General features: G+C 32.1%; 2 protein-coding genes across 6 annotated transcripts; both read left to right on the forward strand.

Moving 5' to 3' along the window:
* The first annotated feature begins 24,457 nt into the window (after positions 1–24,457).
* On the forward strand, positions 24,458–37,906 carry LOC140441388 (uncharacterized). 4 transcript variants are annotated; one of them, XM_072532103.1, is made up of 3 exons: positions 24,458–24,578; positions 32,519–32,703; positions 37,378–37,906. In XM_072532103.1, exons 1-3 carry the CDS (start codon positions 24,567–24,569, stop codon positions 37,760–37,762), a joined length of 582 nt encoding a protein of 193 aa, XP_072388204.1. In that variant the 5' UTR covers positions 24,458–24,566; the 3' UTR covers positions 37,763–37,906. The 4 variants fall into 4 exon arrangements, 2 of the variants coding, with proteins under 2 accessions (XP_072388204.1, XP_072388201.1); XR_011950990.1 differs by having other exon boundaries at positions 24,492–24,681; positions 32,519–32,737; XR_011950992.1 differs by having other exon boundaries at positions 24,492–24,681; positions 32,519–32,718.
* A 12,189-nt stretch (positions 37,907–50,095) lies between these two features.
* On the forward strand, positions 50,096–70,511 carry LOC140432599 (uncharacterized). Of its 2 annotated transcripts, none has more exons than XM_072520615.1 (3): positions 50,096–50,167; positions 56,339–56,425; positions 58,250–70,511. In XM_072520615.1, the coding sequence occupies exon 3, from the start codon at positions 58,291–58,293 to the stop codon at positions 60,478–60,480; it is 2,190 nt and encodes a 729-aa protein (XP_072376716.1). In that variant the 5' UTR covers positions 50,096–50,167; positions 56,339–56,425; positions 58,250–58,290; the 3' UTR covers positions 60,481–70,511. The 2 variants fall into 2 exon arrangements, with proteins under 2 accessions (XP_072376716.1, XP_072376715.1); XM_072520614.1 differs by having other exon boundaries at positions 50,105–50,167; positions 58,245–70,511.
* The last annotated feature ends 73,668 nt before the right edge of the window (positions 70,512–144,179 follow it).

Raw genomic sequence — 144,179 nt, forward strand, 5'->3', positions numbered from 1 at the left:
TTAAATAAATACACGTTGCGCAGTTTTTGTCAGTTTTTACCAATCTCATGAGATCAATAAAATTTCACTTCCATTGAGCGACCGCTGTGAAAGGGGGAAGCCTAGAGGTAGGAGTGGCAGACTTTTTCGCATCTGTTTAGGCTCCCAAAATTAAAATTTTTATCAAAATTCACTTGTTCTTATGATTTTTAGATGTTCAGTAGCATTTTCGTCTTTCTCGACTAAACTATAAAGTTAAAAAAAAATTAAAATCGTAGAAAATTACATAAAATAGTACCAGATTGCTACTAGAATAATTTAATAAAACTGAAGGAGGCAGATTTGAGAATAGTTCCCCCGATATAGCCTCTGCGGTTTGCCCCAAAAAGTTATCTCAAATGACCACTCTAATGGAATTACACACCTTAAAAGCGCAAAGGAAAGCATGTGAGACATTATGCTTAATTTACTCGTACAACATTTACTGAAAGTTAAGCAAAAATAACCTTGATGAATCTACATACAGATCATCAAGAACATCAAAGATTCTAACGGGGAAAATCTAAACAACAAAAGATGTTACACTAGGCGGTACAGTTAATTAAGCTCCATACTTCTTCTTCTTCTCGTGCCACTCCTATCGGAGATTGGAAATCATCAAGGCTATCCTGACCATGTTTACAGCTGACCTAAAGAGTTCATTAGTGTTACAGCCAAACCACTCTCTCAAATTACGCAACCATGACATTCTTCTACGGGCTGGATTCCGTTTTCCTTCTATTTTTCCTTGCATTATATTTTGAAGTAATGCGTATTAATGTCCTCTCATCAGGTGACCCAAATATTCGAGTTTTCTACGTTTGATCGTTAATAAAATTTCTGGGTCTTTTCCTATCCTTTGCATTACTTCAAAGTTTGTGACTCTTTCAACCCAACTTATCTTCAGCAGTCGACGGTAGCACCACATCTCGAAACTTACAATATTTTTTGTGGTGTTTTGTTTGAGAGTCCAGGCCTCTACATCGTATAATAGCGTGTTAAATACGTAGCCCCTTAGCATTCTTAATCGTAGAGGGATGCTTATATCTCTGTTGCAGAAGAATTTCCTCATCTTTATGAAGGTGGCCCTGGCAATTTTGATACCTCTTTTTATTTCATTGTTTTGATCTCCAGTTTCGTTTATTGAAGTTCCCAAGTATTTGTAACTTGATACTTTTTTAATTTGAATGCTGTTTATACTAATATGTGCTGGTTGTGTCATGTTCTTACTGAAGACCATATATTTGGTTTTTTTGATATTGATACTTATGCCATAATTGTTGCAGGCAATATTTATATTTGTAAGTAATCGTTGTAGTTCTTCTACTGTTCTTGCAACTAGTACAGTGTCGTCTGCGTATCGAATATTATTTACAACCTCTCCATTGATTACGATTCCTTCGTTTGCTTGCAAAAGGGTTTCCTGGCAGATGCTTTCACTATAAACATTAAATAGCAGCGGTGACAAAATGCATCCCTGTCGTACTCCTCTACGTATTTCTATTGCTTGTGATATCTCATTTTCTATTTTGATGTTAGCTTTCTGATTTCAATATAGATTGAGAATTATTCGCAGATCTTTATTATCTATGTCCTTTCTTTCAAGAATGTCTATTAGCTTATCATAGCGTACTCTGTTAAACGCTTTTTCAAAATCGATAAAACATGCATGTACTTCCTGATTAACGTCTAGGCATCTTTGTGTAAGAACATTCAAACCGAAGAGAGCTTCTCGAGTACCCAGTTCCTTTCTGAACCCCATCTGTGTATCAATAATATCTGAATCCAACTTTTGGTAAACTCGGTTGTGGATGACTTTTAGAAATATCTTTAGTAGATGGCTCATTAAAGATATTGTTCGATGTTTTGAAAATTCTTTTGCATTGGATTTCTTTGGCAGTGTAACGAATGTAGACAACAGCCAATCTTGAGGTATAATACCAGTTTTATATATTGTGTTAAATAAGAACAATATTATACCTATTGAGTCATCATTCAAGAGCTTTAGCAATTCAGTAGGAACCTAATCAGGTCCATTTGCCTTTCCAGTTTTGGAATTTTCAGTGCCACTTCTACTTTACATTTTAGGATATCAGGTCCAGTTTCACCATTTACCTGAACAATGTTATTTCTGTTGTCTTCAAACAATTCTCTTATGTATTCACTCCATCTATTAATTTTCTCTGTTAAATCTATAATAATCTTTCCGTCTTTGATCTTAAGCAAACATATTTGATGTCTTCTTTGAATTCCTGTAATTTCTTTTACTTTTTTATGTACATTAAATTTGTCATATTTTCTTTCATAGTTTTCCATTTCTACACATTGTTCATTAATCCATAATTCTTTGGCCTTCTTTATTCTTTGTTTTATGTTCTTATCAACCTCTCTGTAGTTTTCACCTTGTGTTTCTGTGCAGATCTCGTTAGGTGTTCTTTCCCGTAGTTCTTATTGTAGTGTTTATATACTTAAGTTTTTCATCTATGTTCTCTGTTCTACGGATTTGACTTTCGGCTATTCTGAGGCTAGTGTTTATTTTTTCTTGCACTGTTTGTCGAATGTGTTCACTTTTTAGCTGGCTTAAATCTAACGCTAGGATGATGGTTTTTCTTATTTTCTTTGGTCTAGCTTCTATCACAGATACTACTGGATTATGATCCGAACCGATATCAGCTCCAGGATAAGTTTTAGTAGATTTCACGGCATTACGGTAACTTTTTGTCACCATTATGTAATCTATTTGGTTTATTTTTGGTTTAAACTCCATACTACTGGACGTAAAAATATGGAATGACAATGAATAAAAATAAAACAAAAGTTACAGTGATAGGAAAAAAGAAGAAGAAGAAAATATTAATATAAAAATATATGAAATAAATATAGAATAACCACGAACCTTCCAATACTTAGGAGTAAAATACGAAGACAGCGGAAGACAGGAACAGATATTAATAATAGAATTCAAAAAACGATGAACCTATACTATGCAACTTACAATAAATTCATAAATAAGACTGAAATTACAAGAAACAAAAATTACTGTATTCTTTTTTAACCTTTGGTTTTGTGGGTTCTAACAGAATAACAAAAGAGTAATATACAGGCAGTAGAAATGAAATATCTGAGACGAGTTCAAGGAGTTACCAAAGGAGATAGACTACGGAACACTCACATAAGAGAAGATTTGCAAATAATGTCAACATTTGAATATATATAAAGAAAACAACTGAGTTAGTAAGGTCATCTTCAGAGAAAGGAGAATACAATACCGGTGAAAGAAATTTGGCAGGAAAAAATGCAAAAATTATCAAAAAAATCGCAATATAAAATGCAAATTATCGAAAAAAGGGGAACAACATGGACAGAAACAAGGACGGTTTCCGGAAATAAAAAGGAATGGGTCAAATGTGTACATAATGTAAATATACAGTAGAATATAGTTAAGTTTATTAATGAGATCAAGTTTGATATTAATATTGAATTGTATTTTTATTAAACTGTATTGTCATTCTACACCACTATATCACATAAAGGTTTTTCCGGATATATAAACTACATTTTAATTCTACTTTATTAAACTTTAATATAAAATGATGAGTAAATCTTAATAAAAATGTCTTTTAGTAAACAATTCCTTAAGAGTATAATTAATTAAGATTAGGTCACAAAATTAGTATTTTTTCTATCATATTTTCCAACTTATTCGGCAGTCTGCTCTAAATGAGATCACTTAATATGACAAAAAGTAACTTTCCGCCCTATGCCTAAGAGCATGCTTTGTATCAAAACAACATCTCAACGGTCTAATTGCGACACTTCTCATTTTCTTTTGGTATAAATTAAACAAAATGGGCGATAATGAAGAGGACAAGAACACGGATATTGTTATGAGCTTTTCAGACTTTTAATGTTGCCGCTTTGTCTCGAAACTTTTCCTAAAGGTCCCACAATGTTCTTGATTTTATTGCTCGAGGGTGTTTAAGAAACTTTCTAGATGTAGATGAAAACGGGCAAGATAGCTCGAATTGCTCGTGTCAATATGCTTGTGTTTGAATAACTGAATAATGGTGCGGATATTTTTAAAGTTAAATACAAAAAGCAAAGTGCAACTAATTTAGCTCCTATTCACGAAAGAAAAATAAAAAGTCCAGCTGTACCAATGGGGACATATTTCAGAATAAGTTTTAACTGCTTTTAATTTACACTTTACAATTTACTTCAAAATATCCAGAAAAATAAGACAAAATTTTAGTGTTTTACTCAAAATAAAAATCATCGTTTTCTAAAACTACTATTAAAATTTTCAAAAATACTGATATGTTTTTGTACACACTTAAGTAAAATAAAAGAATGGAGAAAAAGATTTTTGAAGTGTGTAAAAATTTAATTCCTAGCTGGGCGCTTTAGGCTCACAAAGCCATCCTCAGAGCTATGATTAAGTTTTATAAAGTACTACTACTAAACAGAAAAACACAATTTTTTTTAATAAAAAAAACTTTAAATTCTTAGAAAGCTCGTTGAAAAAAAAAACATAAAAAAGACAGCACATAGGACTACACAAAAAAAAACACAAACAACTTCAGTCTTACCTAAGTAAAGTTTATTTCACGAAAAATGGTTGAGTGCTTAATGATTGCAATAAAACCCGACCGCAAGTACCCCAGCTTAGTCAACATTAGTTTAGCAGGTAAGTATTCAGGTAAAATTGAAGCTACTGTGGAGTGTCGTTATCTTGTTTGTATAATAAAATCCTGGAAATATAAAAACGATTAAAAAATCGTATAAAATTATAAAAACGATTAGAATACATTTTATTTCATAAAGTTGTAAACATTTTAGCAGTGAGTTTCACTATCAATGGTTGATCTTTTAATGACCACAATAAATTTGTTGATCGTTAAGTATTTCCTGGAATAATTATACAGGTTCACTCTATTCTGTTTAATTTGTAAAAGTATATAAAACCGATTAGAAATTTTTAAATATACATTTTGTTTCATTTAGTTGAAAGTGTTACAAGTGTTACCAGTGTTATACCTATTTATACCTATAAAACAGCATTATGTGGCGTCCGTGGAAAAACATTGATGGTGTTTCTTCCAGTGTTCCAGCAAAGAAAAAGCATTTATCTGCTGACGCTAGAGAAATCGTAAAAACAATATATAGTTCTTTACTTACAAGAGGACTTACTGCTAATACTGCTGCCAGTGAAATATCTGATTAAACGAAAATACCTCTAACCACAGTGAAAAGAATTACATCAAATCCCATTAAGTCAAGAAGGAAGCGTAAGGATGCCGGTTCTACCAAATGTATTGACGAAAGTGATAAGGACTTAATAAGACGAAAAATTTACACAATGTACGAAGAGCAACGGCATACCTACATTAGATGCTTTAAAACAACGGCTTACTAATGATGATACACAAATAAACTGTAGTCGCATTAGTCTTTGGAGGATTTTGTCTAAAATGGGCTTCAGATATCATACAATTGACAAAAGGCAAGTGCCTATGGAGTCTCATCGTTTACAAAAGTGGCGTACTGAATATATAACTTCCATAAGAAAGTACCGTACAGAAGATCGACCAATAATTTATCTGGACGAGACATGGTTTGACACTCATGAAACATCATCCAAAGGATGGTCCGATTCTTCCAACAGGTGTCAAAGAAAAGCTCCATCAAACAAAGGGAAAAGAATAACAATTTTACATGCAGGATCAGAAAATGGTTGGGTCTTAAATCCCTTATGGCTTTCTGCAAAAAACATTAAAGACTCCTGCGTGGACTACCATGAGGATACAACGGCAGAGCTTTTTGAGCAATGGTTTAAGAATTGTCTTATACCTAACCTTCCTCAAAATAGTGTGATAGTAATGGACAATGCAAGTTACCACAGTCGTCAATTACATAAGTCTCCAAGTGCAAATAACACGAAAATTGAAATTCAAAACTCCCTGTTAGAAAACGATATATATTTTGAAGAAAGTTATTTAAAAAATGAACTGTTAGAAGTGTTAAAATCATTTTTTATTAAAAAAGTATATGTTTGTGACGCATTGGCCGAGGACATGGGACATACAGTGTTACGGCTTCCGCCCTACTATTGTTTATTTAATCCCATAGAGCATATGTGGCACCAACTAAAGTCAAATGTTAGGTCACAAAATGTTTCTCCGACTTTAAGTGGTAGTGTAGTCGAATTAATAAGGAAATGTGTTGATGATATCTCCCCAGAAAGTTGGAAAAATTCAGTACGCCATGTAATGAACGTAGAAAATTCATATGTTACTTTGAATCACATAATTAAACCAATTGTTATTAATCTTGAAGAGGATAGCGACAGCGAAACAGAATTAGGTATTTAGAAATTCATAAATATATTTTGGTTATTTTGGGTATTTTTTTTTTGTAAATATTAACTTGTATATATTTTTCTATATTTTGTTTTCAGTTCATCTATTTTTTGTACATTATGTATTCGTTTGTATGTATATACTGTAAATAGAACTATTATTACTGTACATTTTTAACGATATCCGATTAGGAAAGAGCAAGAACTTTTAAACACGCCAGTTTTTTGCTGACAGTCCTAAGCCTGTAAAAAGTGTGAAGGAAAGTACCTTTCTGAATTTAGATTTATATACTACAATTATTCACGTAGAACAAAAAAACTACTTTCTTCATATTAAAAATTGTTCAATTATCAAGTATATTCACTTGAACAACCTGAAAATATCATATAAAATAATTTAATAAATTTTTATAATCGTGTATTACACAGCTACCAATGAAATATATTAAATAACAAACTTTCTGAAGTGCGACCCTGTGTACTTCGGTAGTTTATTGAGAGACTCTTGTATACACAATAGGATCAACTCAGGTAACCATTAAGCACTCAACCATTTTTCGTGAAACAAACTATACCTAAAATTCTTGGAGAGCTAGTTGGTAATAGTTCTTTTTGATTGAATATCGTTGTATTGCTTTCATAAAGTCCAAAAATATTCTTTTATTGTTACATTGCATGTTTACAATCTACTCTAAACACAAAGTAATACATAAATAGTCTGCGAGTCAATTAAGATAGGATAGGTACCGTCCAGTGACGGTTCTCTAAGTATTATTGTGGTAGGTCTTCTGGCCATACCCTCTTCAGTCTTCTTTCAGCAAGTGGTTGGGTGAATAAATTATTTATCAGTTCCTTGTGTTGTGGTTAGTGGTGCGATTCTTATATTTTTTTAATAATTCTATATAAGGTCCAGATCATTGGGATGTCCAGATCATTGGAAAGTGTTTGGTTATATACATATCATGAAGCTTGACTTATCATACGGAGTATTTTGGATTGGAATGGTTGAAGTATCTTTAAATTCAAAGGTTTACTGTAGCCCCATAATTCTATTCCGTATGCCCAAACTGGTATAAGTATAGCTTTGTGCAGAAGCAGTTTATTTAATAATATTAATATTTATAGCTAAAGATTATTAAGTAGCCAGTTCTTATTTTTTAGTTTAAGATCTAGTTGTTTTTGTTTAGTTATAATGTGCGTTTTCCATGTGAGTTTTTCATCCAGATGCAATCCTAAGTATTTGACAACTGGTTTTATGGGAATCGAAGTGTTATTAACAGAAACTTGTAAACATGCAGATTTTTTTGCTGTAAAAGTGATGTGTGTGTCCTGATTTGCTGAAATTCATATTAATCTTCCATCGCTTAATCCAGTTTTATAATTGGTCTAATTGATTTTGTACTTTTTTTGATGCTATATTAGAGCCGATATCCACTGCCAATATTCCCGTATCATCGGCAAAAGTAGCAAAGAAGGTATCATTGCTGGTTGGAACGTCTGTAGTAAATATGAGACACAAAAATGGGCACAGAACGCTACCCTAAGTTACATCAGATTTTATGATGTGGTAATTTGAATAGCTATCTTAAATTTTGACTTGGAAGTAACGTAAGTACGAGAAGATTTTAGAATAAAGTATAAGTAAGAGTCCAAGGTCAAATTGAGACCCCGAACTCGAACAGAACCGTATCCTTCTTGAAAATGGCTCCAAAATGGGTGCCAAAACGTCGAGCTTTAAATACTCAACGCGGTTCTTCCCGAGAACTCAGTAATTTTCATATATATATATATATATATATATATATATATATATATATATATATATATATATATGTATATATATATATATATATATATATATATATATATCTTCTTCTTAAAATGCCTATCCATTCCGGATGTTGGCGATCATCACGGCTTTGTTTATTGCAGCGCGAAACAGTTCAGTGGTAGTCGTGTTATACCACTTTCGTAAATTTTGAAGCTAGGAAATGCGTCTTCTTCCCGGTCCCCTATTACCATTTACCTTCCCTTGGAGAATCAGCTGGAGAAGGCCGTAACGTTCTTGATTTCTCATTACATGTCCTAGATATTCCAACTTTTTAGTTTTGACGGTCATGAGAATTTCACATTCTTTCCCCATTCTACGCAGGACCTCCACATTAGTAACTCTGTCAACCCAGGATATACGTAAGATGCGCCTATAACACCACATTTCAAAAGCTTCAAGCCGATTCATAGATGCAACAGTCAGTGTCCAAGCTTCCATTCCGTAGAACAGAACTGTGAATATGTAGCAGTTCAATAGACGGCATTTTGTTTTTAATGATATGTCTCGACTGTTGAAAATGGTTCTCATTCTAACAAATGCTGCTTTTGCTTTTATTATTCGCTGTTTAATTTCTGTTCCATTGGCTATTTAAATTGGTGCCTAGATATGTATATTACTCGACTCTTTCGATATTCTGTTGGTTGATTGTAAGTTGAGCGGTTAGTATTGGTTTTTTACTAATTGTCATAAATTTGGTTTTCTTTATGTTAAGAGCTAGTCCGTATCTGTTGCTGACTTCTGTTATGCGATTTGTTAATATCTGTAAGTTAGTCCGATTATCGGCAAAAACTATAGTGTCATCCGCATATCTAATGTTATTCAACCATTCACCGTTTATTAGTATTCCTTTCGCACAACCGTCTAAAGCTTCCTTAAATACCCATTCAGAATAAATATTGAACAACCATGGAGACAAAATACAGCCCTGTCGTAATCCACGTTCTATTGCAATTTTATCAGTTAACTGGTCTTCTATTTTGATTTTGGCCGTTTGATTGTGGTAAATGTTTCTGATAATTCTAAGATCTTTGTTGTCAATTCCAATTTCTTGCATTAGAGTCATTAGTTTGTCATGTTTTACTCTGTCAAATGCCTTCTGGTAATCTATAAAGCATACGTATATGTCACAATTCACATCCCTGCATCTCTGAAATAGCACCTGTACAGCAAAAAAAGCCTCCCGTGTTCCCAGAGCATCACGAAATCCGAATTGTGTTCTTGTTAGTTGTTCCTCACATTTTGTATATATTCTTTTGTGAATGACCTTTAGAAATGTTTTAAGTAAATCGCTCATAAGGCTTATAATTCTATAGTCTTCGCACTTTCTCGCATTGGGTTTTTTTTCAAAGATTTATAAAAGTTGACACTACCCATTTTTGGGGAATTATGTATGTATCATATATATTGTTAAATATATTTGTCTACCATTTTATGCCATCATAGTCCATAAGTTTTAAGAATTCTGAGTGAAAATTATCAGGGCCTACTGCTTTAGCAACTTTGGTGCTTTTGATGGCATATTTTACTTCTTCAACTGTAAATGGTGGTCCAGATTCGCAATTGGTGTTTGTTGTAATACCAGTGTTACTTCATATATCTTCAAAAGTTTTTTCCACGTATTTAATCCAAATATTCCTTTTATGCTCTATTTCCAGTACTATGTTTCCCTGATTATCTGTCACGAATCCAGTGTTCTTGTGATTATATAAGCCTGCCGCTTCTTTAATCTTTTTATGGAGGTTAAATGAATCATGTTTTTGTTGTAATGACTATATCTGTACACTTCGAGCTAAACCAATTTTCTTTTGCTATTTTTAAAGCCCTTTTTATTTCGTTATTTATGTTGTTGTAGTAATTCTTATTATCTTTAGCGTGTCTTCTGTCTTCCATAATACATAGAATCTCCTCCGTCATCCATTCCTTTTTTTGTTCTTTCAGGTTTTAAGTATTTCTCTGTTATTTCTTGACTTACTTTGTGCAAATTTTCTAGTTCTACTATATATATATATATATATATATATATATATATATATATATATATATATATATATATATATATATACATATATATAACATGAAAAATGACGTTTGATAAACGTCATTTTATGTTTTTATAACTTTTTTTATAATAAATCAAGAACGACTGAATCGATTTGACTTATTTTGGTTTAGAAATCATTATTTAAAGTCCTAGGAACTAAATGTGCAATTAAGACTACATCTACTACAGTGGTAGTTCATTTAAACATAAAGTGACGTTTAACAAACATCATGTATATTTACTTTTTTCGTTTCACATAAACTCGAAACAATCTACAACTAGAACTAGACAACTAACTAGTGAAATTTTTGGTCAATTATCAATTAAAAGAACTTGGTGTTGGAGGAATGCAAAATGATGTGTTTTGATGAATTTTTAAAAATGAAACAGATAATTGTTTAAAACATTATACCAATGTAGTAACTGTTGTATTATAAAATTCAATTTTTCGCAGCACTCAACTGCAGCCAATAAAATTAAATCTATTTTATACCAACACGTTTTAATTTTTATTTGTTATAGGCTTATAACTTTTTTTGTACATAAAGCAAAATTTAATTGAAAAATCAATTTTGAGTGTCACCAATACACCACATTTCATTGTTCCATCCTATTTTATTACTTTTAATTAATTTTTGGTGTAGAATTTCCCATATTTTAGCGGTTTGCATTATTGGTCCGAACAAATAGAGGGAAGTCGTTTACAAAATTTGTGTAGATGTAAATGGCAAGGCAAATAAAATTAATTTAATTTGTTACTGGTGTTTGCATTGAAAATGAGAATTATATCCCCTTATAAATCAACATCATGTTTTCCAAATAAAAAGATCAATCATGGGATTAGCAGTGAGTGATTGGAGTATATTGCCGATTTTTAACATGTTTACGATACCATTTCATTCTGTATAAATTATTATGATATTATATTCTGGAAAATGTTTAATCTGTTAAATGGTTTTTATAAAATTATATTAAGGAGTAAAAAACTAAAAACAGTTCTTGCATGTCAGAACTATCAGAAGAGTATTTCGATATAATACAAATATTGCACATATAATACAAGTGGAAAAATTTAAATATTTAGGTGCACTCATTGATAAGAATGGCTAGGGAGAAACTGAAATTAAACACCGAATTAATCAGGGACGTAAAATTGTAGGATGTCTGAGTTCCTTATGGTGGGATCGCAACATTTCCAAAAAGAACAAAAAAGGAATAGGCCAAACCATGGTTGAATCAGTTTCTTTGTTATGGCTCTGAAGTATGGACAATTAATGCAGACCTGAAGAGAAGATTATTGGCAGTTGAAATAGATTATTTGAGAAGAAGTGCTAGAATATCAAGGCTGAAAAGGAAGACCAACGAATCTATAAGAAATAACATAAATGCTACAGAAACGGTCATTGACAGAATAGAAAGAAGAGGTTTAAAATGGCTTGGACACCTAATGAGAATGCCTGACGAACGTTGGCCCCAAAATCTTCACAGATGGAAGCCCCCTGGAAGAAAAAAAAGAGGTAGAACTCGTCGCTCATGTAATGAAGGAATAAGAAGAGCGATGGAATCGAGAGGTTTGGAGGAGGAGCATGCCTTAGACCGGAAGGATTGACGTAGGAGAACGGGAATACGGCGATAATGCCTCCAAAATGTATTTTATTTACAAGTTAGATCTTGATTTATAATTTGAAACTACTACGTTAGGCTTTTTATTTTTCCTTTCACTGAACCAGGATTGAAACGTACTCCCTCTAGAAGATTTCGCTCGAAATGCGAAGTCCGACATCATTTATTTAATGCCACCTTATAACGTATAAAAATTTAAAAATTACATAACAGAAAAATGATGATAGATCAACAGCTAATTACAAATAATGCACAAAGTTTTTAATGTATTATAGAGAAGATTTAAAAAATATAAAAAATTAATTGTTTCAGTAACTACTCTTATAACATTATTTATCTGCTCAATTATACTAATAAATTTATACCATCAAAAACCTTGTTCAGGAAGTTATAGTCAAGTTCATAAGTAACAATAAAACCACTCAAACGTTAGCATAATCCTTTCAGTAGCAGGGTTTTTATATTCCCGTAGACAAAAAAGTTTTCCTATAATCCCGCAAATCACCAGACCATAAAAATTATGAAAGCAATTACTTCATTAAAGCACTTAACGTTACGACCTACGATTTACCGAGGCAAGATCAATAAATAATTGAAGTTGCTTGTTGAATAATTTAGGAAAATCCGTAATGAAGGACCTTAAAAAGGATTGCCACTTATGGTCTGCACGCAATCTTGTTATAATGAAAAGGTCTCTTTGTACAATAAATATTATGGCTCTAGTTGGGCTTTAACACAACCTTTATTTGTTTTTCTCTGTTAAGGGTTGTTTCTAAGTTAATATTTATAGGTATTGTTACAAGGATTGTAAGTTACAAGGATTGATTAAAAGTTCTATCCTTGAGATTTCTGGTAAGAGTTAGTTAAAAGCACATAATTGATAAAAATAGTCATAGTCGAATAAAAGAATAATAAAGAATACTCATTCTAATTGACCTCAACGGAAGAATAATTATAAAAAAGGCGAACAAATACAAGGAATTTATATATACCAACAGACCGGAATTGCAATAGATACCAACGTATGAAATGAAAAGACATCTAGTCCTGGGCACAGAAGTTAAACATGCGATAAATAATGCAAAGTACAAGAAAATTTGTGGTCCAAGGGAAATGAAAATAGATGACCTCAAACTTGTGAATGATAACAATATAAAATTGGATAACACATATAACAATATTGTACACACACACACATATATATATATATATATATATATATATATATATATATATATATATATATATATATATATATATATTTATATATATATATATATATATATATAGAGAGAGAGAGAGAGAGAGAAAAGGAGTACGACCGTCAACTTGCAGAATTAGGCCTGATATGTTGGTTACTCAAACTTTGTCCCACAATGGGTTTTTTCTTATCATATTTTCATATAATAAATTTAAATAAAAATAAAATAAAATAAATTATCCTTTCTTAAACTTAGATTTATCAACTTACATTTTATTAACTATTTGTCAATATCACTTTTACATAATTAAGTAATTGTTCTTTTTGATGAACTTAGTTGTTAAAATTTTAAACTGAAATTGATTCATAGAATCTTTTTCATTGCGGTCCGAAATGATTTGAACCTTTGGACTGTGGAAGTTGTATTAATCTTCACCTGTTGGCTGGCTAACCAGTGACGTCATATTATTATAATATATGATATTTTGTTTGACTTTCATGCTTTGTTCTTTGTTGACAAATCAATCACTGTAGGATAAATGGTGATCTTAACCACCTTTTCCTTTCATTGTTTGATTTCTTAACGACAAGTTGTCAACCAAATTTATAACTTTTTTTGAATATACCGCCCTATTACATAGAGGTTGGTATTTCGCCTTGCTGTTCTTGTCATTCTGACCTCAAGGCCATCTTTATTCACGTTGTTTGCGTGGGTGTTAAACCTGTAAATTCATTTATCGGCGAGACTCAGTAAGCTTAAGACTGGTAACTTCATTTTATCTTTATACTAAATTAATTTAAATAACTTATAATGTTACCTAAAGTTAAATTTAAAATCTAATTGATTTAATAAATTGTTGGAAGTGCTTTCTCATGATCTTTCTAGTTCTTTACACTTTAAAATAAATCTTAATGTTTTTTACTTAAGTTTTTATAATAACTTTTTTATATACATGTATGTTTATCACATGTTCTTTTGCTGTGCTAATTTTGTTTTATTGCAAACTATACCAAGTTTCAATGAATTGATTTATACAACTTTACTCTAAATGTCCAGTTTCGTAAGCTTTTTCATATTTTTAACATCTTTGACTTTAACATCTTGGACTGCTACATGTCTTTGTAAGGTAACACACTTTTATTGTAACTTCTCTATGGATGTTTGGTTTCATATTGTTCTTTTTAGATGAACTGATGATGCTTTCTGAGCAGAAAGCGAAACGTCTTCAATAAATAGATGAAGTAGCCACCTTCTTTGTCTTTTATTTCTCCACTTTGACCGAAAAACCCACCACTCTTCGAGTGTACCTTAGTTTATATATATATATATATATATATATATATATATATATATATATATATATATATATATATGTATATATATATATATATATATACATGAAAGAATTTTTGAAATGTGCAGATCACTCTAGTTTTGACTACCCATCTAAGTTGTCGTATGTCAGATGTCACTTTAAATTTTTTAAACTGTTTGTCCTTTGTCTAGTGTTAGTTTTTGTGTAAATGTATTTAAATTTTTATAACATTTATTGATATGCTGTACAGCAAACAATTTTTAACGAAGTAAGTCTAAAACGTTTTATAATTTTTTTTATCAACCATCAACTTCGAGTGAAGTTTGCTACTTTTTTCCTACTTAAAATAACGTATCTTGGCTTATTTCAGATGTCTCTCAAGTTGCTCTTAGAGCGAAAGTACTTGGGCAAGATTTAATAAAAAACTGAGTTCGATGAGATTTGTAAAATTCATATATAAAACTGGCGTAATACGAAAGAGATTTTCTGAAATAGAGAATTTAAATTTATACCAAAGAAATATAAGCGACGGAGAAAAGCTCACTTAGTTTAATGAGTCACTTCCCTAAAATATTCTTTAAGGCTGTACACAATACTATCTGTGGAAAGTGTAAAATAAATATAAGTGTCAATTTAAATTGAGAAAGGCCTTGAGGACCAGAGAGACGTTTGTTGCAACAGAAACTCTGATTTAGAAATTCCTTAATCACCAAAAGAAGTTTAATGTTTTATATAATACGAGAAAGCTTTTGATAGGATTCATCATGGTAAATTATTAAATAAAGTACAAAAGCTGAAGCTAGATCGAAAACACCTTCGCATTATTTATAACCTTTATGGAAACCAAGAAGTATTTAAAGAAGTACTAGACGACGCCGATATTAGTATAAACATAAATGGTAACAATATATAAATAATATCAGATACGCTAGCGATACCTTACTAGTAGGAGAAATAAGAGAATACTTACAAAATATGTTGTTTTAGCCGAGAATACTCTTTTAACTGTGAAAAGTGAAGTTCACACTAAGAGTGCAGCATTGATACGAAAGGAAATGATTTTCTTATGGAGACTGAACGCACAGGCTTGTCGGCCTTCACCAGCTGTTGATTGCTCACTTAAGAGCGTCGCACAGGATCGGTTTGCATAAAATGCATCTCCTGGCAGTACAAGTATAAGATTTTATATCATGTATATCTCATCGCGTACCTTAGTCTGTGGACCAATGAGCACGTCGATGCTCATCGCCCCGCCTTTCTACCTCATATTCAATTTACGATTGGTTGATGGACTTGGAAATGCACATATCGCTAGGAAATAAAGTGTATAAAAAAGGTGTATTTTTCAAGCCATGACTAGTCAAGCCTAGCCTGACTCCGGCTCCCATGTAGGATCTCCTACACCCTGGGGGCCTCCTTCACGGGGCTCTGCTCTCTGCTTGTCCTGAGACTCTTTTAGTAGAACCTTTTTTTCAAACAAAACCGAGTTTTATTTATAAGAAATTAACCAACCCACCTAACTGAGATGGAAATGCAGACAAAACTTCGGATTGACTGGCCGAAGGCCTCTGTAGAGCACCTAGGGAGCCGATATGGAGTTATTTCTTGTGAAGACCGTAACCTACCTAGGGTGACATGGCGCCCAACTACAAAACACGAGCCTACGACCCAGGCTCCCACTGAGCTCAGCTAAAAGCTCCACACCAGCAGCTATTGTTATCATCGACCGATTCTGCAGTTCCTGACGCTGTCCATTGTCGGAGGTTTCAGCGATCGAGAACATACACCACGTAGGCGCAGGCATACCTCCTACTAAGAAACCGGCTGGCAAATGATTATGGGTGACTGATGGCCTAGAGTAGGACGAAGTCGTTGGAGTCAAAGGTGCTGTGATGGAAGACGGTACCTGCAGGAGAAGAGGATGACCACTGGAATTTATTTTCAATTTTTTTTTCATAAACTTTTATAAATCTTTTCAACTTTTTTATAAACTTTTGTCTAGAGTTTTATTTCTTTTATTGTACTAGTGTCATTTTATTGTATTTTCTGCTTTCTGCCGTAAATATGTTGTTTTTAAATAATTTTTTTCCAGCAAAAGAGTCTTCAAAGGAGGGGGGTGTCATCGCGTGCCTTAGTCTGTGGACCAATGAGCATGTCAATGCTCATTGGTCCACAGACTAACTCTCATTGGTACTCAATTTTGTATTTTAAGTACGTATTGTTTTACACAAATCTCGAATAATTTTAATGGACAATTTTTACCATGATAAACGGCATGTGGAATGCAAATTATAGGTTCTCTTGCCGACTAATTCATCAATCTGTCTGCTTTGCAAATTTTAGAAAGCGCAGTGGTCACAATTTAAATTTAATTTCGCCAAATAGGAAATATTAAAATTCCTAGTGTTGTTATTAGAGGGCGTTGTAACGTAGTGAGTTTGTTTTTGGAGTTAAAATAATGTTTGGTAATCCACGTTTGCTTCTATTAATCCTTAAATCCATAGAAAAGCATAGAAATCTATATTATATTAAATAAGAGATAGTGGTCTAATAGTTGTACTATTCTAACAAAAAAATATAATAATTTAAATCAATTATGTTATTCCTCCTGTATATATTTATTGTATAAGGATCAGTGAAAATTATTATTATATTTTAAAGTATTTAAAATATGCAGCAATTTCAGAATTTTAAAGAACAAAGTAAGCCCGCGATTCGTTTCAGATTAATTTTCTTGGATAACTGGAAGCAGAGCTCAAAAAATTAAATTTCCAACACTGTTTTTAACTTGATAGTTAATATCAGTTTGAAATTAGTTTGAAAGTGAAGCATGGAATATCGAATATTAATTATTTGCTTAATACCAACTTTCTGAACTGTAAAGACTGAAGTGATTCGCTTGGTTCAACAAACTTTTAATGACATAGCAAGATTAAAAACTTTCCAAATTAATCCCTTTTTGAAATTGTTCAATAACGACGAAGAGTGTTGCAAAAATACAAGGCTTTAATTGAAAACCAGTAGACGAAATTAATAGTCTTTAAATTATTATTTAAATATACTCAGAACATATTATTAAAATATTATTTATGGAATAAATAAAAAGTATTATTATATAATAGCTACCTACGCCCAGTTTTAGCGCTTCTGGTTAGAATACTTGAATCGCTTATTTGAGAAACCCCACATAAGACATTTCGACTTAACAACATGTTTAAAATATTTGTTTATTTGAGAAATCCCACAAATATCTACGAGACAAGTGTTATATATTGAATATGTTTATGTTTAAATGCTTAGTTTTAATGTAGTCGTTCGAGGGGGATCGTTCTGTGTAAGTTATTCCTAAAAAACGCAAAAAGGGACTGAAACAAGTTATTTATAAAAATGAAGTAATTAAAAATGCACGAGTAAATGGCAAAAAGTATCTGAATTATAGAGACATCCAAGTAAATCAACAGACAATGGGTGAACCATGCCGGTAAGATAAATAACTTTAGGTTAACTTTTTACTTTTAGTTGTAGGTTACGCTGTTTTCTTAAAAATCCCGAAGGTGATCGGCAAGAGATTTTCGCTAAATTTTATGCTCTAGAGACAAAAAATGAGCAAGATTCATATATGCAGGCTTTAATTGAGTGTTCATAAATTGCAAGAAAATTTACTTTATATAATTGCAAATCATATAAATACTCTATGTCTTCTAGGTCAAGCAAGTATAGTGTCTGTAAAACTACTTTTGTTAGTATTTATGGGCCTACTGTAGACCGTGTTCGTCGTTTGTCTAATTTATTGTCGTTGGAAAAATCACTTAACGATAAAAGAGGTAAAAATACTCCAGGGATGCGAAACCTGAAGGGAGGGTAATTCAAGTAGAGGCAAATATTTGTTCATTTCCAGTAAAAAACTCACATTATGATGGCCACGAATTTCACTACCTTAGCGAAAAACTGGATATTAAGAAAATGCATGAGTTATTTCTCATAAAAAATCCCGAATCATCTGTAAAGTACAGCTTTTACCGCAAAATATTCAAGGAGCATTTTAGCTTGTCTTTTGGTAGATATTGTTTAGTGATTTGGATCATCACCTTCTCTTCTAATCATCTCTGAACACATCCTTTTCCTTGCATTGATAAACCAGTAAAACAGTAAGACTGGCTTCTTGTGAAAAAGTCTGATAGCAAGATATTTCTATGTTGTATCTATTGTTGTTCGATAATGACTTTTAATTGAACCGCATCTTTTTTCCGTTTTTTTTTTCATCTATGCGCAATGATTTTAGTATGTAGTTACACGACACTGAGTGTTTGGGAACTTAAGAGTAAGATTTGTTGGTATATCTTGTTTCTATTATTTCTAAAACCTCCGGCTTGTTTGTTGGGATTAAGGACATTGCTCAGTTATGTTACAGAGTGAGCATCGACAACTCACACCTTTTTCGAAAGTTCATTGCATACCTTTAACTAACATTATTGACATATAGTTTTATTTTACAGTTAATGTGACATATTTTCCTAAAAAATTTATAATAAAGATAGGGTTACTTTTACCACAACTGTTTTAATCTTTTTGATGTTGCATTACCTTCACTCTGTGGAGTCATTTAGGAAAGCCGTAAACCCCCTACTGTTTATAAGTATTTACTTTCCCTAAAATTACCCCTTTAACGTTCGCTAGCTAAATTTTTTCAGCACCAATTAGAAGAGGTGCGCGACTACTCACCGTTTTAATGCCAAAACTTAGCAGACGAACAAAAAGTTGGGAGAAAGCAATTAGGCCCGTAAATTTCAACTGCGCTGCTCTCGTTGTTGGATACGGCTAATTGTGTTAATGTAATTGAATTTAAAAATATAATTTCCACTATGATTAATTTAACAAAGGGGGCAGTTTCGCGAATCGCATGCAAATTAAAGACGACACGAAATTAGAATTTTCTTCGGAAACTTCGTTATCGAACCAAATTGGTATTAATTGGTAAAAGATCGGCTTTGATGTTGCGGGACATATTTATCATAATTAAAAATCTTTTTAACGTTGGCGTCTACCTACAGAATCGAATCAATATTTTAGAAAATAATATTCTGGATTGTCCTGTAGTACGTAAAGTTGTAAATATATATACTACAGGCAATGTAAATTTGTAAATATATATATCTTTATATATAAAAATCTTGGTGTTTGTCCAAGCTAATATTCAAAAACCACTAAACAGATTGCAATAAAATTTTGTGAAAATGTATTTGTTGGTCCAACTTAAGAGATAGGATATTTTTTACCTTGATGAATGACCCTTATTTTATTTAATAGTAAATTGTAAAGTGATCCATGTAGTCATAAAATATTATAGAATGACGCTTAACAAACGTCATTTTACGTCTTTATACCTTTTTTATAATAAATCGAGAACGACTAAATCAATTTGGCTAATAGATTTTGAAATATTGATTTGAAGTCCTAGGGAGGTCTAATAGGTAAAAAAATATGATGAAATTATAAGGAAAATGGTATAAGCAACGGCTTTATTTTTACATAGAAACAGTTACATTATACTTTTATACAAAATGTTTTATAAGAGTCAGAAATATTTTTAATATAAAATATTTTTTTATTGAAAATTAATATAAACAAAATATTATTATGTTTAGAATGAAAAATAATTTTAAAATGTTTAACATTGTTTATCTATAATAATAAAATATTTTTTATTATTTTCTCTGCAATAAAGTTAACAATTTTAAATTTAATGAAACAAATTCTAAATAATCTCAAATATTAAAATCTGCTGAGTATTATACTACATTTACAAAATGTTTCATGTATATTTTTATCGTATGTACAATTGTGTTCAAACAATTATATTGTACCTATAAAGAAAGTAAGCTTCTATTATCTATAAAAAAGTATAGTTTATACAAAAAGTTATTATAATATTTACAGTCTTTAAGTTGCGCCAATGGAGGCAACTTACAGTTGTTGTAAGCAATGCTGAAATATCATTTCCTTAAAGTAAGGCATAAAATTCAATATTAACATCTCAAATTCAAAGTAATGATTCTAAATAAATTTTATTATTTATTGATATATATATATATATATAAGCGGGGATCCTACAGCTTCTGCCGCTTCCCGCATTTCGATCGCCATCTTTTTCTATCTCTCCAGGTGTCTTCATCAATGGCTCTATCTCTCATGGTTTCCATAACACCTTGTATCCAAGACTTGGCTGGTCTTCCTCGTTTCCTTCTATTACTTGGATTGTATTCCATAGCTCTTTTTGGCCATCTGTTGTCATCCATCCTCTGTACGTGTCCATACCATATTAACTGTCTAGTTTCTATTCTTTCAGAAGTTGTATGTACTCTATCTGTTTTTCTTCTAATTTCAGAATTAGGTATACGTTCTACTCTTGATATACGGCAAGCTCTTCTTAGGTAGTCCATTTCAACCGTGTCAACTTTTTTCTTTCCTTTTACTGTCATTTGCCAACATTCTGCTCCATATGTAAGAATAGGCTCTACAATTACTTTGTAGATAGTCATTTTAGTTCTCATAGTAGCTTTGTTGGACCAAAGTATCGAATTCAGAATTTGAACACTCTTCCTGCCTTGTTGCACTCTATAGTCTATATCTCGTTCCGTTGTTCCTTTACTGCAGATAATACTTCCCAAATATTTGTATTCGTAGCACCTTTTCATTTGTCTAATTTCCAAATCCGGGTCTTCGTCTTCATTGCCTATTCGCATATATTCTGTTTTAGACATATTCATACTCATCCCCCATTTTTCGTATTCATCTTTGAGCTTTCTAAGCATATAATCTGCATCTTCTTCACAGCTTGCAATTAGTACTTGATCATCTGCAAAGAACAGCGTTGTCAGATAATGGTTGTTAAGCTTCAAACCCATTCCCGCACATTTTTGTCTCCACTGGTGCAGTGCTTCTTGGATATATATTTTGAATAGGGTGGGGGAAAGACAACATCCTTGTCTCAAGCCTTTCGTTACTGTAAATACCCTTGAGAAGGTATTTCCTGTTTTTACAGTGCTTTGAGGACATTTATAGATGTTCAGTATTGCTTTTAGATATGTTTTACTAAGGTCCGTTTTCGTCAAGACACTAAATAAGAGTTTTAAAGGAACTGTATCATAAGCCTTCTCCAGATCTATAAATACCAGATGCGTAGGGAGGTTTCGAGCTGTTCGTTTTTCAATTACTTGTTGAAGGGTAAATGTGTTGTCCACGCACGATCTTCCTGCTCTGAAGCCGCTTTGTTCTTCATTCTTCATCGATTATTTATTGAAAATCGAGCAAAACTATTTTGTAATTTTATTGTTTGTTTATTTGATCAATACATTATATGGCATAAATTAATAAATTTTGATCGGCAGTAATTAGTTTTATTTTGAAATGAAAAAGACAGTAAAGATTCCATTTTACGTACAAATCGTCTATGTATCTGTTTATACGTATTTCGCTTTAATAAAGCTCATCAGAACAGTTATTCATAGGCGTTCTCAACGTGAAAAATAGATCTTTCCTGTCTTAAGAAGCAACAATAAAATGGCTTCGAAATGGACGCAATAGCGACATCTGATATTAAATCCGTAAAATAGTTTCGAAACACAATTCAGATAACTGCCTTAATCTGAGCCTTCTATAAATTGCAAGGCATAGCCAGACGTTGATAAAGATGTAAATAGAGACATGGGGAATCTAAAATTTGCATTCCACAACATGTCTCCTCAACTAAGCAGACAGCGTTAGCGAATTGGTTTCTTGTACTCATAACTGTTCTGATCCAGACAAAAACCCTTACTGATAAACTGCAGGTCTTTATTTATAAATGGCTACGACGAATTGTTCGTATTTTCTGGCCTAAAATCATCAGAAACGAAGATCTACTACACCTGACCGGACAAAAAAGGGTATAACATCAAATAAATCAAAGAAAGTGGAGTTGGATTGGTCACACACTCAGAAAAAATAATTCCAGTATTGCAAAGATTTCCCTAGAGGGCAATCCCTAAGGAAGAAGAAAAAAAAGTCTCCCAGTACAAACTTGAAGATCAATCATGGACGAGATAAGAGGTCAAGGAAAGTCTTGGAATAAGGTGAAGGCCTTAGCGCAAAATAGAATCCGATGGCTCGTTTTCACTGAATCTCTATGCTTCACTTAGGAGTTCAAGAATCTCATATATATATATATATATATATATATATATATATATATATATACTGGGATTAGTGAACCAAGTATACATACTATTTGATTTTATTATCATTCTGCCGTGTGTTATTTTATATATTATTATTAACAGTACGCAAATTTATGTTAAGTTTTGTGTATTATTAACACTGTTACTTCGGATTATTCTCAGTGATAATTTTTAGATTACGTTGTCATAACATTATATAAAATATTTGAATAAATAAAAAAATATGTGTTTTACTTACTTTATTTTTATATTTATCTTGATTTTTTTAATTTATTTTTTTTTTAAATTGTTTTAAAGCAGAATATGCAACGGCACACGTTAGGTCATTAAAGGAATCACCGGAAATATTATTAAAATAACCATTTGAACGACTTGAAGGAGAAATCGTCCTGTTGCCATGTATCCCAATGGATACGCTCATATACCACAATATTATTCAAAAGGCTTCAATTCTCTGTTCGATTAGCGTTCGCGATGACCATCAACAAATCTCAAGGCTAGGCAATGTCCGTTTGTGTCTTAGATTAAATCCATGTTTTTCACATGATCAATTATATGTTGCATGGTCAAGTGTTGGTAAACTATCAAATTTATTTATATTAGCAAAAAAACAAATTACCGAAAATATTATGCACCAATTAGCGGTTAATTGAATATTAGTTAATGGGTATAATTTAGAATAATATAATTATTTAAAGTAAAAATCAAACTTTTCATGTCTCTTTCCTGGAACTTAATTTATATAAAAGTTGGCGATAACAAATTTTGTATATAAACTTTAAAATCAAAATTTTTTGGTGGATTATATTTAATTTCTAATATCATAAATTTAATTTTTTTAAAGCTAACCTCTGACAGCTCTTAGATATGAATTTCATGATATCTATTTTATTTTTTTGTTTTCCATTTGCTATTACATTTTACTGGACGTAGTAAAAAATATGGAAATGTAACGCTGAATAAGAAGAGACTGCACATATCGACTACAAAATGAAGAAACCTCGAGTATTTGGGTCACCATATATAATAATAAAACTACAGAAAATGCAAGTTAACATCGAAGGAAGAAGAAATCGGAGTCTCATCAGAATTCCATATACGCGAAATTGGAGAGATTTATTTGTCTGCACCATAATTGTCCTTTGTAAGTTAACGGTAAGTAAGATCAAGATAGACTCAAAGATTTTAAATCTTGGATAAAAATATTAGAATAACAAGAAGAATTACGATAAAATAATTGTTTTTCAGTCATTTTTTCTTTATTTTCTTCACTCTTTTTGATAAGTAAAAATCCTGTTCAAATATTTGATCTTTTGTATTTAATCACACCAGCGTCACCCGATGCCTCTTCGTTATATTGGCTATTTCTTTTAGAATGTTGATACTATTCTATTTTTTTATACCCATGTATTAACAAAATCTATTGGCACTGGGGCATATAGAGCATATGGGCCATTTGCACTTCATCGTAATGGGTCATACAGTTTTCTTGTACACTTTAGTTTTCATGTTTATTTCAAGGTAGCCGAGTGCTACTTTACTAGCTTTCGTAGCTTGGCGTCTTACTTTATTTTATTTATTGTTTGTGTTCAATCTCTATCAAAAGTTAATTAAAAATTATTTTTCTGCCAACTTCCACAATTATATTAGTTTATACATTTTCTTAGAAATAGTCATATTTTCTTTTTTTTGCGTTTTCAGTTGTTATTGTCATATTTTTTATTGTCAGTTAGTGCTTATGTATGCTATAAATTCTCATGCTATTACTTATTCGGAGTCGCTATTTCGAATTGCTAAAATAATGACTGGACTACAAAACAAAAGAAAACAACTAAATCGATAAAAAGATTCAGAAGTTTTTTTAAAAGAGTTTGCTTTTCTGACATTTATTTTATCCAATGATATACTTATACAAACTTTGATATTAGGAACTCAGATTCGATTTATTTTGTATAATACTAAATGTATATGAAGGTAAATACAAATATGTACATAAAAATTTTTACAATATTCGTATGTTTTTGTGAATGTTATGTTAATGAAAATAAACAATGACCCAACTTCATGTATTGCAAACGTAAGTAAATTTATTTATGAATTTTTCAACAGTATGTGAAAACTTTTAAGTTTTGATACCTGGTAATGTTTACGTAAAGTTTGTTTAAAGTTTTTTGCATCGATTTTATTGAAAAGTATAAGTCAATATGTTTTATGCAAATATACAGAATACCTAATTATTTTACTGTGTTGGTTAATTTGCATATAAATTTAACTTTCTAGGTCTCTTATTTAGATTTAAATCAGAACATAGCTTAATTAAAATTAATATTAGATGTTTAAATTCTCAGTTAGCATATTCATTTTATATTTCTGTATTTATATTAGCTAATGCGTCGGCTCGATAATTCTTCTTTATGGACCAGAAGTTTTGGGCCCCAACTAAAAAAATATGGCTATATAAATCTTCTTTCTTTTCGTTTATAGGAGCAATTTTGTTTGTTCATAGGCGGATTTTTGTCTCTATGGAAGATTGTCACACCATCCTTTGCCGATACTTCTTCTACCACTTGATGATTTGTTTCTTGCTATTTTAACAACTCTTGTGTCCGCCATTCTATTCTATTATCTCGCCAATTCATATTAATTTTCATTTCAAATCAAAAATATATGTTTAAAAAATGAAAAACTTTTTTGATATTTGGCTGCTGCGAAAACGCAACACTGGATGGTTAGGATGTGAAAAAATTAAAAATACGTTGTTTTCATTGAGTTAGAATCTATGGAGAGGGCATCACCTGACTAAAAACGACCTCACTTCGGCCATATTGTTAAGATTGTTTTCACACTTTTGACAGATCGTATATGTTTGTTTACGTTTGTTGTTTTTCGAATATTTTTAGTTTTATAATACTTTTATAGAAACTGTAATAATATATTGTGTTAGTGCATAATAATGGTTTCTTGTTCTCAACGTAGTTATAGTAGCAGAACCAATGTTAATAAAAAATCTTCAGGAATAACGTTCTACAGGTTAGTATACAAATATGTAAACAAAGTAATGTCCCGTACTTCAGAGAATAAATTAATAGTTATTTGACTGTATTAATTTATCTTTCTGTATAATATATCGTATTTTTAGTGTTTATTGCGGTATAAATAAATCATAGTTTATTAAAAGTGTATTGCACTTTTTTAGATTATGATTAAATCTTCTGAATAACTAGTCATATTTTTATAGTAGTTTTAATATTATTGAGTCCGGCCATGATCCCACCGCCATATTGGTATCATCGTTAGCCACGCCATACACACGTTAATATGCTCATAGCTTCTCCATAGATTCTAACTCGATGGTTGTTTTGAATGTTTTATTAAATCATATACCAGAGTTTTAAATCAACTGATATTAAAATAATATAAAAAAAATATTCCCTATAACTATGAAATTTAATAAAACATTTTTTATGTCAGACAATCTAACATTTAATACATTTTTTATTGGTTGTTGTGTGACAAAGGACGCATCGGGTTCGTTTTTCTTGGGTATAAATAAGATGGCAAATATTGTCGAATCAAATATCTTGTGTAATGTTGTTTATGGAAAATTAAGATGGACCAGGTCTTCTTGGAGGAGTTCCGAACATCGTCAACAAGGCTTTGGCTATTTCGGGTTATTCAGGAATAATGTGTCTCATTCTACGGTAAATTAACCAAGCATTTTGTATGGAGACGTTAAGACCCCAAATAAATAAAGGCTAATACCATTTCTTGAATCTTATAGTTGTTCTGTAATAGGCAACATCTTGATCCATCCGATCAGTTCCTCCCATATTTTCGTTATAAATTCGAATAGGATGTCGTTATGTTATTTTGATTTTTTTGCTTTAAGGAAAGGAGTATCTGTTCGTTTGATAAACTGGTATCGTTTTATGGTAATTCGATGCCAAAGTAACTATACAGTTGTCATTCCACCTACATAAAATCACTTTATTTTTCTCGTCGTATCAATTTTCGTAATTTCCACATATGGATGTTAAAAAATCAATTAGTTTCATAGAGGTGAAATAGTTATCAGCATATAAGCAATGAGGCATAACCCTATCGCATTAAATTTTAGAAATACGTTGAGCAAACTGCAATATTATTCCACCTCCAGTGCCAAATTCTTTTTTGTATTCATTGGATTTTCCCTTGGCTCCTTGAAAAATATTGAAATCTATGAAGTAACCAGATTTCTGATTTCAACACCTTGATTTATATCCAAAGCGTATGAGCTTGCCTTTTATATGTTGTTTTATACTATGATGCCCATAGTATGGTATCATGGCCTCATCTACGCTAGATTCGGTTTCCTATACAGGGTATTTAGTAAATGATCTGCGGAGAATTTCAAGGTACAGAAAAATTTTATATGTTTTGTCTGAAGGATATATGTTTAGGTTACCGTTAAAATGGAGGAATCTTATAATGGTTTCAAATCGGTTACGACGCATGTTAGTTGAAATCGATATATTTTTAACATCATCAGATTCTTCCCAGTACATGCGTCTTCTTGGATTCGTGCTGTACACAATAACTAGTAATATCCCTATAAAGGCTTTTAACTCGTCTGATCCAAATTCTAAAGTAATACCTTTTTAAAATCATGAATGTGTTGCTTATGTGAGTCCATTTCAAAAGGTAAAAGAAATAATAAATTAGACTTACTCACAATCAATTTAATTTAACTATTCAGACGACCGGTTTCGCTTTCTACAATATGCAAAGCATCTTCAGGTCTCATAAAAGTCATAAAAAGTCATTGTCTCCAAGTAAGAGGTGTGGGGCATTCAAGTCCTTCCCCCTTTTTAAACTTAATGTTTGTTTCGTCCCCCTTTTAAGTGTTTTCTGTGTGTCTTAAATTGTCCTTAATTTTTTAACTTTAAATACTTGACTGTGCAATCATTTGCCATATATATCAATAGAACTTTATCAAAGAAATTTGATAATTACAAGTTTGTACTTTGTACATTTGTACATCTAATCTCATTCATTGTCTTACAACTGTCACCTTCATAAAATAAAATCTCAATAAATAACACACATTTCATAAATATATCTCTAGAATAAATATAAATAACTTTTAAATAACTCAATGGTATGGAACATTACTTTCATCAAACAAACAATTACATTACACCTATCTCTACTTCATTGGATAAAATCTGTCTCCTCAAGAACTTCCCCGTTTACTGTCAAACTATTACAATAGCAGACTTAAGTTCTCCATTCAACAATACAGGATAGTTTGAACCATGTTCTTTCAACCATCAATTAATAGAGTACCGGCATCATTTATTTAACTTTGTATCGAGACCTGAAGATGCTTTGCATATTGTAGAAGGCGAAACCGGTCGTCTGGATAGTTAAATTAAATTGATTGTGAGTAAGTCTAATTTATTATTTCTTTTACCTTTTAATACCTTTTTGTAGAGGAGCAAAACGAAGTGTCTTCTTTACTTCTTCAAGTGCCATCTCATTATAGCTATTCGGACTTTTGAGGCGGATACCACTCTCTCAGATTGCGCAGCCATTCTACGCCTCCCTATGCTTCTCTTTCCTTGGATCTTTCCCTGTATAATGAGTTGGAGCAAGGTGTATTTCTCTCCACTTGGAATATGTCCCAGATATTCCAATTTTCTTGTGTTAATTGTATTTAAAATTATTCTTTACAATATTTGTTAAAAGCTCTTTATTGTAAAAAAGAAATCAAAGATCTGTAAAGGAGTGAGTGGTCGTGAATAAAATGAAGGAGTGTATGTGTGTTCCATCGAGTTTTTTTTTTATGTTCAATATCCAAATAAAGGAAATTTTCATCTGGGAAATTTTCCTGAGTCCATTTCCGTGGTAGAAGAGTTACACTTTTTGCACGAATCTCAGTAGATGCCACTTAAATATTTTAAATTCGTTCATTTTGTTTCTCTATTTCTGTTTTTTATATTGTTTTGTCTATGCTTTGTTCCTCTTTTTGATGAATTACAGCTTCTGATTCCGCATCCCAACATATTTTTGTTTATTTAATATTGACTATTGAATGTTCCTCCACAGTGTTAATCTCCATTATCTTCATCAGTCAATTCAGTGGGGTCAGGAGGTGCTAGAAAAACATCTGCACTGGAAGTCGACTCTATAAGGTTCGACCGAAACGGGTACGACCGAAACTGGTTGAGTCAAGTTGATTTGACATCTTATTTCCACCTTCTAGAACAAAATTCATTTTATGTACTAATAATATGCCTTGTGTTTAGTGTTGCGAAAACGCAACTCTGATAATTGGGCAGTTGTACCAACTAGCACAGATAAAATAATAGCACTTACTTAATAAATACATCTTTTTCAATGATTTAACAATACTTTGCTACCAAAAACCAAATTTTTATCCAGTTAATTTATACACAAACGACTTACTACTAACTATAAACACGTATTTACGTGTCAAAATTAACCTACAACTTTCAATATGCCATCCTTTAACCCTTAATATCCTGAATTATTATATTTTTGAAAAATGATATATTTTATGGTAATTTATTGTTCCTCTAAGTCCTCTAGTTGAGTTTTAGAGCTTATTTTCAAAAAAAAAAGTTAACAAAAAAAAATAACAAGCGGTCACTCTAGGACATACAGGAAGCAAAATAAGAAAAAACACGAAAGCTTTATTAAATTATATATTTAAACAAAAAATATGTTTTACATAGGTATAGAGAATTATTGTGTATGAAACTTCTCATTACAATCAATGCACAACCCCAAATCACACTTTCTACACATGGTTCTAACAACAGAAGTGCAATTTTCAAATGCGCACCGTCGTCTTTTCTTGTGTGAAATATCTTTCCACTTTCCATGCTTTATTCTTTGGGTTTATGCTATTATTTTCTGCTCAATGTACAAATTGCATAATGTACTCGAATCGATTACGCCTCATTGCATTTTTAACAAAACGATGCTCCATGTCTGGTTTTGAATCCCAGTAATATCTCTTTCTTGGTTTTGGATCGTATCCACTAAAAATCAAAATGCCAATAAAGCGTTTCAGTTCTCTAAGTGAGATATGTGGGTCGGCAGCATTTTTGAAAAGAACATAGACTCTAAGTATTGGAATAACGAGCCATCCCAGAATAACTCAAACGATTTAACAAGTGTTAAATTCTCATAATCAGAAAAATTTGGTGTTGGAAAAGTATCCAGACGATTTTGAAAATCACCTCCTTTTAACCAAGAATATGAACATTTTGATGGATCATCTCTAGGTGCGCTGGCTTCAGTGGCGCCAATTCTATCCTTATTTAAAAGTTTTACCTCGTCTTGGACACGAAGTTGTCTCCCTGGCAAATGGTGAAGATCTCCATCATCAATTTCATCTCCAGATTCTTCGTCTGTGAGGACGTTTACTTCTGTGTAGATGGCATCTAAATCTAACTCTACATCCCCGTAAGCTATTTGAAGTGCTTCTTCAAGGGTAAAACCTTCAACCAAAAAATGGAAAAAAAACCCTTAAATGCCAAATAAGAAATACATTCCCATAAAGACGTTTATGTATTACATAAAAACAAAATAGTTTCTTAAAATTCTCTGTTGGTAAATCCCCAGAAGGCAATAATCGTTGTTCCTCAAATCGCCGAGAATATCGTAATATTTATTATATTATAAAAATGTGTGATGACACAGCGACCGTGAAGTTGATACCTGATTCATGATATCTGGTCAATGATCATCGTTATCCAACTGGCAGTTAACAATAATATATAAATCTTAGTAAATAATTCACTGGGAATGAAATCACGTCTTATGTTTATTTTTCCTGAAATACGGTAGTACATTATCCTAGCGTTGCATATATGTAATACTAAACTTTGGGGCTCCCAGAACTAAGTGGTAGTGAAATATTTAAATAAAATTTGAAAGATGTACGTTATGTACCTTTATGTAAAGCTTAACTTACTTTTTGTGCTAAAAATTTGCAAAATAAAAAAATAAATGTACTTACTCTAGATTGATGTCCATTTTTTCTAAATATTTATCGACAGCTTATTTTAAATGTTTACAGGCACAAAATTTTCGCACATTATGTCTGCAAACTAGTAAACATGCATTAGAGAAACTGTCAAATTGCACAATACTTAAACCATCTATGCGATCCTACAACAAGTTTCCTTACAGGGCGCTGTTTAAATTACACAACAATGCGTAACTTATATGTCACGCTGGGATATTAAGGGTTAATAGAAACCTACGTTTGCAACTGTTGTGAAAACGCAACGCTGTGCATTTATGGATTAAAAATAAACGGTCCATTTACCTGACAATTATTGTAACATAGTTTTTAACAATAGTAACATTTACATAGTTTACGCTTGTGATGTCACGAACACTTTTCAGTGTATGTAACATAATAACATCTTAAATAAACCGAAATATTAAGTTGCAATCCTCGTTCATTAAAAGGAGGTAAATTAGATATTAATAGCTATAAGCCCATTAGCTCACTCAACCACTCATACAAGCTCTTTACTCGAATACTGGCAAACAGATTCGAAGTAAAATTCGATTTCTAATAGTCAAAAGAGCAAGAAGGTTTTGTCGTAATTAAAATCAATGTATAAAACATGTTAAATAAATAAACATTGTACGATTTTTACCATTTTTACGATTCTTATGAAATAAATAAAATGTATCACTTTTCCATTAACCGTTCGCTATGATATTTTCATTCTTAAAGCTCAACCTTCAAAACCTATGGCATGAAATTTCGGTTTTGATTTTTGGCAACAAGTGTAAAGCATTTGAAATATACCTATAAAACGCCGAATTTAAACTTTCATTTTACAAACGATTGCACGTTACGGAAAACACTTCCACTAAGACGGCACTTTTGTGAAATGACAGTGAAATTAGTAGCTACAGTAGTATATTTCATGCCACAAGTTTTAAAGACTTTAATCATAAAAATCACGTATTGATCAGTTAATAGAAAAGTGATACACTTTTAAGATCCCAAGAGAATCGAAAAAAATGGCAAAAATCGCGCAACGTTTATTTATTTAACACTTTTAGAGAAACTGACTTTTTTGCGGTAAAATACAAAAATCGTATAATAAAGCTGCAGTCTTTGCCTTTAAAACACTTTTTGATTTTTGTCGATAGGACACTCTGATCAAAAGATATCAAATTTTTACCGTCGAATTGCTACAGATATAATTTCGCCCGTACACGCGTCGATTCAAGCGATATTTTTAGGAGAACGGTTTATTTTACACAACAAGTGCTTAAAAACATTGTTATTTAAAATTGTCTTAGCTACATTTTTTATGTCAAACATTTTTTTCTACGACGCACAGATTCTTGGTAAACTGATTTTTTCCGGTTTTTTTTTTTTACTTCATAATTTTCAAATCAAAATATTCCGAAAACGGTACACAGTATCGAGTTTTACCAAGAGTACCTTTTTCGTGTAAAATTGAATGATGTTTAAGTTTACTTGAAATTTTGATTAATAATTATACTCTTAAAAAAGTTATATTGACTAATACTTAGTACGATCCGTGTAACTAGCGCCCTCTTTGAGAATCAGATATAAAAACAAATTCATGTGAAGTATCAGCTTCCAAAACATATTCGTATAAAATTTCATTACAATGTTGCCAGTAGTTTCGGCAAAATCATAAAAAATGCGTAAAATTTTTTTCTTCAACGCCCTGTATCTTGAAAACGGATGGCGTTACAAAAACTTTTTACTAAGCAAACCCCAATTATTTTTCAGTTTTTTACCTACCCTAGAGACGGGGTTACCTTTTTTTGAAACACCCTGTATACCCATATTAAATAAATGTAAAAATTAAATTAAAATGATTGTAAAAAGTATTTTGTTGTAGGTTTTTATAACCATGGAATCAAAATCATCCGATCCAAAGATATCAGTCAATGTAGGAACGACAGTAGTAATGATACATTGTAATCCAGAAGAAGAACCCGAAATTCGTAGAAAGAGAGGAGGAAGTTTAAAAAGTATATCTAAAAGAAAATCACGGAGTCCCAATCGATTAAGTGGTGGTAATCAGTAAGATATACAAAGGTGTTCACATTTTAAATGGGTATATAAAAAACATCACTAATTTTTTATAGTACTGTAAATGCTTTGCACATATATTAACTGCTACCGGGTGATTAATTTCACTTGTAAAGTCAAACCTGCACAGTAAGAAGCAAAATTGTGAAATAAATTAATTTTTGCGAGAATAGACAAAGCCCAAACAAGTTGACAGTTATTTTTAAACTAGCTGACCCAGGCACGCTTCGCTGTGGCTTCGTTATTACATGATGAATATGTTCCAAGCCCCACGAATCGACCAAATCTGTTCCGAAATGTAGAGGGGAAGTGGCGACAAATTTTTAGCAGCAATGCAAAACCTAATAGTATTATATGGCAAAACAAAGTCATAACAAATGAGTAGCTAAAAGAAATAATATGCCCGTTACATTAAAAGTTTGATTAACTTGATTGCAAGGACTAAAGTGCTATTACTCTTTACAAAAGATATTGTTAAGCAAAAAAATTTTGAATAAAAACCTTTATAAAAAGGTATATAAAAAACCCAGTTGGGCTATGTTGAATTGACAAAACGTTTTCGGAATAAGTATTCCATCATCAGTGTCTAGTTAATACATGGATGTAGCCACTAAATATGTGGGTAAAAACCCTTTAAAAATTATTAAATGAAATTTAGTTTACAATATGTCTAATTTACAGTTAAGATGTTAAAGTTACCGTTGGATTGGTAACATGGCGACATATGACTCTACATTAAGTTGCAAGTCCTGAGACGGTATGTCTACGAGGACTTTGTCAAAGCAACTGAAGTGCTTTTTCTTATAATAGTCTTTTTTTAATATTGCCTTGGAAACGGAAGTCAATCAAATAAATACTAGATTGAATGAAACGAACTGTCTTCAATAGATCGACACAAATTTTGGCATTCGCTGATTATATCGTTATCGTGGGCAGAAATGTGAGAGACATAGTGCAGTGTTTTACAAAGTTTGCAAATGCGGCAAGTGAACTAGGACTTGTTGTTTGTTGCTAAAAACTCTCAAAGTGTTTAACAGCAAATCCAAATTAACAACTATAGCTTTGAACAAGGCAAAGAATTCACATATCTTGGATAGCTACTAAACGCAATAAATACGACAAGCGACGAAGAACAAAACGGATAGAAATGACAAACTGTTCATGCTCTTCAGAAACATCTGAGAAATAAAAACCTACAACATACAGTAACGCTCAACATTTACAAGACCTTAATAAGACGTCGAAGATTGAATTGTTCGGATTTGCTCATCGTCTATGTTTCATTGGCATGTAATGCTGTAGGTCCTTTCACTGTCTTATATATTCTTATCTTAGCCCCTCTAGAAATGTTTTTACTTCTTAATAGACCCTCATTTGCTTGTAGACCCCTATCTTCCATTGTCCCATTTACTTCTTGTCTTTAAGATCTTCTTGCTCTTTCTTTTTCCTGCTGTCATCAATAATTCATTTCTACTACTTTTATTTTGGATGCGTATTTTTTATTTATTAATAACTTGTTTAGGGCAATGATACAACGATTACAAGCCATAATTCTTGTTTAGATTTCTTCTTTCATACTTGGTTTTCTGGTGAATGTCGCTCCTAGGTACTAGAACCTTTTTACTTTTTCGAATTTATTTTTCCATCTGTGATTATTTTAGGTGTTCATGAGTATTCGCATTCTGTTCATTTCATGTATTAAGTATTTTCTTTATTTATGTATATTTCTTTCTTTCTCGCTATCGTTTTTAGTCTTTTTAGTATTACTTTTATTTCTTGTTTACTCCTAGCTATTAGGATAATATTGTTCTGAAGCTATTTTCTTGTGGCATGTTAAAGTAATTACTATTTAAATGGGGATAAGCCACAATTAAAGGTTAAAGTACGTTTATTAACGTTTCAATTTTCACTTCGGAAATCGTTCTCCGAGACGAACGAGTGGAAATTGAAACGCCAATAAACGTACTTTCACCTTTAGTTGTGGCTTATTCCTATTTAAATGGTAGTTATTAGGATAACAATTATAACAATTTCAAGAAGAATACTGAACAACTGTGATAACAGTGAGTCCCCTTCTAAATTCCCCACGATATTTCTCTATATCATTAAGTATTTTTTGTGAGTTCCTAGTTTTTATATGTACTGCAAATATTTTATATTTAACATTTAGTATCGCTGTTTCCCTGTATTTATTGCATAAACTGTTGCTGCCTTTTTTATGAATTGGGCGCAGTGTCTTCAGTACATTTTTTATGTATGTATGTGTTGTTATTTCCATATTTTTTTTTAGCAACTATTACAAATGCTTAATTAGCACTGGTCATCCAACATTTCAGCTGTTACCTCATCTTTTCCTGGGCTCTTATTTTTCTTTAGTTTCTCTATTATTTATTTTTCAATAGGTGGTCTTTCCTTTGTTCTGGGTATTCTGTTGTGGGTTTTTATTCAATTTAATATTTCCATTTTCTGTAATATAACCTCATTCTCTAGTAACTATTCTTTTATATTTACTTTGTTCTTCTTCTGACAGTAGTCTAAAAGGTTTAGTTACTTTTTTTTCCGTTTCTTTTTAAGAACTGCTGCTCTATAAGCTGCTCCATTTGTATTCCGAGTATAAAGTAATATGTATCTGCATCTAGTCCTCTGTATCCTCTTATGTTGTTTATACATTTTCCATATATTTTTCAACAAGCACATGATCTATTTGTTTTACGATTTTCCCATCTGGCGATCTCCACGTTCCTTTCTTTTGCGAAAATTATTAAAAAGTGATATTTTCGTATGTCACTTCATGCAGACTATTTTTTTTTTATGTTTGGTACGTATATTTCTTCTTTCCCTCATTTTGCATTAGCATCACCTAGTACTATGTTTAGATCGTATTTGGGAATATTTTCAAGTTTCGTTCTTTGTAGTGCTACTATTTCGTATTTATATTTTTTGCATTCGTTGACTAGGTGTTTTAATTTTCCTTCCCCGTAAGTTCTTCGTTTATGTCGTTAAAAACATAACTTTGAATTATACCGGCTATACAAAGATATTGTTAAATTTATTAAAGTGCATAGACTAAGATGGACTGGACATTCTCAACCCCAGAAGGTATAAGAAGTAAAGAACGACCACGTAGAAGATAAAATATGTTGATGATGTAGAGGAAGACCTCAAGGGTCTAAGGGTCAGAAGATAAAGGGAAACATTGTGATAATTAAAAACTGATTAATAAAGAGTCAAGGTTGAAAATGATGGAGAAGATTATGAGTGGCCTATGTCCAGTAGTAGTTTATAAAGAGCTGAATATATTGGATTTTTTAACAGAAGCTGATCACCCTCGTGTTTATTTTATAATACATTTGTTACATTTTCATTTTCTTCACAATTGAATACTTTTTGGAAATAATCTTTTCATTCATCATTTTTTGAAGTTATACTTCTATACGCGCGCTCCACGTTGGAAATTTGTATGGGAGTGAATCTGTGAAATCATTACATATGTAAGATAATGAGTAAGAGAGAGACAGAAGATATATTTTCTCTCTCTTCCTCTCTCGAATATAAAAATGTTCCTTTTGTATATATAATTTAATATTATATATATATTATATAAAGATATATATACATATAATATTATATATTATAATATTATATGTATATAATATATAATATATAATATAATATATATAATTATTAATAAAATATTTATTAATATTATTATTTATGTCATATGTTTTGTACTATTTATTAAATGTTCATAATTATATTAGTCTTTTATATTTCAAAATAATAATCTCAATAAATCACTGTATGATCCAGATCTGTCAATTTTGAAATACGTTTGTGTCATGTCCTCGGTAGTATAGTAGTCAGTATCCTCGCCTGTCACGCGGGAGACCGGGGTTTGATTCCCAGTCGGGGAGGACTTTTTTATTAATATCATTACATGGTAAATTAAACATATATGCGTAAGTAGAAAAGTTATGTATATTATTGTCATTTTTAAATACTTATGAATATTGCATTTTAATTTGTATTGTATTATTATATTGAATTATGTTGCACTATATTGTAGTGTATTTTTTATGTATATTATTGTCATTAGGAAATACTTATAAATATTGCATTTTAATTTGTATTGTATTATTATATTGAATTATGTTGCAGTGTATTGTATTGTATTTTTATATTAATAACAAAATAACCAGTGAATTTTACTGCAGAGTATGCAGAGAGTAAAATTTTTGCATTTAACTCCTTTCATACATATATAAAAATAAAAATATACAATTTCATCAAAATATTAATTCAATCCTTCATTTACTATACTTCTGTTACAGGTGAAAAATTGTTTATTAATTGTTAGTAAGTTGTTATTAATTCTGTTTCTCTTTCTGCTATATCTTACCTATAGCATTACATATGTAATGATTGTGCAGATTGACTCCCAAATAAATTTGTAACGGCGAATACATGTATAGAAGTGTAACTTCCACCGGCAGTCCCACTGGACTGCCACACCCGTTTTTTTTTTTTTTGTTTTAACTTTTTTATCCTTAGCCAATGATCAATGGTAGTAAATCTATTCTTAAAGACACTTATATTGTACAAACATTATTACTTTATTTTAAATTAAACAAAATTATTTAAAGAATAAATTTATGTATGTTGTAGAAATTTATCATCTCCTTCGAGTACGTCAGAAGATATTTCGCCAAAACTAACACTAAAAAATACTAGTATTAACATGGAAGAAATTCGCATAGTTGAAGATGACAGACCAACTGAAAATTCCGCCTCAGGTAGCCCTATCGCTACCTACCAAAATCCTGCTTTTGAGCACTCAATAGAATCTTTGAATGGAATTGGTAGATTAAGAAGACAAATTAGTTACACCAACACTATCGATTCAGATGGTACTTTGGCTTGTTTAGAATGTATTCCTGCCAAGTTTAGACAAAGGGACCACATAACGTTCTTGTTCGCTTTAATTGCTTTGCCCATAGTTATTGCTTTAGTATTTCTATTTTCTAATAAGGAAAATAAGCGAAGTCGTTAACAGTTGACGTATTTTATCAAAATTCTGATAAAAGTATTTATCAGAATGTTGAAATTAATGACATTTTAACTTTTATTCTTAGAAAACAAGAGATTTACTTAAAGCATAGTGTGTGTAATTGGTCGTTCAGAAAGTAAAGATCGTTTTGGCATAAAAAATGGAAAACAAAAAATATCACCATAAAATTTTATTTACAAAGTCTGCAAGTATTTACAAAGTCATTTAATGTAGTTGCCTTGGTTATCAAGGCATTTATTGTATTGTGTAATCAGTTTTTCTATGCCTGTGTTGTCTTTCACCGCCAAACGTCTGAACCAGGAAACCACTCTAGTTTTGAGCTCTTCGTCGATTTTAAACTCCTTTCCAGCTAAGAATTCCTTTAATTTTGGAAGCAGATGATAATCGGAAGGCGCGAGTTCTGGGGGGTAGAAAGAAAGCTCCTAAATTTTCCAGTGTAGACGTTGAAGTTCTTGCCGATGCATAGGTCCGAGCACTGTCGTGAATCAGAAACACCTTTGTCAACAACATGCCATGTCATTTATTATTTATTTATTGGCCGTTTTAATCTTTAAAGAGAATAGACTTCCGAATCTATTCTGATTTAGACCTAGGTATAAACTTTACATTTTTAAACCATTGTTGTCTAAAAGTTAAACCCAAAAAACAGTTGCCATCAGTTTTCTTTTGTTCATATTGGGATTTTCTTCTTTGGATTTTGGGGCCGAGTTTGCATGATGCCACTTCATATATTGTCGCTGTGTTTCAGGAGTTTTTTAATAAAGTCTTATCTCCCGTTGCAACGCAGTCGAAAAATTTGTCCCCATTACTTTCATAATGGATCAAGAACTCAATGGCTGCGTTAGTAGACTTCGGTAGACTTATTGACTTCTGTCAGAACCTTTGGTACCTATCGACTGTACATTTTTTTATAGCTAAGGTATATATTTTATGCAAGAGAGATTTCTTTTTCACAAAAAATTTGTGAAAAAGAATCATGCAATGTGGTTAAAGTGAATCGTCGGTTTTTCTGAATATTGTCGTCAACGTTTTGCTTCAACTCCTTCGTCACGCCCCCCGCTCCATTCTTCATCATGCACACTGGTTCTTCTTTCGTTGAAGACAATGCACCATTTTTTCACTGAAGATTCATTCATTATATGTTCACCATAAACAGCCTTTATTTGCCTATAAATGTCAATTAGGAGAACATTTTGCGCATTCAAAAGCCGAATCAATCTGGGTACTTTATGTTTGGCGGGATTTTCAATAGTAGCCCTTAATTCAAAATATTTTATAACAAAGACGCGTGACCACCAAGTAACAAGACTGTTCACACTGATACGGCAGACAGGGGTAAATAGCGCGAACAAAGTCGGGCGTGATGCTTAATCGTTCTTTACTTTCTCGATGACCAGAGTAGTTTGAGCTACTTTTTTAAATTGTATATTATTTACAAGATTTTATGGAATGACAACGGATACAAAAAGTATTTTTAGCGTTTAATGAATAATGGTACACAAAACCAAACAAATAGTGAAGGAGGAGTAGTAAATTAACAAATTTCTGTTGAAATTTTTTTGGTAATAGTACTAGTTGCAATAGGTTATTAATTTATGATTAGTTTTTAAGGAAGTGAGCATAAATAAAATACCATTTTATACCATGATTTTTGTTTTATTTTGTACCCCTATCTAAATATGTATTTACCACTATGTATCTTGATATAAGAGGGTCTAACGGCCGGTTAAGATAGTAAAAAATCCCCCAGCTATATCTTAAAAATAATAATACCATGTTGTTCTATATACAAAGAATCCGACCAAACAAATTTTTAAAACCCTAGACCCAAACGTAACCTCAAAAAAAATTAAAAAGTGTTTTTTTCGTTTTTTGACAATATCTTCGGTTCTGATCATTGTAGAAATTCATTCTCTTTTTTAATTTATGGAATATTTTATTGTCTAATATCATGGTATTTTTTACAAGATGTTTGGCGGAAAATTAAAATTTTTGAACGCTTTTCAAATTTTTAAAATTTGTTTAAAAAAAACTGTCTCGAACGCCACTCCAAAAAAAATATATGCAATTGGTTAAATGTCAAATTATCTTCATGATTTTTTTTAGATTTATAGGTAATGCATCATGGTCAAACATACCCACAGAAATTAAAACGTGTTTTTTATCTTCGATTCTAATCATTGTACCTTGTGGCGTGTTGGTAAAAATATTATCCTATGTATTGTACGAATATATTAGTTACCGAGTACAATTTAATTAAAAGTTTTGGTTTATTTCCACTTTTATTTTAAATACATTTTATTTTCAGTAACAAAAATAAATATAACCAACAGAAAAAGCTTGCAGGAAATACATTAATTTTATTATAACAATTTTGTTTATTCCACTCTGTGAGTTTTAATATATTTATTGGTTTTTATAGAGAATATTTCTGTCCCTTTCATTTTATTAAAGTAGCTACATAATATAATTAATTTAGGTATATATTGTATAAATATATATATATATATATATATATATATATATATATATATATATATATAACTACAGATACAATTTTTATTTAGATTGACTATAATGCATTTAATTCTACATTAGAGTTTTGTTAGCTCTTTTTCATAACAATTAAATTCTTTTGTTTATTATTTTATATTTTTTGTTACTCTCTGATTGTAAGTAACTATGGTTTTATTATTCTGGCAGTCAGTTTTTATAATGGATTAACTAAATTATAGCTAGCAACTAAATTACAGCCGAGTATGTTCTCATGAGTATGAGCATAAAGTATAAGGTTGTACTCAATTTCATATGAACAAAAATATTTTGATGTAATGAGTTTCTGCTCACAATACATAAGGTAAATATTCTCTATTTATTTTTTAAACTTGTCAGAGCCTGTTTGATAGCGTTCGGCATAATCTTGTATGGCCTTTTATTTAACCCGCGATCGGTACCGCTTATGAATCTCCCGCGGTAAGTACCGTGTTAGATTTTATCTAACATAATAATGTTGTTCCCTTTTTTAAGGTATTTGATAATTGACAGTATTTTTCATAGTTTATATTGTTATTTTATTTATGTATTTAACCCTTAAATGCCCAATCGGGGTCACTATGGGACCCCAGACATACATTTTTGGCTATAATATCTTTATTTGAAACATTTGGCAACCGCGCAATCAGGTATTTGTGTGGACGTGTCTCCTACGTTTTCTGTTAGTATACCACGAACATTCGTGAGGTGCAGTGGTCTGTAAGAGAGATTTAGATAAGTGGGGTCTCGCTGTGACCCCGATTGGGCATTTAGAGGCACCAGAATATTTTTATTATTTTTAACATTTTTCGTCAGTTTACATTGAAAAATGGACCGTAAGAGAATGAAAATGACAATAAGCGACCAAGAACATGAAAAAATTATCCGAAATATAGAAGAAGGGATATCAGACTCCGATTTCGACTATGAGATTACCGACGAATCAGATAGCGAAGAGCAAGATGTTTTTGAGGAAAATGTTTCGGAAACTGAGGACAATTTAGAAGTCAACAGTGACGAGGAATCAGATGCAGAACCTACCGAAGTGGACGATAATATTAGTGAGGTTAGTGGTTCAACATATACATCCAAATCTGGAATGCAGTGGAATAGCCTACCTTTCGTGAGATCCAAGAGGCAACAAAAAAATATTATAAATGTACATCCAGGCTTAACAGACTATAGTAAAAATTCCAACACGTTTTTGGACTATTTCAATTTATTTTTGACCGAAGAGATGAAGAATGTCATATGCCTTCATAATAATGAAGAAGCTGTTAGGCGTTATCAAGAGTGGAACGAAAAACATCCGAATAACAAAAAAGAGTGGACGGTACTTACCAACAATGAACTGGATAGCTTTTTAGAAGCACTTATCAAAGCTGGTGCTTTAAGGTGTGGGAAAGAATCGACACGAGAGATATGGTCTACAGACACCTCAATACGCCGGTCATTTTTTACAGCCGCATTCGCTAGGAACCGATTTGAAGAATTATCGAGTTTCTTGAGGTTTGATGACAAAGTGACCAGGGTGGAGCGGAAGGAACAGGATAAGTTAGCGGCGATACGAGTAATTTGGGACATGTTCGTCTCTAACTGTGACAAAGCCTTTGAACCATACGAACATATAACCGTTGACGAACAGTTAGTGAGTTTTAGAGGAAAGTGTCCTTTTAGACAATATATAAAATCAAAACCTTGCCGCTATGGGATAAAAATTTGGGCTGCCGCGGATGTTAAAACATCTTATTTATCAAAACTTCAGGTGTACCTTGGAAAACTACCAGGTGGTAGAATAGAGAAAAATCAGGGATTTCGTGTTGTGAAAGATCTGGTGGAACCATATCATGGCAGTTGGAGAGGAATTACAACTGACAACTTTTTTACCAGTGTTCCTCTTGCTCAATATCTTTTATCTAAAAACCTTACTTTACTTGGGACCGTCCGCAAAAATAAACCTGATACACCACCACAACTAAGTTTGACAAAAAGACCTGCGGAGTCGTCAATATTTGCTTTTACTAAAGAATTAGCTATGGTTTCGTACATACCTAAAATACACAGGATGGTACATCTTCTTTCAAGTCAACACGATAGTGATATAATTTGTCAAGACTCTTAAAACAAACCCTTGATGATTTTAGACTATAATAATACCAAGGGTGGTGTTGATAATGCCGACAAACTGATTAGGGAATATTCCTGTAAAAGAAGAACTGCTCGTTGGCCATTCAGGCTCTTTATGAATATTATAGACATATGTGCACTAAATGCCTATATTTTATACATTGAAAAAAATCCTGATTGGAAGAAAAATAATTTTTCACGAAGACGTATTTTCCTGTTACAATTAGGGGCTGAGCTTGCTCGAAACAACTTGGAAAAAAGAGCGAAATATATAAAACATAAAGCCTATGTAAAATCTGCTCTAAAAGATTGTGGCATACCAATGGTAAACCCAACTACCGAAGTTGCAACTCAATCCGTCCATTCAGCTAAGAAACGTGCTCGTTGTTACCAGTGTCCGCGAAACTGTGACAGAAAAGTGAATACCGTTTGCTCTTTTTGCAAAAAATTTATATGCCAGGTGCACAGAAAAGAAGAAAAAACTATTGTATGTAAAAATTGCAACTAAAAGTTATATGCTTATATTATTATTTAATTTTAATTTTGTTCGAATTGAAAATAATTTGTTTCTAGAAAAGCCGTTAATTTTGTATGAAAAATAAATAAAAATTATTCAAATATGCTTAAAATTATTTTTAACCGTGTTTTCCTTTTAGTCAGTGCTAAATGACGTTACTAAATTGAAAATTTTAGTGGGGTCCCTAGGAGACCCCACATGGGCATTTATGGTTATTTTCATATCACGGGCATTTAAGGGTTAATATATTTATTGTAAAATTGAACGACTGGTTTGATTTAGTATAACTGTTGCAAATGACAAATGTATGCAATTTTTTTAACGGATTTAATAAAGAACTGTTTACAACCAAAAAAATTAACAACAAAAAATAACAAGGTATTAATTTAGGAATCTTCTCCTCTGTTATACAGTCAGCGCAAGTCAAAACTGTTTCTACAATATGATCTTTACATACGGATTTCAAATATGTATGACACCGGTGCTGAGTAAATCTGTTTTTTCTCTTCGTGTAAAAGAAACAACGAAGCTTTGCATTCGCATCATTTAGTTCGGCAGCATCAACTGAAATGCACAAGTATCCACGGTGCTGCGCCATAACTTTCATCTCCTAAAATTATTGCATTTGACCTACTAAACTTATTTTTAGCAATGTTATAAATTTGTGAGTTGCTCCATATCCGTGAATCTTAGACAGATCCTGGATATGATGCATCTACGATTGTAAACCACTTATCTGCATTGCAAGTGGCTTGAACGTTGATACTGTGATATTCTTTGCGAATAATATATTCATTACTATGAAGAGGTGGTCTTTTGATTTGTATGCAATCTATCACACCCACGGCACACGCAAAAGTGTACTTTGTTTGCCATCTTTCTTAAGCTTTTTGCTTAAGAAAGATGTGTGCCTTTTTCTATAATCTGGTCAGCAACTGGCGTCACAACCTTAGACACAGTAGTTTGATGAACACCAATATCTTCTCCCACTCCTGTTTGAAACCCTGGATCACCTACATTTATCTTAAAAATTTATTAATTTTATCGAAGTTACATATAGCCTCACCTCTTGTTTCTTCTGATTCTTTACTCAAAAAAATATTTGAAAGTCACTTAACATTTTCTATATTAAATCGATATAATACTTTTGTCACGATCACACGTACTTCGTCCTGATTTATAATATTTTTTTGAACGCAAGTTAAACATGAACTCAACCATAGCTTTACCACGATGATACTGAAGTCTGGTAACTATCCAACTATGGAGTCCAAATTTATGAAGTAGATTCTCATCATAAAGAGCATAAAGATATTTTTATTCATATCAAAAATGAGAACATTCTCACAACACACTATACATAAGAATACCTACTCAAGCCGGGTATCTACTTCTGTTTTTTATTCATAACACGTGAAGTATTATTATATTATTCATAATCTTCATTGTCTCGTTGTTATAATAAGGCTACTTAAATCTGATTTTGTCTTATTTTATATATTTTTCTTGTACGCCTTTTTTATGTACCAGATATAAATATATTAACTAATGAATTACTATGAAATAGTCATTTAATATCTATTATAACCCATATTATATTATATCTAAAGAGATCAAAAGTAAAAATATATATATTCAGTTGTTCTACCAATCAACAGTTTAGTTTTAGTCCAGATGACCACTTTAAATGTTGTAGATTTCTGAGAAATAATTACATAAAGTACTTGGTATTTATAAATTTTATTAGCCTATATAGATTATATTCAATACCTTTTTCCTTTTGTCGTCTGTCTTTACAACTCAGATTAAGTCTTAGTGGCATATACTACCGCTCTCTATCTTCTATGATCTTGTGCTTTTATTTCCCATCGTTGTCCTGCAGTTCCAGACAGATCTTCTACTATCTGATCTCTCAAAAACTATTACTTCTAGTACTCTGTTGTCCTCTAATCTTTCCATATGATCTGCCCATGTTATCCGGTTAGCTTTTGGAGTTATAAACTATTTCACGGTTCTTTGTAAATATTAATGTGAAGTGTATTAAACCTTCTGTTTAAATTACTTTTACCTCTGTCAAAGACACAAGTAAAATGTTGCAACGGCAAACAACTAACAGAAGAAAGAGAAAAAGTGTCAGTATGAGATGAATGGATGATGTAACAAATGACCTTGAAAGATGAAGTCCAAAAGAAGGAGATTTAACTTGATAATTCCATTATATTTGTATTCACGTATATTTTTTTGCTTCTTGAGTGGTTCCGTTTTATTGCCATAATATAGAGTTCGTATATTTAGTTTGAAAAGTCAACAATTTTTTTGTTTAATTGGTTATATAATTACAATATAAATTGGCAACATCATCGTCTTGAGGTTCTGTTATTTTCAGATGTTTATCATCTCTCAAAAATTTGTTTTATTATTATTTTTTTAATCTAATACTTACCATTAAAATATTGAAGTACCTATTAACGTTACTATTGTACGTACCTGTAACAAAGAATAGACGGTTATTAAAACTAATTATAAAAAATTAAATAGGTAAATATAAATAGGTAAATACTAAAAAATAAAATTAACAATAATTAATAAATGGAGTAGCAGGAAGAGGTATATTTATTTGTTGAATTATATGGATTTATATAGCGGTTTACTATACTTTAACTATAGATACTTTAAATAGAAAAAAGAGTATATAGTTATATTATTAATTTATAGTAACTTTTAGGGGTTTTGACTAAGCCAAATCTTAACTTATTAGCATTATACTATAATTAATACTATAATACTAGTCGATTTTTGCTGTAATGGTTTAGGGCAACGCAATGGAAAAATTATGGTTTAAACAGAATTGTTGTTTTTAATTTAAATTAAATGGTTAAGGCTGTTTTATCGGTGCACCAAAACCTAGGGACAGTATTTTCTCTGTTATTTACCGACAAAATGTCTCGAAATTTGGACGCATTATTCGAAATTATGTTGCCTTTAAAATGATGGTTTTACTTTTTTTATTTTTTTTTTTTTTAAACTTCTGTTGAAAAATTGGATTATACTGTTTAACGTTCTATTATAACCAAACTTTTTACGCCCATCACTTGAAAGAGTTTTTTTTTCTGTAATCGTTGATTTTTGTTTCACCTTTCTGTGTAAAGTAATAATCGAGAAAAGCGTGTTCCAACTTTGAAGAAAATTGCTAAAAAATACTAAAATCTAAAAGTTAAACGTGTTACTCATCATTGGCGCTTAGTTTCATCGTTATCGCCTTCGTGACGTCAAATCTCATGACCGTACGGTCAGTTAGTTCGTCTTAAAACTAATTTGAATGGAGAATAATGTATTTGTTGTTATTTGTTGTCAGTCGGCGGCACTGAGTAAAGATGGTCTGGCGTAAGCAGTGTAGAAAAGTAAGTGATACGCCCATTTCAAATCGCAGTGTGCTTGAACTGCTAAAACAGCCTTAATCAATTCTGATTGAGATTTTGTAAGATACGGCTCAACTCATATTCCTTTATGTCTGCTAAAAATAGATATATATGTTCCGAAAGGTTTCCGCGGTTAGTACAATTAAACCTAGAGCTAAGATTATTACTATTACAAAAATTAATATTAAACTCAACAGTCTTCCGGATTGAACTACGTCGGTTATGATTAAGCCGAGCTTTCGACCTCCTCTTTGATGTCTTCTTCAGGGTTTCCGAAGTCTCAGTCTCCCGAGCCCCCAGACACTACTACTTCTTCTTCACGTGCCATCTCCGCGACGGAGGTTGACAATCATCATGGCTATTCTGATCTTAGATAATACGACACTGATGTAGACACTACTACACTGATCACTAATCAATGCGTTACTGGTGCTAGGAATAAAGGAAGGGTCATTTATATCGTCGATGATAACGTGGCTTTGGTGGCGGTTGGCCTAGGGGCCAGCGTGGGAATTGGAGCTGGGGTTGGCGAGAAAATTTCTGACAGTAGGATTTTAATTGACGGTTGGAGCGGACGGTATTTTCTTTATGAGAGGTCTCCATGTCGAAGGTAACTGTATGCCGTCACCTGTTTTTTGAGACAATTTGGCTTTTTTTTAATTTCTATGGCTTCTCGGATAATTCTTGGTTTATAGATGTGGATGAGGGCTATGGTATGAACCTGTATGAAGATGGTGTTGACCTAGAGCCGAAATTGAGAATAGCGAATAGAATAGAATAGAAATGGAATGTTCATAAATCCTACTTTGAATTCTACAATTTGTTTGGCCTATATAGGATCGGGAACAATCTGCACAATGAATTTCATAAACTTCGTGTTGTTCATTTGGCATGTTGTCTTTGATTTATTGGACAAGAGATAAAGTTTTTGTTGGGGGGGGGGGTAAATATTGTCTTTATTCCTCTTGATTTTAGAATTTTGTCGATTTTGTCAGTGACACCTTTGATGTAAGAAAGAAAACCTTTCATGTGATGAGGGTCTAAGTCTTTGGGTTGAGATTGAGTGGCAGATGGATGTCTATGGATGCTCCTATTGATGTGATGTTCGCGGTAACCGTTTTGGATGAGGGCTTGTTTTAAACTAGAGAGCTCAGCGGGTCTACTTGGACTTGCCCGCTGACCTCTCTAGTTAAAAAAAAAGCCCCCATACAGAGAATGATAAGAATAAAAAATTATAACAATTGGTTATTTCTACATGTAGTGTAAAATAGAGGAATAAATTATATTCACATATGGTTTTTCTGTGTAATATGTTAAAAAATATATAGACTTATTGTATACTTATATAGGTGAATTATTAAATTTAGTATTAGTTTTTAAATATGTGTAGTAGACAATTTTGTTTTGTAAAAACCGTTTACATGTTTCTCCACGATTTGAGTAAACAAAATATAAGTGATTAACGGTTCAAAAAACTCTAGGAAATTTTATAAAAAGCTAATTATGAACGTTCATTGTTAGTTTTGTTTATTAAAAACAAAAATGGATTTAAAAGTCCTTTCTTGAGAACTTGGGACTTTGGGTAATTTTGAAGGACTGAAAGATGATTGTGTAAAAAAAAAGGTGAAAGCAGAGTAGAAGGTAGTTATCTGTTTCTGACCATAAAGAGAAGGTCATTGAATCCTGAGAAGTGAACTAGTACTGGCAGTTTTTTTGAACGTAGTATAAATAATTTTGTGGGTAAGAGGTTAAACAGTAGTAGTCCACTTTCTGGACTAGGAATACTGATTGGGATAAGTTTGCAGTATTTGAGTTTTTTAGTATTTGTAAGTACAAATAAGTTTATTACTCATCGGAAGAACCATAGCCAAGGAGATTTGGTAGCCAAATAGATGATTGATTCCTTGTAACCAGAGCAAAGGAAGGAGTTTTAGCTAAATGGTTGTAATAAAAGATCCTCAGCGACATTTAAGACTTAATAATTGAAAGTTAACTGGTTTTCGAGAAAAATATTGCAGGCATAAAGTTTTTAGATGAAACAAGTTAATAAGTTAATGCAGTAGTATAATTTGGGCTGCGCTGATTGATTTGTATATACGTGTAATAATTTTCCAAGGTTTTAAAATTACATTTAATTGTATTGAACAAATTTAAAGTTTATAAATTTCCTTCTACACTTGTTTAGCTGTAAGCACTATAATACAAGCACGAAGTTATTTCTGAACTCACATAAGAACCCTGAGATATAATAAAAAATCTAATTATTAATTTGCAGTCTGTAATTAAAATTATCCAAATAGATATCTTAATTATAAAATTCTATAGTTTTTTGTTTTTTTTTTTAATTCTGGTGAAATTAATTAAAATATAAATTTCATTTAATTTTCTACTCGCCACATCCTTTTGGCTTTTTAGGAATCTTAATTTATTGCCCGGTCTTTTATTCTTGCCATAAATCCGTTAATCCATGTAGTTAATGGTCTTCCTAGTTTCCTCTTATTTGATGAACTGTAATCAAAATCTTTTCTTGGCCGTCCTTTTACTTCCATGCTTCTTATGTACCCATTCCATATCAACTGTTTTGTCTCTATATTTTACTTGTTCTATCTATTCGATTCGTGCGTCGCTTAATTTCATTATTCGATATATGCTCTAGTTTAGATATTCGATATCTCGAGAAATTGGAGAAAATCAATTTCTACTGCTTTTACTTTTTTCCGTCATCTGTCAGAATTCTGATCAATATGTCAATATTAACTCTACAATTTCTCTGTAGATTGTTAATTTTCATTATCATCATTCTGGATTTACAACTCTGCGTAGGGTCTAGCCTCCTCAAGAATTTATCTCCAGTCGTCCCCATCTTGTTCTGGGTCTTCCTCTTCCTCTCTGAACAATCCCCCATCTAACTCAGATGTCCTATCCTTATATTTTTTTCGATATCTAATTCCTGGTATATTCTCGAAAGTTCGAAGTTGTATCGTGTTCTCAACACTAAATTGTGACTTACTGCTCCATAGATTCGCCTTCGTACTTTTCTTTCAAAACATCCTAACATGTTTTCATTACTTTTTGTTAGAGTCCAGGTCTCTGAACTATATGCTAGGACTGGGCATATTATTGTTTCGTAGAGTTTTATTTTTGTACTTCTCGATATAATTGCGGATTTAAGGAAGAGATTGAGCCCAAAAAAGGAACTGTTGGCCGTGCAAATTCTGCGGTTTATCTCTGCGGTAGTATTATTTTCAGAGTTATGGAGCACTCCCAGGTATACCAATTCGGTCACTGCTTCGATGACATAATTTTCTATAACAAGTGGTCGTAGTATTTGTGGTTGCGTGCTTATTTTCATATACTTTGTTTTGTTGGCGTTTATTATTAGACTCATTTTTGCAGCTGATTCTTTTAATGCTACATATGTCAATTTTCTATTAATGGAAATTTGATTTTATCAAACAGAGAATTCAGAACATATAATATATTTTTTTATCACTGTTGAACTCTTCGTCGGACACCACACTCCGAGAAACCTTTGTTAGATAATACTGCTTAAATATTTATATACTTTTACTACAATTGATATAATTTTCTCTTTTGATACAAAGTTGTTAATTTACAATATTACATTTTCAGATCAATATACATTTTTATCAATATTTTATAGAAATAAACTACTGGCCTAATGAATTAAAAACAGTTTAGACTTTTTGTTAAGCCACTGGGCAATAGAATTTATTTATTGATACTTAGTTTTCGTTTCTTCCGAATATGTGTACAAATTAACAAATAAATGTAAGTATTTTTAGATTATAATTACAAAAGATATAGTCAATTAACGATTGCAAAACAAAATATATTTTCCACTAATAATATTTTTAACCAAACAATTTGTATTATCTCATTTGAGAGTAAATATTCCAAAGTATATAACTATAATTTTGCTGGTGGTAATAATTTTGTTTGGTCTTGTATCTTTAAAAGAAACTTTGAGGTTTCTATTTCATGAAATATCGAATCCGTTAAAAGTGAGATTGGCTATCTACATTGTATTTCTCACTCAGTAAAAATAACTTGGACACATTTGTGTTTTAAATGGTTTCTTTTTGTTAAATTTTATTGTTAAACGATAAATGAAAAAAATTAGAGATACATGCTTTTTTAACAACTGTGGGCATTTCATTTTATTTAAACATGTTTTCTGATACACATATCCCAGTTTATACAAAATCACCTTGTATTTTTTATAACGATAAAGATATGTCTATCCTATTTATATACGACGAAAAAATATTGCAAAAAGCAGATAATTCTTTCCCCACTATTAATTTTTCTATTTATAAAACTAGGATGCTTGATAAAAGAAGTATAAGTCAATTTAGTCAACTTTTCAGGAGAAGCAAAAAACGATGAATAATTTTGTTCTGAAGCTAATTAATTGTCATATCTCCTAAATCGTAGTACCCAGAGTTGTTATATTTAACTATTTTACTTTGTAAATACTAATCTTGAACAAAGTATATACTTTTTTAAATAAATGGAAATTACAAAAAAAATTTGACTTATATTATTTAGACCACACGTACCAGATGACTTATACTATTTTTTTCATATTTGTGTTTAAATTTTTATAAAAATCGTGAAATACTGACTTATCAGAGGAAGAAGATCCAAAATATCTTTTTTCTTTTGCATTGATATAGCAAGAGTGCTTTTATACAAATTGCTGGGTACCAACCTAGCAATAGCTTGTCCTCTACGTAGTACACTTAGCGTCAGAAATGCCTATTTTTCATTTAGATGCCTGTTTTATAAAGAATAATTCCCTTTTCTCTCGTATAACGAAACCAGTTCACATCAAACCTTTTAAAAAATCTGAAAGATTTAAGAAATCACCATGGTAAAGTTCTACAACATTGAATTTCTTCTTTTTTCCTGTACTTCTCACAAGCTAATTGGAACACTTAATGTGAATGTGAAACATGTGAATTTTTGTTCTGACCACCGCATGTATTTGAGTACAGGGTTAGTTTGGAAACATGTGGTGGTAGTGATAATAATTCTTTATAAATACATGTAGCTATATTGTTACCTTCCCTTCCTCCTTCACATTCGTGCCACATGTAACATGCTACACTTTCTTCTCCATTCTCGTGCATAGTTAGCTTATATGTCCATAATTGTCTTTTGTAAAAGGCCACAGAAGAATTTACGTATGGAATTGGGAGACACTGCTGCAAGTCAAAAGTGAGGCATCTAAAAGTACTACTATCACATTTTGCTTTTTCTGTATCGTTGCTCTTCATAACATATGCATTGTCTGCAGCATAGTGAATACTTATCTCATCTTTTATTTTAGTTTTATCATCTTCGCTTTTAGTAACTTTGAGTTTATTAGCCAGCACATCACAATTATGGCACTTATCTATTTTAGGTTTTTTAAATGAAATGTTCATTTTATAAAACTCTCTTTCATAGATAGGTCTAGAGATAGGTGAATTATTTTCTTCACAGTATAATTTGTACATTTTCTGAAGATTAAGATGGCATGGCAAATATCATTTACTACTTTCTCGTCAAGTATAGCGAGATTCATATAGGGGAAAAGAATTTATGTGGGACTTCACTGCATTAATAGCAACTTCAATGCATTCTTCATTATGCTTATTAGCAGAATGATCACGACCTCGCTGGTCATCAGTTATTTTTCCTGAAGTATTTGAATCTCTATTTGTAAAAGCCAGTATAATAGACATATTTGTCTCATTAAATGTGTTCATAAAACATTTTTTACAAACTTGAATTCTAGCGCCATTTACCTTTATATAAAAAATATGAATCACTGTGCGCACTTTTCGCTTATCCTAATCTAAAGTCTTTTTTCTAGTGGTTTTAGGTGGTTTGGAGTCTATAAGGCTAACAATATATGTAAGACGTTTGTTGCAATCACCATAGACCAATATTCGTCGAATAGCTTTTTTTGTATATCTTGTAAAATTTTGTTATTGCATTTATTTCTACAGACTTCAAGTTTTTTCTTACAGCTTACTAGTTTTACCTTATTTTTTGCTGTTACATAAACTTTTCCAAAGTTTGGATGTCTTTTATGTTCCGCTCTTTTGTTTCGTGAACAAACTCCTTCAATGTTGGAATCAATACTGGTATTACCTGATTTTGATCTGCTCTTTGCATTTTCAGACCTAGAATTTGGAACAGATTCTATTTTTTCTTCAGCAGCACCTCGAAGTGTATAAACAGTATAAGTTGATATAAACTGTTTTTAGCACATTAAAAATTTATTTAACAAGTTGTACTAACAAGACCAAACAATGTTATTTAATTTATATTAGCATATTGACTTGTTCTATTAATACCTTCTTCTTCCTATGCCGTCCCCATTAACGGAGGTTGGCGACCACATTTTTAAAAGCTTCTCTGTCTTTTGCAACGTGGAATAATTCGTCTACAGTCATGTTTGTCCAGTCTCGAATATTTCGCAGCCATGACTTCCTCTTTCTACCTATTCCCTTTTTGCCATCGACTCTACCCTGTATGATGACCTGCAGAAGACTATATTTATTATTTCTTAGTATGTGTCCAAGGTATGCAGTCTTGCGTACTTTTATCGTTCTCAACAATTTTTTGTCTCGACCCATCCTTCTCAGCACTTCCTCATTGGTGACCCTGGCAGTCCATGGGATTCTCAACATTCTCCGGTATATCCAAAGTTTAAAGGCTTCAATCTTTTTAACTATTTGCGCTTTTAGTGTCCATGTTTCTACCCCGTACAATAGTTGCGGCCAGATGTAACATTCAACAAACCTCAGTCTCAGCGCAATATTCAGATTTTTGTCACATAACAATTGTTTGAATTTTAAGAACGCTGCCCTTGCCATTTCTATTCGTACCCGGATCTCTTGGCCTGGATCTAATTCTGTGTTGATGTAAGCTCCCAGATATTTATATTTTGTCACTCTCTCTATTTGCTGTCCACCAAGAGTTAGTTGTTCATTATTTTTTGGACTCCTTGATACTATCATAAATTTGGTCTTATCTGTGTTGATGTCAAGTCCCATTTGAATGCATTTACTATTTATTGCATCTATTAATAATATCTATTAATACCAAGGTAAAGATACAGTCCTTTATAGGCTTATTCGGCAAAAATAATATTTTGGCAATTTTTGACTTATACTCTTTTTACCGAGCAGCCTAGAAAATATTTATTTTAAATAATTTAATAAAAATGTCTTGTCTGGGAATGTTAAATATTTAGGGAAGAAGATTATTGCTTTAGTATACCAGGAAATGGCATGAAGTGAATACTTCCAAAGACAACTACTAGAAGCCACAGGTGTAACTGTTTCGGCAGAAACTTGGGCAAATATTTTTGCGCTCGAAAATTATTTGGCAGAAGACAATTTAAGTTTTCCGAACTATCAAAAAAAAACAAGATATTGATAGCCTAAATTGGCATTTGAAGATTTAAACAGGGACGTTTGAAAATCGGCAAAATATCAACTTTTGGGATGAAACCGGTCTGAGATCTGACAATCGGTGAGTTCGAGTTTTGAGAGGTGCTAGAAGGCAAGCTACAGGACAAGTTACCCTATCTGTGGCGAAATTTATTAAAGGAATTGTTATGCCTTGGGATGGGATTATCAAGGGATAGAGAACTGCTTTAGCTTATATAATTAAAAATAGACTAAAGGTATGTGGATTCAGCACATGAAAACCTAGGAAGGCTTAAAGAGGCCTTATATAAGGATCTTACTCATCGCAACTTATTCCTGTAGCTAACCTATTAGTAATTTTAAGTTAATAAAAATTATTTACAATAAAATTCATATTTTTTAACAAACCACGTATATGAGTAAAAACATTTATTTCCTGATGATTGTATTCTAGGTTTGAGATTATTTAGAATACTTTATAAAGAATAACTTTTTTTTATAAAACTAAAAATAAAAAAGTTTCCCATAGGGTGCAGACTTAATTGGACACAAAATGTATCTAACATAACAAATATAAAACCTACCTAAAACGAGAATCAAGAACAATGCTACTTCTTACACAAAAATATTTCTTCGACAATTGTTTCATATAATTTCAAAATGTCAGTGATAATTAATTAAAACAATCATACAATCTAAAACTATTTATTTTGTGAAAGGTACATCACACTCTGTTGTTTTATTAAATTAACCATAGGTTTATTTTTACATCCCCCTACCGAAGAGGTATGATAAACCATTTATGGTTTATCACAAGGCAGTAGTTTTGAAATTTGAAAATAATTTAAATCTTTTCTTTTGTATTCAATATCTACTTCATATAATGCATTAAAATTTTTTTTTTATTTGAAATGGGCCTAGTCTTACTTCGTCAAGTTTTTTTCCTATTTTGTTTAGTGTTTAATTTTCCACATTAACCCAATTTCCCTCTTTTAAATCATATTTTCTATTTTTGTCATATAGTTTTTTTACCAAATTTTTCTAGGCTATTTATTTATCTTTTTGTAAGTTTGTCGCTTCACACAGTTCCTCGGCAACAATCGGGTTGGCTTTTTCAAAAAGTAAATATTCTGGGCTATAGCCGGTTACAGAATGATCTGTTTTATTGTATTCATCTGTACATTTTAATACATTAAAATTTAATATTATGTTATATGTGGTTTTGAAATACTATAATTGGAGCGATATACGTAAAAATGGTACACAAGCAAAAACCCTGTTTCGACTAATTTTAAATTTTAGTTTGTACTGAAAATACACTTTCTATATATATATTTAGGGATTCTACAGTATTCACTGCCTTCCCTCGCTTAACCGTTTCCATCTCTCTCTGTTGTTCCATTCTCCATCATTTAGTCCTCTCTTACTCATGGCACCGTCTACTTCGTTCCTCCAGGATTTTCGGGGTCGTCCTCTTTTCCTCCTTCCTATGGAGCTCCATTCGGTTATTCTCTTTATCCATCTGCTGTCGCTAGTTCTTCTTACATGTCCATACCACTTTAGTCTTTTTTGTTCTATATATGTTAGTATGTCTGTTTCTATTGATGTTCTTTGCTTTATTTCGTCATTACTTCTCCTATCCATTCTTGTTACTCTACAGCATCTTCGCAGGCATTCCATCTCTGTTGCTACTATCTTACTGCTGTTTTTCTTGTTTATGATCCAATTTTCAGCCCCATATGTCATAATACTTCGCACTAATGTTTTATAAATCTGCGTTTTTGTCTTCATATTTAGGTGTCTATCCCACCATACTGAGTTAAGTTGTCGGATTGCTGTTCTTGTTTGTCCTAATCTTTGTGTAATTTCTTCCTCAGTTGTTGCCTTTTTCGTGATTATAAGCCCCAGGTATTTGAAGGAAAATACACTTTCCTTCTAATAATATTGATATAATTTTATCTAATACGTCTAATTCAAGCAGACTAAAAGTTATATTTTAAATTAAGTCAAAACTTAAGTTATGTATCTTTTAAGATCAGTTTACAACCATCTGACTAGTCAGCAGTATGCGTAAAAAATTGACGTTCTCATTTTTGACAGCATGAAATGATGAAAAAATAAATGATAAATGAAACATATTTACGTATTATATCACTCATCAACACGTATTTTACTGACATAGTGTCCACTTCTATTGTAAATAGTATTTATGTTTTTTGACATTGTGAAATCGTATGATATATGATCACTGAAGGCGATGTCCTCTTGACGTAAAAATGCATAAAGACCTTGATCACTTTTATTCTATTTACGTTTGAAAAAGGACACTTTTAATTTATTGGCTTTTAAAAGTTCCGTATTTCTACAACAGGATCCCAATAACTAAATACATCATTCTGAGGGAAATACGATTTCGAGCAAAGCAGTGCAACATTTTTTAGTGCTTTGATGATGAAATATTTTATTAATGTGTAAGGTACTTTATTTTTTGATACATGCTTTTTTGGAACAGGTTTACCAGGAATGGCTCCCAATTTTCATGGTCAAAAATAACTATAAATGGACTAGGATTTTTTCGGCACAACACCATCACCGAATGGTAAGATTTTGTGTTACCGATATATTCTTCTTATTTTTACAGCATTTATGCAATATACAATATGTAGTTATTCAATAATTGCATAACATCCATATCAATTCAGCGAACCAAAGAGTAAATGTTGGCATTAAAAAATTTAATTTTGTCCCCCAGCGGCATCAGAGAGCAAGACAATTGTAGATTTTCCAGAAAACTCTTACAACTGCTTCTTTAGACAGTCATGCAAAAAACAAATAAAAAAGTTTAAATTTTTATATCATCACATTCAGTATACGTATTACGTATAGCAGTAACTTGATTCATTATTAAATACATTTATTTTGAAGCAGTAAAACCAGAACATTTTGTTGAAAACTTTATCTACAATGAGTATTTTAGCATTTTCTTTTCTACTCTTATGAATTAATCGCTCTCACATTTTCTTCCTGTTTCTTCGTCAAATTTAGGTCGTAAGAATCATTTGGTTTGAACTTTAACTTATTTTTACAGTTTTGGCAGAATTCACATAAATAACTTTTTGGTTTACCTACAGTAAATGGAAACTTTGAGTGATGATATTGGTGGTATCTTGGGAATGACATTTTCTGCTTAGTAAGTACTTTGCTTGGACCTGGCAATTTATTCTTGCAGCGTACCAATTAAGTTTGTAGCCAAGTAGCCATATAGATTTATTTATCTGAGGTTAACTCAGTGTAACATATGTCATAAGAATAATAAAGACCAAATTTTTTAGCTTTAGCTGCAAGTAGCTTATCTTTCCTTGTGTGTACACTTTACCTATATTCTTTATTTCTTCATTGGCCTTGGTTATTTTGTATATACCTCAAACTTTATGAAAACCATACTTTATTTTACTGTGTAGACTAGCTACAGCAGTGAGTAAAAACCACTTTGCATTGTCATCTTCAAACAGATTTACCAACGTCAATATATACCAACGACAAATAAGATATAGTCTGGAATTCGCACGTTTACAAATAGAGGTCGGACCAAGTTAGGCTGCTGTTTACGATAGCACCATGGTCCTTATACGAGAACACATAATCTAATGGCTGCCCGTTAACAAAGTACGGAACAAGTGGGTTAGTTTTACCAATTCAAAGTACTACACATTTTTCCTCATTTAAGGGTAGTAACCACTAAAATAGAGTCCAAGTCCATTTGGAAAGTTAGCTGGTTTGTGATTGGATTGGCATATATTTTTGTGTCATCAGCGTAGAACGAAATTTTACTTGAAACATAATAAGGTATTAACCGTAACAAAGCAAATGTCCAAGGACAGAACGTCGGTCCATGGAATTTTCACCATACGACGAAATACCCACATCTCAAAGCTCTCTAAACGTCGTAACGAGCTGACTGTTAACGTTTAAGTTTCCACGCCGTGTAATAGTACACTATATATATAACACTTTATCATGCGGTATCGTAGGGACAAATCAAGATTACGAGTAGTGAGTAACTGTCGCATCTTTAGGAAGGTGTTTCTTGCCTGTTCTATTCTACATTTAACCTCTTGTTCTTGGTCTAAGGTTTCATGTATCCAACAGCTTAGTGATAATTTTAAAAGTTTTGGTAATAATATTAGATAAATAAATGTATACACCGTCACATGGAGACGGTACAATCTCCATGACGGTGGAAAGAAAATACAATCTCCCAAAAAGGGCTCATTGGTCTATCTGCCCTATATGCATATATCGCCTTATTGATTAAATTAATTAAGGATAACATATTGTAAAAGAATATTTATTTTTTATCTATTTATTTTTTGTAACCATTGCCTTACATTAAAATAACTTTGATTTATTTGTTTAAGTTTAGATATTCTTGGATAACGAGACACCAAAATCAACTAATGTGCGATGGATAGTCCCAGCAAGGAGTTGACAGTATTGAAAAAGAAACGAAAACCCAAAAAGAAGAGCTCACGTATTTCTGTTAAAGTAAAGAAAACATTGTCACCTTCCAAAGATGAGCTGCGATACAAACTCGCCAATAAAAGAATTTCTCTCCAACAACAAGTACAATATTCCAAAGATACAAAATGTATCGATGTAGAAAACGACTATGAAAGAAATTTACAAAAAGTAAGAAGTAGTAGTTTCAAACTCAACAGAAAACCTTTTGCAGATATAAAATCTCCTAAAAAAAGTGTTGCTAAGAAAAAATCGGTATCTAAATGTTCTCAATTTAGTAAAAAAGACGATTATAACGATCAAAAACATGTAAATGATTTTTCTAATTTGGCCATAAATAATGAAAATAGTAATCCAGTAGATTCTCAACAAGACGTATCAAATCAAACCGAAATACAGCAATCCGGATTGGAATACATCCCGAGTATAGAAGAAAATGAAGTTCACGATTCCTTGTCTAAAAATGAGTCATTAATTGATTGTGCTCCAGAAATTCCCATAAAATCCAATTATATCAAACATTTGCAAGCTGTTCATATCGACGAACAGTTCTCTGTCACGCAAACAATCGCAAGCACTTCAAAGTTTGTCAAAAGTATACAGCACCAATTATCCCAAATACCCATAAATGAAAGAATTCTACCACCCAAATCAAAATATATTAGAAAACTACAAGAAAAAACTGTTAGAGAAGTTTCTCAAAAGAACATTGACACTGCACAAACAACTGTGATGGAACAAATACAACCCACAAAACCGGTTTTAACAATTCCTCCTGTAAGTCAGTTAATGGGATATCGTCGGTTTTTTCAGCAACTAAAGGTTCCTACTGTAGATCATTTTCCAACACTAAAACCTAGCACAGCGGCTTCCCCCACAAAGCCCCCAAATAAGCCAAGAGAAGAAAGCATTTATGAAAATATAAGCATAATCGAGGAGCACCATATTTCAAAAATTAATACGAATATGGTTATTAAAGAAGATGAAAATGGTCCTGGAGAAATAGTGACTCCGAAGCCTATGGACACTGCACAGAAAACTAAAACAGAACAAATACAACCCGCAAAACCAACTTTAACAATTCCTCCTGTCATGCAGTTAATGGGATATCGTCGGTTTTTTCAGCAGCAGAAAGTTCCTACTGTGGAGTCAATTGCAACACCAAAAGCTAAGACAGCAGCCTCACGAACAAAGCCTTTAAAAAAGTCAAAAGAAGAAAGAATTTATGAAAATATAAGCATAATCGAAAAACACCAGATTTCAAAAATTAATCTTGATATTGTTATTGAAGAAGATGAAAATGGGTCTGAAGAAACAGCATCCGAAAATGATATATACCAAAGTATTAACGAGGTTCTATCTCCTGTATATGATAGTGAACCTGAATTCACAGAAACTCAGTTGGAACAAGGGGTTCGATTACCAGAAGATTTCAACAAATCAAATGTTTTAGCTCAACAAGCTTTTTGGAAGGCGTCCATGCATAACCCTATGGAACCGATCATTGAAGAAACAGAAAGCAGTCCAGAATCTTGCACATCAAGCTCTACACCACCAAAAATTATAAAAAGAGACTTTAGTCAAGAACCTTCGACATCAGGTACTAAGAAGTTTGTTGAAAAACCTTGTATGTACTACGACTTCAAAAAAAGCGGTCGAAACAAATCGACAGGTAGCTACCCCACACGGCGTTTCCAAAGCACAAGGTCTTCAAGAAGTAAATCTAATCCAAGTGTAGAATTTGATCTGGATCAACAATTGGAAGCAGCTGTACGAACCATGTCAAAGTTAAACAAGGCTCAAATTAATGCAACTAATCCGTGCAGCTCCAAACATTTGAAAAAAAAATACGAACCTCCTCCAAAACTTCCAGAACGTACACCAATAGTTGCTAAAGCTCTTAGCTCTGATAGTAACAAAAATTCTTCTTCTTCGCCTTCTTATCCTTCGTCGATGAGTTCAGGAGAATACCAGGAAATGGATTTTGATGACCAGCCTGAAGACTTAAACCAAAATAGGTCACAGTTTAACTTCAACTGTTATTTTCCATATTTATTATTAACTCTTGGTTTGTTCGGTTTTTTAGTAGGAGTATATTTTGTAGGGCAAGCCCTATCCACTTCTCAGGCGAAATAAGACCGCTTTAGACATGAGCTTTCTTATAATGATTTTCCGAGAAAATTTTAAATATTAAAATTTTTAAATACAGTACTCAAATTTTTCATCTTGGTAAGCCGGTAATTTTTTTTAGCATAGTATGTAATGTTTCGTGGCTGAATCAACAAATCATGTGAAATTATAAAAAAAATATGTGAAATGTCGGCAGAATAGATAATCATTTATAATAATTTTTGGTGCTTTTATTCTTCTTCTCGTGCCATATCAGAATCACCATTGCGAAGGCTTCTCGATCTTCTGCAATATGGAATAATTGTCCTGCCCTAATAATTGGAATTTGTTATCTGTGTCCATTCACGAATGTTTTTTAATCAAAAAAACTTGTTTTCTTTCTACTCCTCTACGGCCCTCTATTTTACCTTTAACGATCAGTTGTAATATTTTATATCAACTTCTCCTTACTATATGTCCCAGATAAGACATTTTTCGATGTTTAACGGTCTTTAGCAGTTCTCTATCTTTATTGACGCTCCTTAGTACTTCTTCATTAGTTTTCCTTGCTGTCCAAGGTATCTTCAGCATTCGTCTATGAACCCATATTTCGGTGCTTTTATATTTAATTTAATTATTTATGTACAAGAGGTATAAGAAACTTGCTTGCTTTTTTAAATTTTGGGATTAATTATTCTAACCTAACAGTATATTTCGCTAGGTAAAATAATTCTAAAATATTCACTCGATTAGTTAATCTACTAGTAAAGAGTATGTTGTTTTTCTACATTTAAAGCAGAACTTATTGGTAAACATTTATCCTCCAGTTTCAAAAGTTCACTACTGAATATAGGCTTTTCCTCGTGTTCTAAAATCGTCAGCCCATCGTGTGGGTGATTAACCGATACTTCTCTTGTCTTTCCTTGGTCTCCATTCCCGTAACCACCTTTGTCCATCGCTTATCTGTCATTCTAGCCATGTGTCCTATTCATCTCCATTTTAGTCTGCTATCCTTTCGATGACGTCAGTTACCTTGGTTCTTCCCCTAACCTCTAACATGGATCACTCCATTATTCTCAAATATTAAAAATTTTCATAGTAATTTGATTGTTTCTTTTAATTTATTACGTCGGAATTAAGTCATTGGAATAATTATTTTTTAACTTGCTCTATTTTTATTTACTTCTTTATATTAAATCCAAGTAATTATTGCAGAGATGTCAAAAATATTGCAAAATATCTGAACTTAACGTCTACGAAGACAAAATCCTTACCGTATATTGTTTAAGACACTAGTCCCCTTCTTCTTCACGTGTCATATCAGACTTTTCAAAAGAACGTTTTGACATAAAAAACATAAAAAATTAAAAACAGAAGGTATCAACATAAAATTTGATTTACAATGTCACAGCACGTTTTAGTTTTTGAAGGGTTTTGCAATATGCTTCTGAATTTATTGTTTCAGCACTAGATATAAACTCTACATGGAATAAACCCTTACATTTAAAAACCGAACCACAATCATTCGATATATCAGGACCAGTTTCACTTTTTATTTGTGGTGGATTGTTTTTATTGTCAGAAAATAATTCAAGTATTATCTTTAGTCCATCGGTAGTTTGTTTTTTAAATTCTCGATTATCTATCCATCTCTGTCCTTAGTAGTTCGATGTGGCTTTACTTTCGAATCCCTGCTATCTCTTTTACTTTTTGTATATCTCTTAGCTATTTTTATATATTTTTTGTTTTAGTTTTTCATTTCTTCCCTTTGGTTTTTAATCTAACTATTTGCATCTTTTATTTTTTTTTCTTTCTTCTTTTCTACTATTTATGACTTGTCGTTTAATCCAGAAGTTGTATGCAATTAGCTGTGTTTGCTATATTTTAATGTCTTCTCCTAGCCATTCAAAGTGCTCAATAAAATCTCGGTTTTGTCAAGAAGTATCTTGGCTAACTAAAATTTTTTCAAACTGAAAGATCTGCACTAAAATGAATAATAATTGAAGTACTGTATATATGAAGGGTTTGGTGTAAAACAATTACACAAAAGTAAAAGGTATAGAAAAGGTAAAAATAAAAATTTTTTAAAAATTTTTATAAAATAGCAGAAAAATAGCATTTATTAAAAAAATGTGGCTTCTTAAAATAAATTTCAAACTTATACTATAAATTCTAAGACATTTTAAATTTTTTTACATTTTTATTCAACATAAACAAATATTTTGGTCAGTTTACCAACTAATTCAGCATCCCGGTCATTATTGGAACCGTCATCAGCACATAAGTTATTATAGGAGTGATAATGACTGAAAGTAATGTAGTTCCTTCTTTAAAATTTTTACAGGTTCAGAATATTTTGTGTCAAAGAACATAAAAGAATCTTAATTAACCTACCCCTTTTTACCACATTAACGGATTCATAGCCACTGTACATGTACGCAACATTCTTTCTTGCAATTACTTTGAAATAAAACTCGTCCGTACACTCTTTAAATGTTCTTCAAAAGTGGTGGTACATCAAAAATATCTGTTTGTTTTATAACCCTTAATCCAAAGCGAGATTTTTTCGGCAGACTTCTGTATAATTTTTTATCATTCCTTAGGGGAATACATATTTACATATGCACAAGTGGTGCATATTTTGTACGATTTTTGTACGAAAGATGTATATGTCTACTTACTAAAAAATGCAGCGTTATTGCCTTGACTTTCTGATCTGGTACTAGTTAAAAACACAAAATTATCAATAGACACTTTTTATTTGAGTTTTGCTCAAAGTCGGTGTGAATTGTCGGTAAAAGTACCACATTTTCAGTACTACTTACCTTGGAAGTCAAGAATTTTATCAGTATCGAGGTCGCTTCGTCACTTCCTCTTTTTGTCACATTTTCTATTTAGACAAATATGTGGTCAATCTTTTCTGTCCAGTCATGAATGCCCAAATTGTACATACACATTTTTTCTGCAATAAAATGCTGGCCCACTGCTCAATTTGGGAATCGGCAACTCTTGCTTTAAGTCAAAAAACAAAATACATGTCCTCTTATCAGCTTGGGAACTTTCTGTTTCGCTTTTTAATAGAGGCTGCATAGCCTGAGCTTCAACGTTGTATTAAAATTAAGTCTTGTTGTAAGCTCTATAATCTTGTTTTGTCAACTTAGCTGCATCTCTTTAAATATTGAGCTCATAACATAATTTCTTGACTTTTCTTGCCACCAAGGTACATACTGAGCTGAGTAGAGTTTATTTCAAGTCATGTCATAGTTCAGATATACTTGTTTATGTTCTCTTGGTAACTATAACGATTATAATATTTTTGAATTTGAATAATATGTATATTTTTCCCATATATACTCTACTAGTACTAGAATTCTATTTATCTTTTTCGCCACAATTCTATTTAATCTACCTTTGGAAAATTAAAGTCTATAAAGACTCATAAATTTGATGTCGACAACCCGCAAAGATTTTTCATTTCGTTTCGTCGTTTCTGTTTGTTTGATGCACCCAAGTAAGTATTAATTTTGAAGCTCTCATCACCTTAGATTTTAAAATTCAATAAAAATATTAGCCTCACGGCCGTTAAGTTTCGCTATACACTTGTTTTTGCATGGGCAAACAGGTCCCAGTTCTCGAGCTGGTACGTTTTTTTTTGTTTTATCACTGACATATTTCTGTCCAAAATTTCGTCCCATTTTTCATTTGGACTTTGAATAAAATTCTTCATTTTGCTGTCTGCATCGGCTTTTTGGAGTCTTCTGTGGAAAGTTGAGATTCTTTCGTTTTCTCGGGAGCAAAACTCCATTACCTAAAAAGCATGTAATAATAATAACAAGCCTTCTAACAGTCCATAATAATCTTAGTCTGGTAGCAACCCTAACAATATGACATCCCACTTTTAAGTAAAAAACACCAAAAGAACACCAAAAGAACACCAAAAGAACACCAAAAGAACACCAAAAGAACACCAAAAGAACACCAAAAGAACACCAAAAGAACACCAAAAGAACACCAAAAGAACGCCAAAAGAACACCAAAAGAACACCAAAAGAACGCCAAAAGAACACCAAAGAATTTGCATGGCTTGGATCGCTCTTACTTGGCGAAAAGATTCAGTCACGATCACTATACTGTAATAATGAATTTGTAGGGCCATGTCACAACGAACGGCTCAAATATTTTCGTGGCGTATTACACCATTACCATGATTCAAGAGATCATCTCATTATAACATTATAACTTAGGTATAGCACATTTTTACAAAATGTTTGCCATGTCATTGTTTTCACATTAAGCCCTTCATGTGTAATAACTGATATAAAACCGTTATATTTAAACATTTATAATTTTCTCTGAAAGTTCGTATTATTTATTGTATTTGGTATTTTTAAAGTGCCTTTATGCAAATATTTTTGACGTATTAATCATATTTGACTCATATTCTGTGCATTATTTAAAATCAATAATCAAATATGTACATACACCGCACAAAAAAATAAACAAATAAATTACAGATTATGATGTTATTCAGATAAATCTTTTTGTAAAAAAAAAACAAAGCTTAATTACATTTTAAGCCTAGTTCTGAAAATGATGATTTCAAAAGCTCTGAATATTGATGAGCAGAAATGTAATGCAATCCATATAATTTTTGTTTTTATTTCATTGATTACGTAATAGCTGGCTAAATTTTACTGAAATTGAAAATGTCACCAAAAGATCCAAATATTTTGTATAATGAAACCAATAGCGTAACCAAATCATTCCAGATATTTTCATCTTTTTGAGAATTAAACGGTTGTGTTTTTTGTTGTTATATAAAAGCTCGAATGTTTGTAAAGCTAGTGTATTATGTCATGTTTGTAAAGCATATTATGTCAATATGCTTTAAAAATATTATATTTGTGGTTGTTAGTAATTTTATTAATTAATGTTCACAATACTTAATTTTTTCTCTTTGGCATGTCTTTGTTTATTTACGTGTAAAGTCAAAAAATGTCATTAGCGATGTTGAATATATTACAGATAATCAATAATATTTAATTCGTCAAAAAAACAGTATCGACTGAAAATATATACAGTGAATTTAATTATAACACTAAAAAATAAATGTATTGCGGTTGAAACTTGAAGTTTTTAAGTAGGGTAAGTCCGGGAGAGATGGCTCACATTTTTTTGACTGTCTGTATCTTAGCACAAAAAAGTCTACACTCTGAAATATTTATATATGTATAGTTGGTTAAGCCAATTACTTACATACAAAAACAGTAAACATCAAAATACAAAAGATTGTAAAAGGCCAACTCACTCGATGTGTCAGGGTGAGATGACTCGGCACTAAGGGTGATATGGCTCGATCATAAACTTTATTTGGCACGTTTTTTTGCCAATACTTTTCCACATATATCACAAAAATTAACATATTTTGAGCAGTTTTCACGAACCCAAGAATTGCAATGCACGCACTGTACCCAGTCTTCTTGTTTCGATGTGGTTGAATATATTTCCCCACAGCCGGCACATTCACAATTTGTTTCATCTTGTAGATCATCACTAGAGTCTTTAGTAATTTCCATATGATCGTCAGAGTCTTTGGAAGAAGATGACTTACAAAACATCTTCTTTTGGTTCTTGAGTTTCTTGACTTTTTTTTCCAGAGGCCCTTTATTCTTTTTAGCATTATTTTCTTTCTTTTTAACATCTAAATCTTTGCGTGTCGCCAAATTCACTGGGCTTGTAAGTACTGCAGCCAATTGTCTACCGCATTTCCTTACTTGTGAAATACCTGATGTAGAAGGTACTGGAGAGATATTATCTAAAATTTTACCGGGAGTGATTTTTTCTTTACAGGTCGGCTTATTACCAGGTATTTATGGTAGTTCTAATGGTGACGTGTGAGATGGTGACGTGTGACACGGCGTCGAACTGCTTGTAGATGGTAGGTTTAGACGTTGGAGATCATCTATTTCAGTAATTTGTGTTGTTGAACTCTCAAGAAAGGCGTATTCTGGAATTGCATTGCGGTCGACTGGATAAATACCACCTGCGCGAAAACCAGATACGGCATTTTGTACTGAGGCAGCTTTTGTTCAAGCCTCATTTAATAATTTGCCGAACTGCCAGCGATTAATCTTCTTTGTAGGATTCATTTTAACAAATGGATTGCAAGCATTGTAATATTGTGACTTCAGCGACTTGAAAAATGAACGATCTAATGGTTGCAAAAACTGTGTAGTGTGGCTCGGTAAACACAGTAGAATAATCTCATTTTCGTCTGCATACTCCAACATTTGGACGGAGTTGCAACGATATGCATGACCATCCAAAACCAGTATTACTTTTCCCGTGGGCTTTCTAGGAACAAAGTGAGGTGTTAAATAATCAATAAATATATCTGTGTTTATGTAAGCGGACTTTTCATTCATGTAAACCTTTGATCCTGGGAGCATGCCGTCTTCGAATTCTTGCTTTTTATTTTTGCCTTTAAATATGCATGTCGGGGGAAGGGAGTTACCCTCAGCATTGCAACAGGTAATACATGTAATTTTTTCCCCCTTCTCCGAAGAAGTTACTGATGCTACATTTTTAGATCCCTTTTGGGCTACGACAGATGCAGGTTTATTATTCAGTTGGAGTCCTGTTTCGTCCATGTTAAATAAACTCCCGGGCTTCTCCATGAACTCATCTTCTAGAATAACTTGCTCTCACAGATCAAAGTAATTGGTTACATCCTTTTTGTTCATGCCTCGACTTCTTGCTAAGGATACGCCTTCCGACATATAATTTGATCACAAAACATTGCTATATTTTATTTCTTTTCAATGTCATACGCACCCCAACTGCTTTAAACATTGCCTATAGTTTACTGCTGCCTTGATTGGCTTGCAACTTTACAGGGTCTCTAAAAACATGTGTACCAACACTAATAACATGCGTATCAACGTAGAAAGAAAAAATAATGCGTAACTTATTAGACCATCTTAGTAAATATACGTTTTTTGTAAGGTACATTTACGTTAACTCTACATTGCATGGATTTTTTGGACACTCAAAATCATTTCTTGTTTGTCCATAGGTTTAGTGATCAATTTAGAAATTCCTCTAGAGTAATGTTTAGAGTCAACAACAATAATGTCAATAAAGAGAAAAAAGAATTTGTGGTACCACTTTTGGACCTAAGGCAATAAGCGAATCTAGCAAATCAAAGACTACCATACTCTTATTGTATAAAAGAATGGATAATGGATAATCGATATCAATATATTGTTTAGATATACGGTCCTATTTCTTGTTTTTCCCACAAGGATACGCTACTGCATATGAGCTTAAAATAGTAACACCTTTGTTATCATACTACTTCATCATAAGAGAACACCATCGATAATAGTTTTCTGTTGCTAAAGTGAACCTCTTCCTTTACTTGTTTACCCATTTCTTTGTCTGATAGCCAACGAGTCTATTTTACTTAACAGTCCCTAAACACTGTATACCAATATCATTGTTTGCTAATTCTAAGTGCAAGTTGATGCTGTTGAACCAATTGCCACAGTATAATTTATAATTCTGGTATTTCGAAGTAGTCTCTAATAACCTAAGGACCACATTACCAGCTGAATCAATATCTGTTAAATGATGTTGTTCTTTTTTTTGTATAAATTTCAAATTGATACAGAGGAATCAAATAAAACAAAAATTTTTTTTCGGTTGTACTGCTTGAGACTGCTTCTTCCTTTAAAAGAAACAAGTTGTTCTTCGATTGATGAAAACTCTACAACAAAAGTCTAGAACATACTTCATTTACTTTAGTGATTAACAGTCTTATCTTGTATACAATATGGTAATCTGGGGACTCTTTAGATGGTTGTTTAGAATTGTCGTTCATATATACATTTTTTTATACTCTCAAATCGGTTTAGACTCTTACATCAGCTACTTCTTTTATCCTCTGTTTTGATTCAAGAATATTCGATGTCTTGGTAATTTATGTATTGATATAAAACATGACATGCCAATAAATCGTTCCATTTCAGGTTTTGTTACTGTGAGCGGTTTAGTTGGATGTTCTTGGATGCAATATAAATTAGACTGCTCAATCAAAAGTTTAATCAACTCACTGTAATCGTCAAAAAATTTAGTAAAGTATTCTATTGGCTTTTTCTCGTTTGCTGTAGGTGCATTAACTTTTCATTTCGGAATAGGTAATACAATTTTTGCCTTCCAGATTTTCTATTTGTAAGATACCTATAACATTTTACCTCGAAAATTAGAAGAATCTCACACTTCATCTTCAGATGTCTCACTAGAAAGAATGTCAGCCTTCTCCTTTTAAGCGTTTTCGCCGTAAAAAATTTTTTCAGAAGAGTCCAGAAAATATTCTTTTAAATTCATCTTTATTGTCAGACTGTATATAAGAGGGATTATCAATAGCATTATCTTCATTTAACTTACTGTAGATGGATCTTATGTCAAAATCGTCTGGAACTGATCTTATAATTATATTTTCATTTCTACTACGCCCATTTCCATAAATCTATTGACACTTACCTGGGGTGGTTCCATGGCGTGATTATATAAAGTTACCTGAAAGCCACGTACACTCAAAACTTGATTTGTTATTCTAATTATTTTAATTCTATACTTATCAATTGTATATGAATTAATTATCTTAACAATTCTATTAATAAATGTAGACAACTTTGCGTTTAGAAATATTATAAAATGACTAAAGCTTGCAAGAACTTATACCGCATACATGTAACAAATGACTGACGAGAACATCTTAAAACTTTTGTCGGGAAAACTTAATTTGATGTTCTGGTATGGAGAGTTGCGCAAGGAGTTGCGCAATCACTGTAATTTAATGTGTCTTTGACTACACATACGTGCTTTAAAATTACTAAAAAGCAAAACATTGGTTTTCCAACTAAATTTAATTTTGGTGTTGCCTGAAAGCAACGGTATGCAATATAGTGTTAAAGGAAAGATCCGTATTATTGCCACCTTGATCTTACACAAAATTTAAAATCATGCCAAACCAAAAAAATTGGGTATTGTTTATTTTTTATGTTTATATAATAATATAGGGTTTTAGCTACATATGTTTTATTTTAGTGCAACTAAAGTGTGAGTCCATTTTAAATGTTACAAATGGCATATACTTTACAAGTTATATATGGAAACATAATTTTAACTAGTTTTTGGAATTATAGTAAGAGTTATTTAGTAAAAAAAAAGTTATTTTATAAAATATTTTATTAACACTTAGGTTACAACAATATATTTTAAAACAAAGTTTTAACCTTAAAAATATATTATTTTGGTGTCGGTAACATATTATTAAATAAATAATACATTTTATTACGTTTTTAAGTACGTGTTAAGAGTAATCTTTAAATAGGGTTGGATTTAAACCCTTAAATAGTAATGTTTCGAAAGTAAACTTTTCAAAAAAAGCTCAAAACAATTAAAAAGCATTAATAAAGGAAAATTTGTCCTCTCTTATTTTAGACGTAATGGGTAGTAATCCATATTTTTACTGTATCTGTTATAAATTTCACCATTTTATTACTTCATTCCGCCAATAAATATTCTTAATTCTGCGAATTATATTGGTTATTCCTTTTATATTTTTGACGAGTGATACTGGTTTTTAATTGTACCAGAAGTTATGGCCTTTTTAATTGTTAGAGCTTAGAGCTAGTATAGACTGGATTAAAATCGATTGTCATTTTTAAAAATCCTATTAAATTTTACATGTAACAACACAAAAAAGCTTCAAAGCTTTAATCGTTATTTGGTAGTTTGTACCTAATAATTTGCATTGTCTCCCTAGTTAATTTTGTATTAGCTACAAACGAATGTCAGGCAAATTTAAAGTTTTCTGTTATATAATATCTAGGGAGTTGCTTCACATTTTTATATAAAAAAATTTATAGAAATAGCTTATATATTTAAATCCGATGTTAATTTAAGACTTAGTTATATCGTTTTTATATACGTGGTGATGGTGATTTATTACGACAAAGTCAATTACAAATAAACAAAGTTACAAAGCTGTAGTTTTTAAGTCTTATTTTTTAAATAACCCTTTCAGAGATTTTGTAGCGAAAAAGCTGACAAAATAATAAAAAGCTTCTCTTTCACCAATACTTAACAAAGACCACGTTGCTCATGTCAGGAACTTCATTGGGGGTGGGTAAGTATATAGATGATAGAAAAGTGCATATCAAAGACATACACTAGTGGCCAAAATTCTGGAAATTTTTCAAAAATTTTAGTTTTGTTATCAGCATTCCTCTTCTTCGCAAAACTTTATAAGTTTATCTATAATTTTATTACATCGTTTTATGCTTCTACTTAATATTTAACATCTATTTAAAGGGGGAAAATCCTCTAAAAATTTAAAAATAAATAAAACAACAGCCGTTAGCTATTAGTAGATATATTTAAAAAAAAAATGGTACAGTGATTATTATCAACAAAATTAGTATTTGGTAGGATAACCTTTGTTTTTTAGGACAGACTTAATTCTGCGAGGCATAGAGTTGACGAGACGAGCCAAATCTTCTGGTGTAATAACTCTAAACCAGTTTTGAATAATGGCTTCTATCAGTTCTCTCTTGTTGCTTGGGTTTCGGCGTGATACTAAGACTTTCAGCCTTGACCATAAATTTTCTATTGGATTTAGATCGGGACTATTTCCAGGCCAAGGCAGAACAGTAACATCCTGGTTTCTCAACCATTCCATGGAAGTCTTAGCCGTATGATAAGGCGCTCCATCATGCTGGAAGATGCATTGTTGGGCATCCCCTTCGAACAAATCTCTGATAGTCGGCAGCAGTTCGGCTTGCAGTATCTCTTCCTGATATTTTTTTGCATTAATATTGCCCTTTATTACTGCTAAACGTCCATTTCCATTAGTGGTCATGCAAGCCCATACCATGATACTCACAGGATGCTTCATAGTGACCGTAGTACACTGCGGCAAAAGGTCGTCTTCCGGTCGGCGGCAAACAAACTTCACTCCGTCACTCCCAAAGATCGAGATTTTGGTTTCATCACTCCAAATTACTTTACTCCATTGTTCTTCTGGTTACCCTCTGTATGCCAAAGCCCAATCAATGCGTTTTTGCGTCTGTTTTTTGTTCAGGAACGGCTTCTTTCTAGGAATTCGTGCTCGCAATCCATTTTCACACAACTTTCTTCTGATAGAGCGGTCCGATATTTGTAATCCAGTTGATTTGACAATACCGTTAATACCTTTTGCGGATCTGCGACGATCTTCTAAAGAAAGTCGGCATATTCTACGCACATTGTAGTGACTAACTTTGGGTTTTCTGCCAGATCTTTTTGCTGATTTTGTCGTTCCACGTTTGCAAACTTTCATTACACCTGATTTTGTGGCGCCACCACCCAATTTCTTTGCTATTTCTTGATAAGTGTAACCTTCTTCTCGAAGGATAATTGCTTTGGCTCTCTTTCCTGGTGGCTAGTCAACACGTTTTGGGTTTCTGGTTGCCATTTTCGTTGAATCGACGCTGATGAATTCCTCTCCGACAATTAAACGATATCACCTTAGTAACAACTACCTGATGTCACTCATAAACACTCGAAGCCGCACGAAACTGTACTACTAAAGGCCACTTAACCGCTTTCAGTTGGGTTGTTGACTGACTAGCAAAACCCTGACGCAATACAATATTGCCAATATTGCCATTCACAAATCTCGGATTTTCGGCGTTTCGCTTGAATCTGGTTCCATATTTTATTAAATAATGATGTTAATAAAAAAAAGAGTGAGAAATACATAAAATATTATGCAGGAATATAAAACAATAAAATAAAAATGTAATTGTAATGGTAAACTATATAAATCATGATCATGAGACGAGTCTTGCTAAAAAAACGATAATTTTTGTAAAGTTTCCAGAATTTTGGCCACTAGTGTATAGGTAAATGATAGGTAACACTACTTTTTTTAGAAGTAACACTACTATCATAGAAGATAGAAACTACGTTTCTATCTTTTATGATAGAAACATAGAATTCAGGTAAACTGCAAAACGAAATAGGTGCCAATGAGCGCAATTAACCCGAAACTCGTGAAGAAACTTAAGATTAAATAAACTTAAAATTACCTTTGTTAACATTTCTTTTAAAGACATCAGAAAACATACTTCGGAAAACATATCAATAAATTATCAACAAAAATCATAAAAATTTACATATTTACCCATAAAAAATACCCTAAAAAAGGTTACATTTTTAATAGGATACTTCAAAAAACACATTTTACGTATGACCGTATTGTCATTAGTAAACTTTATATAAAACAGGTTGTAGTCTTTCAATAAATTAAATAAACTTCATAATGAATTAAATTAAAACTTTATATTTTTAAAGGTAATAAAATGACAAATATATGAATATTTTAATACAACCCGTAATTAAATCAGAAAGGCCTTGATCTTCAGATTACATTACAAGATGAAAAGATGAAATTTCCATAAATCATATAGTTAATTACTTTAGTTACAAGTCATAATATATAGATACGTCTGAAATTCGTTTACGTAAAAACAAAAATAATTAAAGGCAACACTCATATTATTATAGTTCAATTACATTCATATAGAAAGGCTGGTACTATGAAAACAGGTGCATTTGGGATGACCTTTTTCTAATCGCCAAACTAGCCGTCGTCTTCCACCAATATTAAGCGATAAAAAATGACAAAAGGCAGTGACGGTATGGAACCTGGCATTGAATGTGCAAGGCGCCATTAAATTGGCATTATTATATGCCATTATATTATTTTTTTTATAAGTTAAGTTAATTAATTTTTTGGGAGAGGAAGTGTAGTTTTGTCCAAAATATTTGTTCCCTTGAGAAAATAATAACGCTTAACTAAATTATAGGCCAAAAGCAATAAAATTTTGAGAATTTATGTGAGGATAATACTTGAATGAATTAGTTTAAAAAAGAAAAGATGGTTTATGAGGACATATAAATACTCGAACCCTAAACATAATTTACTACGAAAAGGGAACTTGTAAGTACACACTCATAGGTATTTAAAGCGATAAAATTAATAATCTCTAAACAGAGTTAACTGAAAATACACTCTCGTCAAAAGTTTTAAATTCAAGACGCCGCAAGAGAAATTAACATGCCACAATTTAAAGATTTTAAATAAGCGCTTGACTTTGTAGATCTTTAAACTGCTACCTATTACTACTATACTATACTTATCTTTTGTGTATACCCTACATCTTTTCTTTTCGTCTTTATAGAGAAAAAGTCTGAAATTTTAACAGACATCTTAATTCAGGACTGCGTCTGATTGGCCTTAGTGCAGGATTCGTTTTTCGTAGTCCCGGCGATAGTTTTCAAGGTACTTTAAAACGCTCTCTCGTCCGCCAAGTCTACGTCAAATGCTAAAACGGGACCCTCCTCTGTCACCTCGGCTGTCTGTCACCACTCCGAAAGTAGAATGGCCGCTATATGGCTTAGAAACACTTCCTAAGCACTACCTTTATTTATCAATAGACTATCAGCAAGAATTCCTGTCCTTCCTTCTTCTTCTGCTTCTTCTTCGCGCGACTAGGATTACTCCTGTTTGTCTGCCTCTTATTCTGTTTCAGTCGTTGTTGACTGTACATTATCTTTCCACCTTTTTGGCGGCCTTCCAACGGGTCTTCTGCTATACGGCCTGTTGTTTTTACAGATCTTCGCTAATCTATCTGGTCCCATTCGGTTTACATGTTCGTTCCAGTTTTTTTTCTTGTTTTTATCCACCTGTTTTGAATGTGAAATTTTCCAACCACTTACTCTTGCCGCTTTTGATGCTTGTCTTGTGGTCTCTGTTCTTATATCCCTGTCACTAGTGATCTCTACTCCTAGGTAATTGAATTTCATTACTTGTTCTACAATTTTGCCGTCTATTTCTAGTTTGCATCTACGCGGCTCTTTACTGATGACTATACATTTATTTTTTTCTACTGATATTCTTATATTAAGTTTGTTTGCTGTGATATTGAAGGTGTGTAGCTGCCTTTGTAGGTCATCTTCATTATCAGCAATTAGTACTGCATCATCAGCATAGCAGAGTATCGTGATTTTATGCGTTCCCATGTGGTATCCGTGTCGTTTTCTTACTTTGTGAATTATTTGATTCATCACCATTTTGAATAACAATGTGCTGAGCGAGTCTCCTTGGCCGATTCCTCCTTTTAGTTATATGCATTCTGTTTCCCCTGTTGGCATTATAACTCTGGTCTTGTTGTTCTTGTTAATTTCATTAATTGTCCTTATTATCTGATGGTCTATTTGCTCAGCTCGTAATAAATTTAAGATGTCATTTCGCTTCACCCTGTCAAAAGCACTTTTTAAATCTACAAAGCACATGAATGATAGCGATCACTCTCAGTCGAGCATTTCCTCTTTCCCCACAGTCTAACTCACACAATCTGACTCACTTGTTTGCCTCTTATCAAGACGTATTCCATAGACCTTCAACTTACAATATCTTTCCCTTTCACCTTTGCAGTTTGTTCAGTTTGTTCTTTTGCTGTCTTTCTTCCTATTCTTTATTCTTGATCACTGCAGGATGCACTTGTGTACACTAGTGCAACCTGCTTTATTTGGAATCATTCTCTTAATCATTTTTCTCACTGTCACAAAATTCACCCATGTCTCTCTTTCCATTCTGTTTCTTCCTACTATTTATTTGTTGCACTCCAACATCGTATGTGTCACAGTGTCGGGTTGTCCACAGTATAGGCATTTTTGCATATCAGCCTTTCCGTACCTAAAGATTTAGAACCTAAAACACCCAATGAGCACCTGCATTAAGAAATAATTCAGTCGTCTGTGACCACAATCCACCAATCTCTTAGTTTCGGGATCAGCATCTTTGCCACCGTGCAACATCCTCCGTGTTGGTCCCTTCTTGCCATCTTTCAATCGACCTTTCTCCTTCCTGACTTCTCTCGACCAAGGTAAGGTCTTGGTTTCTTCTCTCATACAGCCTTTTTCTTTCAACTGTCAACACAAACTCTCTACCACCATCTCTACCACCCCACTCCAGACTGATGCCTCGTAGAGGATGATCAACTGCACAACACAGTGTATGGCCCCCTTCTTTTTGAAATTGTATACTCTATATTTAAGAAAGACTATTGTTCGTTTCGATTCCTTTATGACATTATCCAGATATTTACAGCATTGCCTAACAGTTACTTTACAATAATAGATAATATTCCTCTCGATATGCCTCGTGACAATTTAATGCGAACTTTGTGTAGCAATAATTGAGTATCAGATTTTAAAAGCCCTATTTATATTTACAAATCATTGATAAGATCAAAACTTGATTATGGGTCAATAATTTATTTTTCTGCAAAAAAAAGCAGTACTTTTTTAATTCTAAATTATTGAAAATACAGCATTAAGAATAGCTATAGCAGCCTTTCGTACCAGCCCGATTAAAAGTAGACAATTCTTAACTGGTGAACTACCTTTGAAATTCAGAAGAATGTATGTATCTTCCTTTAGCTTACACTGCCAGCATTTAAGCGATAAAATCGCATTCTTCTCTGTATTATACAATTGGAAAACGTGTCAAAAACACTTACATTAAAAACAATCACACATTTATTCGATTCTACGAGAGAATATTCCCTATATTCTGATCTAACTCTCACTAAATAAAACATACCTACTTGCAACCTCGCACGAAATAATAAACCTATCTTTCCTTAACAAATTTTTCAATTTTTCCGATTGCTATCATATTTATACAGATGTATTTAAATCCACTATTGGTGTAGGATCATTAGTTGTTATTTCACATCTCTCTCTTCAATCCGCAGAAAGTGTAGTGCATCGTGATGTCGTGTATTATCCGTCTATAAAGGTCTCTATATATGTTCATTTCTTTTAACTCATGCTTAGGTCTTTTACATACTCGTTTAATTTGGTAGATCCCTCTTGTTGAAGATCTTCCTCGTGATCTCCTACCTCCTACCTTTCCTTGGATAATAATCCAGATTTTTATCCAAAAAAAGGTTACTTTTAATACTGTATTAGAATTTAAATTGCCATCAATCAATAGCATCCTGTTTGCGAAACTGAACGCAATATAGTTGTTAATTCAACGTTAATTACATCTTCTAAACAAAGCAAAGTAGCAAGTTCTTTTCATTTGGATTCCATATTATACTGATACACAAGGCAACTAAAAAGTTGATCATCATGCACGTGAATCAATACTCGGTGTTAGTGAATACACTATCGGTATCCAATTTCAAGAATTTCGTTAATCAAAAAGTGTCAAAAATCGTTTCTACACACTATTAAGACTGCAATAAACTCATAGTGTCAAAAAAGCACTTCTTCTTTTTGTAGTTTCTTCTCCTATCGGAGGTTGGCTATCATCACAGCTATCCGTACCTTATTGGCGGCTGCTCTAAAAAGATCTACTAAGCTGCAACTATACCACTCTCTTAGGTTTCTCAGCCAGGAAATTCTTCGTCTTCCTATGGATCTTTTACCCTTGATTTTAACTTGCATTATGAGCGTTAATATCTCATATTTCGCACCTCTGGTAATGGGGCCTAAATATTCCAGCTTTCTTGTTTTGATGTGATTTATGACCTCGCAATTATTTTGTAGCCTTCTTAACACTTCTGCGTTTGTAACTCGTTGGATCCATGGTATTTTCAAAATCCTTCTATAGCACCACATCTCAAATGATTCCAACTTCTTTATATTATCCACTTTTAGTGTCCAGCTTTCCATTCCATACAACAAAGTCGAGAACACGTAGCATCTTAAGGCTCTTACCCTCAGATCCAGAGGAAGGTCTCGATTGACAAACATTCTTTTCATTTTTATAAATGATTGTCTTGCTATTACAATGCGTGTCCTTATTTCTCTACCTTGGTCATTGTTTTCATTTACCCAGGTAAACAAGCACTTACGGTCATTTATTTGTTATAGTTGGGTACAGCAGAAAACTCATGGTTATCTCTAAATCAAATCGCTCTTTATGTGAATAATGTAACAAGAGTATATCCATAGCACATATTACCCGAAATTATCTTAGTAGGAGAAATAATCTCGACCTGTAAACTACGTTTAAAAATCGAGTCCCAGCGTTCATCCAGCTCTTTCTCTTCAAATACTTTTTCTGACTGCTCTCTGCGCAGATGTGCAAAATTACGAAAGTCATTTCTAGTCTAGACGAGTAATAGATTGTGATTTTAAAAACTTATTCAACTATCTAAGACATAAGTAGATACTACCATTATAAAACTTTATTTTTCCTTAATAGACCTACCTACGAACTAAATTGTAATTCGTTTTAATTATACACGTTTTCACCGAATTGTAATTTTACATTGTACATACCTATTTTATTTACCCGATAATAACCGTCAATGATTGATGCGATTAATAAAAAAAATTACAAAAAGATGTTTACAAAAATTTCCAGCGTCCGATATTTTTCTAATAATGTAATTAAAAAACGTAGCATTGAAATTTAAATCTAATAATTTCTAATTTCACGTTTTTATTGACAGCATTGAGTTCCGCATTCTTTGGTAGTATATTTTTACTTTTTAGTTGCCAACTTGGCTTTATTGCGTTCGTATTAGATTTTATTAAATTCAATTTGTTCTTTTGCCGTTAGAGCAGCATTGAATCCAGCAATCGACTTTAAAGAAACAAGATCAGGAAGGAGCTTTAGTGACGGCTTTATATAGAAGGTCATAATTTTATTGCAAGCTGTTGCCATATTCAGTAGAAAATTTTATTTAATAAATCAATTCAAGTTTGAATCGTATTTTGATAGAAACTTATATATTGATCACAGTCATGCATATTTTAATGAATAATTTTCTTAGTATAAATAATTTTACACTGAGGTATTCTTAGAAGTATGGTATCCAATTGAATAATTATTTTTTCTTTCTCGAAAGTCTTTATAGCCTCACAAAGCATCAAAGATACAGTTCTTATTTTAATCTTCTATGCAGAGCATTGGTCTGCATGAAGATTTTCCACTTGAAGTATATTCCAGTTTATAAAAACTTTAGCCATAAATACCCACCCTGGTTCGATGCTGGTATTATTCACAACATCAAATTAAAAGTTAAGTTTTGGTCGTACGTAAATTCGAAAAATAATAGTTCAAGAATTCCTGGTGTGATGAAATATACTGGCATTACTACCTCCGACCCACAAAATATTGTGAATGTGTTTGCAGAATTTTTCAAGAGTGTTTTTCTGTCATCAGATATTAATTTCAAGGCTAACTCTTCCTCAGTTAACGCAGATTACTTAAATTTTTATCCTATTTTAGAGTCTGAGATAATTCTGGCTAGTAAGAAATTGAAATACAAAATGACGTGTGGACCTGATAATATTCCATCCTTTTTGGTTAAGGATTGCATAGGTGCCTTAACTGTGCCACTTTTAAAAATTTTTAATTTATGTCTTCTTAACAAGGAATATCCGAGTCTCTGGAAGGAGTCAAAAGTGTGCCCAATATTCAAAACTAGTGAAAAGGGTCAGGTAGAAAACTACAGACCAATTTCCATTATTTGCAATCTATCGAAAGTCTTTGAAATAGTTTTGTATAATCGTATTTACTCACGCACTCGTAATCAGCTGTCTCAATATCAACATGGTTTTGTCTCCAATCGGTCCACTGTGACAAACTTATTAATGGTCACACAATATATCTCAGCGGCCGTAGATAATAGAAGTCAAGTTGACGTCATATATACTGACTTTACGAAGGCGTTCGATAGAATTCACCACGGCGTATTACTTTCTAAATTGTGTCTCTTTGGTCTTTCTGAGGATACCGTGACTTTTATGAGGTCTTACATGTCAACTATAACGCAGTTTGTTGCTTATAATGGTTACAAATCGGAAAAGTACCTAGCTTCTTCAGGGGTTCCACAAGGTTCAAATCTAGGTCCATTATTGTTCTTGTTATTTATTAACGATCTGTGTGAATCAATTTCTGCACCATGTTTATGTTATGTCGATGATTTAAAGATTTATTCATTGATAAACGACCTTAGTGATTGTCATTTTCTGCAGAGTGAACTGAATCGTGTACATGAATGGTGTAATGCAAATCATTTGAATCTTAATGCCAATAAGTGCAAAGTAGTTAGTTATTCTAGGAAACAGTCTAATATATACCATCCTTATATTATCGACGGCAATGAACTTGAACGTTTGAATAAAATTAAAGACCTTGGAGTTACATTTGATTATAAACTCACCTTTGTTGAACATGTTAATTTAAAGGTTAAAGAAGTACTTAAATCTTATGGATTCATAATTAGAAATAGTCGAAATCTCACTAATACTAAGGCAATTAAATTACTTTATTACACTTTTGTACGCTGTAAACTGGAATATGCCTCTGTCATTTGGTCACCTTTTTATGATGTACATATCCAAATCATAGAGCAGGTGCAGTGTAAATTTTTAAAATTTTTGTCTTTCAAAATTAATGGCATATATCCCAAGAGGGGCATCAGCAATAGTGAGTTGTGTAGCGTTTTGGACGTAGTAGCATTAGAATCTAGAGGAATTAATGCCTCCCTAATATCCCTGTACAAGCTACTACATAATCTCATTGACTGCCCTGATATTCTTCGACAAATAAATTTTAACGTCTCATCTTATCCAGTGAGAAATTCGATTACGTTCAGAAATACACAAGCTAGAACTAATCTTATGTTAAATTCTCCTCTATTTCTAATGTGCAACTATTATATTTCCTTAAGTGTTTACTGCGATATATTTCACTGCAGTTTATAGCAGCTTACTAGGATGGCTGAGATCTATCTAGGTGATTGAGTAGTTTCTTTATGTTAATATAAAATACTCCAAAAATGTGTTATTTAGTTAGTACCTATGAATTATTGATATTTCATTTAACTTTAGTATTGTATTTTGTCCTATAAATGTATTCTGTTGGACAATAAACGCTATTATTGGTCGCTCTGAGGAGACCTACTAAGGTCAAAATACGTATAAGCGAATGGCAGGAGCCTTGCATTGAAACTAAATCTCAAAGTATTTCTGATTTATTTATTTACTCAAGTTCGTGAGTACTAAAAACCAATTTACGAAGGATTTTTGCCGTGGTAGATCGACAGGTCGTTTAATGCAAATTGTAGATTCCCCTTGTCGGCTAATTCAAAAGCTGTCTGCTTGATATATTGAAAAAAGCGCAAGCGATATAAATTTAGATTCTCAAGTAAGAAATCTTCGGATTTTTACTGTGATTAAAATAAATTATTTAATTATTAAATAATAATTAGAAGTTATTCAATTTGCCGAAATCGAAGATACATCAGGTCTTGTTACTAGATGAGTCAATTTCCATCCCGAAGATTTTAGGGATAGAAAGAATAAAGATCCTGTCCGTGCCAAGTTTTTGGGTTTATAAATTGAACGAACTTTTATGAAACGTATTACTTATGTTACAGTTTACAGATTGGCTGAATTTTGTCAAGAAGAACACCTCGCGATTATACGATTACCACAAATGGTTTCGATTACCACCCCGTAGACTGTATACCTGGAGGTCACCACAGGATAATAAACAAAATTTTATTAGAAATCAGATCGATTTTATACTAATCAATCTAAGATTTAGAAATTTCATTATAAGCGTTGAGACTTACCCTGGAGAAGATGTTCTATCAGATCATAACATCATTCATTGTCTCAAAAATGAGAGGTCTAGGGTGAATATTCAGTTGTTCAAGCTAAACGAAATACGTCCTGAGGCTCCAACTTGTATTAATCAAGACATTAAAAGATTAACATTAGAAATAAACATTGTGAGTATTATATATATATATATATATATATATATATATATATATATATATATATATATATATATATATATATATATATATATTCAGGGATTCTACAGTATTCACTGCCTTCCCTCGCTCAACCACTTCCATCTCTCTCTGTTGTCTCATTTCCATCGTTTAGGCCTCTCTTACTCATGGCGTCGTCTACTTCGTTCCTCCAGAATTTTCGGGGTCGTCCTCTTTTTCTCCTTTCTTTGGGGCTACATTCGGTTATTCTCTTTATCCATCTGCTGTCGGTAGTTCTTCTTACATGTCCATACCATTTTAGTCTTTTTTGTTCTATATATGTTAATATGTCTATTTCTATTGATGTTCTTTGCTTTATTTCGTCTTTACTTCTACTATTTATTCTTGTTACTCTACAGCACCTTCGCAGGCATTCCACCTCTGTTGCTACTATCTTACTGCTGTTTTTCTTGTTTACGATCCAATTTTCAGCCCCATATGTCATAATACTTCGCACTAATGTTTTATAAATCTGTGTTTTTGTCTTTATATGTCGGTGTCTATTTGTCTGTTGTTGCCATTTTCGTGATTATAAACCCCAAGTATTTGAATTTATCCTTTCCTTTGATTGTTACGTTGTCAGCAATCTGTAGATCTTCTATGTCTTCTTCACTTGTAGATAGGTACTCTGTTTTCGCGAGGTTAATATATAGGCCAGCCTTGGTATATTCTTCTTGTAGTTTCTTCATCATGTAGCTGATGTCGTCTTAGTCTTGAGCAATCACTACTTGATCGTCTGCAAAGCTTAGCGTATATAGGTATTCGTTTCGTACCGGTACTCCCATGCCTTCACATTTTCTTTTCCATGTAGTCAAGGCCTTCTCTAAGTATATTTTGAATAGGGTTGGAGATGTGGAACAACCCTGCAGGAGCCCTTTTGTTGTGGTGAAGTCTCCTATGATTCTTGTTCCCATTTTAATGGACACTTAATTTTCTTTATACAGAGCTTTTGTAGCTTCTATGAGTTCCTTCTGTATTTCAAATTTGTACACTGCCTCCCATAGTTCTGACCTTGGTACAGAGTCATACGCCTTTCTCAGGTCCACAAATGCCAAATGTTTATATCTATTTTTTGCTTTTTTCTTTTCCAACAGTTGTTCCAGTGTATATAGGTGGTCTATGCATGATCTTCCTGCCGTGAAGCCTGCCTGATCCTCCCCAATTTTGCCTTTTATCGCTTGCTCTATCTTTTCTCGCAGTATCTTCCCATATAATCTTCCTATTGATGATAGTACGCTTATTCCTCTGTAATTTTCGCATCGTTTTCTATCTCCTTTCTTAAATATAGATGTAATATATGCTTCCGTCCATTCCTTTGGGAGCCGTTCTCCATTTATGGTTTTCTGAAATATCCATTGTATCACCCGGTTTAATTTTTTTTAGGTCCCGGTGCTTTCTTATTTTTGATTGCTTTTATGGCCGTTCTTATTTCCCTATCTGTTATTTCTATTTCTTGTTATGGTGATCTGCTTCGTCTTCGCCGGTTTTCTTTTCCAATGAATTGTGGTCTTTGTTCTGTTAACAGTTCCTTGTAATAGTCCTTCCATTCTTTGTCCTGTATATTTCCCAATTTAATTTTTTCTTTTGAGTTTTGTTTCAATCCTTTCAGTACTTTCCATGACTCCGAAGTTCTTGTACCTCCTATGTATGTTTCAATGTTTAAGCAGATGCTTTCACATTCTTCATTATTTTGTTGTGTTATTTGTTTTTTCACTTCTCTATCTCTTTTTCTCTATATTCTTTATAAACTTCATCTTTGTTTGTAGTCAACCATTTTCTGTATCGTTGCTTTTTTTCTTCAATTATTCTTTTTATTGGTTGATTTATTTCATAATAGTGCTGTTAATTTGTTATACGTTCTGTTTCTCCAGGGCTTCGAATGCTGCTTGTTTTATTCTCGCCTTTATATGCTCGTATATTTCTTCGATGTTGCCGTATCTAAATTCTATTAATTTTTGGTCTAGACGTTGTTGATATAGTTCTCTTATTGATTGTTCTTGTAGTAGTTATATATTGCATTGTTTTTCTCTTATAGTATTCAACTGTTCTTCTGTAGAGGGGGTCTTGTTATGTTTCTGCTCCTCTTTTGACTCGCACATCTTTGATCTTTATTGTGGTATCTTATTTGATTATTATGTGGTCAATTATCGATTTCAGCTTTCGTGTTTTTTGCGTCCATGTATATTTATGAATATTTTTATGTCTGAAGAATCCGTTGGTGATTTTTAGGTTGTTTAGTTCGCATAATTCAATCAGACGTTCTCCGTTATCATTTTGTTCATCCTCTTCAAATCTCCCCACTACTTGATAGTTTTCTTTCCTTTCGGTTATGCCGTTAAGGTCTCCTGTTACAATTATCTCCATGTTCTTTTTAATTAGCTCTATTTGTTGTTGAAGTTGTTTCGTGAAATGTTGTTTTTCTACTCTCGGGGAATCGTCTGTTGGTGCATATACTCCGAGTATCACTGTTTCTTTACCATATATGATTGTGAGCATTATGTGGAGCTTAATTCTGGTTAGACGGGTGGACACGATTCTGTTATAAAGACACAGAACGAAACTCTACCAAAAAAGAAGAAAACCGAAAACTTTGGATGACTCAAGAAATACTAGAAATCATGGAACAAAGAAGAAAATATAGGAATTATAGGAATTAATAAGAAACAAAATAAAATAGGCTAAGGAAAAGTGAAAATAGAGGAATTACAGAAAAAAAAACATGATCATTATAATTTAGATAAAAAAGTCAGGAACAAGTATTTGTATAAATGCAACAAATGATCCGTTTCCCACTATTATTTGTCCGACATTTTCACTTCAGATGCCTTTTTAAAAAATCTTATCTAAATCAACTTTCTTTAAGCATGTGTATATAAATATACAGCGACAACGTTGCTACAGTAAGTTTCGACCTTGGGTTTTTAGACGTTTCTGAACAGACCGATTCTGAGTCTGCACAATTCATCATCATACATCACAAAAAACGTCTTTTATCCGATCGCTATTAAGTTACCAATCAGCGTCGACTAGGATCAGTGGCGGCGATGAAAATAAATAAAAAGGAATCGTGTAAGAGAATAGAATATTCTATAATGTACGCCTTTTAAAAATATAATTTTGAAATAGCATAAGATGTATAAGTATTTTAAATTTAGCTGTACTTCTCACAAGAATGGGTGCATATAAATAAATATTATTTTTTAAAATTAGGCTGTAAAAACAGCAATGTATAAAATTTTACATTTTTTATTTAATAGATTAGAAACCATTTAGCTTCACGAAGTGCAATATATTTGACATGCTGAAGAAGAACTAGAAGTTGTAATATATTCAAGTCTTTTGCAAAATAAAGAAAATTTCAAAATAACTCTATTAGAAATTAAATAAATATTTTTCCTTATTATAATCATTAAGTTTGGCACTTCTTTGTTACATACTCTTGAGGCAACCCGTGAGGCAAGGATATGTTTATTATACAGAGTGGACCAAAAGTCTGGAAACTCCTAATTATATTTTAAGTGGATATTCCGAATTATACAAAGCAGGGATACACCTATTTTGCAGTATAAAGATTTGAAATTTGCTGTTTGATACGTTGTCAGATTTACCATTTTTCTGATATCATTAATCACTTTGGTTTTTTAAATACAACACCCTATATATTATACATTTATTAAAATCTCTTCTTCAATACCAGTTTAATCATATACAATACTTTTGATTATATGTAGTCGGGAACATCTTAAAAAAAAACAAAAGCCTAGGAACGCCTAATCGTCTCAATAAATTTTTTGATTCAAACTACGTACAACTAAATTTGATCACAATAATTAAGAGGTTACTAAATTGTTCAATTAATATCTACTTAATCAAGTGTGTAAAATGTCCTCTATTATTGAATTGGCAGTATTCTAAACAATGGTAGAATGTGTTTTGTTGTTTCATAGGGACGCCAATAATACACACAACGCAAAAGTCTAAAGATATTTTAATAAGTTGACAATACCAATGGCAGAAATTTCATGACCATTATAAATTTACTTGTACTATAATTGTTGATACAGACACTCACTTCTTATGAAAAAAAAATTGTAAAACTGATAGCAATACGTGTTTTAGAACGTTTTAGGGACAAAAAAATCGACATTTTTATGTTTTGTTTATTTTTAATTTTAGTCACTTTATACCATTCTTGCTTAATAGGTGAGTTAAAGGTATTGTCTTTTTACCATGCTACGACAATATTTAACGTTGGACGAGATTAATAGAACCGTGGGCCTCCTTCAAGCTGGTATGCGACAAACTCCAGTTGCCGACCAGCTGGATGTCTCCCTAAGCATCGTAAGTCGTTTGTGGCGTCGGTTTAGAGACACTGGGAGTCCAGCCGAGCAACATCCAGGACGTGGTCGCTCTACAACCGTCGCTCAAGACTGATATTTAATTTTAAATGAAAGAAGGCAGCCAACAATCACAGCACCCGAGCTGGTTAATGAATTACAGCTTGCACAAAATATAACAATTAGCAGCAGTGCTGTGAGGAATCGTCTCCATGAAGCCAATCTTCGTAGTCGGCGACCACTGAGATGTCCACCTCTATCTAGAGGCAATCGCGCTGCAAGATTAACCTGGTCTCAAGAGTTTCAGAATTGGACTGACAATGACTGGGCAACAGTTTTGTTTAGTGACGAGTCTAGATATGAATTTCATCCACATTCTCGTCGGAGAAGAGTTTGGAGACGACCCGGAAATGGAGAACGATTACGACATCTTCAAGAAGTGTATGCATACAGAGGTGGTACATTAATGGTATGGGGCGAAATCATGATTGACGGAAGAACTGACCTCATTTTCCCACGTGGCTTTCTCACAAGTCAGCAATATTTGGACACTATTCTTAAACCTATTGTGCGCCCGTTTGCTGCTGCTGTTGGAGAAAATTTTTACTTTATGGATGATAGCGCTCGACCACATGTTGCGCATATTGTAACAAACTGGTTGGATAACGAGGGTATTGATGTATTGCCGTGGCCAGCACGATCACTGGACTTGAATCCCATTGAGCATGTATGGGACATGCTCCAAAGAAAAAATATTCCACATATGGGTAATATCTATAATGAGTTTTAACTAAAAGAGCTTCTGAGAGAACAATGGACACAACTACCTCAAGCAGACATTAACAATGTGATTCGGAGCATGAACAGTAGATGTAGAGCTGTGATAAGCCAACGTGGTGGCCATACTTTATTTTAAGTTTATATTTCGTATTTTTGACATTTTATGGTGGTATGGGAAACATGGGTGATTTGCAATATATTTTTTCTTGCTCCAATTTTCTGTTTTTTTTTTGCAATTAATGGTTTTTGAGATATTAAACAACAATGTAAACTACAAATTTTTTATTACTTTTTTTAAGTTGATTACAGATAAACAAAATACGTCTATTTATAAAAATATCCCTAGACTTTTGCGTTGTGTGTATAATAATATAGATGGACAACTGTGCCAGCCAGAATAACAACTGGACATTGTTAACTTTTTTAGTTAAAATGATAAATTCTAACGAAATACAAGCCGAAAAAATAACTTTCATATGTATGTCACCTGGACATACTTTTATGTTCGCTGACAGTTTTCATCCCTATATCGAACTCTCTATGAAGAGAAACAACTCTTTAGAAAAACTCAGTAATTATTTTCCAAAGAAAAAGGAGGTAATATTCTAAAACAATTAATTACTCCCTTTCCAGAACATCGATAAGTATTTGGGGAAAATTTGTCGGATCTTACAAATGATACCAGTAGTGATGAGGAGAGAGATATATAACACACGCCTACAGAAAAAAAAATTGTTTTGGTGCCGTGATTTTTACTATATTAGGGGCAATAAATCGAAATATGGATTCCGTTTTTTTGTATCAGCTCTAGTTTTATGGATACGGCACATTACAAAATTAGTAGTTTTAATATTTGAGATAATGAAGAATATGCTAGTCAAAGGAATATACATTGTTAATTAAACTTCTTCCTCAGTATATTTGTTGTTTTCACTGTATTATTCCATTTTATATTCCACATTACGATGTATATGATTTGTACATTATTCCACACTATGATGCAAATGAATGGCGTTTGTTTATTGATAGCTCCAAGCGCAGCTTGAAATGTGTTCTGCTTCACAATGGAAACAAGTCTGGCTCAATACCAATTGCTCATTCAACCGTGATAAAAGAAGAATACGCTATAATAGCTTTAGTTATACAGAAGATAAAATTTAATTTTGTATAGACTTAAAAATGGTAAACTTTCTTCTTGGGTAGCAAAACGGCTACACAAAATATGCTTGCTTCTTATGCCTCTGGGATAGTAGGGACCGAAAAAACCACTGCATTAAAAAAGAATGGCCTCAGAGAAAAAACTTGGTAATTAGACAAAAGAACATTATTGCCCAGTCTTTAGTCGAACCAGAGAAAATAATCTTACCACCCCTCTATATTAAGCTAGGCCTAATGAAGCAATTCTTTAAGGCACTTAATTCTAATGGACCATGCTTCGCCTATATAGGAAGGAAGCTGCATCAGATAAGTAAGGAACAACTTAAAGCTGGAATCTTTGATAGACCACAGATCAGACTTCTTAAAAGGATCCGGCTTTTGTGGGGCCAATGAATGAGGTAGAGAAAAAAACTTGGCTTTCATTTGTGGACATTATCAAAAATTTTCTGGGAAATCACAAAAATGAAAACTATGCTGAACTGGTAAAACGTTTGCTGAATAACTTCCAATCACTTGGATGTAATATGAGCATCAAAGTCAACTATCTTCACAGCCACCAGGACCGTTTCCCTAAAAACTTATGTGACACAACTGAGGAGTAAGGTGAGAGATTTCACCAAGACATAAAAACCATGGAGGACCGCTACCAAGAAAGATGGGACACCCATAGGATGGCAGATTTTTCCTGGAGTTTGAAAAGACACTGTTTAAAAGTTCATTCCAGTTCATTCCATACGTCAAGTAAAGTTTTTTTTCTATTTTGTTAGTTTTTTTCTCAAAACTAATTGTATATCTGTTTTATTGTACAACGGGCTTTATTGTAGTTAAATGGCTTAAAATATAAGTATTTTCTAATTGTGTGATTTTTATTTTAATTTAGTATATCCATATCAACATATATTCGTATTTTAATGCGTAAAAGCTGGCATGACCTACGTTCTCTTGAAAACTAGATCAGCACACCTCAGTTCTAAATACTTTGGTACCAAAAACACTGTAGGCCTGTGTAATTATTGTTTGCTTATACAGAGTTGGTTTTACCTTAATTACTTTTGCATTTTTTAAATATAGCTATTATTTGTATTTTGAACGTTTATGACATGTAGGTATTTTGCTTAGGTATATAATAAACAATTATAAGGTATTTTGAAAACTGAACTTTCTTTTAAAAAAATCCTCTTTGTATAAAAAAAGGCAGATATGCTACTATTTTTGATCCGGTAATATGTTCGCTGTTCAATTAAAACGCGGTATATGACTAATGATATACACATGATTTTTTCTAAAAATATAGTTTTAGTTAAAGTTAGTTAGTTAGAGTCTTGGGAAAAACCTTTGATAGCCGATTTCTCGGTTTTAAATTGGCTGTAGATACCAGCAGTTGTTAAATTTGGAACTTCATTTCTGAAAAACAAAGCATGGAATTTTCGTCCTCTGATTTTAATTTTTTCATCAGACCTATCCTTCTTACCTTTATGTTGTTTGAATTGTTTTAGATGAACACTTCCCGTGCACTTCTTTCTTTCACTTTTAACCAACATATTTTCATTAACATACACGTTTTATATAATAGTTTTTTCGCCTTTCACCTGATAAACAATATAATGGTAATTCCCAAACCAATAAAAAAAATAAAATTTTGTTTGAGAGGAAACTAAAGCATCTATTGTTATTGTTTTATGTTAAAATGTTAAGTTTAAACGTTGATAAATTTAATGATTTATTAAATCACATTAAAGTTTTTAATTCTATAAATTTTCTTTCATATTTGAAATATAGAAACTTAAAAAATATTTTAGTGCTAAAGCATATTTAAATAAAAAGTCAGTATACAGATAACGGCATTGTTTTGTTGACCATAGGAATTAAGATTTATTGCAATCCCATCTCTAGAGTATATTTATTAAAATGCTCTAAAACTAATTTTTTGGTTACTTTTTAGCCTTAATAGCAATACAAATAAATAAGTAAATAAGTAATATGCTTTATTGTCACTGAAAATTCGCTGCTTTTCATGAATAACCACACAATCCAAAATAGTTCATTTTCTAGTTAAGCACACAGCGATATCCAAAGCGGTCTCTACTATCTTGTAAATAAATCTCACATTCGTATCTCGAAAACTGGCAACGTGGCGCCACAAAATGTCATTATGTGATTGGTTGATTTTCGGCACCATCTTGAACAATCGACGACTCGGACTACCAGTTGCTACAAGTCCTTACAGGTAATAACATTGTTTGTTTGCAGAATAACAACACATCTTGAAATAATCCATTTAAAATTAATGAATACTTTCTGCAATAGTATATCTTTTCGTTTTGTGTGTTTGTTCACGAAAAAACTTAATCTAGTTTTAATACATTTTTTAAAGAAAAGTGCATCATCTAGTGATATGCTGTTCTTCGTCAAAAAGTAAATACAATGACTTCACTTATTTGGACTTACTTGTTTATTCACGAAAACAATAATAAAATATTCACCTATTATAATGAATCGAGATGCTATTCGTTAAAAATTCGCATCCAAAACTTATGACCTTAAACATAATACAACACTATTGACAATAATTGATTCTGAATTCGGAGTTTTGTAAAGGTTTTAAAAATCATTATACTAAAATTCGTTGCGTTTATTCTGTAAAATAAAAAATAGTCTTTATTAATTATTATTTGTTTGACTACATCGATTGTGCAATAAATAAAACTATCACCTCGTTTTGATAATGAATGTTCATCATTTTTTGAGATTTTGATGTTGATTGATCATAATAATAACTTGAACATCCTTAAAATAAAAAAGTTATTTCGCTATTTCACTATTTTTATTGCAAACTTTTTCTTGCAGTGTCAAATCGCCGTACTATTGAAATGTTCCAAAACATGAACATTAAACTAAATATCAACAAAAATGAAAATAGTAAACCGACTGTCTCATCAACTGACAAGCAAGTTACCAAAAGAAAACACCCTTCCTTATCCCCCATAATATCTACAAATAACATAGAAAGTTTTGAGGATTTTTGTTCCGATGATAGTGTCAAAGACCCAGATTATGAGTATTCGAATGGTGATGCAAATAACCGTAGAAGTCGCAAGAATAAATTCAAACGTAAAAAATCATTGATACCATCAGAGGACATCACGACAGATTATTTGATAAATGAACCAATTCCTGATTCTGAGCGACAATCCCCAAAACAATTGGATTCCAAAGACAATAACCAAGACTTTAATAATGAAGAATTACACTTAAAGCAAAATGTCTTCAGCCAACCAAATTCATTTGAAGCTATCCCTAGACAATCAAAATTTCGTAGCAGTTCATCTAGATCAAGCAGCTCAAGTGGTTCGAACAGCTGCTCCAGTAGTTCAAGCAGTTCGTCCAGTTCAGATTCTGAAGCAGATCAAGGTTGTTCAAAAGCAGTTGCACCATCTAAAATAGAAAATATCCTGGGGTGTTTTTCGTCATCTAGCACCAACGAAGATTAAACTCCACGCGATTGTGTTGCTGAGCCAGTAGCTGGAAGATTTACAAATAACAATTTTAGTAACCCTTCTGATCCCGTAGCTTCACGGTCTACAATTTCTGCAGATATAGCTTCTCCATGTATTGAAGGTAAAGAAAATGTTAATTCGAGAAAAGAACGGAAACGAAAAGCTACACCCGATAACTGGTTACGCGCCAAAGCGAAAATTTTGAGAAATTCTGGTAAATCTTACTTGTCTAATTCAAAAAAAGAAATGACCGTAGTCCCTGCAAAGTCATTTAAAGCACCATGTTCTGAAAAATGCAAACAACATTGTGTACAGAAGATTACACAAACACAACGCCAGCAAATTTTTGATAACTATTGCTGCGGGCAGCAGAAAAATCAGTTTATTATAGCGCTTTATATGTATGCAGTTTACCATCTCGATTTCATCAACTCCATCACTCATAAATACCTGATTAAGGGACATGTTCACTCCCTCATCGAAAGAGGAATAAAAAAAGCTCTAAAGTCAGGACCTATATATTCACCTAACCAATATGCGCACATAATTAGAAACTTAAAGAAAACTGGCAAAGCCTATGAAGTAAATGAGTTGATACACGATAATTTTTATGGCATAAAAGAGCTGGCAAATTCCATAGGCAAAAATTTTTCCAAGAACATAGAAAAAGAAACAGTAAAGATGGGAGACATAAAAATTTTGAAAGTGGAAAAGAATGACTCGGACAGTAATTATTGTTACTTATATAAGACATCATACGCACACGGAATTTAAAATAGACAACATTGGGAATACAAGAAAGACTGCAAATAATAATGTTGTTTTGAAACAAGCATACAGAGAAAAGATACCAGTATGTGAAAAGAAAAAAAGGGATTGCTTGATTTAATTACAAAGAACATAGTTCCAAGATTTTATAAACAATTTTTTGAAAATCTCTAAAAATTTCATTTTTGTAGGTACTTAAGGAAATCTGATAATGAGCTCTCCATTAATTATTTAATACCTACCTAATAAAAAATTGCCATTCTACTTTAAATGTTTTAGACTAATTTTGTTCTTGACGTTGATTTATAACTATAGTGATTACCTAAGTTTAGTAAATTTTTTTGGAAGAATGTATCAAAATTTAAGTTTTTAGAATTTTTTGTACCTTGCAGAAAAGTTTGTTGATTTTCTAGGCGCCTGATATAATTATTGTGTTGATAGGTTGTTACTTACTTAAAAAAAATAATTGTGTATTTTTAGGTTACGTTTTTGTCTCTTGTTTATTATTAGTGCAATATTTATCCAAAGATTAAACTATTATTGCTTTGAATTATTGATTAACATACTGTGTTAATGGAACTCAACACAAAATTATTAGATAAATTCACTGTACTAATCTTAACATAAAACCAGAAAATGTATAGTAATAACAAAATATTTTTCATCAATATTGTCTCTACTGCAATTGTGTCACTATTTTAGAAAATTCTTAATATCACTTAAAGTATTATTACCACTTGTGTCATTTTTCAAGATAACCTGAAAATAGCTTGAGTAACGCATTATGCTTTGTGATGTTATTCAAAATAATTTTGTTGTACTTACTTTGTCATAAGTCGAAGTGCTGAATGTTTTTCATTATTTTGAAGTTCTTGTCATGGCCAAGTAACAAAAAGTTTATATCACAAGCAAATAATGATTAATGCCCTACTAATGTTTATATTTATTGTAAAAGGATCTCAATTTAATAAAAAGTTATGAGAATAAATATTTTGTTTAATTTTTGACGGCCTCTCCTGAAAAATTACGTTTTTTTAAATGTGTGATTATTCATCCAAAGCAGCGAATTGTACAAATTTTATGGACAAAGTTTATAACAATAAGAAAAGAAAGAAGAAAAAAAATCAGAATAAGAATCGTTTATACTTTTAAATAAAAAAAAACAATAAAATTCTTCCAAACTTAAACATAAATAATACTCCCTAATTAAGAACTTGTACACTTCGCAAAATGTACCTAACAAAAAATAATAATTAGGAAAGCAGGTCAATGAATTAAGGGCTCAAATATTCCATCTTCTTGTGCTAAACAGTAAACAAATCTGTCATAAAGATTTCTCCTCATATTTTGGAGTAGAGCTGGTGTAACGTTTGCAGAGAAATGAAGTTTATTTGCCCTTAATTCGACTAGGTTTGTGGTCCTTTCAAACCAATTTTTATAAATATTTTCCTTGAGAAAACCCCAAAAAAATAAATCGTTAGGCGCTAAGTCACAGGATCTAGCGGGCCATTTAATTGTACCACGTGTACTTATTAGTCGATCAGGAAACGTTTGATTGAGGAAGTCAATAGTTCCTCTAGAGCTGTGAACACCCATCCTGTTGGAAATAACCCTCCTGAAAATTAACGGGGCGTCGAACTGCCGGAATGATCTCATTCTGTAAAAGTTGTAAATATTTGGGCCAGTTTAGGTTTCTATCGATAAAAAATGGATCGACAATATGGTCGCCTAACATCCCATTCCAAAAATTTATACTTTTGCGGATGCTGCGTTCGTACTGCAACACTGAGGTGCTTATTTTTCCGAGAATAAAACCTTGCAACGGATGGATTGTGTTTTTTAAGTAATGAAAATGAAGATTCGTAAGAAAATAAAATATTTTCTAAAAAATGTACATTTTCATTTTGTGTATCTAACATAAATTCACAAAATTCCATCCGCCTAAAGTTATCTTCCAGAAACAGTTCTTGTGTTGGTTTTATCTTAAAATAGTGATACCCATTTCTTGTGAGAACTCGCTGGACAGTTCGAGCATTCACGTTAACTTCCCTAGCAATTTGTACACTATTTCAGGGTTCATTAGTTTCCACAAAAGCACAAATATCAGTATCTTTGTTTTGACGCTCCTCATGGAAGGTCTAACACGTGGTTCATTACCTTCATGACACTTTTTACAACTGTTTACACATCCCGAAGTTTGAAAATGTTTAATGGTATTTTTAACTGTTGCAACACTTGGCGAGGGTCTATTTTTGAAGGCAATAATAAATAAATCAAATACTTGGCGTATTGAATGACCCTGAAAGTACCATGTTACAAGTTGCACTTTTTCTTCGACGGTATACAACGTAATAAGCATTTTATTAATTATTTGTTTATTCTTTCAGAACTTCGTTTGAAATTTTTAATGTCAATGTGACATTGCCATTGTGTTGTATGGTCAATAAAACAATGTCGTGATCTGTATATGTTAAACTGCTATAGATCTTCTTCTGGTAATGTTAGTCCGATTTCTAAATTGTTCAGGTCAACTATGGGCGTTCCCATATATTTGTTTAAAAATTTCTTAGCGCTGGGAAGATAATGTAGTACATATAATTTATAAAAATTTCTCAATACAAGTAGCGATATCGCTAAATCTCACAAAAAAAATTTTACGCCACTGGAAGACAAAGAGTAACTCATGGTCATTCCTATATCTTGGAAATTAATGTCTACAATTTCGAAACTATACTAGAGCGTTATTTGCGAGGAAACGTGATGCAAAAATGTCAAATATTGTTTATACTGTATTTATTGCTTGGATATTTGTGCAGCAGATAGAATGGTCTTGTTCTAATAATTTAATTTCATCTAGTTGATTCCTAATTCATACAAAGGTACATAATAAAGTTTGAAATAGATGACTTTAAAATAATATTATTAATATTTTTGAGGTAAGTTTCTGGGACGACTTTATTGGAGCATAGTTTATTTGATTACAGGAAATTCCGTCATAAAAAATGATAACATGTGATTTGTCTTTAAAAAGGCATTAATGCCCAATCATGGAAGTAAAACTCTCTCGTTACAGTTTTTTAATATAATTTTCAACCCTTTGACGATCTTCCGAATCCACCTTATTGATTAGTAGCCCAAAGGAATATTATAAATTGCAATTTAATTGCCATTTCCATTGTCGCTAGATCAAACAGTTTCCTTTAGTATTAGGGAAACTCTATTGTGGGGCTAATCGTTATTAAATTAAGGGTCTGTTTGCCCTAGAAGCACCTACGACTCGCTTTCTTGATGTTTCCATTATGTTACTTACCTGATGAAATTTCTGTGGCCATTATAAAGCTTCATACAATAACTATGGTTCATTCGCCTTGAGGGATTTCTTTAATATTGTGCTATTCAACAGAGACTTTCAAAAATAAGATTAATTAGTCGATGGTGCAGTCGAGTGAAATGTTTCGTGAAAAGTGTTTTTCGCAGACGAAACACGAGACCAAAAATGACGATGGATATGTTGTTAATTTTCATTGTATGATTTTTTTAAAACCAAAACTAAAAGCAGTGCTTCATATGATATAGAAAAACCTCTCCATGAATTACTTACTGTTTCAGGAGAGTAATGTTAAAAGACTTCAATATTAAAATACCAATTTTAAAGGTTAAATAATACGTATATTACATTAGGAGATATCAGTGTCCCCACTACATGTTACAAGTGAGAAGAATCCATAATATGGTCTAATAACATTAAAATTTTATGTAGTGAAAGTAATAAATTTAAAAGGACTTTTTTGGAAATGGTTTGTATTAGCAAAAGTGATAATAATTTAAACAAAAGATCAGAAATTCAAAATCTAAGCAAAATTTATAATTATATTCTTTCTATATATATTTATATATATGATTTATATATAAATCTTGTCATAAACTAGATGACTCTTGACACTAAAAATGTCATATTTAATTCTCCATATATCTGTTACATTTTTTCAGACATCTGTCAACGGTAAATAAATCTTCTTCTTTTTTGTTACTAAACAAAAAATAATGTTTAAACGAAATTTTACTTTTGGCAATATAATTGTCAAAAATAAAAATTTTATGTTGGCATTTATGACATTGAGGCTTATTTGTAATTGGTTGCTATTTTAACTTATTTATAAATTCAATTATTTTTGTATTAAAAAAAATGTTTTCAAAATTATAAAAATTTTCAGAGAAACATTTATTGGATTAAAACATTTTTATATTAATTATTTTGAAAATGTATTAGCAGTAATTTTTACTTACTAAACTAATTTTTATTTGGTAAGTTAACAAAAAATTGTTTTTTTAAACAAACCTCAGTTACTAATTCAGTTTTGTTTTGTTTGAGTTATTATTTTTTCTAAACCTATTTACTAAATACTATTTTCTTTCGATTGCTTATGTTATAAATAACATTTTTAATTTCCCGCTTAATTTCAAGTTGGTAGTACTCAAAATTCATAAACAGTATTTTGTGAGACGAAATCGTAGGCTTCCACGGCCAGAGTCAGAATTATAGTTTATTCGTCTTCCGGGTTTGGACCGTGTCATTTGTGAGTAACCCAAAAGTGGGTTCATCTCAGATGAACTTTTGGGTCACTCACAAATGACACGGTCCAAACCCGGAAGACGAATAAACTATAATTTTGTGAGACGTTAGTTTCAAAGTTGTTTTTATATTTTCTCCAAACTATTTAAACAATAATTGTCTACCCACTTTCTCTTTCTGATCGTGAAATATGACTGAAATCAAGCTTGCAACGACGACTGTTTTAACATGTCGTCCTTCATTTTGTTTTTAATTTTTAACGTATTTATTAATTTTTAAAGTGTTTTTTTAACAGTAACATTTTTAAGTTTAGTTGCAACTTCAGTATGATCATGTTATTTATGCCACGAATCTTACATTCGGGTAAGTTTTTTATAGTTTTTATAGCCTTTTTTTGGCACCATTCAAATTGTTATAACATAGTAATTTTCTTTGTAGACCTTGATAAAGGTGGCAAAAAACCACCGAAAGCTTGGATTCAGAATAAATAGTACGCCTTAGCAAAGCTCTATTTTTTATTGACTACCACACCCAAAAAGAAAAAAGTATTTACATATATATAATATATATATTATATATATACATATATATATATATATATATATATATATATACATAAATATATAAATATATATACAAATTTGTATGCAACACAGAGTTTTATGAGTACAAATGCAAAACCAAGCTCTTGTTTGCATAATTGTTTTCCGACAGGAAACACTGAAATCAAACAATTTTTGGGATTAATTCCATGGATAGGTATGGTAAAAATGATAACAATTACAACTAATGGAGCAATGATAAAATTATTATTAATAATTTTGCAAAGAAGTTTATGTTAAAAAATAGATTTGAGATTTTGTTGAAGATGATTAATTTTGCTGATAATTCGTTGGAGGATCAATCTGATAAATTATACAAGCTTAAGCTCCCTAAAATAGAAATTTTAGTGAATAATTTTAAGTCGTTATATGTTATAAGTGAGAGTGCTACGTCTGGTCCACTTTGTTCTATGGGTGTGAAACCTGGACAACAAAAATAAAAAATCTCAACAAATTAGAAGCGTTTGAGTTATGGTGTTACCGTCGCATGTTCAGAATCCCGTGGACAGCACACATATCTAACGAACGCGTGCTAGAGACCGTGCACAAAGAGCGAGAATTGATCAACATCATCAAAATGAGAAAGGTCCAATACTTCGGTCATATAATGAGAGGACCTACATATCACTTACTCCGGTTAATCATTCAGGGCAAAATCGAAGGAAAACGTTGGGTCGGAAGAAAACAACTGTCGTGGCTGCGTAACATTAGACAATGGACAGGTAGAACGGTCGAGGAACTGTTTCATCTAGCTGCCGACCGAGAATCATTTCATCAGCTTGTCAATATGACGATAGCCAACGCTTGAATACAAGCACGGCACACAAAGAAGAAGATATGTTCTAAACGAATGCATTTGCATTGATGAGACACTGTTGGCGTTTAGGGGAAGATTAGGCTTTTAATCATTATTTGATTTATCCGACCAACTAGGGGCATGCTCTAATCCTCTAAACCAAACGTGAAGTGGTTTAGGAAAGTAGCTTCCGAACTTATATTAACGATATCTATAGTAAATTCTTTTATTTTATACAAGATTTTAATTGGAAAAATGTGTCAGTGACAGATTTAAAAAGTAGATAGTGAAGCATCTAGTGACGTACACCAATTGTTTATCACGTTATTGAAGAGAAATCATATGGAAGAAAAATGAAAAAAAAACTGTTACTTATAAGAAGAACAGTGAACAACACGGCCTGCATTTTTGTGCATACCTTGTTTTAATGAACTTCATAAAAATTAAATAGGATAAGACTTTTGTGCAGAGATTCCTGTTCTTCTTCAAGTTCTGCCCCTATCGGAGATTGGAAATCATTCTGACAATTATAATTTTGTTGCTTACGCGTCTGAATAGTTCAATTGAACTGCATCCAAACCATTCACGGAGATTGCGTCGCCACGAGATTGTACATCTTTCTACGCTTCTTCTGCCTTTAATTTTACCCTGCATTATATTCCTTAGTAGTTCGTATTTTTCACCTTTCATGATATGCCCCAAGTATTCCAATTTCCTGGGTTTTATGGAATTTAAAACTTCGCATTATTTTCCTGGTTGTTCGAGAACTTGTTTGTTTGTTTTGCGATCCATCCATGATATTTTCAAAATACGTCGGTAACACCACATTTCGAATACTTCTAGGTTTTTAATGTTGGATTTTTAAGTGTCCAAGCTTCAACCCCATACAAAAGGGTAGAGAAAATATAACATCAAAGCATTCTTATTCGGAGCGATATATTGATATCGCGATTAGATTATCGCGTACAGAGATTATTGTTTAGCTATTATTTTATTCATACAAACATGTTTATTTGTTAAATAAAGTTTATTTTAAAGTGAGTATTACGTTTTTTACGATACGATCATTTTCCAATAGAGACCACGTTTCTCATTATGAAAAAATCTAAGAAATTGTATGTGGGGCATATAGCTTCTGGACCCTGTTGGTCCATTTCTACAATCGTACATAGTTAAATATGCTTCAATATATGTTGGCCCGATCGGATCTATGTGGCCTGCAGAGGCAGCATCAGTGTTTGGGGACCAACGTGGCAGTGAACTTATTAAAAAACGATAAAAAAAACCTTAGCTAAATCAAGGACATATTGTCTCAACGGTGTTGCAAGATTTTGAAGTTAGAAGCCGTCGCCAAGTGTTTATTAAAGGATTATCATTTGGTTTGAAAACACCAACGGGCAAAGCATGAAGGATTTAACAAACAATATCAACTCAATTTAACAAACATAATAGGCAGGATTCGGGTTTTTTGTATAACGACTTCTTACCCTTCAAATTCACGAAAACCTATGACTATCATGAAGAAAGGGATGTCCAACCATTTGAAGATTAATTTTCAAAGATTTTACCAAACTTTAAACCAAATTCTGTCGTTGTTATGAACAATACATCTTATTTTAATTGACAATAATTGGAATCGTCACCAACTGCCTGGTGGAAAGCTGACATCATGAACTGGCTCTCTCAAAGAAATGTATTATTCGATGACAATATATTATAAGTAGAATTATTAAATCTTGCAAGAAGACATATACCCAAATACAAGAAATATGTTGACAAAATGGCTCGTAAAAAAAATCCCTATCGAACTTATATGGACTCAAATAAAAAATCAAATACTGAGAGATATCTTAACTTTTAAAATGGACGATGTTAAAGTTGCCAGTTGCCAGCCGTAGTCCGTTTGAAGAGGTTTACTCTCCGGACACTGGAACTCACTTAAGCATGGGTGTATGTTACCTGAAGTAAAATCTAATTAAAATATTAAACATCATATAATATTATCAACATCATGTACAATCTTTGGTAACACATTTCATTTTAAAGGGTTTTTACCCAAATATTTTGGTGGCTCAGGCATGGTAACCTGTATTTTAACCTGATGATGGAACAGTTGTTCCGAAAACGTTCGTGCTTGTAATGTTGCCCTTTTAAGGGTTTTTATAAAATAAAATATACCCACATACAAAGACTAACCTCTTTTGTTATACATGGTATACAGCCAGCTACAGGAATTATTTTCCTTGTGGAATTATTTACCTTGTGGATGATGTTAAAGGTCTGCTAGCTACTGCTTTAGAAATCGTCATACTAGACTCTTGGAATAATTGCATAACACATACTAGAACAGAAGAAAGTGGGATCTAGACACCAAAGTAGATGTTTACGTTGAACTTTTAATTACAATATTTTTTCAGACAATAGTTAATGTTTTGATGTTTTGTGGATTTCAAACTACTTTGTCAATATTGCCTCATATAATTATAGATAAGTTAATATAGGCAGGCCTAAGACTATCTGAACACGAAACAAATAAATTCTCTATACAGCGATACCGTCTTTCCAAAGTTATTTACGACGCTTTTACAATATACTTGTAAGAAGGTAGATCTGAAAGAGCATGGTATCAACATAAATGGAAAGAAGCTCACTCATTTAAGATTTGCAGGACGCAAATAATGAATAATCGGGTGCTAAATCGATATATTCCTGTTGATGAAAGGGATATTGTGTAAAGTACTTGGGTCATGAAATTCGGTTGGGCAGAGAAATCCAGACATATGAGCTCCCACGTATAGAATTAGCCCTGGCAGAGTTTGAAAAATTAAACTATATATTTAAATCAGATCTACCTATATGCCTCAAAAGGGCAATCTTTGACCAATGTGTGTTCCCTGTACGTACTTATGGAGCGGAAACATTAACACTCACAAAAAAGGTAGTGAATCAGATTCGCGTGACTCAGAGGGCTATGGAGCGCCAGATGTTGGGTGTCTCCATGAGAGACCTAAGCCCAAACAAAGAAATACGTCGCAGAACAAGAACAGGAGACGTCATCGAAAAAATCGCATCGCTAAAATGGAATTGGACAGGATACGTCGCCAGATTATCAGACAACTAATGGAAAAAACGTATTTTCGAGTAGTGACCAAGACAAGACGCATTACGTAGCAGAGGACGCCCACCAACCAGATGGACCGACGACCTGAAGCGTGTTAGCAGTAACTGGATTTAACCTGCACAAGACAGAGATAGATGAAAAGAGTTATAGATAGATGTTAATAATAAAGTTAATTGCATTTACATACAGTGTTAAATTAATATACGTCTTCTATAATTCCTACATACGTTACTAATTTTTAAAAGCTAAACAAGGTTTAGTAGTTATGTTTTAAAGTTTTAAATATATACAAAAACATAAAGGTAAAAATACCTTTTTTAGTACATATAAAATTTTAAAATTTACTTAACAATGGAAACGATACGCTACTGAGTGTCAGGTGAACGCCCAGACTGAATTATATATCTCCCTCTAACTTGCGGCTTACATTATCTACTGTTCTTTTTTACAGGTCAGTATTATCAGGTTATATTAGATTCTTTAACAAGTCCCTTATTCTATGACTATTTGGCTGTTTGTGAATTATTAATATATATGTTGATAAATTACCCATAATCATAACCTGGCAACAGTGTTGTCGAAAAAACTCAATTATTATTTCTCAGAATTTAGTGCCTACAATTTAAATACTCTACTGTACAAAAAATTAAAAACAAAACTTTATGTATCGGTAAAAAAACCGATGCATAATGTGTGAACTATACACCGTTTCAAAAAGGCATAAATGTTTTCTAACCACGGGCGTCATTAAAATTAAACTACTAAAATTGTATAGTTGAAATTTGAAACATTATGTAAAAGGTTTTTATATTTACCAATTTATTTTTTCGTTTTCAGCTAAAAGGTCACGAAGACACACAATATAAATAAACGCCGTTTTAAAATAATGAGATCTTTTTTCGTCTCTGACGTGCAATTAAATTTGATTGTCGAATGTAACTTTATAAAGCCCTCTGCAGGGATCTCTCTAACAAAGGGGCTAATTAAAATAAATGAGTGACCATACAAGAGAAGGATTGTTAACAAGTCACAGGGGTATTTACCATGCACACCATATCGATTGTACATACGTAAAGTTACTCTTGTTACAGAATTTCGTGTTCTTTTGTTTAACTTCGAACTTTTCAGATGCGACAAATGTACGTTTGAAACATCAACTGAAAGCAATAAAATAGAAAATAACCCTAGGGTGCCCTAGGATAAAAGAAAAAAAAATGAAATAATTTCTGATACTATTTTACTTTTGATTGATTTAAACTCTAATTTCACTATTTGGGAGAGTGATTCATCGTTTGAAGGCGGAGAAGTGGGGAAAGACATATGAAAATCCAGTGGCGTACACTCACTTTTATTTCAACGTTAATTATATTATATTGTTTAAATATTATTGTTCAAAATAGGCCACAATATATTTATCTGCAGGTTTTTACTGAAGTTTCCATCTCTATATCGAAAGACCGTTTTCAAAGATATAAATTATAGGTATATTTATTTTATTTGTTTATTATTATATATTTATATGATCTTATATTATTTATTTTCTTTTTTTTTTCTTAACTTCAAACACGGTTTCTGGAATAGAGATCGAAACGTCAGTAAAATAAACATGTAAATAGATGTATTTTGGCTTATTTCCAATATTCTCCCTAAAAATACGAAATGCCACAAGCAAAAAGCCACAGAAAAATAAATATTACTATAATTTGTATATTTGAAAACGATCTCTTTATATAGAGATCGAAACGTCAGTAAATTAAACATTTCAATTAAATATATTGTTACTTATTCCCAACATTATTTCTAAATATACAGAACGACAAGCAAAAAGTAATAGAAAAATAAATATTACTATCACTTGTATATTTGAAAACGATCTCTTTATATAGAAATCGAAACATCAGTAAATTAAACCTATAAATAAATATTTTGTGGCTTATTCCCTACAGTCTCCTAAAAATACAGAATGTCACAAACAAAAAGCTATAAAAAACAAGTAATTTTGCAGAAAGCTTACTGATGCCACCCAGCTGTCGCGGAAGTTACGCTAAAACGTCTTTTGACGTGACCCGTCCTTAAAGAGTTACACAATGAAGGTTTTTTAAAACAAATTTTAAGACAGTTTCCACACCACCCCAAAGGTATGTCTTGTGGCGCGTTACTTTTTTTTTAATGGGTGTACGCCAAGAGCCATATTATCCCATTAAATAAAATGAAGAAAATACTTAAACAGTATAAAACAAAACAAAATAAAATCCTATAAAACAAAATAAAATTCTATAAAAACAAAATAAAAATAATTTTTGAAGTAACAAAACATTGTACTATATTCTATTTAAACACAAACACTATACACACTTACTCTTACTTCTTCTCGTTTTTTTTTGTTTTTGGTTTTTTTATACTGATGTTCCTACTAAACTATTAGAAAATATTATTCGCTGTCTAAATCTGAAGATGCAGTGCTGCTATCGCTGTCGTTATCTTCACTTGGTGTCATTATAATTGGCTCTAGTAAAACTTCGACATGAGTGTCGAGTTCCCACATACGATGCTCTTCCTTAATTATGTGGCCTATACATTTAGCCCATTTCTCTGGAGTTACATGGAGGATTGCTTGATTAAAAGTTCCTTAACTTCGTTTAATTTGAACGTTTTGTTATTGCGTGCTACTTCTCCTTTCACTTGCGCCCAGATAAGTTCAATGGGATTAAGTTCGCAATGATAAGGTGGTAGACGCAGCATATGGCAGCAGGTGGCAGCATATTTAAGATATTCACTTTTCCTTAACTTTGCAATGTCAAGTAGCTGAATTTTGAGCATTGATTCTTCGTATGCAATCCCATTTTCTTGAATTCTCCCTTTCCGCCATGCCGTCGTCGGTAATTGTTCTAGTCTGCGGCTATGATATGGCGCATTGTCCATAACAACCACAGACCCACATTCAAATTTTGGTAAGATTCTCTTAAACCAGCGCTCAAATACTTCGGAAGTCATTTCTTTATGATAATCACCTGTTTTTTCGACTCAAATTGAAGCAAACCATCATCAAGGAACCCTGTATCACTTCCTATATGGGTGATGATTAAACGCCGTCCCTTTCCTGATGGATCTTTTAATCCTGTAGACCAGCCTTCTATAAATGCTTCGCGTTTACTTTTGACATTTAAATCTTGCCAAACTTTTCCAACTGTATGACCTTCGTTAATCCAGGTTTCATCCAAATAATATATTTTGCGCCCAGTGCTGCGAATTTTTCTTATTTCTTCTAAATATTTTCTTTTCCACAGAATAATTTCATTTTTTTCTAATAGCATACTTTTTCTGTTGCGTTTTACATATCGAAAGTTCATTTCGCGCATGGTCCTGATTAAGACTCTACGAGATATCTTGGGTAAGGAGTCATCATTTTCGAGCTCTTGAGAAATTTTTTTCAGTGTTGGAATTTCACTCCGAAAATAAAATGAATGAATTTTTCGACGTATAATATTCCTTGTCTCGCCATCCAAAACAATGCTTTTCCTACCTCTAGTTTTACCTTTTTCTTGCTTTTTATTTTCCGATGTATTTTTAAGTACACGATAAATACAGCTAACGGATACTTTTGTTAAACTGCTACAAATGTCGACCGCTTGGCTAACATTTAATGCCATTTTTCTGCCGACAATTCCTTCATAAACGTTTCGTATCATTACCTTCTCTTCGGAGGTTAACATTTTCCGTCTCTTTTGCGGCTTTTCATTTTTGGAATCAACATCAGAATTATTTTGCTGTCTTCTCTTGGAACAACTCGGTTTTTCGTCCATTGTATTTCAATAATCACAGAATATAACTAAAAATTTACTATAAAACGACAAACTGTAACACTCTTGTTATCAATAACACGTTTTATCAATACTACAATACAGTATTGATAAAACAGTATTGACAACAATAAGTTTACAAACTTATCACATAAAATATACTCACAAAATGCACACATGCACTACCCATAAAAACGCCAATGTAAATTAACCATCGGTTATGTCTTGATGGATATTTCTTTGGCGAAAAAATAATAAAAACTAGTTTTACAGGTATGTCTGCTTCAGAATTCTAAATCAGAGTTTCCTCGCTAATTTCAACGTTGCCAAACCATTGAAAAATAATGTTTTAAATAATCGATTTTTATTTTATAAATTTAAATATGTAACGAAACGGAACATATCAATAAACTTTATTTCATTACAATTTTGTGCTTAATTTTTACTATTGAAAATATCATGTTTTTTGGTATTTTTATAACGGTAATAATCGCTGCGTGGAAGAATACAGGTTTTGTATGACCATAATTACTACTTGTGAACAAGAATTGGCTACAATGTACGACAACTTCTGGTCAAGTCTACTATAGAGAAGCACAAATAAATATACTACTTTATATATTCTGTAATTTCTTATGAGGAAACGCAAATTGTAATTGAGAAAACGGGTAGTTTTCGAGGGCCGCTGTGTACATTTAAATTTGAGGATATTCGGCGTTAAAACTATAAAATCACTCTTCTAAATTGAGGATTTCTACTATAGTATATAGTTCTAAAAAATAAACCTTTTCAAAATAATTTCTTTCCTGGATTTTAGAAATGTTTAAAATTCTTATATAACTTAAAAGTAAAGTTGTCAAAAAGAATCTTAGTCTAATTCAAACGATTCTAAAATATTACGGTCACATATAAAAAAAATTAAACCCCAAATAAGTAGTTGATGTGACATATTGTACAGTAATTCTTATGAGAATTTGACTAAATAAAAACTATTTAAAGACTTAATCTTAGGAGATTCATAAGATATATACTCGTAATCAGAGACAGAAGACAACCTAGGTATGTGCCAAGGGCTCGTATTTTTTGGGGTCCAAAAATTAGGTTTTTAATTTTTAGACTTAATTTTTATTTATTTAACAGAAAAACCTAATAATCATAATTATTGCTAAAACACATCCAAATTATGCCAAATTATTGATTGATAAAGTCGAGAAGTGTGGATGGGTGTTCCTGTTCTTTTGTATCCACACTCGCCAGTGTCGATGTGTGTAAATACGATCGAGCCTCGCGCATATTGAGTCTTTACTATGTACGTGTTTAAAAAGTCAAACGTAGCTATGTAAAATCATAGCAAATCATATAAAATGTCTCCTGAGCGTTACTTGTTTTATCTTATGTGAGTTTTGATTAAAAATTGTGCAATTAAAACTTTTTTGGGTTCATAGTAAACACTTTCTATAAGCCCTAAGATAAAATTGTAAATTTTTATAAAATATTACATTTAATTAAAATAATATATAATATAAAATACCACAATTTGTGATTGTGATATTGAGTAAAAATAAATTTAATTAAAGATCATTAGAAAAAATTTTTTTTATTTAAAGAAACAAAGTCGCATCCACCCAAATGTTATTAGCGACATTCCTGTAATATTTGTAATAATATTAAATTTAACATTTGTAACAATCAATCATTGTAACAATTAATTACAATTTGTGAACAATTGAACATTTGTAACAATTAATTAAGTTAAATTTTGTGTAACATATTTATACCTTTTAAGTAACCTAATAAATTGTTCGGAACTAAACTTTTGTTGAGAAGTGCTTTCAGGTTATTTGGCAAATTGTAAGACTGTATTTGATTTACATATTTAGGACAGTCTATTAAGAAGTGCTTTATACTGTCTACTGTATTGCATGTTTCGCATTTTGGAAGTTCATTATTTGAGAAGCGATAGGCATGAGTATACCTACACTGTCCAAGTCGTAGACGTGTAATAATAGTTTGGCATCTTCTACTTCTGGCTGTGTACTACCATGAAAAAATATTACTATTGATGATTTTGAGTTTCGAACTAGAGTCATTTCACTCCCGATTCCACGCACTTAACACCTTATTTTTGAAATAAACTTTTAGATCGCCTGCGATACTCCGACACTCTGTTTCTGATGCGTCACTCGTGATAGCGTTACGCGCACTAGTATCTGCTTCTTCATTCCCTTCTATGCCTATATAGATGCAGTATAGATGCTGGAATTTAGAGGAAGTTTAAATTGAAAAGTGTCATTTTTCACTGCTACTCCAACACCAAGTTCACCTTTGGATGCATCTGTATAAATTTTAATCCACTTATTGTATTGTTGATCTAGGATTGAATTAAGTTTAACTTAGTTAATAATAGTTAATAAATAATAAGACTAGTTTCCTATTTATTATATATACTTAACGCTGTAATGACTTTGGGCTGTTTGATAGTAAAAGGTAGATAGTTATTGGTATTCGTTTGAAATTCTGTTGGGAATTAAATGTTCAGTCTGGAGCTATATAATCGGAATCCCTCGTAATAAGGTTTGGGGGCACCATTAGAAAAATTGTTAACTGTAGTTAGAGAACAATTACAATTATCTTCATAGTGGTCACAAAATTCACCTACTAAAACTCCAGAACATTATTTGTGTTTCAAATTATTCTGCAAAAAAAAACCAGAAGAAAACCCCAAGAAATTCGGATTTTGAATTATGAAACAAACAGAGAAAATATGAATTTAAAATCATCTCAAAGAAATGATTAAACTAAGAGTTGTGTAAACGATATTGCATTATCCTCCTCGGGCCCAAACATGAATTGCAGTGATTTTTTTTGTCACTCAAAATAATGTTACAATTTGGGATTACCAATCATAAAAAACAAAAAATAAAAAAAAACCCTTTTGGTTTTTTCAAAAATTGTAGTATCACTAGTTATACTCTAGGTCTGGACTGTCAATAAAAAAATTAATATTCACTTATCATTTTTATTTATGAAATTTAGTAAAACAATTTCTATTAACACTACAACATAAAAAAACCTTGCATCGGGCACATTTGACAAACGTCAGGTTGTGGCATCCATACATGCATTTTGATCTTGATTTTTGACTTTCATTAACGAATTCTGGGAGGTGTTTCGCTTCCTTTGACCGTAAGCGTTTATCAGGGATTGGTGCAGTCTTTCTTCTTTTTCTGGTTACATTTTCATTTTCTTCGTCACTTTCTTCGGATGTGGTTCACCTCTGTTCTTGGACTTCTGTTCTTTACAAGAGCGACCTAGCAAGCGAAAACTTAAATGACAGGTAATCTTGAATATGTTTTTTGGGAGTTTCTGCAGCTAAACAATCTTTCCTGTATTGTAGCCAACAAGCCGCATCACAAAAATCAATAAAGACGTAAATTAATCGTATTGTCCATTTATTTGTTCTACTGCTCTTAGGGTACTTTGACATAATCCTATCCAGCAAATCTATTTCTGTATAAATGGTAGGTATTTGTAAGTTTTGTCTAGTTATGCATTTTCCAATATTCTCTACACTTATATATAATAAAATAACGTATTATATAAAAATATAATCATCTTCATCATATACGGAAAATTACAATTTCACATTCACATCAGATCTTCAACTTCCGATTTTTAAAAATGACAAACAAGCCCTGAGGGACTGAAATATTTAACATGAGTAAGGACTCTTTTCATCCTTTTTGCATCGCAATGGCTTGTCTGCAGCAAATTTCAAGGACGTATTTACGAAAAAGTAGACTAGACCGTACTCAGAATTGAAAACGATCTTACCAGAATCAGAATTATTCTTCTGGATTTTTTTGGCAAAATCTGTAATGGTAAAATTGTATGTTATAAAAGACCATTTATTTTATTTATAGTTATAAATTTACGAGATTTTGTAAATCTTTTAGTCTATAGAAATAAAGAAAAAATTAAAATCTTTAGGAAGAAACCTTTTTTTTATTGAGTCTTTTTAATTGTTAAGTTATTTTGAAAAAGGGAGTTTTTTGATAAATTTTGAAAATAGTGTCTTCTCTTTAAATTCAAATTTGTTTAAAAGTAAATCTATTTAACTAGTTAATCTTCCAAAAGTTAATGTATGTATATAAATGAGTAAATTTGAAGAGAACTACAAATAGTTTTAACCAGGGTAGTTTTGGCGGGGGTGAGTTTGTTACTTTTGGCGTCACACAATCTACAAGCCGACTTTATTGTAGTTATATTTTATCTTTACCAGTGGTAATTTTAAAGATTTTTTAAGATCTTTTAAAAATTTTCTTTTTAGAAAGAAGAATTTTCTTTTTTATGAAAAACTTACGTTTTACGGTTATTCGACATCAAATGTTCAATTGAACTTTAAAACCGTTTAAACATACTTTTTGAATGTGAAATTTGTGAACTTTTAGTCACAAATAACTCTAAAAATATTGACTTTTTGAAAAAAAAATTCTTTTGCCTTAAAATTCACTTTTCTAGTGACTACTGAAATTTTTTTTATTATTTTTTTTGCACTTTCGAGTTAATATGAGAGATTTTGATCTTTGTGCTAATTTCTACCCACTGTTAAAAGTAAACATTAGGTATGCCGACGATACAGTCATAATAGCCGACAACTTGGAAGACTTAGAAAGAATAATAGAACAGAATATTAAGATATAGAGGAGAATACGGACTCTCTCTTAACATCAAAAAAACCAAATTCATGAAAATTAGCAAGAACAACAATACAAACGAAATATTAACGGTAGGCGGTCAGCAGATTGAGAGAGTCAAAAGATATACTTACTTGGGAACGATAATCACAGAAAATAACGATTATACTGCAGAAATAAGAGTCAGAATTGAAAAAGAACGTGCCAACTTCGTGAAAATGAAAAAGATTTTATGCAGCAAAGATCTGACATTGGCCCTCAGAATAAGGTTAATTAAATACTATGTACACAGTTTACTCTACTATGGAGCTGAATCATGGACATTAAACGGGAATACAATAAATCGACTTAACGCGTTTGAAATGTGGACATTTAGAAGATTGTTAAGGATTCCATGGGTAGATAGAGTGACGAATACAGAAGTGTTAAGAAAAATAGGCAGCATCTTGAGACTCATAATTCAAAGAAAAGTAGAGGGTAGGAGAAGCGTAGGAAGAAGACGCGTTTCCTGGTTGAAGAACCTGAGAGAGTGGTTTGGTTGCAGCTCAAGGCAATTATTCATAGCAGCTGCTTTGAAGGTCAGAATAGCCATGATGATTGCCAATCTTCGTCGCGGAGATGGCACTTAAAGAAGAAAGAAGTTAAAATTAAAGCAAATTGATGCATATAAAAAAATTCAGAGGTTCTCTACTATTTTTACCGTCATATCCTGGACGAATAGAAAATACTTATAGAAAGGTTACTGGTCCTGAACACTAATAGAAAAATCCACTCAAAGCAGATTTTAGATATCGGAACTTTAAACTCAGCAGACGCAGGGAGTGAACAGAAAATAGTACTAGCAAAAATAAGAATGAAAATAACACCAACACAACTTCTACAGAAAATCACTGAGAAAAAATTCAATGTAGAATCACTTAGGAACGACTCTACAAAAGAAATGTACTAAAGAAGGCTAGCACGGAAGATATAGCTGAAACAAGTAGACTACATTGAAGATATAAACGCGAGCTGGAAAAAAATTAAAAACAACATTGAAAAAGAAACAACAGAAGCTCTAGGAAAACGACGCAAAGTTATACTAAAAAAAAGAAACAACAATACACTATGAGTCAAAAAAGAAATAAAAAAAATATAAAGAGAAACAAGAGGCAGAAAACATTAAATACTCCAGAATCCCCAGACACTTATAGAGGAATACGAAATGAAACCTGCGTAGACGTCGTATTTGTACTAGGACAAATCACAGAAACGCCCATCGAGTACAATAAACCAGCAGATCTATGTTTTATAGACCTAACAAAGGCTTTCGCATCCAAGTCGAAGACGTCTTACACCTACTGGATAAAAGAAACATACCAATCAATATTATACAAACCATCGAAAACATCTACTTCCATAATCGAATACAGGCAAAGATAAATGGGAAAAGAACACAGTGTTTACCAGTACAAAGCGAAGTCAGACAGGATGACTCGTTAAGCCCACTTTTCTTTAATATATTAGTAAACGAAATAATACAAGCAGTACGTAAAGGTCATGGTTACAGAATGGGAAACAAATAAATCCAAATATTATGTTATGCAGACGACGCTACATTAATCGCCGAGACAGAAGACAAGCTCCAAAAATTAGCACACATCTTTAATACAACAGATAAGAAATACAATATGATAATATCAGCAATAAAAATCAAATACATGACAACATCTAAATGCCCACTACGATGTAAAATCGAAATTGATGGAAAAATAATAAAGCAGGAAGCAAGATTTAGATATCTGGGAATAGATATAACTAATTACGGAGCTGTTGAAGAAGAAGTACTACAACTAAGCTTAAGAGCAAGTAAAGCGGCGGGATCTTTTAATGATAGAATCTGGAGAACAAATACCTAAGACAAGACACAAAAACAAGAATCTATAAAGCAGCAATTAGACCTATATTACCATACACGGCGAAGACAAGACCTGACACATCTAAAACGAGACGACTAGAAACAACACAGATGAAACTTTATCGACCAATATCAGGGAAAAGTCTGTTGGATAGGAAGAGAAGCGGAAGCATAAGAAGAACATGCAATATAGAAGACATAAATCGATGGTTGACATATCGAAAATAGGAGTGGAACGAACACATTAGTAGAATGGCAGAAGATAGGATAGTACGAATACTTCGTACAAATGGACGAAGAAGTATTAACAGACCAAGAAAAATATGTTGCGATAATTGAAACAATGTAGAAGGCTAATATTAAATAAGAAACAGGCTTTAAGCCCTACATACAAGAAGGAAGAAGAAGAATATCCTGGACTATGCAGACATTATGCAAACACGTCAAGGGTTTAATTCGAAAGAGGGCATGTCAACACTTAAATTATTTAAAAATGTGTATTAGCAAATTACGAATGCACCTGAATCAAGAATGGCATTTAATAAAGCTTAAACTAACAGAAGCGTTAATTTCAAAAACGTAGTGAGATAAACCATTTGATGTCTTGTTCAGGTCTTCCGAGGTCTCAGTCTCCTTGACCCCTAGACACGAATACTCGGATTACTAATCAATGCTTTACTACTATAAGGAGCAGCGGACGTATCGAATCGGAATTGCGAACAGAAATGGAATGTTTATAAATCCTATTTTGGATTCAACGTTTTATTTGGCCTATATAAGATAGGTGGCAGTCTGCACAAAGAATTTAATAAACTCCGTGTTGTTCATTTGGAATGTTTTCTTTGATTAATCAGACAAGAGATGAAAGCTTTTGTTGGGGGGTAAATATTGTCTTAATTTTTCTTGATTTAAGAAGTTTGTCGATTTTGTCAGTGACACCTTTGATGTAAGGAAGAAAAGCTTTCATATGATGAGATTTTAATCTTTGGGCTTGGATTGGGTTTTGGATGAGGACTTGTTTTAGACCAGAGAGATCAGCGGATCTACTTAAATTATCGCAAAGGCGTATTAATCTGGAGACGAGGGCATTTAACTAAATTAATTTGTGAAGGTGGATGATGGGAGTTTGCTTACAAGTAACCATTGGTATGAGTAGGTTTTCAATAAACAGAGTGATACAAATCTTGGGATTGGTTTTTCTTTATGATAATGTCGAGAAATAGTAGGGATGAATCAGTTTTCACCTCCATCATGAACTGGATACTAGAACATATATCATTCAGATGGATTTGAAAAGACACCGAAACATTCCTGCCGTGTCCCCAAATGACAAATCTACCGTCAACACACCGTAGCCAACATGTAAGTTTGAGCGTTAATGTAGATGGTGCTCGAGTCTCGAAGTCGTTCATAAAGATATTGGTAATTATTGCAATTAGTAAGAAGTTAGTATGAAATAACTATTGGACATTCAATGTTTAAAGAGAGATAACTGGTTTTGCTGGATACTCTATTTAGTTTTCAGAATGTTTAATGTTTAGTCTATATGAATGTAAAAAGCGAAACGATATTAAAACTTACTAGAATGTCTGACGGTGAGATAGGGTATTGTTTAAGCAGTTCGATAAAATGACAATAAGTTTTGATGAAGAGCATTCTTCATAAGAATGAAGCATTTTCGGCGAGAGGTTGTAGAGTTTTTGCCAAGTATTTTTCTAATAGTTGAACAGAACAGATGTATGCATTGACAACGAGACATAGAGGAATATCAGGTTTATGAATTTTCGGTAGGCCATATATTTGAGATGGAAGACTTTTCACGAGGAATTAGAAATTGTTTTATGTCAACAAAAAAAGAGGTTTTATTGATAATGGCTTTTGTTGTTTTCTTTAGATAGTTTGTTAGATTATTACGAATTGGTCTGTAGTCTGGATTAATGAGATTTGAGAGTTTAGTTATGTAAGAAGAAGTGTTTAGGATGACGGTGGCATTTCCTTTATCAGCGGCTACAATGACTAGATTTGTTATGGGTTACAAAGTTGTAGGTCTTGGAATTTGTTCCGCAATTAGATACGCTAATTTGTACTTCTGAGTTTCAGTCTTAGATTCAAAAGGGCTGTCTGTGTGTTGATACGGTCGAAATTGTACCACAAGTTTTTCATTTGGGTAAATTAAAAAGTGATAGTGTTTCTTCAGTCCTGATATTCATTACACTTAACATTCCTTTAAATATCCATTAAAAAACAATTCATGTTTAACGTGTTACTAGAATTGCAAAACAAAAAAATCATTTTTTTTTTGTGAAGAGAAATTTTTAAAACGGGTTTGAAAGGGTTTATATTAAAGAAAAAGAACTAACCGACCCTATTGAAGCTGGCAATGGGATAAGACAGAAAGATTTTCTGAGTCCTCTATTGATCAACCTGATTATATATAAAATAATAAAAAAAGTAAAAACTAAAAAAGCATACCAAATGGGAGAAAAACAACTTAAAATAATCTGCTATGCAGATAAGGCAGTACTCAAAGTGAAAATAATTTACAGCGTATGCTGTACCAATTTAATATAACCACCAGAAAATTTAACATGTTAATTTTCCCAAAAAAGACAAAATGCATGGTTACGACAGCAAATTTACTAAGATGTAAATTGGAGCTGGAAGGTGAGATAATAGAACGAGTGATGAAGTTTAAATATCTAGGCATCACATTATCTAGCTACAAAAAGCTCGAAACCGTAGTAGAAGATTAAGTGAATAGAGCAAACATTGCCACAGGCTGCCTAAATGAGACAATATGGAGAAATAAAAATATCAGGAAAGAAATGAAAGGCAGAATTTACAAAACAGTCATCAGACCAATAATGACATATGCGGCAGAAACAAGACCTGACACAGAGAGGACAAAAAGAATGTTAAAAACAACAGAGATGAAAACACTTAGAAAAATTGATGATAAGACTCTATGTGACAGAGCTAGAAGTACAGATATACAACGTAGATGCAAGGTGAAGAACATCAAGAGCTGGGTAAGAAATAGAAGAGTAGAATGAAATGAAACGATCATATAAGACAAATGACAACAAATAGAGTAGTAAAGACGACAAGAGACGGTTCCCCAATAGGAAGACGATCAGTAGGAAGACCACGAAAACGATGGAAAGGCAACTTACTGGAGGCACATTGAAAAACAGACAGAGTTACAGTGCACAGATTCTAAATGTGCCGGTGGGAGATGGCTTCTATGCGCTGTATTATAGTCGATGTATGAGAGAAAGTTTTCAAAATAATGAAATAACAAATAATAATATAAAATTTGTTATTTCATTATTTCGAAAACTTTTTCTTTCATACACCAACTATAATACAACGCATAGAAGCCATCTCCCACCGGCATGTTTAGAATCTGTGCACTGTATGTTTATATAAAAAGAAGAAGAAGAAGAAGAAGAAGAAGAAGAAGAATATTAAATCTAAGTTAACGTGATTTTAATTTAATAGCAATTCCAGTAGGTAACTTATTTGCTACATAACTGGGTTATTTTAATGAGTAATAATTTAGACAAGCCTTTCGTTAGCTTTCTAGGCAATGGATAATAACAACAATGTAATAAAATATGTGATTTTCCATTCCACTACTTCTTTAGAAAGTCTATCATATTAATTTTACTTTCTCGGCATTTTGTGAAGTTTATTTTGAGGTTTTACGGTTAAGTGTCTACAATGTAAATGTGTATTTAGTTTTAGATATTTTTTATAATATTATTTGATTTTGTGCTTTTAGACCTTTGTCAGCAAAAATCCTTTATGTTTTTACCTACATCGTGTGTTCTAAATTCGGTCCTGTAAGAAAGGATAAGACGCTTCAAAAGAATTATTTTCACGCTGAATAGCTTCAAAATTTGAATGCCACATAAATCTCGCGTTAGACCAAAAAACATTTTGGTAGGTGGAAATGTTAGAGCTGAGTTTCAAAAGGTTGCGATCATTAATTTTTATAGAATTTTTAGCACCAACAATCTTTTCAGAATATATAGACCTTTAACCTACTTCACAAAAGATTATAATTAAAAAAATGTCATTTAAATGTAGATTAGCTCCCTAGAGACTGATCGATTGATAGGGGATAATTTAAATATTACGATGAACTGTTATGCGTGAAAGGGGCTGTATTGTTTGGATAAAAAAGTTGTTTTAGGCCGACAAAAACAAAAATAGACTATTAAAGGCAAATATAGAGCCACCGAAGAAATCACAATTATTTAAAAATAATGCTTATTGGTGGTTTAGTTTTAAAGTTTCGCTGAATGAAATGATATTTATGATTTGACTTTGTTTATCAAAGGTTTTTAAAAATTGAAGAAAAATTATAGTAATCCATAAATAGTAGTTATAGAATGCTATTTTCATATATCGGCAAATTTTTGATAAAATATCGTAAACGACAATTTTGCTATTAATGTGAATTTAAACTAAAATGATTGCTTTCGACAGTTTAATGCTGACTCAAAATTATTTTGCCCGTCATAACATCATAAGTGTTTCAAATTGTATTGTATTTAACGAGGAAGTTTATTGAGTTAATTGTCAGACAGTTACAACATTAAACGAAGATCACCCATCATCAGCAATTACAGGATAGTTTGAACTATGTATCAAGAATCATTATCTAAAAATTCTAAAAATTACCGGAATGTAATGTAATGAATGTAATGTAATGAATGTATTTTGTTTTGTTTGTTTCTAATTTATTACAATTCAATAGATTATCTCTTACCAATTTGTGGGTTTTCACTTTGTCTGCTAAATCAATTTTATGCATATTAATAAACACAGACTACATGTCTGTGGCATAATTACTATAACCTTTTTTGATCTTTATCTTTATAAGACAGCACCCTAATATGGGCTTTTTATAATTTCAGCGTTTAATTTACTTTGTACCGTTTGACCTGAAAATGTTTTGCAAAGTGTAGAAAGCGAAACCGGTCGTTTGGTAGTAAAATTAAATTGATTGTGAGTAAGTCTAATTTTATTTCTTTTACCTATTTGAAATGGACTCACACAAGCAACACATTCATGATTTAAATAGTTTTAGGTTGTATGATTGTTTAAAGTTAATTATAACTGATATTTTGAAATTATATGACACAATTATTATTAATTAAAGTTAAACAAATAATCTTTATATTGTTCTGAAGCTATTTTCTTGTGGCATTTTAAATTAATATATATTTAAATGGGAATAAGCCACAATTAAAGGTTAAAATACGTTTATTGACGTTTCAATTTCCACTTCGGAAATTGTTCTCAAAATACAAACATTAGTAAATTAAACAAATTTTGTTTTTTGTTTAAAATTTTTTTAAAAAACAAAATTTGTTTAATTTACTAATGTTTGTATTTTGAGAACAATTTCCGAAGTGGAAATTGAAACGTCAATAAACGTATTTTAACCTTTAATTGTGGCTTATTTCCATTTAAATATATATTAACAAATAATCTTGTTTAAGAAGTAGCACTGTTCCTGATTCTAGTTTTAGGTAGGTTTTATATCTGTTATGTGATATGATATTTTATATGATAATAAACTCGTTTTAGATGCATTCAAACTGTTAGCTCTTCGTAAGAATTAGAGTATAATCATTAAAATTACAATTCTAAACATTACATTAATTAATTATTAATTACATTAAAAAACGCTGAGCTATTATTAAAAAGAACGTGCTGGAGCCCGCTAAAAATATTCTGAAGAGAGAAAAACCAAAGAAACAGAAAGAATGGATGAGTGACGAAATTTTGTTATTGATGAATTTTCAAAAACTATCGAAAGGCAAAAATGAAGAACAGTGTAAGTAAATTAACACAGAGATCAAAAGAAAAATCCGCGACGCTAGAAAACAATGGTTACAAGAAAAATGTCAGGTGATTGAAAACTTGGAAGCCAAATATGATTCGTTCTATCTTCACAAGAAAGTTAAAGAAATGATCAACAATAGAAACAGGAAGCAAACAGTACTTATAGACCAACAAGGGAACATGATAATGGAAACAGGGGAGAAACTAAAACATTGGCAAACATACATAGAAGAACTGTTTGACGATCAAAGGCAGCCTCCTTGTGATAATTTTCCAGTGGAGACAGGTCCAGAAATAAGCAAAGAAAAAGTAATGCAAGCGGTGAAGTGATCAAAGAATCGCAAAGCTCCAGGACCAGACGAGCTACCAGCGGACATACTAAAGTTGATAGACGAAGATCGAATCCACTTGTTAGTAGACTTATTTAACAAGATTTATGAAAACAGTATAATTCCTGAAGAATGGCTAAGATCAACGTTTGTCCCTCTTCCCAAGAAGGCACATGCTAAGCAGTGCAGTGATCATCGCACGATCAGTCTGATGAGCCACACCTTAAAAATATTCCTCAAAATAGTTCACAATAGAATTTACAGAAAATTGGAAGAAGATATCGAAGAAACTTAGTTTGGATTCCGGGAGGGATATGGAACTCGCGAAGCATTATTTGCCTTTAACATCTTGACACAGAGGTGTTTGAATGTGAATCAAGATGTATTTGCTTGTTCCATTGATTACAACAAGGCGTTTGATAACGATAAGCATGACCAACTTTTAGAGATCTTGGAAGCTAAACAGTTAGACACTCGCGATATAAGAATAATATCTACTCTGTATTATAATCAGAAAGCAGTCGTACGCATCGAAAATAGCACAACAAATGAAATTCAAATTAAAAAAGGAGTTAGACAAAGATGTGTGTAATATTAGATACGCAGATAATACGGTTTTAATGGCGACAGTAGAAGACCTGCAAGCCATTTTAAATAAGGTAGTTACAGTTAGTGAAGAGAAAGGGTTAACAATGAACGTCAAGAAGACGAAATTCATGATTATTTAAAAAAAAAAAACAAAGATTGAATGCAAACCTGTACATTCACATTAACTCAATCGAACGGGTGCACAAATATAAATATTTGAGAACAAGCGTTAATAACAACAATGATATCACAGAAGAAATAAAACTAGAATTGGAAAGGCTCGAGCTGCTTTTGTTAATATGAAGGACATTCTGGGAAGTCATGACATTAACTTAAACCTGAAAATGAGATTGGTGAGATGCTACATCTTCTCGATACTGCTATACGGAGTAGAGACTTGGACTTTAAACAAAAGCAATACTGATAAACTAGAGGCCTTCGAAATGTGGATATACAGAAGAAATTTGAAAATACCTTGGACAGACAAAATAACAAATAGTGTAGTTCTTCGAAGAATGAACAAAGAACGGGAGCGGTTGATCACCATCAAGAGAAGAAAGTTGGAATATTTTGGTCATGTGATGAGAGGGAAAAAGTACCGACTGCTCCAGTTAATTATCCAAGGAAAGATTCAGGGCAAACGAAGCGTGAGGAGACGACGTATATCTTGGTTGCACAATTTACGAGACTGGTTCCAGTGCACATCTAACCAATTATTTAGAGCAACAGCTTCAAAGATAAGAATAGCAATGATGATTGCCAAACTCCGTAGCGGAGAGGGCACTTAAAGAAGAATTACAATTACAAATCAAGAACTCAAGCTGATCGATCCAAAATGGTGACTATCAATAAATTTCTAAATAAAAGTTGTTATTTAAGCAAAAATGTATATCATAAATATAATACAAAAGTCTATGAGATTTAAAAGAGGAAAAGAGCACTCCTTTAATTCAATATTATAGGCGTTACCACAAATGTGTTTATTTGATCCACCCACTGTAGCGTATTAGTATTTTAATTAGTTACCTGCAAAAAAGGAGGTTTTCTCTTACTAGCCTGTCTATGTGTCTATAAACGTTCGGATTGGTTACTGTTATCAAAACAAGTTATTTAGCACCAATAATCGTGATATGAGTAATTTGTAGGCATGATACATTAAGTAGACAGTTTTTCGTAATGATACCGATAAAGTCAAAATGTTGAAACTGTTTTATATACATACGTGGAATTTAGTTGATAATAATTGTCGTCGGCTTAATCGGCATAGTGCGTAACTCCTTTCATACATATTTTACAAGAGACACAAAAAACGATTTAAAAACGACTTTACCTTTAAATGTATTTACGTTGACCATAGTTATTGTTTTTGTTGATTAGAAAATATCATAAAGGTGGAAAGTATTAGATACTTTTCTAATATTTTAACTTAAATCGCAAGAATTTAAAAAAAAAATGGAGATACGCAGTTTGCTTTTTTGTATTTTAGCTTAAAAATTGGAGATACTCATTTTTCTTACCATTTAAAATGAAACATTATGCAATAAAAAATCAACATAAAAACATGTTTATTCATGAAAGAATAAAATTTATGAACTTAAAAACTAAAAAGGATGAAAAAGTAGAACATTAAGAAAACTTAAAAACTAAAAAGAATTAACTAATGATGAGGTAAATTATTATAGAAATCGTGATAATCTCTTTCCATGCTCGTCTTAAGTTGTTGGAGGTGTGCATATTTTTCTGCTTTAATTTTTAGTCTTTGTTTGTGTAATGCCGGTATATTATCTGTATTAGTTGCTTGAATGCTGCTTATGTTCAGTCTTATTGGAAGAGTTTGCCAATCTTTCTCTGAATGTCGAAGTTTAAAAAACACTCCATCGTTGGAATATTTCAATGCTTTTAGGTCGATTACCAATTGTACAGAAATTTTTCCTGGTCTAATGGATTTAAAATATTTCAATTCGTCATATTTTTTGAAGAAGTCGTGCATAAGGTATTCAACTCTGTAAGGAGCTTTTTGACATGCTGCTTTGAAGATAAATACGTAATCTGCGGGAATATTGATTTTCTTGTTTCGAATCGTTCTTTCGATAACGGAATGAACACTGTCCACTTCCATTTGAATATGGACCTTATGTAAATATTTCTGTATCACAGTTACACCCTTTTCCAGTGGAAAATTAAATAGACTGTATTCATCTTCTGTTGAATTGCCTGTTTGATAACGACACATTTGTCGCATAGATCCTTTTTCGATTGATAAAGTGACAGCCGTTGCTTATCGAATTCCTTATGGAATGTGGCAATTGATACAGGTATATGATTTTGTGTTTTGCAGTAGTCGTTTCTATAAACTTTATATAAATGGGCTTTAGAGTTCCAACTCGGTTCTAATTATTAAATAATTCACTATACACGTGCACACGTGTTCACTATACGAAGTTTGCTGACTCAATTTGGCGGGAAAGGAGATACGCCGTTTTCTACTTAAGATATTGCAAGGCAAACAATTTAATCTTGGATTTATGGACTTTTCTAGTGTATGCGTTATAATATTTTCTACTAGATGGCACAAAGATATAATTTTGTTAAAAAAGTGGAGTTACGCACTTTGCCGATTAAGCCGACGATGTTTCATTTAAAAATTACTTGTTTTAAAATTAGGCTTTACGCTTTTGTTTTTGATTTCAGTCCGGAAATGGTTCTCAAAATATTATACATATTAAATTTAAACATTGATGCAATTCGTAATATTCGTTTTCTGAGACTGCAGATGAGTTTATAAAAGTTAAATTCCTGTTACATTAGCAGAAACTGATGAAAAATATCACAGTGACGCAGATAATTAATATCTACTAAATTTTATGTTTCTTTGTCGATGTTTTTTACTAATATTATTATTTATGTTAAGATACTGACGTTTTTTATCGTATGTTTATCGTAAGCGACAAACTTTAACTAAAATTTACACAGATAAAGTCTGACCAAATATTATATATTATATAAATTAGAAAAGTGATGTTAAATCACAGTTTTTTCCCCAAATTTATAATGTGTTTTATGTATCAATTATTTATCATTTTTTTAAAATTTATCATTTATCAAGTAAAAAACACAAGTGAGAGTATTTAATGGAATGAATTTTCCAGCAGAACAGTGCGAATTAATTTTTAACTTCACCCCATAAGTGGTAGGGTGAAATAAACTTACGTAAATTGTACAATATAGTATAGAATTGTTTAGAAACATTTGGAGCAAACTATATTTCTCTGCACTCTTTCTGTGGTCTCACATTTCTGTGTTCTCTTCACACTTGCTTAGTTTTTAGTCAGATTGTCTTGGACAAAAGTAGCATCCTAATTTTCTGACCAGTCCAGGTTCAACAGAGGATGCAGGAAGTGGAGTACCACCGAGATTTACTATTATATCTCCTAAATCACGACTAAGTGGTCTAATATCAGTGTGGTTTCAGTAAAGCCATTCCAAGATTTTTTAAAATATTTCTCTCTGCTATATCGTCTACATAATCGACTATTTGATAACAGTTAATTATTATCATAGCATTAATGCCTACTATATTTTAAATTATGTTAAAAATTGCCATTGGCCAGCGAGGCGTTCCTAGTCAAACACTGTAATCAGCACACCGTTTATCTAGTGCATCTATATCTGCTTTATGAAGATTAGAGTCCATAATAATATCAGGTTTATGAGTGGTCTCATCAGTTTTCTAATCTTGATACATCGTGGAGAGGAATACTACAGCCCGATTGCTATTGGGTACATGAAAACAAATAATTATATTTTCATTATGTCCAAAAATTGAAGAGGAAACTGCTCTTTTTTTATTTTTCTTAAATTGATGAGGACTTTGAGGCTTATTTTACTTCAATCTCCCTACAACTTTCAAACTTTTCGCTTTTAGTACATTGCACAGTTCTACGGACATAAACCAATTATCGTAAGTAATATTTCTATTTGTACCTTCAGTTGGTGTTATAAGTTTTAGAACAGTTTGAGTTGGAATTAATAATATTCTGTCAGTTATATCATCCCTACCTGTGTACACAAGTACTCAGGTAGGAATGAGAATGACTAATTATATAAATAGAAAATTCTGACTTCCTTTACACAGCACAAAATCTATCTGACTTTCCCTTCCTTCGCTACTATAGGTAACATACTAGTCTTCCGTCTTCATAAAGAACGTATTAATGACAGCCAAATTCAACGGCACTGCAAAGTCAATCACACTATTCCCTTTATCATTTCTTATTTCCATCCAAACTCCAAAACCTCCATGAACTCTTTCAATTCCCGCTTTTTTTGTACCAATATAGTTAATGAAATCACCTCCAATAAAACACTTTTTATCTATAGAAATCTCGAGCACCTCACAATCAAGGGCCTGCAAAATTCTTTCTTTCCTGTTCTTCACCCCTACCTGTGAGGCGTAAGCACATATATTATAATGTTTACGTTGGTATTGCCTGTATTCAGTTGGACACTTAATATTCTATCACTTCTTCTGGCTACCCTTACAAGATATTTTTCCATTCGTTGTTCAAAATAATACCCACTCCATTTCTGCCGTGACTGTTCGAACTTCTATCTTACTACTCGCATCCATCTCAAAGATTTATCGACTTATTACCTTTCTAATGAGTTTCCTGCAGACAAAGTACACCAATCCTTCTCCTCTGCATGAAATCGGCGAACTCTCTTGCTTTACCTCTCATGCTTCCGACGTTGAGAGTTGCAACTCTCTGGACTAGCCTCCTTGGCCCTTTCGTCCTCTAAGGGGTAGCTCACTGTTCCACTTTTCAAGGTTTTTACTACTGGATGCCCTTCCTGACGCAAACCCTCCTCCTTTTCCCGGGCTTGGGACCGACACTGATAGTTACAGAGTTATTCAATTCGCCCAAAAACTACCAGAGGCGGAGTTCCAGGCAGATCTAGTGAGATTTTAGCAAATCGTATCATTCAGTCAATATTTCATATTTTTTCGTAATAATAGGAATTACTTCTAAATCAGATATTAATTATGGACAATGTTTAAAATTTTTATTGTAAATGGGAAAATAATACAAACATAATACTGAAAAATCTACGATCAATTAACGTTAAAAATAATTTACAATTCTGATCCAGGAGTTTATTTTTAAATAAACTAACTTTAATAAAATAATGCAACATAGCGTCACTCTTTTTACATTATTTATTATTCTAATTGCACCAGCACTTTTGCTATAAAATATACACATAAACTTTGCATAGTCATTATTTGATAATGCAATGTTTGTATAAATTTGGGTTTAAAATCAAAATGCATTCTACCACACGAAAGCTTGTATAAATCATTATATGAATAAATTTATTATTTTGTTTTAATAAAGTATAAACACTGTGTAAAATTCATAAACATTAGTTTGTTTTGTACAAAAATAAATATAACAAAATGTACTTGAAATTGGAGTTTATATGTTCCAAAGACAAATTACAATAACTCGCGAGAGCATTATTATTGACGTATATATTTCATTAAAACATGTACATACATTATAAATAATTTTACTTATATAAAGCCGGTTCACAATTTGTTGATAGCTCACTACAAGTTTAACCCTAATTAGAAAACTGAAATACAGAGAGGATAGGTAATACGATATAATAGTAAAAACCAACCTAAAACTGACGGTTTAAGACGTTTTCGACTAACCCACCTTATATCTGAAGGAATACAATACCTTATAATCCTATTACGGGGGTATTTTGAATGATTTAGAAATGAACGACCAGTGTCGTAGAGTATATGATTGAAACATTTATTTGAACTAAATAAATATATTTTTTAAATTGTACTTATGTAAATTGTATTTTTTAATAAAACTTATTTATTTTAATCAAAAATAAAAAGTTTCTTGCAATTTGTAAAAGATACATTTATTTAATTAAGGAAAAAGGCGCCAAATGTCGCCTGGCAAAATTTCCAATGTGTTTTAAATGTATCCATTATTTTCGAATCCAGAGAAAACTAATTAATATTTTTGAAAAATTTAAACGCAGAATGAAAGATTACATTATTACTCAGGGCAGAAAGTCCCTGAAAACTTCTACAATGTTTATTTTAATATGTTATGTAACAGGGGTGAAAATAAAAGAGAAAATATAGTATAATTTTTAATTGAAAATATTGCATGCAAAAGAAACTTTTTATTTATTCTAAAAAATATTTCATTCTGCCTTTAAATTTTTCAAAAATGTTTTTTAGTTTTCTCAGGATTTGAAAAAAAAAATGGATACATTTAAAACACATTGAACATTTTGACAGGCGACATTTTGCGCCTTTCCCCTTTAATACCCTATGATTACAACTACTATTACCTTATATAATTACGATTAGAAAACTATTCAAATTCAAAATAAATAGGATCAACTTCGGAATCCGAGTCGTCTTGAGGGTTAATAATTAGGTTAATAATCTCTACGGTCGCATCAATTATGTTATCAAGATCCCACATTTTTTGTTCTTCTTCTATTACATGTCTTACTGCATCTTTCCAGTTTTGTTTTGTAATATGTTATAAAGACTCGTATAACAATTCACGTACAGCTTGTATTTTATATGACGTATTTTTTCTAGCCACATAACTTTTCATTTGTGCCCAAATGAGTTCAATTGGATTTATTTCGCAGTGGTAGGGTGGGAAGTCTAAAGACTGTGATGTTTCGCCTTTCCGCCATTTTGTCAACTACGTATTTCTTGAACTTAGATTTGTGTTGCCGGGCAATTTTTAAAAGTTCTGCTTTTACCATTCCATCTTCGTAAGGCAGATACTTATTCCGCAGCCAGTCAAGAATATCCTGTTTCTTCCACGCATTCGTCAGAAGTCTTTCTACTAGTCGTGAATGATAAGGTGCATTATCTAATACTATAATTGAATTTGGTGGTATGTGTTCAATCATTTGCTCAAAATACTCTTCGAAAACATCAGCTGTCATCTCCTCGTGATAGTCTTTTGTGCTTTTGGAATGAAATTCCAACAAACCATGCTTAACAAATCCTTTTTCACTGCCAATGTGAGAAATTATTAATCTACTGCCTTTACCAGAAGGTGAGGAGATACCAGTAGACCAACCTTTCATAAAGGCTTGCCTGGAGCTTAATATATTTTTATCTGACCAAATTTTTATTAGAGTATGACCTGAGTTTACCCACGTTTCATCCTGGTAGAAGATGGGCCTTTCTTCAGCCCGGAATTTTCGTATGAATCTTAGATAATTTCTTCTCCAACATCATCTTCTCCTCCCGGTCAATCAAAAGTGATTTTCGGTCTGATTTCTCCCACCGGAAATTTAATTCTTTTAAAACTTGCCACAATTTAGTTCGTCCGATATGAGGCAAATCCGGATCGTCTCTAACTTCTTGTAAAATTTTGTTTAGGTTTGGTATTTCTTTTTTGAAAAAAAATCCATGAATTTTCCTTCGAATACCATTTTTGGCAAATTTATCAATTTCAATAGGCTTTTTCCCTCTCTTTAAGTGTTCGTTTGTGTTTGGGTTAGCTATACCGTGTTTTTTTCTTTCTGATAGGAACCTATATAAAGTTGACTCTCCTACGCCAGTCATGTTGGCACAACTTTCGACTATGTTGCGAACAGTGTTTGTGGGATTCTGAGAAACCAGAGCATCGTGAACATTCAGGATAATAGTCTTCTCTCTTGGTGAATAGACAGACTTACTGACTGTACGCAACAGTACCGGTGTAAAACTTGATGATGAAGACATCACAAACAATCCAACAAAACGAGCACGAGCGAAAGGTACGTATATGTTCGTAGGTATATGGAATAAAAAATCACTCACGCACTGCATATAATTCGCAAAATAAATATTCGACACGCTAATTACTGCCGTAGACGCGGAAACACCGACGAGCCGTAAATTACATGCGATCAAAAACGTACTAAACAAAAAAATTGTTTTCGTTCGTAATAACTTCACCCTTTCAAGTTAAGTTTCGAATATAATTATATTATTAACAATCTGGGGAATTTCATCTTAATTATCTTGCAACGAATAGTACCTTCGGATATGAATTCCAAGTTTTCTAGTAAAGTGATTATACGCGAAGATTACTATTGAAATATCCAAAGAGATAAGGTATTCTTATTTACAAAATTGTTAATGGTTAAACTCTTATTTTTATTAATATAATATAATAACCAACATTAGTCGTGAAAGTTTTAATTGTTTTTTTGCTAAATATATTAGTAATAAAATATTATCAATATTATATATAACAGTATTAAAACATTATATTATTATTTAATGAATAAACACCTTAGGAACGCCTATGATTTACGACCGTTTTATGAGTTTGAGGCATATTTCGTGCTCTTAACAATTTGTGAACGAAGAATAGTTATATATATTCCACAGAAATATCGATATAATACATATTATTTTCTTGTTGAAGTATTTACCCAAATGGAGTGACTGCCCAGAGGAAATATATTTTTCTTAATTTATGATTAAATTATAATTAAGATATACGATATAGTTCGCTTTACCCTTTTTAGCCGATTTGATATTCAAAACCACTGAAGTAAGACGAACCTGTAAATTAAATTACCAGTGGCGGAGATAAATATATTTTCTAAATTTAAATTATCCACATTTACCTAAATTAAATAATTTAACCGCAATTAAATTATAAATACCTACAAATAATAGATATTAATACGCAAACAATGCAAGGCAGGAGAAAAAGGCGGTACAGTAGAATAGCGCGAAGCTTCTTTCTATGTTCAGTGTATTTTTAAAATTTAAATAATTACTTTAAATTTAAGGAAAGTAATTTTATAATTTATTTGTTATATATATTTTTTAATAAATTATATTATATATAAATAATTCAATAAATTATTATATTTGCTTCTCACGCCACCTGCTGACGTATCAACAAAGTATACATTGTTTACTTCTGACAGGCCCGTCAAAGTCAGACTAAACATTAAACTAATAATAAATATAATTAATAATAAAATTAAAATAGTTAACAAATTAAACAAGCTCGACTGATGATGTTTTCGCTTTCACTTTTGAGAACAAAATGATTTGCAAAATTATAATTCTATTCATACCCCACGCAATAAACGTTTAAAACGCCATTTTATTATGGGATTATAATCGGTTACCTGCTAAAACAATGCCAAGAATATTAGGTACTATTAATAATATTGAAAACTGAAATAATGAAATAATATAAACATTGGAATATCTTACATATTTACTTAGTTATACCTTTATCTACGGTTACATTACTTAAAATTCGCATTTCGAAATAAGTTGACGATTATGCATTTTATGTAAATTTTTGTATAAATATGCAAAAGTCCCCAGATAAAATATACAAAATATGCAATATATGCATTTTACAAATTTGCCCAAGTCTACGATCAATTAAGAGTAAATTTAATTAAAATTTAAACTAAATAAGATGTTTAAAAGTAAAATTTGAGTACCTATATTTGAAAGGAATTTATTAAGTAAAAAATTATTTCAAAAATAAAAATTTATGGTCATTTTGGCTGTCAAATCAAAATACGTGGCTGCTTCAAGAATTGCTGAAAGCAGGTTTAAAGACGCCATTAAACTTGAATGTACTATTAAGTAAAGATAATATAAAAAATTTTAAATTAATTATAGTATTTCTGCAACAAATTAAATTAAAGGTATGAATGAAAAATTTGATCGTTTGAATGGATTTGCTTTATATGTATACCTATTTGTTTCCCATCTATCTAACCGTCATTTATATCTTGTGTGTTTTGCTAAAAGTTTTAAACCAAAGCTAAAATACAAAAGAAAAACGACAAATTACATTTTGTGTAATTTTCTTTTGTAGCTTGGTCATTTTACGCATAGCAACACCGGACATGATACATGACACCGTTTTTACACATTATATTTTGGAAACTGTAATCTGAAGTGCGTTTTCTGATTTTTACAATTTTATGTAATTATTTACGTAAACTGCACATGGTAGCCCGAATAGCTTTGTTTTGCAGGAATCTTTTTCAAAATTTATATTAATTTTCTTACCCTTAAGTTACTTTTATTGGAATTTTAACCAAGGAAATTAAGGCAATTTTTCTACTAGAGAACTGTGGTATGAAGCATTATCCATATGGTTCCTACAGAATTGGTATGAGCTTTTCGCAGTCGTATTTTTTAAAAGACCCCTTATCTATTGCATCATAGAAGTCTGCATTCTTTGATTTGGGGAAAAGTAAAAGTCCAATATCTTCAACAAACTCATTACTTGTTCCAGTAAGTAAAACAACGAAGCGTTTACTAGTGTTTTTGTGGCCTTTTTTTTATGTTCCTTATATTATCATCTTTATGTGTACTTTTACAAGGGCCTTTAAAAAATATTTATGTTTGATTTAGAAAAAAAAAAACGTTTGGTAAAAAACATTACCAACAACTTCATCTATAGAATGTACAATATTCTGCTTAATATAAGCTAATTGGTGAGATTTGATAATAAGAGTAGGTAGAAGATCTAATAAATATGCTGCTATAAGTATTGAATAAAAGAAAATGAAGCTTCGAAGGTCGTAAAAAAGTCGTAATAGAATATAGTTGGATTGGACATGTTTTTTTAGAGTCATTTTGCACATATTTTGGGTCAGAAAATATTAAAAATTGCAAAATAAAAACGTAAACTTCGTGAACGTAAATGGTATAATATTTTAATTACATTATATTTTATAAAACAGGGATTTTTCAGCTTTTCTCAACCAGCTAGCAAATAAAAAATTCTAAACGACCTAAAACAAAAAATTCCTTTGTAAAAGTTTAAATATTCTACTACTAAAAGTTCTTTTAATGTTTTTAAGTAAAACAGCAGAGTCTGAATAACCCACTTTTCTATTTTTTATTTTTAAGAAAAACTTTGAGAAACACCTCAAGTTGAAAGCGCGACACCTCTCTACGCTAAAGAACAGCTGAAAAGAAACAAAAAAGGCGGAATTGTCCTACAAGACACTGTAAGAGCTAGACAGAAATCGATACCTCTTAATTACCTCCAAGTTTCTGAAGCTACACCGTTACAAAAGAAAAGTTCTTTTAGAGAGTGTTCGAGGTGCCATAAAGGTGGAATTGAAATAGTTCTTTGGAGTTTGAAATTGAAATTACGGCCTCAAGACACGAAAAGTTAATATATTATATAGCGCCAGTATCGACAGTAATTTCGACAAATGGCGCAATTTATGAAAGTTAATGTCACTGAAAGTTAAATCAAACTTAAAATTAATTGCAAATGCTTTATTTTAAACTACCTTTATATCATTTTTATTTATCTATGGGTCGTTAAGAGAATAAAGTAAAACTGAGAAACACTTAATATGTTCCACTTTAGACAAATATCAAACATAAATATCTATTAGGGGCCTGATAGCTTTTTATAGTAACTAAAGTATATTTAAATACATTTAATTGAATGTATGCCACCTAACACCATCTAATCAGTTAAAACATATCCAGGAGCAGATGTCACAACAGACCATAACCACTAATCGCTAATGTCACAATTAAGCTTAAACGTATTAGTAAATCCCAAAGAACTCCAAAATTTGATGTTAGAAAACTAAAAGAAGCTGATATAAAAAATAAACTCCACCAGAAAATATACAAAAACTTTGATAAATTAGATACCAATACCTACGAGATCAACCAACAATGGGAAACATTAAAAAACTGTCTCCTCGTTCCATGCAAAGAGATATTAAAAGAACCGATAAGAAAGGGAGACAAATGGATGACCGACAAAATACTCAGCAGGATGGACCAAAGAAGACACGCCAAGAACAAAGACAGTCACCATTACAAAATCATTAACAATTAAATCAGAAAAATGATAAGAGAAGTAAAACAAACTTACTATGAGAAAAAATGTAAAGATACAAGATCTTCAGAACAAATACGACCTATTCAACCTACATAAAAAGGTTAAAAAAATGGCAGGGCTGCAAAAAAAAAAACACAACACAACTCTTTTAGATAAAAATGGAAATACTATGATAACAACTGACGGAAAGCTAAAACCATGGAAAGAATATATGAAAGAGCTCTTCGACGAAGAAAGAGGAAACCTACAAGATATATCTTTCGAGGACAGAGAAACAAGTATAGAAATTAAAAAAGAAGAAATATTGTATGTACTAAAGAACAGCAGAAACGGAAAAAGACCGGTGCCAGATCAACTGCCATTGATATTCTTTAAGTAATAGAAAATGAGTACATGGATATCCTCTTAAAGCTCTTTAATGAAATTTATCAGTCGGGTGACATATCCAGTAAATGGTGACCTCAACATTTATTTGTCTCCCAAAAAAGAAAAATGCTAGAGAACCGCACCATAAGCCTGATGTCTCACACACTTAAAATGTTTTAAAAAATCATCCATAACGCATTTACCAAATACTTAATATGGATATTGACGAAACCCAATCTTCTCAAAGCAAAACAATTACAATACGATGGCCTTCGAATTATAACAAATCTATATTATAAACAGCACGCGTTAATAAACACACATCAGAAGAGTTTAAAATTAAAAGAGGAGTGCGACAGGGGTGTGTATTGTCACCACTACTATTCAATGCATACTCTGAAGAAATTATAAAAAGAGCTTTTAAGGGAGAAACAGCAGGACTAAAGGTCCATGGAACACTAATTAACAACATTAGATATGCGGACGATACTATTATAATAGCAGACAACCTCCAAGACATTCAAAATCTAATGAACAAGATAGTTGAATATGGAGAATAATATGGATTATCAATAAACTTCAAGAAAACTAAATTTATGAGGATATCAAAAACCCAAAATAATGATAAAAGCCTGACAATTAATGGTAAAACTTTAGAACAAGTTGAAAACTACAATTATCTTGACACAATAATTAATTACACAAACAATTACTCCAAAGAAATCAAAGTTCGAATAGAGAAAGCTCGAACAAACTTCAATAAAATGAGAAAGGTACTTTGTGCAAGAGAACTGAAATTAGACTTGAGAGTTAGGCTGGCAAGGCTGTTATATTTTCTTGGCTCTGTTTTACAGGATAGAAGTATGTACACTTAACGCGTTGACTACTAAACAGTAGGAAGCATTTGAACTGTGGGTGCATAGAAGGAATCTTGAAGATATTATACACCGAGCATGTAACATACAACAAAGTCATGAGAAGAGTCAACAAAAGAATGGAAATATTGGAAACCATCAAGACACGAAAGCTGCAATACCTGGGGCATATTATGCATAATAAAAGATACAACATAATATAATAGTCTCCCGTTTTATACCGCTGTCGCGGCTTTGGGAGTATAGCAGGGTAGTCTGCTATATCTAGGGCCTACGGTATACAAGGAAGGTAACATGGCCAGTGCTACGCTTCAACCGTCTATTATTACCCCTGGTTTTACCCAAGGTACTCATTTTTATTCAGGCTGAGTCGACCTGGGGCCTATAGACATTTTTAAAATATCTAGATGTTTTTGCCGGCGGTAGGATTCGAACTCCGGACCACCGGCTTGCGAGGCAAGTATCCTACCGCTTGCGCTACGCAGCCCCAAAGATACAACATACTTCAATTAATTATACAAGGGAAAATATAGGACAAGAGAAGTGTAGGAAGGTGAAGAATCTCATGGTTGCGTAACTGGAGGAAATAATACGGATGCACATCAATCGAACTATTCAGGGCGGCAGCATCTAAGATCAGAATAGCCATGATGATTGCCAACGTCCGTCGCGGAGATGGCACGTAAAGAAAAAGATGCCCCCTACTTTTTATGTAGTCATTAACGGAAGATAGAAGAATACGGGCCATTAAGAAATAGGTAAGCGAGAGGCAAAAAAATATTGGATAACAGAAGAGATGGCACGTAAAGAAAAAGATGCCCCCTACTTTTTATGTAGTCATTAACGGAAGATAGAAGAATACGGGCCATTAAGAAATAGGTAAGCGAGAGGCAAAAAAATATTGGATAACAGAAGAGATCCTTGGTAGGATAGAAGACTAGCTAAACCAAAAAATAACACAGTCTCATGATTCATTTGATATCCATAAGAAATTTAAATAGATTACAGGATGTGTCACAAATAAAAACATTACCCAAATTAGACAAAACAACAACATATTAACAAAAAATAATGAGATTCGCGTAGCTTATAGCTCAGTATATTGACATAATATAACTTCAAGCCTATCAGCTTGATTCAAAAATTGTTTTCGTCCTCGAAATCTCATTAGTTGATCCCAAAATCTACACCCTATGTTAATTATATTTAATATCAATATTAGGTAATCAAACTGGTTTGGTCTTCATATGCTTTCAACCGTACATAAATATCTAGTGCGAGATAATGATTCAATTGCATATGTATTACCCATGGACACCGAAAAATGCAAATAGATCAGTAAAACCAAAGAATGTGTGCAAACATTCTTCCTTATCCCGTAAACACTGATGCCATATGTCGATGCTCTGGGCAAAAGGTTACAATGTGCAAGAAATTAATTGAAATTTATGATTACTAACTATTTCCAATCCATTACCAGTAACAATCAAGTTTACAAGAAAATACCTCAATAAACAAATAATCAAAACAAATTCAATTTTAAGAATAACTTCCGAACGTACCGCATTCATCGGCAGTACCAGAGTTGAAAATATCCAAATATCATCTATAGAAGTCACCCAGTTAACGTTCTTTACAGATGCTGTGACCATTTCGAGCTCATACAGCTCATTATGAGCCAAAGCCTTCTTCAGAACAAACTTCCATTCGCCCCTGTCTCTGGCAACTCCGCATGCTTTAGCTCCGATGGATTTTAGATCATCCTCTATGTTATCTTGATACCTAAGTTTTGGTCTTCCTCTGGCTCGTCTTCCCAATGGTCCTTTTCGGTCGAAAATATTTCTGATTGTTGCATCTTCATCTCGCCTAATTACATGTCTTACCCATCGAAGGCGTGTTTATTTAATATATTTTACAACGTCAGGTTCCCCAAAACTTCTGTATAACTCAAAGTTGTAGCGCCTACGCCACAAACCCTTTTTTTGGACTCCTTCATATATTTTCCTTAGAATTTTTCTCTCGAAACTTTTAAGCAGTTCTTGGTCGTTCTGTGTAATTAACCACGTTTCTGACTCGTATGTTAACACTGGCCTTATTAGTATTTTATATATAGTAACTTTAATTTTTCTAGGTAGTTTTGGGGCCATCTGTTTCCTCAAGCCATAATAGCACTTATTGGCAAGCACTATTCTTCTTTTAATTTCTTCGCTGACATTGTTGTCTTTGGTCAGCAGCGAGCCCAGATAGACGAAGGTGTCCACACCTTTCAGTTCCAGATCATCAATTAATAGTCTAGGTATCTGGTTGCCTGATCTAGTACAATACATATACTTGGTTTTCTGTGCGTTTATTTTAATCCCATTCTCAGTGCAGACGCTCTTAGTGAGCGATATGTTTCGATCAGATATTCTGTGGACCTAGCAATAATGTCTATGTCATCTGCATATCCAACCACTTTTACATATCAAAATTAAAACCATTAAAACTCAAAAAGATCAACGTATATGATTTAAACATTGTACAACACAAATTAGACCAATATTCAGAAGAACTGTATCATATCATGACCCAACCATTCATCGATGAACATTTATCCTTGTTCACCATATTAACCTCATCATTGATTACCTAGTTATCTTATACCTTTGTTGCAAATTTCGAAATAAAAAAAAAGGATTTCCAAAAATATTCCAGGATCAGCCTCCACCTTCACCACTACGCAGAAATTCCATTAGACATAAACTTTAAGACTTAACCTTTAGAAGAAAACCCAATGTCCAACAAGAATCTGAAGAGGAAGCAGAGACACCAATTCAGAACAAGCCGAAGTTCACCGCCTTCACATTTCATCATTCAGTTGCCATAAAAATCGCTGACTAGCAGGAGACCCTTAGACAGCCGTTAGCCAACAGCCCTGGGAACAACTACTCTGCATTTTATAGACATGTTATAAATAAGCATCTTGGACGACGAAAATCACTCTTAGTTATTACTTTGGACTTGCGTCGGCAGCTGTTATTACAAAAATATCTTTTAAAACTAAAATCTCTTGAGTCAAACATGATCAACAAATTAAGTGATATTGCAAAAGAAGACTTAACAAACCGCTATTGGAAAATAAAAAATTCTCCTCGACTTGCAGAAGAAAAATAAAAAATTGCTTATGTATACTATACCCTTTAGATCACTAATAAAACCACACATAGTTATAATACCCAATTATACAGAATATGATCATATAAACCATGCCCTTTTAAAATCTATATTGAGTGGATTAGTCAATAAGATATTTATATATACAGATGGATCCAAAACTAAACACGGAGTTGGTTGTGGAGTTTTTATTCAAAATACAAAACACTGATTTATGTTTAAATTACCATCAATATGTAGCATATATACTGCTGAACTTATAGCAATTTTGAAGGGCATTACTTGGTTAATATCAAATAATTTACGAGAGGGGGTAATACTAACTGATTCTAAGTCAGCCTTGGAGTCAATAAAAAGCAAAAAATTTGAAAGAATGAAATGTCCTATATTATGCAATTTAAAAAAATTGATAGCAGATTTAAATATATTTGTATGGGTCAAAGGGCATATAGGTATACTAGGTAATGAAAAAGCTGATAGTATGGCCAAGGAGGCAGTACAAAACAGAGTTCATTGTAATATTTGTACAATACCAGACGTCTCTAATTTGATAAAAAATAAAATAATGTTAAAATGGGAACGACAGTGCAAAAACGTTGTAGAAAACTCACAAAATACGTATTTTAAAATACATCCAACCCTACCACCTCCACCCCAATATATTTTCAACTCATCAACTTCAAAATTCTTTTCGGCAAGTGTTTTTCGACTTAAAACAAATCATGGGCGATTTCCATCGCACCTTGCTAAGCTGGGCATTATACAGTCATCGGCCTGTTATGATCAGAACTCTTACAGAGATCTAAACCATGTATTCTTCGGTTGCGAAAAAAATTTAAAAAAATCCGACGATTTATCTCGTAAACTCGTTAAAATGAAATATTTTCTTCCATTAAATCTATCACACATTTTGTTAACTGCCAATAGAAACACCTTATAACTTCTAGTTAATTTTATTAAAGAAATAAAAATAGAAATTTAAAGCAGCATAACCCACAACTCTGTATATATATTATAAGAAAAGTTCTATATACAACTTTCTGTGGCAAATGGACTTGATTCCGTGACACTATCTTTCCACACACAGTAGTCATTTTAATTTAATTTATTTTTATTTATTTATTTATTTATTATATTTCATAACAAATTAGAAATACATAACACATATTAGAAAAAACACAGTCGTTACATGTTTTTCTTTTAAACCAAAACCATATTTTGAAATAAGTTTATTTTTATTTAATCGAGATAGAAAAGTTACTCATAGAAGTTTTTTGTATACATCCTGTTTTGCAGTCATTTTCATATTTTCCGGAAAAGCAAAGAAAACAACCATCATATTTATTATTAAACACGAAGTCATTTATTGAACATAAAAAACGTGCATAAAGCTTGTTACACCAAACCGAATCTGATAAACAAACTATACAAAATCAGACACATAAATTTCGAAAAAAACTACCTTTAAAATTGAAATCACAACCCACTGTTGTGAACCCCTGCATTAAATTATCACTTCGTTTATTTTCCATTTGGTTTCGATGGAAGTGTTGTATTGAATTCCGAATAAAGGAAAATCGTAAATTAATGTGTCAAATGTGATTTATTCTTTTATATATATCTACGTAGCATTTGATATTTCTATGACTTACAGGTTATCCAGGAAACCCCGTGTTTAAAAACAAAAGTTTGTTATTATTTTCAACGGCCATGTGAATATGTATTGAACAGTTATGGAAACAGTTTTTTCATAATTTATATTTCATAGATAATAGCTCTTTAAAAGATTGTATATGATACTGATACTAGTAACATAATTATAAAATTATCTATGAAATGAGAGATTTTTCTTTTTCTTCTTCTGTTAACAACAGTCAATTGAGTTATTAGATGAGGGCTTAAGTTACGATAAAATTTTTTATTTTTAGTAGTATTGTAAAGCGTTTCATAAAAAAAATTACAAATTAGCAAACGTTACGTAATGTTGACATCTTTTCACGTTCTAGCCTCCTTCGTCTGGCTTTGTCTAAGATCATCGTTTCTGCTTTACAACCCTGCGAGAGTCCTAGCATCCTCAAGAATTTCTCTTCTGTCGTCCCTATCCATCGCCTTTCTCCGCCCAGCACGTATTCCCATATTTCTCATGTCTTCTTCGATGTTATCAAGGAATCTTGTTCTGGGTCTTCCTCTTCTTCTCTAACCAATGGGTCTACCAAGGAGCGTTTTTCTAGCTATGTCATTTTGTTTCATCCGCATTATGGGAACAAAAGGGAACAACTATCCAAAAGAAATCCGAGAACTCATAGTAGAAAAAAGGAAGTTAAGGAAAAAATGGCAGTAATATAGAGCTCCACGAGACAAAACTAGTCTAAATAATGCTACACAAAAACTAAAAAGGGAGATAAATAATATAAAAAATTCAACAATTAATTCTTTCTTAAGTAATTTAACAGCTGACCAAAACACAGATTATTCTTTATGGAAGGCAACAAAAAGAATGAAGAGACCAATTATTCATTCTCCTCCTATCAAGTTGGAAAACAAACGGCAACTGGGCTAGAAGTAATGAACAGAAAGCAGAACGATTTGCAGATCATTTAGAAAGTACGTTCAAACCCAACCACAATGATGGCGAAATACTGAGATGGGAAGAACCATTCCAAACTGAAGAAAGAATAACGTTAACATCACTTAGAGAAGTATCAACAGAGATAAAAGAGAATATAAATCCTAAGAAAGCTCCAGGATATGATCTCATAACAGGCGAATTATTAAAAAATTTACCAAGAAAAGCCATAGTTAAGCTGACACACCTAATAAATGCTGCTTTTAGATTGAGATATGTTCCCAGACTCTGGAAAGTAGCCGAAGTAATTATGATCGCCAAACCAGGTAAATCTCCTAATGAAGTGACATCCTATCGACCAATATCACTCCTTCCGGTGATGTCAAAACTATTTGAAAAACTTCTATTGAAAAGATTAAAACCAATAATAGAAAGAAAAAATCTTATACCAAATCATCAATTTGGTTTCAGAAATCAACATTCCACTATAGATCAAGTTCACAGAATAACGAATATAATAGAAAAAACATTAGAAGAAAATAAAGTCTGCTCTACAATCTTCTTGGATGTAGCACAGGCGTTTGATAAAGTCTGGCATGACGGTTTAAACTATAAACTAAGAACGTTCATGCCTAAACAGTATTCAGAAATCTTGAAATCATACATTGCGAATAGATATTTCAGAGTAAAAGAAGAAGAAGTTTACACCGACTTAAGGGAGATCAAAGCTGGCGAGCCACAAGGGAGTGTCTTAGGTTCGGTCCTGTACCTATTGTATACGTGTGACATTCCAGAGCTAGAGCAAAATACTATTGCCACCATCGCGGATGATACAGCCATACTGGCGATAGGAGAGACATGAGAAATATTCCCATATTTCTCATGTCTTCTTCGATGTTATCAAGGAATCTTGTTCTGGGTCTTCCTCTTCTTCTCTAACCAATGGGTCTACTAAGGAGCGTTTTTCTAGCTATGTCATTTTGTTTCATCCGCATTATATGGCCTACCGACCTCAGACGTCCTATTTTAATATGTTTTACGATACCTGGTTCTTAGTATATTCAATAAAGTTCAAAGTTGTATCGTCTTCTCCACACTCTCTTGTCATTCACTGCTTTATAGATTCGCCTTAGTACTTTTCTTTCGAAACCTCCTAACATGTTTTTATTAATTTTTGTTAGAGTTTAGGTCTCTGAACCATATGTTACGATTGGGCGTATTATTGTTTTGTAGAGTTTTACTTTGGTATTTCTCGGTATAATTGTGGAATTAAGGAGGAGATTAAGCCCAAAATATCATCTGTTGGCCGTGAAAATACTGCGATTTATCTCTGCGATAGTAATATTTTCAGTGTTAAGGAGCGCTCCCGGGTATACAAATTCATTCACTGCTTCGATGACGTCGTTTTCCATAACAAGTATTCACATACTTCGTTTTGTTGGTGTTTATTATTAAACTCATTTTTGTAGTTGATTCTTTTAATGCTACATTCGCCTCTCGTACACCGTTTTCCGTTCTCCCAATAATATTGATATCATCAGCACAGGCAAGGATTTGCACTGATTTATTATATATTGGACCAATGATTGTGATTTCTGACACACGTATTACTTTTTTCAGAACCAGATATACAGAACGGTATACAGAAGAGAAAGTCTTCCTGGCACAACCCGTTATTTGTTTTAAAAGGTTCAGGCAGTTCCCCCTGAATTCATATTCTACATTTAACCTTTTCAAGAGTTTTTTTCTCTTTTATTCATGGAATCGTAGGCTGCTTTGTAATCTGTAAATATCTGATAAGTATCAATGCCTTTCACAACAAAACTAAGTTCCTGTAGCTGGCTGTACACCATATACAACAAAATTTTAAAATCCTTTATAAAAGGTATATAATTAAAATACCCAATCGGGTTATATCACAAAACGTTTTTGGAATCTGCATTCCATCATCAGTGTTTTCTAAAAATATATAACCACTTTAATTAAAAAGAACGTGAAATTTAAATTATGACCAAATTTAATACAAAATGTGGTTAATACTTACTAGGTGTACATGTTTTGAGCCACTAAATATTTGGGTAAAAAACCATTAAATGTTATTAGTTTAAATTTAGATTACATTATTCTATCTTTAATGTTAAGATGTTAGTGGAATTGATAACATGGCAACGTACGACTGTACATGAGGTCGTACGTTGTAATGTAAAAATATTTTTGTAATGTAATGTTCATGTAGTAAATATTTTATTCTATTTACATTTCATCTCAATAGCACTTTCAAATACATCATTTACTATTTCACTCCTCAACAATAAAGTTTAAAGAACCCAACTTCCCACATATGCCTATTTTTCCATTTTCTAGGTACCAAATGTTGCAGAACATAAAGGGCATTTTGTTAAAATCTTTAGTATACAATCACTTAATTTAGACTTATGTATAGTTGGTTGCCTATCAGTACCCACAAAATTTTACTACACTTCAGTCCACCTACATTAATTAATATTTTTTTTCAATGTTCTTAACATAAATTTGGGACAAATTCACATTTCGAACTACAACATTGATGGTTGCTATTGTTATATTATTGTAATTTTAACTTATTTAATTTTTAAATATTCCTGACTTCTGTCATATTGTGTAAACAAAAAGAATTACTAAGAATAATCAAAGAGAGGAAAATGCAATACTTGAGTCATGTGTTGAGAGGCGAAAGATATGAATTACTTCAAGTTATACTAGAACGAAAAGTACAGGGTAAAAGATTAGTATAAAGACGCCAGAACTCGTGGCTGAAAGACCTGAGGAGATGGTTCGACCGCTCATCCGCAGTAGTTTTTCGCGCAGCAGTTTTCAAAACTACAATTGCCATTTGGATCGCCAACCTTCGAAAGGAGACGGCGCAATGAGAAGAAGAAGTCATATTTAGACATACATCTTAAGTTACACTGACTGCTTTGTTCCGACTTCCGTCCTAACATGTCAATATTGTCATTTCAATCAGTTGCTATCAACAAGTCCTCGTAGACACTTTTTCTCAGGACCAGCAACCTCATGTAGAGTCGTACGTTGCCATGTTATCAATTCCACTGGTAACTTTAACATCTTAACATTAAAGATAGAATAATGTAATCTAAATTTAAACTAATAACATTTAACGGGTTTGTACCCAAAAATTTTAGTGGCTCAAAACATGTACACCTAGTAAGTATTAACTACACTTTGTATTACCCTTGGTCAAAATTTAAATTTCACATTTTCTTTAATTAAAGTGGTTATATACTTTTAGGAAACACTGATGATGGAATGCAGATTCCGAAAACGTTTTGTGATATAGCCCTATTGGGTATTTTAATTATATACCTTTTATAAAGAATTTAAAATAAAAAAAATTTTATCAATGCCGTATTCCAGTGTTTTTTTTTTTAATTTGTTTCAGTGTTGCAATCTGATGAATTGTCGATTTACCACCTCTGAAACCAGCCTGGCATTTTCCTACTACCCTTTCCGCATATGGTGCCATACGGTAACATAGTACTGTCGAAAATATTTTATACGCGGAATTTAGAAGCTTAATTGCATCTTATCAGATGATATCCAATAAAACTAAAAATGTGAGACTAATATCAGCATTTCCGGCTTCGTTAGTCAGCGTAAACCTTAATCTGGTTTATTTACTGAGTCGATTCGAAGAAAAATTTATAAAACGTTTTAATTCACGCAGTTCAAATTCAATTTAATTCACAAAGCAGTAACTTTTATTCGACCTAGTATAAGGTTTAAAAAAAGACGCCTAGACGCATATTATATTGTCAAATGTTTATATTACCTTGAGTAGAGTGTGTGCCAAATACCTTGGCATTTTGTAAATGGCAATAAATATATATGGCCTTTTTTTAAAACTTCCTTTCTTGATTGGTCAAAAATCTTCACCCGATGAAATCTGCAGAGTAATTTCGACGAAAAGTGGCCAAGATTTTTGACAAGCTCCTCTCGCTCCAATCCGGTACGTAGAGTGGTAATCAATGTGTTGTGCAATTTGTGTAAAGTTCAATCAGGTATGTTTTTATTTTTCATGGCGGTTTCCTTTTCTTGTTATAATCTTTAAATACATTTAAATAAAACAATTTTGTCTATTTACGCTTATATTCGTTTTGGTAGAATTTTGAAAATTTTGGAATTTTTGGAATTTTGTAAATTATGGATTTTTAGATTTATCAATGATGAATGCATAAATTTATGGATACGTATATTTATTTTATACTTCACGTCACCGCTTCTTATAATTTTGGATGCATAGACCACAGAGGGATTTCTGTTCTTTCTGAATGTAAAAATGGACGATCCAGATAAGTTTCCTATTTAAGTGTGTTCATATGGTTCAGTTATAAGCGAGAAATAAAAAAATAATAAATGCTATTAAAAAGATATTTACAATATGCCACGCATATTCTAGGGAGTTCCTATCAGCAATTATTGATTATTAAGTACTTTATATTGACTAATATCCATTTTATATTCAGTGCATTGTAGCAATTAATTAATTCTTCTTTTAAAGAAAGAATCGCAAACATTTCTGGGAGTTGTCGTATAAATTTGGTGCTTTGTCGTGTATTTGGAAATAACAAAACTTTTGAAAGGTTGGCAAATAATTTTAAAACAAAAACGCTTTGCAAAGAGAAACTATTTAGATAAAACTTCGCAACCAAACATTGTCGTTTATTTTAAACGCCACTTCAGGAAAGTACGCCGAAACTAAGCATCAAACACTATTTCTCGTTTACCGAACAAAAATGCCATCGATCTATCTTGATACTGTTCAAAGGTTTACTACTGTGACAGAAAAGCACTTGATAAAAACAAAAAAGGACAAGCCAGTCCGAAGAAAAGGATTGTTTTAAGGATTTCAACTGATGGAATGCAACATAAGGATTTATTTGAAATTTTTTATCGCATTGTCGGTTGGCTATATTCTGAAAACAATTTTCAACGATTTGCGTCTCTATATCTTTTGGGTGACAATTGTTTTTGTTCCAGTATATCTGAAAGCGACAACGGAATGTAAAAAACGTAGACTCTAACAAAAATAAGCTTAAAATGAACGAAACTCTTTTTCATGAGTATTTTTATAGCTGAAATTGTTCTTTAAACAAATATACTTTCGTCTCTTCTTATAAAAGAATATAAAAAATAAATGTATATCATCATTTAACCCGGATCTATCCACTGCTGGATATAGGTCTCCCTCAGTCTTTTCCATGTATTTCTGTTTTGTGCTGTTTGCATCCAATTCTTGTCGATCCGTTTTATGTCATCAGACCATCTTGTTGGTGGACGACCTCTACTTCGATGTGCTTCTTGTCTCGATCTCCACTGTATTATTCGCTGTGTCCATCTGTTATCCGACATTCTAGCTATGTGCCCCGCCCAGTTCCACTTAAGGGTCATAATTCTTTCTATGGCATCTGTCACTCCTGTTCTCCGTCCTTATTTCCTTGTTCGTGATCCGATCCCTACGAGAAATGCCTAACATCGATCGTTCCATGGCTCTTTGGGTAACACAAATTTTATTTCTTACTTTCTTGGTTAGTGTTAATGTCTCTGCACCATATGTAAGTACTGGCAACACGCACTGATTAAAGACTTTTCTTTTAGGACACATAGGCAGTTCTGATTTAAGAACATAGCTTAGCTTGCCGAATGCCACCCAAGTGGGTCCTATGTGGCGGCTTAGTTCGCACGTTTGATTATCTCTTCCTATGCGTATCTCATGTCCTAAGTACTTATATGAGGTGGTTTCTTCAATATGCATGCCATTTACTGAAATCTTTTCGCTTAACACAAGATTTGTCATGATTTGTGTTTTTGTGTGGTTGATTTTTAATCCTACTTGTAGGGAGGCTAGGTATAGTTTCTCCAGTTGCGATTCTGCATCATCGATTCTGTCAGCAAAAAGGACAATATCGTCAGCAAACCTCAAATGACTAAGCATTTCTCCATTGACATTAATGCCTTTTTCACTCAGATTTGCGTTCTTAAACATATGCTGTAATAATGTTGTAAACAATTTTGGCGAAATTGTGTCTCCCTGTCGCACTCCCCGTTTTATTTTAAATACGTTGGTCTTTTTATCTGCCACTTTCACACTTGTTGTCCCATTTTGATAGATGTATTTTATCATGTATATATAGCGATGATCTATACGGCACTCTGTTAAGGCTTTTAACATCTTTTGATGACTTATTGTGTCGAAAGCTTTTTCGTAGTCAACAAATATCATGACTAATGGCTTGTTATATTCAACACTCTTTTCTATTAAGTTCTTAATTACTTGTAAATGATCATTCGTGCCATATCCTGCTCTAAAACCTGCTTGCTCTCTTGGCTGATAGAAATCCAACTTACTTCCTAGCCTGTTGGTAATAACTCTTGTAAATAGCTTATATACTTGTGACAACAAGCTAATGGGGCGGTAGTTTCTAAGATGAAAATGAAAAGATGGTTCCCTTCTTATGAAGTAAGTTGTTCCACTGCGTCGGTGTTATCGCTTCTCACAGACATTTATTGAACAGTTTAGCAAGTGTCAGTAAGAGCTTATTTCCTCCTAGTTTTAGGCTTTCGGTCATTACCCTGTCTTCACCTGGGGATTTATTGTTCTTCATCATCCGAAGTGCATTTTTAATTTCGTCAACAGTTATGTTCGGCAATAATTTTGAGCCTTGATTCTCTATCTTTGGTAAGGGGCGTCTTTTATCGGATTCACTTGTTGCATAGAGTTGTCTGTAGAAGTCTTCCACTGTTTTTACTATTTCTTCCTTATCAGTCACAATGTCGTCTTGTTTATTTCTTAACTTATGTATGTTCTTTTTTCCTGTAGACATGTTGTGTCTTAGAACTTTCAGACTTCTATTTTTCTCTATCACCCTTTTTTTTCTCTAGGGTGATAATGGAGAAAAAAAATGTATATATATATATATATATATATATATATATATATATATATATATATATATATATATATATATATATATATATATATATATAAATATTAGTTTAATAGTTAAACCTAGAACTACGATTAACACTACTACAAAAACTAATATTAAACTCATCAGTCTT

Source organism: Diabrotica undecimpunctata, chromosome 1, assembly GCF_040954645.1.
Source record: "Diabrotica undecimpunctata isolate CICGRU chromosome 1, icDiaUnde3, whole genome shotgun sequence".
In the NCBI taxonomy this organism is placed as follows: domain Eukaryota; kingdom Metazoa; phylum Arthropoda; class Insecta; order Coleoptera; family Chrysomelidae; genus Diabrotica; species Diabrotica undecimpunctata.

Bases quoted from the DNA above. Each gene is read 5' to 3' on its own strand.
- LOC140441388 (XM_072532100.1), top strand. From the start codon at position 24,637: ATGTTAATGAAAATAAACAATGACCCAACTTCATGTATTGCAAAC. The intron at 24,682-32,518 runs GTAAGTAAATTT...ATTTTGTTGTAG, and splicing joins CAACTTCATGTATTGCAAAC to GTTTTTATAACCATGGAATC. The intron at 32,704-37,377 runs GTAAGATATACA...TGTATGTTGTAG, and splicing joins CGATTAAGTGGTGGTAATCA to AAATTTATCATCTCCTTCGA.
- LOC140432599 (XM_072520615.1), top strand. From the start codon at position 58,291: ATGGATAGTCCCAGCAAGGAGTTGACAGTATTGAAAAAGAAACGAAAA.